Source organism: Podarcis pityusensis (assembly GCF_964106645.2).
Source record: "Podarcis pityusensis genome assembly, chromosome: 3".
Lineage (NCBI taxonomy): Eukaryota > Metazoa > Chordata > Lepidosauria > Squamata > Lacertidae > Podarcis > Podarcis pityusensis.
Window position 1 is genome coordinate 90,572,068 of NC_138026.1, and position 144,179 is coordinate 90,716,246.

General features: G+C 43.5%; 1 protein-coding gene and 1 long non-coding RNA gene across 5 annotated transcripts; one reads left to right on the forward strand and one right to left on the reverse strand.

Moving 5' to 3' along the window:
* The first annotated feature begins 21,891 nt into the window (after positions 1-21,891).
* LOC308474253 lies at positions 21,892-30,314 on the forward strand. 2 transcript variants are annotated; one of them, XR_013984620.1, is made up of 3 exons: positions 21,892-21,937; positions 25,693-25,810; positions 29,493-30,314. It is a non-coding gene; the product is annotated as an uncharacterized lncRNA (long non-coding RNA). The 2 variants fall into 2 exon arrangements; XR_013984621.1 differs by lacking the exon at positions 21,892-21,937 and adding an exon at positions 22,686-22,784.
* Positions 30,315-30,537: 223 nt separating this feature from the next.
* CAPN13 (calpain 13) lies at positions 30,538-117,927 on the reverse strand. 3 transcript variants are annotated; one of them, XM_081000166.1, is made up of 23 exons: positions 117,545-117,927; positions 107,209-107,457; positions 100,500-100,575; positions 94,647-94,765; positions 86,619-86,752; positions 82,084-82,258; positions 80,523-80,591; positions 75,554-75,639; positions 70,711-70,785; positions 69,893-70,041; positions 66,793-66,947; positions 59,576-59,739; positions 58,350-58,386; positions 54,747-54,803; positions 53,078-53,140; positions 51,231-51,288; positions 50,409-50,482; positions 47,459-47,527; positions 46,143-46,221; positions 43,177-43,293; positions 34,869-34,924; positions 31,522-31,575; positions 30,538-30,759 (listed from the first exon to the last, which is right to left on the reverse strand). In XM_081000166.1, exons 1-22 carry the CDS (start codon positions 117,581-117,583, stop codon positions 31,549-31,551), a joined length of 2,127 nt encoding a protein of 708 aa, XP_080856292.1. In that variant the 5' UTR covers positions 117,584-117,927; the 3' UTR covers positions 30,538-30,759; positions 31,522-31,548. The 3 variants fall into 3 exon arrangements, 2 of the variants coding, with proteins under 2 accessions (XP_080856292.1, XP_080856293.1); XM_081000167.1 differs by lacking the exon at positions 107,209-107,457; XR_013984518.1 differs by lacking the exons at positions 30,538-30,759; positions 31,522-31,575; positions 34,869-34,924; ... (1 more) ...; positions 46,143-46,221; positions 47,459-47,527 and adding an exon at positions 47,742-49,031 and having other exon boundaries at positions 50,318-50,482.
* Between the last annotated feature and the right edge of the window lie 26,252 nt (positions 117,928-144,179).

Here is a 144,179-nt window from a genome sequence, read left to right on the forward strand (position 1 = left end):
ATGATGGAATAGCTCACTATGAAATTCGGTCCAGCTTATCACGTACTTCCTGCTGACTGATTCATAGAATCATGGGACAGAGTTGGAAGGGACCATAAGGGTCATTTGGTCGAAACCCCTGCAGTGCAGGAACCTTGTGCCAATGTGGGGCCTCAAGGCCACAGCCATGAGATTAACTGAATTGACTGGAAAGCTATTAAATCACTCTTACGCAGTCCTTTCCCCCCCAAAAAACATTGTTTAGGGGTACTCTCATTTCACCTGCTCGCTCTCGCCCTCGCCCCCTTCCTCCCCCCAACTGCCTCCCAACCCCTGGACAAGGGAATCGATGTGGCAGTGGTGCTGAGAGGACGGGAAGGGCGATGGCGGGGTTGGCTTGAGTGAGAAGGGGCGAGTGCTCGCCGGCTGGCTGTAGCCTGGCAAGAGGAGGAGGAGCGCTATCGCCTCCACTGAGGCCGCCCTAGACTTCCCTCCCTGGGCACTGGTGGGGAGAATGACAGAGTTCCAGTCTGCGCTGCTACTGCGGAGACAGCTGGCATGTTGGTCCATCTGTTGGTTGGTTGGGGCAACACAAAATGTTTAGGGTTACACATACCCCTGCATCCCCCCAGAAAAAAGCACTGCTCTTATGAATGGAACAGTGATCATAAGCCACTTAGTGCGCCCCCAGAGTTGGAGAAGTGGAACTGGATGTGAGCCAATCTGCAGCAGCACTGGGCAGATGATTGTGTATTGCACCCTAGTCTTGAACAGGAAGCAACTTTATGATTCTATGATTCTATGAAATTTATAAAGTCCAACCCCCTGCAATGGGGGAATCTCAACTGAAGCATCCATGACAGATGGCCATCCAACCTCTGCTTAAAAACTTCTAAGGGAGGAGAGTCCACCATCTTCTGAGGGAGTCCATTCCAAAGCAGCTTACTTCCACATAAGAAATATATTTAGGATTGCAGCCTTTTAATTCTTGTGTACCAAACACTTTGGTACCGTAAATAAAACATAATTTCCCTTATGTGTTTCACCTAATGCCCTACTGCATTGTTTCCCAAAGTGATACTTACTACTCCTCACATGAAAATAATACTAGTTTTAATAAAACTATTTTATCTATGAGAAAGCAAAATAAAAGTTACTGGTGTGTGCCCTTTGAAACCCTTTCATGTACCCCCACTGTATGCATTTGAGACATTTGCATGCACAAATGACAGCTTCATGAATAGAAATTCAGGGGTTTGTGTGTGTGTGTGTGTGTTACAGTCATGAGGAACCCAAAAGGGTAATGTGCACTGGGTGAAGGCATCCCTGCCCCATATCCGATGCACACAACACCATGCAAATGTGGCCTGGGACACAGCAGGGCAGGAGGCTGATCTCACCGCATTTTAAGTCACCAGTGTGAACATCCTATGAGCGTTCGCCTCTACATCTTTGTGATTTCTTCTCAGTCAATCAGCAAAAGCACAAAGACTCCTGCACTGTCTCCTTCAGAGGAAACTTTCCATACAAAGGTCACCACGGAACTCCCATTTTTCAGCAAAGGGTAAATGAACAGATTCTGTGCAGTGAATATTGTACAAACCTTGGGTGATGCTGGGCAAGGCACAGATGACTTCTCCACCTACATCTGTTCCTGTCCCCTTTTGATAATGCTTTGATGAATGAATATAGAAATTGATAGATCAAAGAAGGGAACGTACTAAAATTCAATTGAAAGAGATGAAAATAACATTATGCATCATTTGAGGCAGCCAGAGATGTCACAACAGAAAATGAATGTAGAAAAATAAGGCTATTTTCCCCCTCCTCCTAAGGAGCCTGCATTAGAGTGTGCCAGGCTTACTATTCAGTAGAAATGTATTGATTTTGCTTGACTAATTGGGCTGCTCATATTAAATATAATCTCAGAAATGTAATCTTTGCCATTCCGTTAAATGTCAACCTCGTTTGGTTGCCTATGCTTGCTAGGATGGCCACTCTGAAAGGAAGATGAAAGAACCGTTTTCTAGCAGCCGTGTTGGCCCCTGAACTCTCAGAAAGCCCAAGGATGCACCCACGTGGCTGTGTAAGGAGGCAGGCAGGCATCCACTTGATCTCTGTGCCTACTGTCATCTTGGGTCTGTTCTGGCTCCCAACATTGTCTACCCTGCAGGTGGCAGTACTTGTGGGACCACCACCACTAGAGAAGCGCAGTGGTGGGATTTGGACTTGGAGCCTGTTAAAATGAAGAAGTGTGTTCTGGAAAGGAAATATCTGCTTCTTCAAGATGCTTCCACTTGAACTGTGGATTTGGAAAACAAGTGCCAAACCCAACATACTGCTGACATGTTTTGAACAAAGGGTCACCAATTTAATGGACATATTTGTTTCCATAAATAGTGGCTGCCTCTTCATGAAGGTTATTCCAGGAAGTTGTAAATGGAGAAGAGCAACAAGTTGGGAACCATGTCAGGAATAAAAGAAACTGTCGAGTCAGAGGTCACGTGTCCCTCACATATTGCTGGAAGAACAGTCTAGAAATCAAGGATGGCTTTGCGGCAGAATCAATAACTGTCTTGGCAGACTGAACACTGTGCATCGTAGACAAACAAGGCAAAGATTTGTTCAACAGGTGGTAGAAGGTGTTTGCTGCACACACTGCAACTAACTCTGTTTTGTTCTTTTTCTGCTTTGTTTTGAAAAAACAAACATTAATGAAAATGATTAACATAATTTTCCAGTGAATCAGACAGTGTCCACACATTCACAGAGTGACTGTACTGTTGTGGTCAATTGTACTCCTTGGAAGCAATAAATATAACACATTTTGCAACTATCTGCCAGGGGAGAGTTCTCCCCCCCCCCCACTGCCATCTGTATGGATATTTTTCCAAGCCTTTTGAGCTCTAATGGAGCTCCTCCTCCCACAAGTCGCTGGCTTTGTTGCCCTTTGAAGCACTTGCAGCCCCATCCCAGATGTGCTTCTTTGGCAAAGACACAGTCACAAATCTCCTCTTGGGACCCATTGAGCATACTGGGACTTCAATCCTGGTAAATATGTGCCGGAATGCAACCTTGGGAGGTCAGAGGGCTATGACCATCTTGACAACATTTTCTCTTTCCCCCAAAGTAGAGAAACATTTCTTTTTGCTTCCCTGCTGGGTGGTACCAGTTTGGGTGGTCCATGGTTGTTGTGTTTAGTTTCGGGGCTGATGTAACTGGAATTTTCTGCTGCTGCTGCTTAAGATTAAAAACTTTGGTATTTGGGCAGTGTTCAGACCCATCCCACTCTCTAGCCTGCTGTCTTCGGCTTATGATCCAACTAGTCCAGCATCCTGTTCTCAAACTAGCCAACCAGATGCCCGTGGAAAGTCCAAAAGCAGGACCAACACTATCCTCACTTGTGATTCCCAGCAACTGGCATTCAGAGGCATCCTGCCTCCAACAGTGGAGGTAGAGTATAGCCATCATGGCTAGGAGCCATCAGAGGCAGATTTAGGGCAGTACAACCAGTTTTGCCACACTGGGCACTGAGCCTAGGGGGCGCTGCAGGGCATCACAACTATTGCGTAGTGAATTGAGCAGAACAGAAGGCAAGGGGTTGCTGAATTTTGACCTCTCACAGGTCGCTGCTGAAATTTGAAAGACCAAAGTCCGCCCCTGTATCCATTGATAGGCATATTCTCCATGAAACAAATGCAGTGGTACCTCTGGATGCGAGTGGGATCCGTTCTGGAGCCCCATTTGCATCATGAGCAGAAGGCAACCCATGTCTGTGCGTCTGCGCGTGCACAGGATGTGATTCGCCGTGTCTGCACATGCATGTGATGTCATTCTGAGCATCTGCGTGAGCAGTGAAACCCGGAAGTAATCCATTCCATTACTTCCGGGTCACCACGGGACGCAACCTGAAAACATTCAACCTGAAGCGACTTTAACCCGAGGTATGACTGTGGTTGCAATCTTTCTCCCAGATATACAAAGCAGGTGGTAGAGAAACTAAAGCAGCAACTGTTTTGTAAGCCCAGCCTTTTTTTTGTGGTGGTGGTGGGGGGGAACAGACTGCAAAAGAGAAATAAATATAGATAGAATATGTGCTTGCGAAGCTTTTATGTAACGCCAGCAATTTCCCCTTCCTGTTCTGGAAAAAAAAAGAGGAGGCCAGACTTTGTGATGCAGGCTGGGCTTTGCTCTTTCAATCGACTGAGTCAAATGCCATCAAATTACAAAGAGCCGCACAGAGATCTAAAGGACACATAATGACAGTGTTCTATCCTTCTCTGGTGGTGGGAAAGAGAGGCAAAATTGTACCAGGGTTTAGATGGGACTTTGATAGCAGTTATTAATGGAGATTTAAGGGATATTTTTAAACCACAAAGCACAGGTGCAACACTAAACATGCATCCACTGGCAAGGGCTAGCATGTTTTCACTTCCTCCCCCGCCCCCAGCCCACCGCCACTCTGGCTCCTCTGAGACAATACCTGCTAGGTAGACAAATGGGTTTATGAGCAAAAATAAATAAAAATCAGTGAAGTTTCTTCTTGCAGATAATGTCATGTTAAATAAATATTCCAACAGCATCACTCTTACAAAATGTAAAACTGAAAAAGAGCCGCTTGCTACAAAGAGAGAGAGACAGAAAGACAGACAAAGAAAGAAAGAAAGAAAGAAAGAAAGAAAGAAAGAAAGAAAGAAAGAAAGAAAGAAAGAAAGAAAGAAAGATGTGAGGGAAGGGTGTCTCTGTTTTGAAGACCCAGAAGACTTGGGGACATCTGCCCTATTGCCTTGTATCAGGAACAGTAGACATAGCCAACTGCTTCCCATTGCTCCACGCAGCAGTGGTCCTTATCGTGCTGTGAAACATGGCTCACCACATGGATCAGTCAGTTTTCTATAGCTTCACAAGTGGGCCAGGGCTGGTGGTGTTCTGAGACAAAGCTCTTGGTACATCAAGGGTAGCTCAGGCAGAAGAATGTGGGCACCCTTTTACACCCAGGTGTCTATTTCCTGGGCCTGGTAAGCTAAGTCGTTGGCTCTGTTCATTGGCAGCAGTGGTGCTGATGAGCACCCACTCCTCCTTTGACAAGCATTCACTGCGCACAGAAAATAAGCCGACTTGGTTCTCCCTTCCAGAGTCCCTGATTTGAGACTCTTGGTGCTTTACCAGATGTCTCTAAAAGAAAGTTCTGTGGTGGCATGGAGCTAATCACCCAATCGGCATGGCAAACCATTCCATACAATTGTGTTGTAATACTTTGTGATCTATTTAATTGTTTGTTGCTCTTCTCACTAATGGTGCTCACAGGTTTCTTGGCCACTGTGAGGACGACTCGGCTGGACTAGGTGGACCTTTGGCCTGGTCCAGCAGAGCTTTCCTCGTATCCTTATGTGTGGTGCCCAAGTAGGTAAATAAGATCAGGTTGAAGCACCTTGGGCTGAAGCCCAGAAAGAAGAAAAAAGGCCTCAAACAACAACCGCCTCACCGGCTTGTATTCAAAGCATTTGCCAGCAGAAACACAAATGAGCAGCAGACTGAGTACCTTCCCATCTTCTGTCATCCAAAACAGCCATGAGGGGGCTAAGGTTCCCTTTGCTCCTTTGGCCTAAACGAGCTTCTGTGACCCAGAGGAACCTGTTGCCATTTGCCTGCCTTTTTCTATCACTTCCTTCTTGTGTGCTTCTCAGGTCTGTGCACTGAATGGTGATGAACTGTCATCACCATAGCAACAGCTGTTGATTTCCCAGTCCCCTTAACAACCCAATGCAGGGTGATGCAAAGTGTTTGTTTGTTTGCCTGCCTGCTTGCTTGCTTGCTTGTCGTCTCTGATGTGTCTGTAGAATCAGGGCTGTTGAGAACTCCTTTCCAATCTCCTGACTGTGCCTTGACATCAGAGGTGACTGTTGTTTGTTGGAACTTGTTCAGAGTAGAGGGTTGCACTACAACAGGGACACATTATGTTCTATTCAACTTACTTTTGAGTTGTTCCACTGTTAAGGAGAACTAACAGGGTCACACTCCCCTGTCTCTCACCTGACAAGAGGTCAACAGTCAGGACAACCAAGGATGCTTCAGTGCCAAAACCAAGTCTGAAACCAGACCAGAATGGATTTAGATAACCTGCTCCTTCTAGGCATACCTGCAGCTGCTTTGCCAGCCCTCTCTGAAACACCTTGCCCAGGATGGGAATATTAGAGACTGGACAGTAGATTTCATAAACCTCTGGATCCAAGGACCTCTTCAAGAGGGGTTGCATCCCCACCTTTTTCAAGGCAGTGGGCATCAGTCGCTCCTGTAGCGAGGCATTGAGCACACCCTGGCCCCCTCCAGCCATTCATTCCCCTTTGCCCAGATTTTACCAGCCATGATGGATAGGGACCAAGAGGACATGGAGTCAGCCTCACTGCTACACAAGTGTCCTGTCCACATTCTTGGGCTGCAACAACTGAGACCAATCCCATGACCTGTAATTCGACTGTGCTCCAGGGACATCCAATACTCCTAAACCCATTTTGGAATCAAGTACAGAACAGAACTGAGTAATTCCCCCCCTCCAAAAAAAGGTGATTTGTAAATCTCTCACAGTAGGCTATTGAGTGGTCCATGGTCACTGATGCTACACTGATCTGGATCAGCTGGTTTACCAGCTGGAATGATGGTTATGAAAATGGTTTCCCTAAATAAGTGAAGGAGGTCGAATCCATTGTTTCCACTAAAAGGTGAAGGAGGCTTTGAGGATACAGTGATGCAGACTGGAAGACACTCTTACCTGAAAGTTCCCTTCCACACACACAGTAGAAGGGCATCAACTCCAATTATGGCGTGAAGACTAGATAGAAGCGAGAATGATGAATATGGTTCCTTCTCATAAGCTTTGAGTTGTTTTCCTCTGTTCATCCTTCTGTGGAAGGTCTCAGCCAAACCCCATCCAGAGGGAATCTGTGGGTGAAGCCCCTCTTATTGAAAGCAATAAATCCATTTATTTGTAGCTTCAGATCTAGGCCACGCAAAGTTACAATGCATAACTGATCAATCGTCTCTCTTCCTTGTAATGAATTGATCCATTGCATTTCAATAGATTGGCTTATCACCAAGACTTCATTTTCTGAGAATTTCCAAGGTATATTAAAGGGAGTACAAAACAGCTAAGAGTTCAACAAGCAGAAGCTTGTGCATGGTGAAACCTTTGTTTAGCAGGCTTAGCTTGGTTGCTTTCTGCTCCATTCCCCAATATAGTAAAAGGCAAATTGCTCTAAAAATAGCAAACAAGTGTTCATGTTTTCCTTCCAAGTTACATGCCCAACAAACATTGAGTCCATCTGGCACCTATTTGGCAGGGGAGCGAAGTTGGCATAGAGGCCAGGCAGGGCTTGGTTCAAGTTAGTGATGTGACTCAACCCTTGGCTGCGATGTTGAGGATGACCATGATACTTAAATTTGTATGGCACTTTCAAATTTCTGATGAGCTATCGTTCTCTCATTACAGTTCCTAACAAAAGCCATGTAAGGTACAGCAACTATTATTATCCCCCATATTGGAGATGTGGGGTCTGAGGCTTGAGAAAGTGGCCACGTCGTGAGTTTATGGCAGAGCTAAGATTCAAACCAGGGACTTCCTGATTCACAATTTCTAAGTCACAGTACTGTAGCATCCCTCCTAAAGAAAGATCCTCAGGTTGGGAAGCAGGTTTTGCAACACACCCGCAAAAGCTGTCAGCTTTATAAAAGTTCTCCACCTGGGTGGAGAATGTTAGTGTAAAAAATAGTGTCTTGAGTTGTTGGGAAGAGGGAAGGTCTCTGGACTTATTTCTCTGAATAAGAAGTATTAAGCAAGATGCTGGCACAGTGTCTATTGGCTGAACTGTTTGCCTCCATAATTGCAGGTTGGCTATTCTACATGGGTGGCGCTGTGGGTAAAACCTCAGTGCCTAGGACTTGCCGATCGTATGGTCGGCAGTTCGAATCCCCGTGGCGGGGTGAGCTCCCGTCTTTCGGTCCCAGCTCCTGCCCACCTAGCAGTTCGAAAGCACCCCTAAGTGCAAGTAGATAAATAGGTACCGCTTTATAGCGGGAAGGTAAACGGCGTTTCCGTGTGCTGCGCTGGTGCTGGCTGGTGCTGGCTCGCCAGAGCAGCTTCGTCATGCTGGCCACGTGACCCGGAAGTGTCTTCGGACAGCGCTGGCTCCCAGCCTCTTAAGTGAGATGACCGCACAACCCTAGAGTTGGACACGACTGGCCCGTACGGGCAGGGGTACCTTTACTTTATTCTACATGTAAATGTCTGGGGTCAATTTTACACTTCATGGACTGGGCTTCTTGTGGATCCAATCAAGTGGAGCTTCCTAGCTGCCTGAGTGCTATGAAATTCATGGCATTTAGTCTTATTATTATACAGGCACCCAAATCTCAGTGGCTGCTTCCCAAGAGGGTCCCTTTTGTCTCTAATTATACAGGCAGTATTATGTACACATGAATCACTGACTTTGCAATGCTTCTCAAAATAGATAAATGCCTGCAAAAGTCAGGAATGAAACCCAGTTGTTTACAGCAGGCAGGGCAGGTATTTTGGGATGAATGGTTTCATTCTTTCCCATCTAATTGCTTTCCTCTCCAACTCATTCACAGAATGCCAGGGGTGAGACCATTTTCCCATTGCGAGTGACAATGGATTGGCTGGGGACAGACAGAAACCAAGTACCGGCTCTGATATTTTTAGGAGGGAGCTGGATTTTGCCGCTGTTTTTATAAGGATGGTGGAGTGGGGAACTATTCTGCCTCTGAATTGCCTCCTTTGTTTCTGCCTGATTGATTTCCTGGAATTCTTACATAACTGGGTTGCCACTTAGAAAAAAAAAGAATAAGCAGCACCTGTGTAATTGAAGTCAGCAGTGCCTGCAAAGGAAGATCTGCAAACAGGAGGCTGCTTTCTTAGAAACCCATCAGTTTCCAGTTTATATGTGTAGTTAAAGCCATTAAACTTTACCATCTGGCAGCCTGAATTGCTACCATTATTATTTTTACTTTTTACTCTTTTTTTGGAAAAATGTTTATTGTTTACTTTTTTGCAGTTTCGCTGGGCAACAGAACCTGAGAACCATCCAAGTCCCATGAAATACACATCCATTACTTGCTGATGTTATAAAAACAATGCTGGGGAGGAGAATGGAAGGCTGCTCTCTGTGGAGTTAGACCATTGGTCAGTTTAGACCTGTATCAACTGCAGTGACTGGTAGAAGTTCTCCAGGCATTCGGAGAGAGGTTCTTTCCAACCCTACCTGGAAATGCCAGGGATTGAACTGCCTCATACTATATGGATGGGAAGGGCTGTAGCTCAGTTGTACTACCTCTACTTTGAATGCAGACGTTTCCAGGCTCAGTCCCCACCATATCCTGGTAGGGCTAGGAGAGGACCTTGTCTGAAATCTTGGAGACTTGCTGTTTGTCACTGTAGACAATACTAAGCTAGATGAACCAATGCTTTGATGTAGTATAAGTCAACTTCCTATGTTCCTGCTTTCAGATTTGGAGGCACTATGCCTTTCTGGCTACCAATTGCCAGGGAACAACACTGAGAGGCGGCCTATTGGTCTGATGTTCTGCTTATGGGTATCCCCTAGGTATTTGATTGGCCAGTGTGGGAAGCAGGCTGCTGAAACAGATGGGCCTTTGGTCTGATCTGACAGGACTCCTCTTATGTCTCTCAAAGGCAGAGAGGTCCACCTTCTGTAATGGTATGATTAACAGAGCTTAGGCTCAGAAAATACATTCTGGATGACTGCAAGGCAGCCTTCTGATTCAGCCACAGTGTGGAGAGTGCACATGGCTGCATCTTTCTTCCTCGCTTAAGATGTTTGCGTGCCATTTCCAGCATTGGTGCTGTTGTTTGTTTACCAGTTTTGTACATACATATATAAATATACAAACGAAAGGGTATATTTAAAGTTGAATTTTGCATTGATTGGCTTGATTTCATTGCTTGATGTAACACTGATTGGGCAATTAGAGAGCTGAAAGGATAATCACTTGTTCACTCAAGAATGGGGAAGCAGCTGTTATTCCATTTCTTAAACTTCAGCAGAAGAGATGGGGAAGAATGATGCAGTGCTTTCCTTTCCTGGTCTCATTCACACATGAGAAATGGAGTGGGTGGTTCTAGTTATTCATCCCAATCCAACACACACAGAGGGAGGGAGGGAGGGAGGGAGGGGGGGGAAAGAGAGAGAGAGAGAGAGAGAGAGAGAGAGAGAGAGAGAGAGAGATTGAAATCCTGTGGCCATTTCTGAGCAGGAGAAGGGTGCTGGATTCCCTGGATTCCCACTGAATACTGGCAATAACCTCATTGGATCAGTATGCCTGCTATTACAGTCGTGGTATGGCGCTTTCAGTAGTGGGAAGGGATGGGCCAATCAGACCATTTTTATTTCTCCAAGCTTCTCATTTTTCCAATCTGAAGTTCAGTCCTACACATTTCTACATCCGTTTACACTTATTTTTATTTTTTTAAAAAGAAGTCATTATGAAAATCCATCAGCATTTTAATGCAAATTTATCCTAATATGCCCATTTCTAGGTGCAATTTTGCTTAAGGTACACATCTTTGCAAAAATAAAAAGAGTCCTTCTGGATCAGACCAGCAGGCTATCTTCAGTTCTCACAGTGGCCAGTCAGATGCCTATGAGAAGTCTGCCAGCAGGACCAGTGCGCAACAAACCAATGTTCCAGCTACCAGGAGGAGTGAGCATAGGAAAGTACCATTGCCCATCGAACACAGTATTGTCAACACAGACTGGCAGTAACTCTCCAGGGTTTCAGATGAGGGCCATTCCCAGCCCTATCCGGAGTGGCTGGAGATTGAACATGGGACCTTCTACACACAAAGCAGATGCTCGGCCACTAAACTACAACCCTTCCATGTTTCTCACACCCTCCCCAGAGCTACCTGAAAAGCGAAGGTTTTCCTCACCTACCCCACAAGTCCAGCCTGTCATAATGAAGGGAGCTTCTGTAGGTCATACCTACCAAAAGATGTACTACAGTGGTACCTCGGGTTACATACACTTCAGGTTACATATGCTTCAAGTTACAGACTCCGCTAACCCAGGAATAGTACCTCAGGTTAAGAACTTTGCTCCAGGATGAGAACAGAAATTGTGCTCCAGCAGCGCGGTGGCAGCGGGAGGCCCCATTAGCTAAAGTGGTGCTTCAGGTTAAGAACAGTTTCAGGTTGAGAACAGACCTCCGGAACAAATTAAGTACTTAACCCGAGGTACCACTGTATTCTAAGACTGTAGTTGCCTGCTGTATTCCACAGCTTCACCAAGGCTGTGTGTACTGTAAACAATCTTTTAATCTCTCCTCAGACCCAGGAGACCAATCAGAATTTCCAAGATGGTGGAGAAATCCTCCGCCTAGTTGTCGGAGTCACCAGTCCTCAACATAAAAGCACCCACCTTCTTTGGTCCGATTCACTTTCTCATCTGTTCACTCATAAATCTGTCCCCGCCTATTTCTGCATTTAAAAGAGAATTTTAAAAAAATCTGTGTGTATCTTAAATGTTCTCCTAAAATACAGGTCTAAATGTATATTATCTCAAAATACGCATCTTAAAAATAGATTTGAATGTGTGTGTGTGTATTTGAGGTGTGAACTGTGTTGAAATTTGATGTTCTGATCCATACATTCTTCTCGGAGGTGTGGAGCAGATCAATTCATGTCAGAACCCACAAAGATCAAACATGTAGAAATTTGAATGAGTTCCACGGTTTTAACTGTGCTGCATGAAGAAGTATTTTCTTTTATCCGTCCTGATTCTTTCAACTTGCAACTTCATGGAACGCCCATGAGTTCTCATGCTAGCAGAGAGGGAGAGAACTTTTTTTCCTGCCTCCTCTCTCTGAGCCATGCATAACTTTATAAACTTCTATTTTGTCACCTCTTACACTCGCCGTTTCTCTAAACAAAGAAGTCCCAGTTGCTGAGAATTACTTCTGAAGTTACCCATTCAACAGGGTTGTTGTTGGCACCCTCCTGTCTCAGGAGACAATGGAGGAGTGTGCCTTTGGGGGTGAAGTCAAATATTATAGCGGCAGAGAGGATATTTTTATACAGAAGTCTTTCTACTTCCCTCCCTTCAAATGGTAACTCTTTCCTTCAAAAAAATCAATGTTTTTTCTTTCCATCCCTTGCTCTGTGTGCCATATATATATCTATTCCTACCAGTCACTTTCCCCTCAGCAGAAGGACTGGATTGCTCTAATTGGTTTCTGCTTTGTTCCAAGATATACACCTCACTGACCCGGCTTACCCTCGGGAAACATTTCGTTCTAGCTAACCAGGTGTGTATGAAACTCGGCCTTCTCAATCCATAACTCTGATGTATCAAAATAGCCCAGTGCTTGTTTAATACAACACATAGGTGATCACAGAGCCAGCAAGTCCTATTCTCACAGGGTCACCATTTTGTAGTGCCTGTCTTACAGATGAATGCCTCAGTTCTGCCAGCTGCAGTGTTGCTGGTCACTTTCCCCCAAGACTGCTGTAATTGCTCTTTTGTTGTTGTTGTTGTTTTGTCATATAGTTGTGTCCGACTCTTTATGACTCCATGGACCAGAGCACGCCAGGCTCTCATGTCTTCCACTGCCTCCCGCAGTTTGGTCAAACTCATGTTCGTAGCTTCGAGAACACTGTCCAACAATCTCGTCCTCTGTCATCCCCTTCTCCTTGTGCCTTCAATCTTTCCCAACATCAGGGTCTTTTCCAGGGAGTCTTCTCTTCTCATGAGGTGGCCAAAGTATTGGAGCCTCAGCTTCAAGATCTGTCCTTCCAGTGAGCACCCAGGGCTGATTTCCTTCAGAATGGATAGGTTTGATCTTCTTGCAGTCCATGGGACTCTCAAGAGTCTCCTCCAGCACCATAAGTCAAAAGCATCAATTCTTTGGCGATCAGCCTTCTTTTGCTCTTTTAATTGTTATACTTTTTAATAGGCTTGTTTTATTGTATATTTTAATCCTGTGTGCTTTTAATGTTGGAATGATGGAATTGCATTAGTGTGTCTTTTGATTACACATGGATATTTTAGAACTGATTTGATATTTGTAAACAGCTTAGAAGATATTTTGGCACGCAAGCAGTGTATAAATGTTGGAATATTCTAGAAGAAACTTGAAAATGGTCCTGAAGAAGTTGCTAGGCAACAGAAAATTTCCCCAGCAACAGGTGCCTTTATTAGGGCATGTGATCAACTAAGTCTGGGTCAGTGTAAATGAGCATGGGAAGGAGTCAGCATTAGGTCTCTGGCTGGATGGCTAAAAGTGAAAAAGATTGTGTTGTGTTCTTTGTTTTTGACCAGTGTAAAGTTTTGTAAATAATAAAATACACTGAAAAACAGAACCAAAGAGTGTTTATTACTGTAATGGGGATTTCACTAAGAGCTGGGGTGCTGCTGCTGTAAAGAAGTAAAAGATGCAGGAAAACTCTGTAAAAGGAACTCTGCTGCAGAAAGAAATGAAAACCCAAGAGTAGATGCTCACACACCAACATAAAATAATTAAGTAATATTATTGCTTGTAAAAAAATTGTACCTGTCGCCCCACCAACTGTTCCTATGCTTGGTTGGCATCCTGGGTTCATACATCTTGGTTGGCTTTCTGCTTGTTGTTTTGTGCAGGTAGGTGACCCCTAGGTGTGGCTTGCATTTGGTATGTTGACCCATTTTTCAACACAAGCTTTATCAATACATGTTTGGTCCTTCAAATTGTTCATTTTGTTTTGAAATATATCTGGGATGCCTTTCTGGACCTTACCCATCCTAGATGGCTTGCAGCTACCAACAACACAAAAAGAGGACATCAACAATATAAAAGGTAAAACTTTTTTTACATAAAAATAATAACCAATAGAAAAGGTAAAACCTTTTTTTACACAAAAATAAGAACCAATAAGACATACTCACCCAACCAATAAAGTACTTTTCTCTTACACAGCAATAGTAATCATAACAGTAATCTGGCCAATAAAAATAACAATTATGAAAAATCACAAGAAACCAGCTGGAAAATAAGTGCCTTTAAAACCTCCCTAGATCCCTGAAGAAAGACAGTTTGCCACAGGTCCAGTGGTAGAGAGAGCCAAAGCTTTGGGTAATTCCAGGGCAACTGACCAGCCCTTTTCATTTGAAATCAGTTGTTGGAATAGAAACATGGTGCAATCTTCCATTCAGCTCATAAAGTCATGATTTCTCCTTTGTGGTCAGCTGAGCTCAATTCCTTCTGAAGATTCAGTGGGTGGGAGAAGTGCACCAAAAATGGTTTCAAAAAAGGCCAAGCTTCACTTCTTCTTTTGTTGGATTTTTATTTTTGTGCAGATCTCTTTTCCTTATCTGCAGAATCTGCCGATCTGTTTGCTTCACTTCTGCATGAAAATCCTTCTTGAAATAGTATTTAAACAGGCATTAAAAAAAAAAAAAAATTCCCACAAAACACACATTTCTAACCTTATTACCAAGCCAAGGTCAAGATGTTTGCTATAAAGCCCTTAACCGCTTGGGAACCAGTTTATTTGACCCCAAACATTTGCACACTCAATCCTTTACATCTGTGGACCTGAGACTGTTACAGGCACCACGTATTACTTGCTCTGCACTTGTGAGATATTGACTCTTTAGTGTTGTAGCACCTAAACTTTGGAACTCCCTGCCTACTGACATCCAGCAAGTGCCTTCACTGTACAAAACATTTCTGGTTAGAAAAACCTATCCAGACATGTAGAAGTTACAAGTGTTTTATGTAACTGCTCCTGATTTTAATAACCCTTTGAATATTTTTAAAAATATTTGTTTTTATCGAGAATCTAAATGTTTTCAGAAATTGCACAGAGGTTGTAAAATTTGTTAAGTAAAATTAAATAAATTATTTGGATATGATTATTGAGCCAAGGATGTAACATGGAAGCATGAAAGACTATGGATAAATTGGATTCTCATCTGCACTTCTGTCTGGGAAAGAGGGAGTAGATCAGTTCATAATGGACTTTGTAAATATCAAGTTATTCCTGTATCCCCAGATGGAGCATCCATATATGATGACTAAAAATGTCTGTTACCACCCAGTCGTGTGCGTCTTGTAAAGTGGGTCTGTTCAAGGGAAAAGGAGAGCCTGCAGTAGCCAAACAATTCAAATGAACTACATTTCTAAAGACTGTGTCATTCACTCTGAGCATGATAATTTCCTGAACAAGATACCACATACAAACTATTTCATGGCTTTTCTCTGCTGCTTAGGATCTTCACAAATAGACTCAAATCAGCAGAGATATTTATGTATTTGTTATTAACATTTAACTGTGGATTTTACATAATAATAAATAAACACAGTGATTAAGCAATTCAAAATGCACCCATCAGATCTTTTACATAATAGAAGTGATACAACTCAAGCAGGTGGTCTTATTCAACTAACTATTGAATGTAGTCGTGTATCTCCATAAGCTCACAATGTCATGATCCCCTGGAGAAAGCAACTGTGATTAGGCAGGTTAATCAGGTTATAATTAGATAATTATATCTGCAGCGGAAAAAATAAGCAACCTAGATTAGTGTGAATTCAAGCAGCATATAGTGGGGAAAAGGAAGAGGAAGGAATCTAAGGTGAGTTAAGGAAGGTATGTTTTTAACAACCTCAAAGGACTCAATACATTTAAGTTTCAATGTACAGGTAGTTATCACTTTGAGATTTACAGATTCAGCGACTTGGCATAGCAAAGGTTGAAGCTGCATACCAACTTAAAGTCCAAAGGCTGCCATAATCTAGGTGGTGCTTCCAGACTGCCACTGTTTTCAGGTGGGGGTTCAAATGTTTATCAGGAAGTTCAGGTTGTGCAAAGAAAGTTGATTGGAAGCTCCTGTGCAACAAAACTGCTTCTTCCCAAGACTGGACTTCTTGTGATAAGATAAGTGATGGGAGAATGCACAAGACAGTGTGGGATAACATTTGGTGTGACATCGTCTAACCTCCCTGTAAACAAATCAGGGTGAATGCTCAATAGACAGGTTGCCTAGAAACGACCTAAGTTCCATTGAACTTGCAAAAAGTCAAAACTGCTTCCTTCTGAGTAGATATGTATAGGATTGCACCCTAAGTGCCTTCTAAAAATGATAAGCCCCATGTTTCATCAGTGTGTACAACTGGACTGGTAACATACTACACAAAAAATTCTTTATGTATTCATATGTACAATTCCATCAACTTTGTCTTTTCATGGGTGATCAGATCCCATGGGGTGCTAAAGCAATCATTCTGCCAGCACAGAGAGTTCTCTGCTGATACAACAGAAACTTCTCTCTCTCTCTCTTTCTCCTCCCCTTGTGCACTTCCCAGATCTGTTCTAGGGGTGCTCCCAACCCCCTAGAGCAGATTTGGGGAGGGTGCAGGAATAGTGCAGGGGAAGGTGAGCAGGGGAAAGTCCTATTGTGCAAGCAGAAAACCTTGCAGTGACAGGACTCACTAGAATATCACCTTATGTGTTTTATCATTGCTCACATGCACAGAATAAATTAGGGCATTTCCAGAAGAAATGCTCGTCCTGATTAATTTGGGGTGAGGTTAGAATAAGTTGTCTCAGGTAAATATTATCCCATGCTAGGAAAGTTTTGTCAATTTTGACATTTTAATGTATTTTTAATCTTTGTTGGAGGCTGCCCAGAGTGGCTGGGGAGGCCCAGCCAGATGGACAGGTTACAAATAATGAATTATTATTATTATTATTATTATTATTATTATTATTATTATTTTATTTTGGTTCTCTTGGTTTCTCATTTTTCCAATCTTAAATTCAGTTCTCCATATTTTGCAGCAATTACTATTTTTTTAAAAAAAAAGCTCATGAAAATTCATCAGCATTTTTGTGTGAATTTCTCTGAATAAATACACTTTTATGTGCAGTTTTGACTAATGTGCACATTTTTGCAAGTTGTTTCCCCATATGCGATGCATTTCTGTGTGCTATTTCCACTGATGCGTTCATTTTTATGCACACTTCCCCAAATATACATTGGTTGGAGAACTATGTCACAAAGTTCAGATAAGTGCAAATTTCAAAGGATCACTGTTTGGTTCACCTATTGTTCCGGAAAGTGCAAATTTGATGGTTTCCATTTTGCATGAACCCTGATTCTAATTTCTCTTCTATCCCTATCCCATACTTTGCCGTGCATCTTCCTGTCACTTTGTTGCATTGAAGGCTGATCTTTTCAGGAAGCAGGTTTGTTGCATAAAGCTTCCATATGTGCAACCTGAATTTGATGGTATGCGATTGAACCCCACTAGAAAAAGCAACAGTCTAGAAATGCCCTTAGAGGGAAAAGAGATGTAAATGAACCCAAAGGAACTGAAAACTGCAGCAAACTATGCTGTATGTGCAGTGCTCTGTACAGGACCCAGTACTAAATAATGGAATAATGGAGAATTCCTCTCCAACTCCTAACCAGTGCTCTCTAGAGATTTTGGACTACAACTCCCATAATTCCTAGCTGCTACACACTGACCAGGGCTGATGGAAGTTGTAATCCCAAACTCCAAACCTGGAGACCCCAGGTTGGGGGAGGCTGCCTTAATGCACAAGTTGCACTACATAAACAAGACCAGGTAATTTAATTTCCAAATTCCAGGGAGACATTCCGAGGAGGAGAATCATAGAAGCATTCCCAGACTTGTTTTGAAAGTGATGCTAAATATAGACTTCTATAAATGCCCATTAAACACAGTGTAATCATTCAGATGCTTCTGGATGGCTTTGAAATCTTTTGTCATTTGCCTTTCCTGAAGCATCACCTTCCTGTACATTAATAAGTGTTTGTTGCATGTGGGTTGAATACACAATTTCTGAAATGTGTTTTGGAGCTGAAATGAATGACGAATTGTTCTTAGGGTTGTTCCCCATTTCACATGACAGCTGGAATCAACACAACCTGTTGCCTAGTTCACTTATTTTTTATTTTAGATATTGAAAAGCTTGCTTAGTTAGTTCACAGTACCATTTATGGCGCACTCACTGCATTTCCAATACCGGATTCTTAATCTGTGTTCACATGACGTTGCCCAAAATGCATATGTATTCTATGCCTTGACGGTACTGTTCCACAGGTTGTTTCTCAAACCGACTTCACACCAACTGAAGTCCTCCAGCCTTTCCTTATTAGTAGGGGTGCCGTGTTTGGAAGAGCAAAAAAGAGGACACATTTGCTGACTTTTAACTATGGATCTGAATGGGATGCAGGTGGCACTGTGGGTTAAACCACTGAGCCTAGGACTTGCCAATCAGAAGGTTGGCGGTTCAAATCCCCACAACGGGGTGAGCTCCCGTTGCTTGGTCCCTGCTCCTGTCAACCTAGCCGTTCGAAAGCACATCAAAGTGCAAGTAAATAAATAGGTACCGCTCAGGTGGGAAGGTAAACGGCGTTTCCGTGCGCTGCTCTGGTTCGCCAGAAGCGGCTTAGTCATGCTGGCCACATGACCCGGAAGCTGTAGGCCGGCTCCCTTGGCCGATAAAGCGAGATGAGTGTCGCAACCCCAGAGTTGGCCACAACTTGACCTAATGGTCAGGGATCCCTTTACCTTTAACTATGGATCACTATGATGACTCTCATTTTACATACGCACAGAAAAGAGGATGCGTGCTGGAAAAGAGGACATAGCCAAAGTTTGAAGATATCTGCATCCCATCAACACCACCTAGGGTGCTCACAAACAGAAAATAATATGGCACTATTAAAACTGCGCTGGTGTGAACAGCTGGAGGGTGGTCAGAACTGTGAAATGAACAAAGAAAGAAAGAAACAAAAACCCAACATTGTGCTCCAAAGCAGTAATGACCAGCCCAGGGGGGCATAGCCTAGATTTTTGTTACGGGGCGGGCAGGCTTTTGTTAGGGGGCACAGAACCTATTTTTCGCTCTATATGATGCACCCGACCATAAGATGCACCTAGTTTTTAGAGGAGGAAAACAAGAAAAAAAAATATTCTGAATCAAATGTTGTACAGTGGTACCTCGGGTTAAGTACTTACTTCGTTCTGGAGGTTCGTTCTTAACTTGAAACTGTTCTTAACCTGAGGCACCCCTTTAGCTAATGGGGCCTCCTGCTGCTGCCGTGCCGCCGCCTTGCGATTTCTGTTTTCATCCTGAAGCAAAGTTCTTAACCCAAGGTACTATTTCTGGGTTAGTGGAGTCTGTAACCTGAAGCGCATGTAACCTGAAGCATATGTAACCCAAGGTACCACTATACTAAACTATTTAATAAACAACCGGTATATCAGAATCATATTACAACCATGTAAAGTGAACAGCAGTCAACAGTGGCATTAAGAACCATCATCACTGTCCTTAACAAATGAAGAGAGACTTTAAGGTTTGAGTACTCTTCTAGTCTTCTGTGAACCCAAAGAACTCATGAGTCCCTCCTCCCACCTAGCGGTAAAGCCAGCAAGAGCCGCAGACCCGCTGGGCAGATCCTGTCAGCAGCAACAGCTCTTTTTTTTTTTTAGAAATTTTTATTGGCTTTTCACCTTTTATAAAGACAAATACACACAAAAAAGACAAAGACAAAAACATGTATAGTTTCAGAAAATCCCACTTCCTTAACCTTGCTCCCAGACTTCCCCCCACCCCCCTTCATGCATCCCACTTCCCAAAATTGTGTCAGCAAATTGGTATTTCTCTTCTTAATCATCTTAAAATTTATAAATACAAATAAAGTAAATTTTCCTAAGTTGGATTCAAATTCTCTTCCATTGATTTCCCAATTTGTCTTAAATAAAAATCATGTTAACCAAACCCAAAAATCTTGAGTGTTTTTAGAATTCTATTCTTCCCTCCCTCCCATCCCCGGTTTTCGTCCCTTCCCAATACATGTCCAAAATATCAGTTCTCAGCCTGGGTTCCTCACGTCCGAGGCTTTCAAGTCTCTTTCCGTCCCTCTCCGCCGGTCTTGTTGGTAATCCTTTATGTCGGCCCTCGAATCTCGAAAAAATTCTGTCACCATCCAACCATTTTCTCTTCTCACCAGAATATTTGAAAGCAACTGCTGGAAAATTTCCACAAAATCTGCATCTTCAAAATCACAATCAAATTGGAGGCCCCCCTCATATTTCTTTATATTAAGTTCCTGTATTCCATAAGCTCCCGGGTCCTCCTTCTTCATCTTTTGCATCTTTCGCAGATTTGTGGTAAATGAAATCCAAAGGTCTCCTTGTTTATATTCCACAGATGCCAACTCCTGGTTGGTGCTTTCCAACTTTACTTTCTCTTCTTCTTGTTTAGTCTCTTCCACTTCTTTAGTTATCATTTCCAATACGGCTGTGGATTCTTTCTCATCCAGGTCCTCAATACATTCAGCAGAGCTGCTTATTCCAGAAGTCAAGGTCATAAGTTGTTTATTCATAGCTAATCTCTGCTCTTGTAAGATTCCCACCAAATGAAACATTCTTTCGATTTCCACCAGTAACTTTCCATCCACAGCCATTGTAATTTCACAGACTTCCCCCTAGAGGGACTCTGGTTACTTAGTAATCTCTCCAACAATCCTCCAACTTATTGTTATTACTTTGTTTCCAACAATTTTAACTCAATTGTAACTCATTTTTAACCAGAGGGATCTTGAATAGCAGTTTTTCCACTTAAACTGTCCGTTTGACAGCTTTGACAGCTGTCAAACTCCGCACCTCTTCCCCAAGCTCAAAGGCAGGACGCTCCCGGGCCCGGGGGGGGGGTTGTTTACCACAAAAAGAAATCTTTCGACACTCCACTCTCCAGCTCAAAGTTACTTTTTACCAAATCTTGGAAGTTGATGTCTTTTTCAACTCACCCCACAAAGGGTAGACACTCCAGCTTAGATCTTATTTCGTTGCTTTAAATCGTCTGCAAAAAGGGGAGGTGCGGACTCCCTTTTAGTACACCCCCCGGTCGTCTCAAATTCACGGGATAATATTCATAAAGTCCAATTTCCTTTTACTCACGGGTTATTCTTTTCAGTCCGAATTTCAAGGAAGGGAATCAGCGCTCTCCAGTCATGGCTCGCGGCTGCACTCAACCAAGGTAGCGATCGACTCTCAGCACCACGCCAGCCTCCGTATCCCCTCCGCAGCCTTTAAAAAGGCTCTTCGCGAATCGGGGGGGCGCTTAAGGTGCCCGCCGAGTCTTCAGTCCGCAGGCTTCAGCACCTGCGGTTTTTGGGGGTCCCCGCGTCGCCGGCACGGCAAGACCCATCCTCAGTTGAGCCGATTCCCTCCGCAACTCGGAGGGAATCCGCCATTTCCAGATCGCGCCAACCCGGAAGTCCAGCAGCAACAGCTCTTGCTGGCTTTACAATGAGCCAGAAGGAGGGATGGAGGGCAGCCTGTTGGTCCCTCCTCCCTCCTGCATTCACTCCATAAGACGCAGACACATTTCCCCTTACTTTTTAGGAGGGGAAAAGGTGTGTCTTATGGAGCGAAAAATACAGTAAGTATTTTTATTGATTTTTATTGATTATTGGGGGGGGGCAGCTGTCCCATGCCCACCCAACTACGCCCATGCTTCCTCCTTATTCTAAGGGTTGCCCTTTGTAGAACTCAGCAAGAAGGAATATGAGAGCAAAGTTTGAATCATTTGGTGCTTTCTGTCATTTGCTCTCTCCCAATGGGCACCAACCAGCGCTGGAATTTGCAGATACAGGCTACATATACACTACACTTTGAGGCAAATTTGAAGGGGGTTCAACTTGATGACCCTCGTGGTCCCTTCCAGCTCTACAAGTCTATGATTCAAATGCTCGAACCTCAACTTAAAGTATCCATGACATTCTTTTCCTCAAAGAATTCTGGGCCCTGGAATTTACCCCCACAGAGTTACATTTCCCAGCAACCCTTGACAGCTTTCAATACCCAGAATTCTTTGAAGCAAAGAAGGTGCTTTGAACGTGCTTTAAAGGTATAGTCATGACTTAATGGAAAAGGAAGCATTGAGCAAGATCAGGTCAGGATAGGGAGCCTTAGCTTTCGTCCTTTGCCTAAAATATAACGGGTTCCTGGTAATCATTCCCCAGCTCTAGGCTGCCATCTGCAGGACATACCTACTTTACAAGGGAATTATACAGTTTACTGTGTTGAGTCTGGCTGCATCTCAAAGGAAATCTCTTTCAGGGCTTTTGAAAAGAACATAAGAGCCTGCTGGATGAGGCCAACAGCCCATCTGGTCCAGTATCCTGTTCTCACAGTGGCCAACCGGATGCCTGTGGGAAACCAGTAAGCAGGATTTGAGAATAATAATAATAATAATAATAATAATAATAATAATTTATTACTTATACCCCACCCATCTGCCCAGGCCTCCCCAGCCACTCCGGGCAGCTCCCAACAGAATATTAAAACACGATAAAACATCAAACATTAAAAACTTCCCAAAGCAGGGCTGCCTTCAGATGTTTTCTAAAAGTCAGGTAGTTGTTTATTTCCTTGACATCTGATGGGAGGGCCTTCCACAGGGCGGCTGCCACTACCAAGAAGGCTCTCTGCCTGGTTCCCTATAACCTCACTTCTCTCAGTGAGGGAACCACCAGAAGGCCCTCGGAGCTGGACCTCAGTGTCCGGGCTGTATGATGGGGGGGGGGGAATGCTCCCTCAGGGATACTGGGCCGAAGCCTCTCTCCTCTCCTGTGGTTTCCAGCAACTGGATTTCAGAAGCATTGCTGCCTCTGACTGTGGAGACAGAGCCTAGCCATCATGGCTAGGCCCTGTCCATCCAGTTTGGTAGCCATCGCCGCCTCCTGTGGAAGCAGGTTCCATAATTTTATTAATTTCTATCATGTCACCCCTTTCTTGCCTTTTCCCTACAGCTGGCATCTTGACAACAGGATTTAGGAGAGAGCTTGATCCTGGCCATATTGGCTCCACTATTAGAATGCCCTTTTAAAAAATCCCTTTCTGTAGTTTGACGAAGAATAAGAATAACAAAACAATTTTGAAAATATATATCAGACTGCTGAAATACTTGGATACTCATTCTGGATATAGGATACCAAAGCTAGGACACTGATGTTCCAGTTTCTGATTGCTCCAGAAGCTGTAGCTTCGGCGGTAGACCGATGAACCGCAATTTATACAGAGAGGGAATCCCCAGGTATGCCCGCCCCCCATCATCTGACTGGACATCTCACTGGTAAACTGATTGCAAGGAGAGTCAAGCTGCTCTCAATATATTTTGCTCCACTTTGCATGGAGGCAGGAGTGCCAGCTTGGCTCCACGAGTGTGAGTGCCTGGGGCCATGGATGCCATGCATCATGTATTGCCCTGGCACTGAAATTTGTAGATGCCCTGTGTTGGGATACTGCCAGGCAGATGAAGGCATCAGGCAGGCCTCCAGTTGTCTCCGGACGATCACTGGTCTCCCGTGGAACAGCATCAGTCAATTAGCGACACAAGCCTCAGAGACGTTCCAAGACCCATGCACCCTTTCAGCAGAGTGTGCAAGTCTCCACAATGAAAGATGCAGACAGAGAGAGTGCATTGTGTGCAAGTCTCCACAATGTGCATTGTGTGCAAGTCTCCACAATGAAAGATGCAGACAGAGAGAGAGCATATTTACAGCTTTATTCAACGTAGTTCAGAACAAAGGAAAAACATGACTGCTTGCCTCCGTGTCCAGGAAAACAGCCACAATACAAAAGCTATATACAAAAAGGCATGTGACACACAACAGCCTTTCCCCTTTTAAGGTGGAACAGAACTATATCCTAACACCCTGCCCCTTCTTGGGGATTTTTGTGGGTACTCGGGCACCTAGGGCCCAAGAGAGTTGGCACCTGAAGCTGCTTGTTTACCAATTATTTATTCTGTAGTACTCAAATTTATTTATTTAATATGTTTATTTGGAGTACTTGTACCCCACTTTTTATCCAAATAGGCTCCCAGAAGGGCTGACATACAGTCCATTAAATCAAGGCTAAGTCTGTCCCCACTGATGAGGCATGGTCAGACAACCGTCTCCAGAGGCGGGATCCGGCCTCCAAAGATTGCATCACCTACTGCCATGGGGCCAACAGCAGCTGCAGTACACTCCTTGGAGGCCAATCTGCCACCTCCTTGGCAATGTCCCCAAAACGCTACCTCCACAGCAGCATCTGGTTGAATAGATGTCAGGGATTGGACTGAAGAGGAGTGGTCCCCCCCCCCACTTCTCCTGCACCTTCCTCAGAACAAGAGGACAGTATAGATTTAGAACAGTGGTTTGCAGAAGGGCCTGCAGAAGGTAGAAGCTGGGAAATGCTGGAAGGGGAACAGCAGGAAGAGGAGGAGAGACAGCTGACAGTGTCCATGGAAAGCATTCCTGACCCCCCCCCCCCCAAGACCAGACGGGCATTGAGGGTATTAGAACAGAGAGCTCAGAGGCAGAAAGCTCAGATTAACCAAGGCAGGAGTGACGTTGAATAAGGGAGACGTAGGGCGGTGCGACTTTATTTGGATCAATGCTATCATTAGAAAGGCTGCATTCCTTTGTCATTCTCTGCAAATTACTGAATAAATTGTTTGGTAAGAACTTTTATCCTTTCTCTGATTCTGGGCTGCCACCATGGGAGGGATCTGATTCCCCGAACCTGACAACAGGAGGCACTGCTCGTCTCCTCCCATCCCCTGTTCTAGAAGTTGATATTTATTCCGCCCCCCTTTTCTTCCTGGTGTAGATTTTCTTCCCAGGGGTGGATGGGTGGAGACACACCATTTTGTGATTTGCCTCAGGTGCCAGAATGTCTTGGGCCGCCCCTGAGCAAGTGAGTCCTTGCCCGCGGGCTTACAATCTAAGAAAAATATGACACACATGGGAAAGAGGACAGGGAGTGAAATGTCGGGAGGGAATCAAACTCGGGCCTCAATTCTTAAACTGTTGTTCTTACAATGACCAGCCTCCACAGTTCAGAGGTAGGAGGTGCCAGATGGGGCTGGCTTTGGGCAAAGTGGATGTGCTTACATTGCTTTCTTTAGGCATATGCCAGGATGAATTAAAAAGCAGTGTTGCCAAAGTGTGTGCAAACACCTTTCCCACTTCCCTCTCTTCCCTCTGCATAGCTCAGTCTGTTAGAGAGTGGTGCTGATAATGCCAAGGTTGCAGGTTCGATTCCCGTACGGGACTGCTGTGTATTCCTGCACTGCAGGGGGTTGGACTAGATGACCCTCAAGGTCCTTTCTGACTCTTCTACAATTCTGTGATACCTAATCAGCACCTGCCACATAAAGCTATGGCCTGGGCTTGGTCTCTTATGTGTGCTTGTACTGAGCATATTTGGATGGATTAGTTTAAACTGCTTGAGTGACATCTTATCTGCTAAGCTGCCAGGAGATTCCCACCAACATTTCACAGCTGGGACATTGGGTTACACTAAGAAGAAGAAGCTCACCGTGAACCGTGAGTAAAACAATTGAGTAGAGTTCAAAGTGGGCTTGATGGATGCCTCAAAGAGAATGCTGGGAATATTCACTTCAAAACACAACTAGAAAGCATAGGGTGGGTATACCTTTACTTGGGTTATACGTTACTTCACACACACACCCCTTCTCTTGTTCCAAACTCTTATTGTCATCCCTTCGACAGAGCTGGCAAACCTATGGCCCTGCTTATGTTGTTTGACACCAACACCACAGCTTTCACATCCTTGATTTAAATACTGTTATGGGAACTTTATCCCTTCCAGGTCTTGAAATCCCAAACAATAGAGAAGCCAGGAAATGCTTCCACAATTTGAATTTGGTGTCGGTTCTGTCCATGGTGGAGCCACTGCAAGGATCTCTGGAAGCGCGACACTCCCGGAGGTAAGCTTCATTGTGATTCACTAGGTTGTAGCTGGGCATCCTTTGCCTGTGTAGAATGTGACCATGTCACTGTAAAAGGGCACATAGCACCAACACAATGAGGCCTACTATGAAAACAGAGCCTTGGAGACACCTGCAAACTGCAAGATTAATGGGAAACCTGGTCCCAGAATTGATGGGTTAATATGGCATTCAGCATAGTTTTAGTTTTCACTGTTTTTAGGCAGGTGCAGCTGACAGGGTGGGGTGAGTCCGGGCGGCTCCACAGTGCCAGTCCACTGTTCCATCCAATCCTGGCATTCCAAAAATAGCAAAGGCTGTTTTTGACAGGAAAATCAGCAAGCAACAACTGTGGTTGGCACAAAATTCACTAGATGTCACTGTCACACCACACAAGCACTGGGTAACTCAGAGAGAGAGAGAGAGAGGAGAGAGAGAGAGAAGTTTGCCTCACTTCCCCATTTGTGTGTTTTTATTTTTTAAAAAAAATGTGTGTAGAGAGGTAGCAAAGAGAGAGTAGTGAGGTGCCCCTTTGGCAAGGTCATAAAATACACATGCAAATGATGCATGAACTCTCGCAAAGGTCCACAGAGCTTTGCAAAACGAGTACAGTGATAATTGCTGCTGACTGTTTGGAAGTACACAAAACCCTGTTTTGCACAGTGTGGAGCCATGAACACAGGGAGAGGAAAATAAGATTTTGCTGGTGTCCTGGCCTCTGACCTCTGTGTACTTAATGATTCTGTGCATGAAGCCTACAAGCTGTGCAGCCCTGTATGTGTAGTCTTGGATCTTGTAAAAACTGGCATCCCTGACCGTGTAAAGAGAGCTTATGCGTGTACTGTTTGTACATGCGCAGCTTCTGTGTATAAAGTGGTAGTGAATGAATGCAGTTGTGGATTGGGATATTAGGTGCAATACTGTTCACCTTCCAGACATTCATTGAACGGGATTTCAAACCACATGTAAAAGGCAAACAGCACATGAAACCTGCAGTGTTATGGCTGCTTCTCTACACCCATTCCAGCAAGACGCTCCCATGAAAATATATCCTCACTCTGTTGCTATAGACAGCCAATGTAGTGCAGTGGTTAGAGTGTTGGACTTAAGAGCAGGGAGACCAGGGTTCAAATCCCTGCTCCACCATGAAACTCACTGGGTGACCTTGGGCCAGTCACTGCCTCTCAGCCTAGCCTACCTCACAGGGTTCTCTGAGGATAAAATGGAGCAGAAGAGAGCCATGCAGGCTACATTAAGCTCCATGGAGAAAAGGTATATAAATGTAATAAGCAGGTTGTGTTTCCGTACATATATGGATGCACTAGGGCAGGCTTCCTCAAGCTCGGCTCTCCAGATGTTTTGAGACTACAATTCCCAGCATCCCTGACCACTAGTCCTGCTAGCTAGGGATCATGGGAGTTGTAGGCCAAAAACATATGGAGGGCCAAGGTTGAGGAAGCCTGCATTAGGGGCTGCCGTCCCTGTTCACCAACCCTGCCTACTCACCAACCACCTTCCCTCACACCTGGCCAATCCCTCTTCCCTTTATCCCACTCACCTAGCCTCTCATAGCTCACCCAAACCTCCCCTCCCCTCCCCAGCCCATTCCCCTCCCCCCCAGTTCACTCCAACCTCCAACCCTCTTTAAAAGAGGGGGGACTTCAGATAGTGCTTGCTCACTCACCTGTTGTTCTGTTGCAATACTGCAGTTGGCAGGGCCACCTATTGGCAGCCACACAAACTGCAGTGTGACAACAGCCTTACATTTTTTATGCGTATAGGAAGACGTGCTTATGAAAGCATTAAGCTTCTATCCATTGTTTTTTTAAAACACAGACACAGTCATTGGTATGTTCTACACTCCCATCTTAGCAGCTTTCATTATTGACCTGGGTTTTCCTCCCCAAGCTACTGAACACCTTTGACTTTGCTTGGGGGTGGTTGATCAACAAAGCTGTCACAATGATGGATTCCCCTTGAATTATTGCTTAATTAGCTAAGCTGGAGGTATAAATCAAGTGCACTGCCAATTGTCTTATTCTGCACACAGGCGGCCATGCTCAGCCTGGCTCTAATGAATTATTAGCTCCTGCCACTGAGAAATTGCAATATGCAATCTCAGGTCTGTAATGGGAAAAGAAATCCAAATTCACATGTAGGGGCCAGAACCTGGAATAGCTTTACCACAGATATTAAGCGATATGAATGTGAGCAGTGCCACTGACCTCAACTGGAATATACGACCCCTAACTATGTTACTTTCTAGCTAGCCCACCACAGAAATACAGAAATGAGAAAGGGCAAAAGCGCTGTATCAACGACTGCCTCCTACAACATCTTCATTCTACTGAATTGCAGCGTAGACAGCCCAATTTATTATTAGGTCACAGGGAATGGCTCAAGTAGATAAGAACTTGGTGATATGGTTCTGAGCCTCTGAAACTTTAGGGAGCAGTGGAATTTGTGGAAAGGTTTTTTTCTCTGTGTGTGAACTCTTTGGCAGAAAGTGGTGGTGATTTATTATTTTTATACACCACTTGGGCACAAAGAAACAAAGTGAGTTTCCCTGAAAACTTCCAAAGAATTTGCACACCCTTGGAAAACTAAGGAGGAGCCCCTTCCCACCTGCACATCCTCTGCCTGTAATGTGGTGTTAAATCAGAGGCGATTTTAGGGTGGCGTGACCAGTGCGGTTCCACTGCCGCCATGCTGTAAAGGTAAAGGTAAAGGGACCCCTGACCATTAGGTCCAGTTGCAGATGACTCTGGGGTTGGGGCGCTCATCTCGCTTTATTGGCCGAGGGAGCCAGCGTACAGCTTCCGGGTCCTGTGGCCAGCATGACTAAGCCACTTCTGGCGAACCAGAGCAGCGCACGGAAACACCATTTACCTTCCCGCTGGAGCGGTACCTATTTATCTACTTGCACTATGTGCTTTCGAACTGCTAGGTTGGCAGGAGCAGGGACCAAACAACGGGCGCTCACCCCATCACGGAGATTTGAACCGCCAACCTTCTGATCGGCAAGCCCTAGGCTCTGTGATTTGGACCACAGCGCCACCCGCGCCCCACCGTCATGCTGTAGAGAACACCAAAACTATGCTGTAGAATGGAGTGTGAGAAGTGGGACACGTGTCACACAGAGCCCAAACCCAGCCACTAAATTTGGGTTGGGGATTTCATCTTAGCTTTATACTGTGATGCTGCTGTTGCAATGTCCCAAGTCTTGTGGGGTGGGAGAGAGGCCTTGCTCAGTGTCTTCTGGGAGAACCTCTTCCTTCTCACAACAAGGAGAAAGGAGCAGCTTGTGGTTCCCAGAAGCTGATTCTGAGCTCGGTTGCCACTTGAGCTTACCTTATAATCAGTTCCGGGTACCATTTAAGGACCTTCAATTTCTGCACTTTGGTGCCGTCACATAAGCAGAGCCTGTTGGATCAGGCCAAGGCCCATCTAACCTGGCACCCTGTTCTCACAGTGGCCACCCAGGTGTGTATAGGAAGCCCACAAGCAGCACCTGAGTGCAACAGCACTCGCCCCACCAGCAATTCCCTGCAACTGGATAGGGTTTAAGGCGCGAGCGTGCCTTGATCTAACAGGGTTGAGTCAGAGGGATGTACCACATCGTCATGCATGTTTTCAGTCTCCACTTTGTGACCCATAACAGCCCACCTGTTTCCTTCCGCAGCAAAAGAGGGAGCAGAGGGATTTGCAGCCAAAGCCCCCAAATCACAGACTGAGTTGTTAAATGTTGGAGCCAGGTGAATCTCCGCGAATGTCTATGCATTGCTGCTTTAATGGAATTTTAATGAAATGCTATAGAATTTTCTGTTTATTTGCTTTCAAAGTAAGCTCGCCATGGATTATTGAGTGCAAATTACACAGGCAGCCTGTGGAACTGCATTCTGCACTGATTAGCTGGTATGCAATGCAGCAGGTTATGAAGTATTAAAAAAAATCATCCACCTCTTACTGTATGCATGCATGTGCAGTCGCACACAAACACACACACACCTTTAAATAAAAGGGTTCCCAGAGCAGCTTATAGATCAATATAAAAAGGAGAGAGAACCTCTGCCCCCAGGCTTACAATCTTAAAGACGTGACACACAAGCAACAAGGGAATGGGGAGGGCAGAGAAGAGGAAAACAAGAAAATTGACTCTTGAAGCTATGCAGTTGGAGCATAACTCCTAATGGGATGAAAACGGCTTCAGGGTGTGGGGCAGGGTGGCAGCGAGGCCAAGGCTTCCTGGGCAAATCCCAAAGAGCACCTCATTGGCTTTGCCAGAGTACCCACAATGCCCTGGGCTTGAAGCCATCCTGCCCCGTCCCAGTAAAGAGCAGGAAAACTACCAGAGATGGAAGGAAGGAGAAGTGCCAACAAGAGAAGAATGGCAGACAAAACTGATGGAAGTGTGCAGAGATGGCAAAACTGACAGGGAAGATCAGAAACCAGCAAGATCAAGTATTTTCAAAAGATTGGAGTAAATTCCTAATTTATTGAAAAGACCACTGTAAACAGTTAAAATCATTGGCAGGATGTAACGACACTTGTAATGTGGAATTAATTATGGTAACAATGGATATATAACAGATGGATTATGGTAAAAGATGCAGAAAATTTTATTTTAAATATGGAACCCATGGAGGGAGGGAAGGAGGTCCAAAGCTTCAAAAGAACCTTTTATTTTAATGTTTGAAATGGTTAAAGTTAAAATGCATAAAACTATGTAAAACCAATAGAAAAACTTTATTTTAAAAAAGAGCAGGAAAACTACATCCCTCATCAGCTGGTTGATTCCAGTAGTTTAACCACTGCATTACATTTGGATGTGCTCCATAGTTTCAACAGTGGCTACTCCCTCTGCCGCCCTGCCATCGTAGAGAGGCTGCAGTGATGACACAGCCACTTCACTTGTCATTCTTCATTTGTCATTCTTCACACCTCTTCAGCTTGAAAAAAGAAAAAGAACAATATATAAGCATCAGAAGTGTACACAAGAGTCCCTCCTGATTTTCATTCTCAATGAAAGGATTGGGCCGCATTATGGAGAGGGTTCATTAACGGTGGGTAACACAATCCCAGGCATGTTTGTTTGGAAATTCCATTTCATTCAGTAGCACTTATTCCTGGGTAAGTGTGCACAGGATGGCAACTTGAATCAAGTAGCACTGCTGAGTAGGGATCTCGGAGGAATCTGTTGAGAATGGCCTATCCAGTAGATTTCCTTCCATCCGCCCATTTGACTCCCATCATAGACTAGAATCTTGCTGTGAATGCTCTTCACCTTAATTGTCTACAACAATGGCAACTTATTTACATGTGTATATTCTACGTGACTCGCCCTCACTCCAAGTGTACTGGGATGACACCTTGTCCGGGAAGGGGAAATGGTAGCAACAACCCTGGCCTCTGATCTGGGGCTTCCGTCAAAGTGGTAAGAACATATTAAGTGAGCTTCTTGTTGGTGGAGGATGTGGTGAAGGTGGCGATTTATATTTTCAGCAACTTGTAGCATGCATTTCGAACAGCCAACCAAAGAAAGTGAGCAGGGGCCATCAGGAAATGCACTTTCCATGCTAGGACTTCTTATTTAACAGATTGAATTCTGCAAAAAGTGTACTTCCCCAATACACTGTTTGATATTAAAGCCTTTAAGAAAGAGGTTTTGGAAGGGAAACTTTATATATAACAGCATTTGTTTAAATGCTTACCAGCATTTATAGAGCGTTGTCACTTGCTTAGCAGTACATTGTCATCGTCATCCACTAGGAGAAAGGGAAGGACAAAAGAGAGGGGGAAATCAATGCATTTATAAATTCACAGTAAAATGTAGCAAGAAAAATAGGGCTGCATTAAATGTCAACATATTTTTATTCTAAAGCAGAAATTGATTTTTCAAAAGTGGTGGTGGAAACTGTTCCCCTCAGTCCTGTTATTTGTGAGACCATTTCCCTCTTCAGTCTTACTTTTCTGCCATTATCTGATTTCCCCCCTCATAACTGCTGACTTGATTTCCTGTAATAACTCTAGACGACCACATCTCGCACCAACAGTGCTTCAAGCTCTGTTGATTAAAGGCAATATTGTATTTCCCTCTGTTAAGAGACAGTAATTGCTGCTCAAGCAGGTCTATCAAAAACAGGCATTAAGAAATTAAAGGTAGCAATACCAAATGGAGACCACTCTCTAGTATTATGCAGCTAGTGGGGGACCTTTTTTTGGACAAGGTTCCTGAAATGTCAATGGTGGCGGCAACAGACAACGAGCTGTCACATGTTGCATTTTAACTTTGTGGACAAATTCACATGCATTGTCAAATATCACACAGCAGGGATGGGGAACCTGTGGATCTCGAGGGTTTCCTCTTCTCCCCTTCCCCTCATCCACCATGTACACCTCACAAATCATCTGTAGGATCAGAAGAACCCCCAGAATGGGGGTGGGGGGGGGAGAGTGTTTTCTCTGGCAAGCAGAATGCATGTTCTGGTGAAACCATCTTCTTAGTGCTACATTACATTTCACCAATGGTGTGGCTGTGACCTTACTCTTGTTTAAGTCCCATTGAAACACATCCATTCTCAATGTTTCAGTCTTATGAGTATTGCTATTACATGGCCATGAAACTCAGACTCTGTACACAGTTGCTCTGGATGCTCATTTTGTTGCATTTAAAAAAATATTCAATGAAAATTAAAAGGTTTTTTTTATAAAAATGACTAGTCCCATGGACTGCAAGAAGATCAAACCGATCCATTCTTAAGGAAATCAGCCCTGGGTGCTCACTGGAAGGACAGATCCTGAAGCTGAGGCTCCAATACTTTGGCCACCTCCTGAGAAGAGAAGACTCCCTGGAAAAGACCCTGATGTTGGGAAAGATGGAGGGCACAAGGAGAAGGGGACGACAGAGGACGAGATGGTTGGACAGTGTTCTCGAAGCTACCAGCATGAGTTTGACCAAACTGCGGGAGGCAGTGGAAGACAGGAGTGCCTGGCGTGCTCTGGTCCATGGGGTCACGAAGAGTCGGACACAACTAAACAACAACAACAATTTTGTGATTGAGGGGAACCAAAGTGCTTCTTAACACCCTTGAGGTTAATTGCAGGAAATAAATCTCTGCCAAGGTTAAGAGGGCATTTAGGGGCAACATGAAACTCTGCAGGTATACAGCACGTACCAAAAGTTACATGTGAAGCAGGCAGTTGCACACAGGAACCTGTTTTCCCAAGTAACAGCCCAACTGTAGTTCAGTAAATGGTGCATTTCTTAAGTAATGAAAGTAGATTGAATCAGGTGGCATAGAGACTGCTGAGCCAGCGCCCAACGTTAGTTCAATAGCCTGTGACTTTCCTGAGGCTGTCATTGAAACCTTAATGATGCACATTTTCCCCTCCTTGCCACGCTTGAGATGGTTTTCCTCCACACTCAAAATAGTCACGTCTAGCACTGCAATCACATGCGCTTGTGGACTGGGCCGGCTGCTACAGGGGAGACTAGAAGTTGCCTGTACCAGGTCAGTGAGCCTAAATATATATTACAGTAATGGCAATGTGATTAGCAATTGCATTGTGAGTTTTTGAAACACAAAATAAATAAAAGGCATGGGTGCTGAGGAGGAGAGCTTTAACGTAAAACAAACAAATGAACAAAATGAAGTTAACAGACTTAAATAAGCTTAATAATCAGGCGATGCATACACAAAAAATAGTATCTGTGCTGCCCATAAATGTGTTAATACAATTTTATTATATAAAAATGGAGTTGAACCTTATAGTAAAAAAGATGGGAAGAAACAAAAATCCAGAATATAAGAACTCTGTAATGCAATAATTAAAACAGATAAGTCTATAAACAAAACCTATGTCAAAATAATATTTCCACAACATATAAAGAACCATAGAATAATCTGGATCCAAATAAAGAGTGTGTGATTTATGATTCTTCAACGCTATTCTTTAGACAGCTAAAATGTCAGTAGAGGGTGTTCTAGATGGATTAATACATCTATTTAAGTCTCTTGGACGTGACCTTTTCAGTTTTATTTTGCTGTTTAATGAGCCAGACCTTCTTTCTGATTGTTAAGGTGAAGTTTAAGCCTCCCCTCCCCAGCTGTGAGAGCAGGGTAGTGCTGAAGTTGGAGCTGTGTGGATATCCTGGCAGAGCCAATCCAGTGCTTCTGTTGGTGCATCCACAGAACCTCAACTCGTTTCCACTCTGACCCATTCTAGCCCCATCCAGGAAAGTCACAGTGGCTGGCATTGGAAGGTAAACTCTGCCCCACCACACTGGCCACCTCTAGCCAAAGATTTGGGGGCTTTTGTTTGTTTATTGGCAGTGAATTGCATTGACATGTCTTTGTAGAACATCTTGGGTGGCTTGTAAGATGTAACATTCGCACTGAAAATGCAATTTTCTTCCTCAATGCTGAATTAACCAGATATGGTGATTTTTTAAATTTATTTTAAATCTTACTTCTACTTTTACTTCTACTTCTTTTATTATTTTATTATTTGTACCCAGCCCACCTGGCTGGGTTTCCCCAGCCACTCTGGGTGGCTTCCAACAGAGATTAAAAATACATTAAATCTCTCTCATTTGTTCCTTAAAGTATAAACGTACAGAGATCTCTAGAGGTATTACTGGAGATACTTTGGAGTGAGAATTCCACTCTTGAGCAACCTTATCAAAGCATCATGTTCTGCATTTGAAAAACCTCAATTCTGAAGTATTAAGTACCGAAGAGAGAATAAAAATCTGTTGCTAAGCCCCCTTTTGCCTTCATTTAATGGACTTGCTGATATGAATAGTTCTTGCTAAATTGGCAAATCCTGAAATGTGAATCCATACCTCCAGACACAATGAAATATGCATTCAAAATCTGCTATGAATGCCTATTCCAGTTTAGGTTTTGTGTTTCGTGTTCTCTTCCCCCTCCTTTTTTTTTTTAATAAACCTGTTTCAATCTCATTTGAGAAGGAAAGGCATTTGGTTTCCAAGAATAAAAACAAGCTACTACGAACAATAACGGAAAAGAGGGAAATGGAATTAAGCACCACTTGCCTGATCTTCAGTGAAATAGATTCCTTTCCCATCTGCAGATAAATTGCGAAATGCCTCTAGAGAGAACAAAACAAAGCTTCAACTTGCAAGAAAATAGAATAGTTTGTAAAACTATAGGGGGGGGAGTGGTGGCTTCTAGCATATATAAAACCATAATAAAACATTTGAAAAACTTCCCTATCTAGGGCTGCCTTCAGATGTCTTCTAAAGGTTGTATAATTACTTATCTCCTTGGCTATGCGGTTGCATAACTCCATACCCTCCAACATGTCTCCGATGAAAACAGGGATGTCCTAAGGAAAAGCGGGACATTCTGGGATCAAATCAGAAACTGGGACGGCTTCTGTAAAACCAGGACTGTCTCTGGAAAATAGGGACACTTGGAGAGTCTGTTATTGTGGGAGCCTTTTTTTCAGCTGCACCATATGGTTTATGTGCTTATTTTGCTTAATGGTTAATCCAGCCCTGTCTTTCTCAGACATTCTTTCTCTCTTTCTCATTTAGGTGGGCCCGCTGTGCTATGAAGGCTCCCATCATGCCTGCCTCCACCATCTGTCTCTTCAGGTACTTGCTTTTTGTGGGGAGAGGGGGAGCGGCTGGCTGTAGGGCCCTGGAGTTGGGCCCTGGACTCCGACCCTAATGGAGCCACAGGTGTGTTCAAGCACCACCGAAATGAACAGAAACCGCCTAAGAGGACAGCTGTTTCTCAGAGACATTGGCCAAGTTCATGCATGATGCTAAATCATAGTTTAGTGGCAAATGAGTCTTGGCAAGCCATGAAAGCATAAGAAGAGCCTACTGAATCCCACATCTAGTCCAGCATTTTGCTCCCTCAGTGGCAGCCAGAAGCCTATGAGAAACCTACTATCAGGACCCAGAGCGCACCAGCACTCTCACTACCCAGAACTGGGATTCATACCAGCATTGGGTTTGTATGTGTCCCCTCCCCTTTTCTCAAGTTCATCCACGAGGAGGAGAATGGAAACATTCACCTGTTGTTTTTTAAAAAAACAGAGTTTGATGTTATGTCCAAACCAGAATGTGTCATTAGTTTAAATTATGGCTTATTGAAGAAAGCTAGGATCCGAAACCATGTCTTGATTTTGATTTTGTTTCAATAAATCATCGTTTAAACCAATGTCTGAACCGGGCCACTGTGTCAAAGGAGATGGACAAATGCGCGTGTTGTGCAAAGTACCCAGTATCTCAAAAAAACAAAAAACAAAAGACTGCTCTGTATGAATGCCACATGCTCTTTTTGCTAGCGTTTTGTGTAAAGTAATGTCCACTTATGCACGCTGCAGAAATAAATTCTGCATCCTTTGTGAGAAAGGGGGTGGGGAGCGTAGAAAAAGGAGCAGCTGGCCTTGTTTGTGGCTTTCTACTAGTCATAGTGAGCTAGAAGGCGATACGGAAGATGGACTCAAAAAGGGATATTCAGCCGTTGCAGTAATATAGTAAGCATCCTTTTCCTGCCTCTAGCTAAACTGCAGGCTTAGGAGACCTAGTATTCTCAGAGTAAAACAGTACATTAATGTTATGGTCTTAACTGCGATTTAATCTCCACCTCCATTTTACAGCAAGTTATAAAGGGGGAGATGCATTTGATTTAGGTGTTATTGCTGTGGATTTCCAGGGACCATGAGTAATGGTCTAACGAGCCTCTTTATTTATTTAACTATCTGTCCTCAATTCGTATTATCGATGTGCTGCCCTTTATTGCCATTTATCAGTAATCATCTCCTGAGTAAATCCCAGTGGCAGCGCTTTCAAGTGTTTGAAGAAATGCATAATATGTTTTTAAACTTTCAGTAAAATAAAAATAGAAAGATTATTGGTGGATTTTCCCCACCCCCAACCCCCCACAGGTTCTTATTCTTGGAATTTTGATTTTTCTTCCAATAACTTTTAAAGAAGTAATAATAATAATAATAATAATAATAATAATAATAATAATTTATTATTTATACCCCGCCCATCTGGCTGGGTTTCCCCAGCCACTCTGGGCGGCTTCCAATGAAACACTAAAATACAATAACCTATTAAACATTAAAAGCTTCCCTAAACAGGGCTGCCTTTAGATGTCTTCTAAAAGTTTGGTACGTTATTTTTCTCTTTGACATCTGGTGGGAGGGCGTTCCACAGGGTGGGTGCCACTACCCAGAAGGCCCTCTGCCTGGTTCCCTGTAACTTGGCTTCTCGCAGTGAAGGAACCGCCAGAAGGCCCTCGGCGCTGGACTTCAGTGTCCAGGCAGAACGATGGAGGTGGAGACGCTCCTTCAGGTATACTGGACCGAGGCCATTTCGGGCTTTAAAGCTTTAAACACTTTGAATTGTTATGTTTTATTCCTCCACTGACAATGCAAGATGCTTTTATCAAACGTGTATAATTTAAGTTGGGATTGTATTAAATTTTAGCATCTTCTATCTTGGAAATGTCCTGTGTCCTGGCAGGGAAGGGGAAATCTCCCAGGGTGAGAGGCTGAGGGAAGAGGCAAATGTTCCCAGGTGAGTGATTAGAGGGTGCATCTTTCTCTGTATGGGATAAAAGTTAGGCTATATCTGTGAGAGAGGACCCTGTACTCTTCTAGAACTTTTCTTTTTCTTCTTTTCTCTTTTCTACTGCTTTTTGCTTAGATTCGGGGGGGGGGGGTTAATTGCAATGTGAAAAGTTTTAATAAAACTTTTTAAAAGAAAAAAAGAGAAAATGAACAGTGTCCTGCAGTTTGATTTCTTATTTTTAAATGTTTCTGCCAATAAAGCTTGGAGATTTTTCTCATTGGATTTCCAGAGGTATCTGGTAAAATCCAGTCAACGGCAAAGATCACTCACACAGCTTGAGCATTCGCTTTGCTCCTGCATATTCCCTTTCCAGAGAGACAAGCCGCTTTCCAGACAGTGGCTTGTTTCTTTAGCAATATGAAAATTGTCCATGTGAGTTTCCCTAGGCACCTTCCAACTTCACGCTTCAGACTAAGTGAACCTTTTAATATAGGTCTTCGTGCAGCTTTCATATGTCTTCATGTCACCATCTCCCCTTATTTTGCCTCTTTATTGGAAGAGTCCACTTTTGAAGGAAGGAAAGGAAAAAGTTTTGTGTTTGGTAATTGCAAACCAGCTAAGAAGCTCCAGGTGTATAAGAAGGCATACATGATACTTCCTTTGTTTGAAATTGTTGGCATATGACAGATGCGCGTTTCAGATGTGCATTCAAGTGACAGCCATAAAGCATTTGTGCTGTGTCCCTTTGAACTGGATGTGCAATCAAATGCACATCACATCAACATCCTTACACAAATGTCACACTTAACATATTGTTTATGCATGCCTAGAGCTGGGTCAAAGCTAGAAAACAAATGTGTGAAGGTCACTCTCTGCACTGGATGTCTCCATCCTTGGATCTATTCCTACTTTAAAATAAAATAAAATAAAATAAAATAATAGAAATAGCTGATCAACAGACCCTGGACACCTTTCACCAGAAATTCAATGATTTTCACCCCACAATCAACCTTACAATGAATCAATCTATGCAAGAAATACATTTTTTGGACACTACTATAAAAATACAGGATGGACGCATAGACACCACCTTATACCGTAAACCAACTGACCGACAAACATATCTACATGCCTCTAGCTACCATCCCAAACATACCAAACAGTCCATTGTATATAGCCAGGCACTACGTTACAGCCGCATCTGTTCCAATTCTACAGACAGAGACTCTCACCTAAGAGATCTACAGCAAACCTTCTCAGAACTAAAATACCCAGCAGATGAAGTTAGACAACAGATCAACAGAGCCAGACTGATACCCAGAGAGAACTTGCTGCAAGACAGACCCAAAAAAGAAAATAACAGAACTCCACTAGTCATCACATACAGCTCCCAAGTTAAAACAGTTCAACGCATCATCAGAGATCTACAACCTCTCCTGGACAATGACAGTTCTCTTTCTCAAGCTCTGGGAGGAAGACCTTTCATTGCCTACAGACAGCCACCCAATCTTAAACAACTCCTAACCCACAATAATACTACAACCAGACTTAACACGGACACTGGCACCAGAGCCTGCAATAAACCCAGATGCCAACTTTGCTGCCACATACACCCGGACAACACCATTACTGGCCCCAACAACATCACACATACCATCTCGGGACTATTTAATTGCTCATCGTCTAACATTGTGTATGCCATCAAATGCCAACAGTGTCCTTCAGCTCTCTATATTGGACAAACAGGCCAAACCTTACGCCAAAGAATAAACGGACATAAATCTGACATCAAGAATCACAAAACAGAGAAACCAGTAGGAGAACACTTCAATCTCCCAGGACATTCTATACAAGATCTCAAAGTAGCTGTTTTACTACAAAGGAATTTCAGAAATAGACTGGAAAGAGAAGCTGCTGAATTACAACTCATTACCAAACTTAAAACAATAGAGAAACCTGGTCTGAACAGAGACATCGGATTCTTATCTCATTATACATGACTAAGCCATTTCTCACCTTCTCACCCCTTGCCTTTTCCTGTAAGACCTATTACAGTCGTTAAGAGTCGTCAACAGGCTCATCTCAGCTATCTGCCAATCTCCGATTCCCACCACCCTTCTAAGTAATACCCCTCCCCACCTTCTCAATATATAGAAGGATCTGGTAACTTCTGTTTCAGTGTATCTGAAGAAGTGTGCATGCACACGAAAGCTTATACCAAGAACTAACTTAGTTGGTCTTTAAGGTGCTACAGGAAAGAATTTTTTACTTCGACTATGGCAGACCAACACGGCTACCCATCTGTAACAACAAACCATGAGGCAGTTCCTCAAAACACACACACATTCACACAAATAATAAGAGCTTATACTTCACAACATGTTTTAGGGAATGGATTTGGATTGGGTGGAGTATTCAATTGCTTGAATTATGCTCTATTTTACAACAGTAATATTTTGCGTCATTGCTCTGTTTAAATCTACATTCCAATTGTTGTTGGACTCCACCTGCCCTCAGCCCCAGGCAGCATGACTGATGGTCAGAGATGGTGGAAGCCTATAGGCCAAAGTGCACTTTCTTTCTTTCTTTTTAAATAATATTTATTGAGAATTTTAAGATTACAAAGAACCAAAGGGGGAAAAAAGGAAAAAACAAGTAACATTTAAACAATATGAGTCAATAAAAAACAAGGTCAAAAAGAGAAAAACAAAACAAAACACATAATACATCAAAATCACAAAGCAAAAGTAGACAAAAAATTTAAAAACAAATCCAATATTTCCAAATCATTAACTGTCATTACCTTGTTTCATCGACCTCCTCACACCTCCCTTTTTTGTATTCTAGTTGTTAATTATCTCAGCAAATCCTTTCCATCTTTCATAATATTCTGTCATTAAATTACCTTAATCTATTTTAACCTTATCTTACCATAAAAGGCCCTAAAACTTAAAACTCAAATCTTATTTAAACCAAATTCTCTTAACCATGACATATTCTTACATAATTCTTTTTAACATTTCTGCTAAGGCCAAATAATTTCATTCCAACATTTTTCTAATACTCTTTACTTTTACAAGATTTTCCTAAATAAATTGTTTAAAACTTTCTTCCAATCTTCATTCAACGTCTCTTTCTCCTGGTCTCAGGTTTTGTCAGTCCTTTCTATCCCATCCATCTAGTCCATCAACCTGGTAACCTTATATCCGAGGCCCTTGGATCTCTTCCATGTCCCATCCGCAGATCTTCTTCATATTTATACCTGTGCTTTACTTTGTCTTCTGCTCCTTTCACTCGGGGAGACTCCAGCTTGACAATGTTTTTGTCCCTTCTCGACAGATCAGCCCCTTTTCCAAAGTCAACACTGAACTCCATGTGGTATTTAAAAGCATGTTTCAAAGTCCCTCCAAAGTTAAGGGCCCGCACACCTCCGAACGCCTCCCGGCCCAAAGCCAGACTTGAAAGATCAAAACATCCCTGCATAGGGGGGTCTATCCAGCCCCCATCTCCAAGCCAAACAGAACTCTGTCTCTCCAAATCTGGCTTTTTCCAGGTTCATTTGTCAAGTCCAACAACTCATGTTCCTGCTGGGCCACAGTTGCCTCCGTCTCTGCCTCACTAGGTCCAGCAACAACCTCCTCCCTCATCTGATCTGTCAAAGCACACTCCTGAATTAATTCCTGAGTGGGTTCTATATAGGTACCCACTGCCTGTCCAAACTTTCCAATCCCGACAGTCATCAAATCCATCTTCTCATGTAACTGTTCCAATAAAGCACTTGTCTTGAGGGGGCAACTCCCATCTCTTGCGGGGGTGCAATTAGTGCCAGCACCGTCCGTTAAGAGTTTGGGTGTAATCTTCGATACCTCCCTTTCTATGGAGGCGCAGATTACAGCTATAACAAAGGCGGCATTTTTTCATCTCCGCCAAGCTAAGCAGTTGGCCCCTTATCTCTCTCGCCCTGACCTAGCCACTGTGATCCATGCGACGGTCACCTCCAGACTGGATTATTGTAACTCGCTCTACGTGGGGCTGCCCTTGAGACTGACCCAGAAACTCCAGCGGGTGCAGAATGCCGCGGCGAGACTCCTTATGGGGTCTTCGCTGCGAGATCACATTCATCCGGTACTATACCAGCTGCACTGGCTCCCGGTGGAGTACAGGATCAGGTTTAAGGTGCTGGTTTTAACCTTTAAAGCCCTATACGGCCTAGGACCCTCGTACCTACGGGACCGCCTCTCCTGGTATGCCCCACAGAGAAACCTACGGTCTGCAAATAATAACATCCTCAAGGTCCCAGGCCTCAGAGAGGTTAGGCTGGCCTCAACTAGAGCCAGGGCCTTCTCGGCTGCGGCTCCAATCTGGTGGAATGCTCTGTCACAAGAGACTAGGGCCCTGCGGGACTTGACATCTTTCCGCAGGGCCTGCAAGACAGAGTTGTTCCGCCAGGCCTTTGATCAGGGCGCAGCCTGACTCCCTCCTCTGGCAACCTGCACAGAACTTTGCTTAATTGGTTGCCATCAATTTGATTTAATTAATTTTTATAATGAAATATTTTTAGATTGTGTGATTATTTGATTTTTTGATTATTTGATTGTTGTTAGCCGCCCTGAGCCCGGCTTCGGCTGGGGAGGGCGGGATATAAATAAAATTTATTATTTATTATTATTATTATTATTATTGTCTTACAAAAGGCCAACACCAGAGCCTCCGAGTACATTCTTGTTGAAGGTCAAAGTCTGGTCCCACGATCTTAATCTATTGCAGCTGCAAAGCTCCCCAGTTCAGATTTAATAACAGTTTCACAAGCTCCCTCTAGGGGAAAAAGCTTCTATTTGTATCCATCTCTCTCTCTCTTTTTTTTTTTTTTAAAAAAAAGCAAATCTAACAACAAAGTTTCCTTTTTCAGATATTTTGTCAATATTTTGTTCCTTTTAGATGCGAAGGGGAACAATGGAATCAATATGTTTCTCTTCTTTTAACTATCTGTCAAAAACGTTTGTCTATAGTCAATGAACTTCCCAAAGATGTCTGTCCTGACACCCCGCTTCCAGGTTCAGGACGGTGGAGAATTGCTTTTCTTTACTTGTCTTCTGCAGGTTTAATCAGTCCAGAAAAAGTTCCCCCCTCTTCTCCTGCTTCCAAGGGGGATTCAGTAATTTTAAATGATGAAAATTGATCCTTTACAGACGATTTTCTAAGCTCTAGCTTGCCGTGTCTTTGCTTCAATCTATTTACAAAAAGCGGAAGGCAGACTTCCTGTTTAGACCTTCCCGCTTCAGCGCCAAATTAAAAGAAATTTCTTATTCCAATTTTCCGTTCTACTCACGGACAGTTATTTAAGCTCCAATTGTCCACAGGAAAAAGTCAGCGCTCTCCGGCAACAGCAATGCGGCTTCACTCCGTGAAAGAAGCAGTCGATTCAAGGCACCGCGCCACTCACCCCACGTCGCTCCGGAACCCCAAAATCGGGTTTCCCCGCGAGTGGGGGGGGCGCAAAGGTGCCGGCCGAATCCCACGTCCACAGGCTTCTCCCGCTTGTGGTTTTTGATGGGTCTCCGCCTCGCTGTGGCGGTTCAGACCCTGTTTTCCACGGAGCGGATTCCTCCCGATCGGAGGAAATCCGCCATTGCCAGAGGCGCCAACCCGGAAGTCGGCCAAAGTGCACTTTCTGATCCTCAGAACATTCAGTCAGTGAGCCACTTCTCCAACAATGGATGCCAAACTACTGCATCAAGTGAAAATCCTTAAAACGTATTAGCAACTAAGGAAATGTTTTTACAAACATCCGATGTGTGTAACTTACTTGCCATGGTCTTAAGACGAACCATGCAGCACACAAAATCAGGAAAGTTTATCCTCATCAAGGAATCACCATATCGCACAGTCATCAGCTGGAGGGTTGTGTCATTGATGAACAGACCTGCAAACAGCAACAGGAGAAGGCAAAGGAAGAGATGATAATATATTTTAAAAGGAAACACTGTCCAGTAATGTTCACCAACTGCAGAGAATGGAGTGTTGTCGACTTCCTCAAACATTCCAATCAGGGCCACTTCCTTTATATATATAAGAAAAAAGTTTATATAAGAGCCCAGAATCTGGAAAGAGCATTGTGTGGGTGAACAAGAGTCACAGCTTTACAGCACACTTGCAGGAATGTCTTCTCTGCCTCATTGATTTCCAGGTAACCAGGAATAGGATGCAGCCTTAGGCAACTCAAACACTAAACTCATGGCAAGGGGCAGTCAAGTGGGTCCCTGGCTGAAGGAACAGGACCTTAGGAGGGCTCACAATGGCAACAGGAATCCCTGGGGTGCTAAACTGCTGCTTAGTATTTTCTCTCCTGTCTGATTAGAAGGCAAAGAGGAAGAGAGAGAAATGAATGATATAATCCTGGGCCCGGAAACAAATGTTTGCAATTCATTTGACTTCGGCATATCAGTAATTAGATGCAGCATTTATAGGGTTGAAGGAACCTCTCCAAAGGAACCTAGAATCTACTGACTTGTAAAGTGCAGGAAGAAGCAGCACATCTTAAAGAGGGCTATGCTTTCCCCCAGATTCTGCTCTTGGGGCAAAAGAAGCTGACTTTGCCATATTTATATTCATACTACTTACAAAGACACACACGCCTCCCTTTCTTCTGTTCAGTGCCTGTACTGTTTGCTGTTTGCCTTCAAGGACTGCACAGCATGCAATTTTCCTCCCTGTGTTACACTTTATTGCCTTTATTATCACCATACCTTCCTCGCACCTTCCTTTATGCGGCACATTAGTGATAAATTCCAGATAGCGGCATTGAGAGCATCTGCCCCCACTCCAATTGCACACCAGGAATCATAACAGTCTCTAGAGGCCACCTAACTCCCCCTCTCCTCTCCTCTCCTCTTTCTCCTTCTGAGCAATCTCACTTAAGTTTGCGTCTGTCATTTGATCACACTTTCTTTTTCACTCCCCACCCAGGGGAGGGGAAAAAGAATTAACATGTTAAAGGCATAATGCAGCTTAAGCAGCTATCTAAAAATCTAAATGCTCGTCACTAAGGCAGTGTTATTGGATCGTAGCTTCCTCTGTGCAGTGTGATGGATTGCATATATCAAGGTTACCAGATTTTTTTCAATGAATCTGGGGGCACTTTAATTAATTAATTAACCTGAAGCATATGTAACCCGAGGTACCACTGTAATTAATTACAGTGGTACCTCGGGTTACATATGCTTCAGGTTACATACACTTCAGGTTACAGACTCCGCTAACCCAGAAATAGTACCTCGGGTTAAGAACTTTGCTTCAGGATGAGAACAGAAATCGTGCTCCAGCGGTGCAGCGGCAGCAGGAGGCCCCATTAGCTAAAGTGGTGCTTCAGGTTAAGGACAGTTTCAGGTTAAGAACGGACCTCCAGAACGAATTAAGCACTTAGCCCGAGGTACCACTGTACTATGTTCGGGACGTTGATGCTGCAGTGATGGTGGTGGCAGAGGGGCGGCCGCCGCCTTGACCTCAACTGCCATGTTCCCTCTTCCTCCGAGGCTTCTATCTCCTTTCTCCATGAGCCTGGGCAGCCCCTGAGTTGTTGGTTCTTCGGTGGTGGTGGTGAAGCGGTGACCCGTGGGTCAGGCATGGAAGGCGGAGAAGGAGGGCCGAGAGCAGCAGCGGTGGTGAGGCTTGGGCAGCGCGATTCCTCCCTTCTCATCGCAGTAGCCCCAATCCCATTCCTACTTGTGTGCAAGCAGGAGAGGGCCGGGATCCCTCAGCTGGGAAGCGAGGCTTCACACTGCCTTTTGGAGCAGCCCCATCCCAACTGCTACTTGCGTGCAAGCAGGAGGGGACAGGGATCTCTCAGGCAGCGCAATGCCTCCCTTCCCATCGGAGCAGCCCCAATCCCATTCCTACTTGCGTGCAAGCAGGAGGGGGCGGGGATCCCTCAGCTGGGAAGGGAGGCTTCCTGTTGCCTAACTGAGAGATCCCTGCCCCCTTCTGCTTGCACGCAAGCTCTGATAGGCAGCGTGAAGCCTCCCTTCACAGCTTAGTTGCTGGGGTCAGGGAAGGTGGAGGGAGCCCGGAAGCTGCATCTTAGAGCCCCTGCACCACCATCATATGGGGACTTCCAAGCAGCTCCTGAAGCCAGCCAGAGCCAACAGCTCTGGGCTGCTGAGACTGCCACTGCTGCATTTCCTGGGGACATTAGATGAAATCTGGGGACGTTCCGGGGATGGAATTTGTCCGGGGCCTTATTCGCAAATCCGGGGACTGCCCCCAGGAAACGGGGATGTCTGGTAACCCTGGCATATATAAATCTACCCACCAAAGGACTCTGCTGCAAAACATCAGGAACTGGGGAAGCTAAGGGTTAAGGTTGGAGGCTTGGTTGCAATTCCAGGATTGTTCAGCAGATGTCATTGCGAACTCAATGGATTCTGACTTCATGAAAGAAACAATCTTCAACATTCTGCAGAAGGCGCCAGAATTGGAATTCGTGATAGTAAGGTCTCTAGCCTATCTTCCCCATTCTTGTCTCTTCCAGGGCTTGTGACCAGGGTTTGTTTGCTATTTTTTAAAAAAATAAATAAATGAACTACACCTGTCACGGCAACCTGACACACACACCCCAATTCAGTAGGTGAAACTTTTTCCATTCCTAATCTCCATATCAGGAGAAAAGCTTCACTTGCTATATTTCTGTTTTGGAAACGTTTCCACAAAGATGTATCAGATTTCAAAACTTAAATTGGCCTTAACTGAAAATACATTCAGAGTTTGTCAGCATACCTTCTTGCTCTGTTACTCTTCTCAAATTGGAAATATATAGGAATCCAGAATTATTTTCATCTTCTCTTTCAAAAATGTCCTGGAAAATATTTAAACCCAAGATAATATTTTAGGACATGGCTAGCATATCGATTCAGTCACTGGCATATGAATTATCATAGCTAGGGATGAAATTTTCTGAAAATCTTGATGTTGAGTTTATACACATAGGGTCCCCCCCCCCAATTCCCATCTCATTTCTTAATCCTTATCAGATGTGAGTTTCTGCCTGCCCCTCTTCAGTTAAAGCTATGAGAAAGTCTCACATATTATATCCATTATTACACAAAATATCTTATGTATAATATTACACATGTATGCATTATACATTTCGCAGTAGTGATGTATGGAAGTGAGAGCTGGACCATAAAGAAGGCTGATTGCCGAAGAATTGATGCTTTTTAATTATGGTGCTGGAGGAGACTCCTGAGAGTCCCATGGACTGCAAGAAGATCAAACCTATCCATTCTGAAAGAAAGCAGCCCTGAGTGCTCACTGGAAGGACAAATCCTGAAGCTGAGGCTCCAATACTTTGGCCACCTCATGAGAAGAGAGAGGACTCCCTGGAAAAGACCCTGATGCTGGGAAAGATGGAGGGCACAAGGAGAAGAGGACGACAGAGGACAAGATGGCTGGACAGTGTTCTCGAAGCTACCAGCATGAGTTTGACTAAACTGCGGGAGGCAGTGGAAGACAGAAGTGTCTGGCGTGCTCTGGTCCATGGGGTCACGAAGAGTCTGACACGACTAAACAACTAAACAACAACAATGCATTATACACAGATTCTATATGCATATACAAAGTTCACAAGAGTAACCAGCACATAAACCGATACATACAAAATGCTCATATATACTAATATAAAAATATGTTGCACAAATATAGTACAACATGGACCTTGGCTCTTTTATAAATATGTGTTGTTGTTTTATAATATAATTTTGTATATTACACATAGTGATTTGGGCATTTAAAAAAATAAAAGAAACCCAACAGAACATAAGTGGTTTGGGCATAAGTGAAGCTCAGTACTAGAGGCAACTCAGTTGTATGTAAAGTTTGATAAGGGCAGAACTACAAAAATTGTTTATAAATCCATTTAGAACAGCGTGGCACAGTGCAGTGAGGGTTTCACGCTATTATAGGGTGAAAATCTCTCTTCTCAGGAAAATGAGATCATTAACTATTTAAAAAGTACGAAAAGGAAGAAAACAGGAAAAGGCCAAAGAAGAACAGGGAAGCAGCTGAGAGTTTGGATTCATACAGTTCAGTCATACCTTATACTTATAGAGATTTCGCCAAAGCTTTTCAAACTCTTGCAACGTGAGTCTTCCATTATTACTGGCCTGTAGATGTGGTCAAGTTTTAAATACATTTTGATTGTGTTGCATATTAACAGATCAACTTGCGCACTGGCTGGTAGCCCAGAGTGGGGAAACAATCAAAACATTATGATTTGCCTCTCTAAGCTTTACGTCTTGCCTGGATTGAGCAGAAATATGGTGCTGTAGTGCACTTTCGGAATCGTCCCAAATCAGATGACAGGTGGGGTGATGGTGGCATATTTGAGAGTTTCCTATATTAAAAAATGAGAAATCCTCCCAGGACACATCAGGAAAAGGCAGTATTAGAACCTGTTTGGCATTCTCAATTTGCATTTGCAGGCTGCTGAGAAATGTCACAAGTACTTCATGACTAAAATCCATTAAATTTCAAAACCTGCAAAGACTAAGAAACTACAGTCCCACTTCATCCGATGTATAAAGTGCTATCCTGAGTTATAGGTATATACCCTAATGTTTTGTTCTTTGCAAGGTGTAAAGATTGAGGTTAGAGGGAAAAGAAATGCAGAAAAGTACAATGGTACCTCGGTTTGCAAACTTAATCCGTTCCTGAAGTCCATTCTTAAAACAAAACCGTTCTTAAACCAAGGCACACTTTCCTTAATGAGACCTCTCGCCACCGGCGCCCTTCCACCTTTCGGATTCTGTTCTTAGACCGAGGGATACTACTTCTGGTTTTGCCGAATTCATAAAATAACTCATTTGTAAACAGAACTGTTCTTAAACTGAGGTACCACTGTACCTAAATTTTGTGGTAGTTCACAAAACCGTTTTTGATGACACAGGTATCCTGGCGTTGGTAAGCCAATTCACATATATGATTCATTGTAATTCGCATGATGATTTCATTCGAAGTTTGAGGTTCCTTTGCTTCAGAATGGCCACTTTAAAGTCACTTAAAAAATATTGTAGAAGCCTTCGTTCCCCGATTTGCTTTGGAATATTGTCATTTCTGAAGTAAGATGGTGCCAATTCTTTTGTCTATTATTTTGCACAGAGACTATTCTGGATTCACCTTTTGCAATCCCTCAAATCATGTATACTCCCCTATAACTCAGGATAAAACTTCATGGAACTGATGTGGTAGAATGTGTTCCACAAAAGCTTATACCAGATTACGTTTGTTAGTCTTTAAGGTGCCACAAGATGCTGTATTGTTTTTGCTGACAAAATCTAGCACAAGCACATTTTTTTAAAAAAGTTGCTACAATAAATTTTGTTTCCTGAATGTGAAACACCTGCTTTGCTTAGACAGTAAATACATTCATTTACTATGGTTGAATCTCCTTCTAAATTTTAACAATAACGGGAACATATATTTAGCTTGTATCTCCATATATATTTCACACGCCATTAAAAAATGTGTAAGATCTTCCATTGCTAATTAAATACATAAACAGACCTTAGCATTCCAAGTCTGGTCTATCAGGGGAGGCAGATTCAAACAAGTTTGTTTAAAGGCAATCTTTAGTTCTCTATGCATCAAGTGTTCAAAATATTAAGGGACCTGGACATGAAAGATAGTGGAATATTAAAAACAATTTACAGAAATAAATAATTGTCGCAATTACTTTGGAACAGAACATCTTTCAAACACTGCAATAATGCCCTTTGGGCAAGAGATAGAAATGGGAAATTGAAAACCACAAATTTAGAAACACAAAAAGGGCACGGTCCCTTGATTATTTGGATTTCTCTCCCCCAAAACCCCTCTCAGGTTCCACAGTAAAGACTTCCATCATTGCCAAGGGATGGAGGAGAAATTTGGTTCTGTTTGTTAATGCAAAAGTATCTAATTAGCACTTCTCAAAACAATATGTGAATTGAATTTTGCCCTTCCTTTGGAATGCACATCTGTCCAAATTTTGCAATGCCGAAAAATGTAGACAAAAATACATATACAAAATTGCAATATATTAGGCAAATATGGGGGAAATGTGCTTATTAGAAGAAATGCACACCAAAAGTATGATGAACTCCTCACTGCACTCAGAAATCTAGCACATCAGGAAAAGACTGGGTTAAATTCTGTCTGGCATGTTTGCTTTCCATTTGCAGGTTGTTGCTTTTTTTAACAAGGGAGAATGTTCAAGTATGCAAGTTCCCTTCTTCTGATTCATACGTAAAAGTGCAACAGTCTGGAAAGGGCTGTCTTACCCGATATTTGAACTGGTACTTTGGCTGTGAGAGCCCACACTAGATTAACAATGTGCTTTATTGCATACTCCTCGTCCCCAAAGGCAGCTATGGTGACCAGTTCTAATAGGCAACTTACTCAAAGTCAGGCAAATGTAAAAGAGAAACACGCTTCACAGTTTTTTGTTTGGTTTTTCAGGGGATGGTTGTGGTGCTATTGACCATCCGGTGAACTATTATTCATCCTGTGTTACCTGCGTCTTCTATTTAGATAGTTCACACAGTGATTTTACTGTTAACAAGACAACATTGGAAATGTAGAACAAAAGGGATCTTTGGCGTGAGCATAAATTCTATCACATTTGCCTTCCCTTTCTCCTAGACATTGGAACAAGTCTGGGCATGAAATGTAGTCAGATAGTTAGGCTTTTCTACGCAACATAAAGTCTTCTTGGATGGAAGATTGGACTGTATCTAGGTTCTGATAGGAAGTGATTTACAGAAGTAGGCAACATTTCAGGTGTTTCAGAAGAGAGTTGTTTTGATTTTGTCTTTCCTACCTGACATTTAATCAAAAAGGGGACCTTAGGGAGAAGAGTTTGGCCACTTATAGATTCCCTGCATATGCAGTGGGCAGATCTCATGGCAAATATTTACTTGCGGGGCTCCTGCAGTGGGAAGCACAGCCATAACTCAAAGCAGGGAAGGGCAGCGTAAGGAAGGTTTATTGCATTTGTTGAAAAGATACATCCATCAGAGCTAAAAGGCTCCTGCATGAATCGAAGCTGAATCCATCTCCGCTTCCCCAACTGGCCATTAGATCTATAAACGGATAAATCAGAAAGCAACAGGGACAAAGAATAAGGAGGTTAGGGGAGGAAGCAGGCATGAAACGGTCCACTTGTAACCCGTGGAATTTGGAGTCAAAGTGCCACTACTGCATGCTGTTTCACAAGTCACATTTTGCAAAATATACCAGAGGGGCAATTGGAAAAGGACTGGGCCTTGGAGTATTTAAGGTTGATTTAAACTCTGTTGCAGCATTTGAGGAACTTCAGTAATAGTTGCAAGGAATATATAAGAATTAAGATATACTAAGAAAAAGTTTAATTATGATAAAAGTGTGTATTGGCAATAAGTAATGTGAAATTGAAATATGGAATAGACGGGAGGTTGGGTCTTTAGTGTTAAGACCAATTTATGTTTTATCATTTGTTAAGAAAATTATGTGTCTATGGTTATTCCTGTGTGTAAAAAAGAAAAAGAAAAGGTTGATTGAAGAACAAGTGTGTTTGGACTACTGCCTCTCCAAAGGCCTCCTTCTCCCTCCAAACAGAGAATGTTTGCAAGTTATCCTACACTATGCACATTCGACACCACAGTTTTTAACCCAATTACAAACTAATGCCTGAATGCAACCATTTGAATGCGCCTTCAAAATATGCACATTCACATTCCCGCACATTCAAAATATGTCCCTCTTTGTGTGTGTTTTAGCAACTGTTCAGGATACAAGACAGAAGAAAAAAGAACTTGAAGAAATTAGTTGGCTACCAGCAATGAACTTTACCTTTCTGGACTATTTCATTCAGAATTCCTTGCAGCTGTGAGGCATCCAAGTAGGAGGCCTAATAAAGAACATATGAGAAGGGCTTACAAATGCTACAAAAGTTGTATATTTTTTAAAACAACAACAACAAACTGTTTCTTCATAGATATAGAACTGAGAGGTTTTTCTGGGCAACCTGACCCATTCTTGGTAGTGATTCTTCATTCCCAAGGCTGTTGAGCACTTACATTACCTCTACCAAAAATGGCTTGATTCTGCTTTAATTTTTATTCTTAGATAATTCCCAGCAGCTTCTGAGATTTGGGGAGTGGGGTGGAGGTGGGAAGTATTCTTATTATTTATTTCATTTATGAATGACTTCCCAGGAGGCATCCCATGAAAGCAAGTTACAATAGAACAACCTATTTAAAACAGTTGCATTAAAAAAAAAAAACTATTTTAAACAACAGACACAAAACTGATTCAAATCCAAGACAGATACCAAATATTTTCAATGTTTCAGGTTTGTTGAAAGAGAAATGGCAAGTGCCCCAAAGACAAGAGAGAAAGCACTTGCCTGTCTGATATACAACAGGAAAGAGTTCCAAAGGGTGGGTTGCCAGCACACTAAGGGACTGATTCCAGTATTGTGTAGGATGGTCTCTGCAGGATGTACTCCCTTGCAGAATGTAGGGAATGAAGCAATCTTTTAGGTGTCCTAACCCTAAGCTGTATAGGGCTTTGTACACCAATACCAGCAACCTGAACCTAGTCCAGTAACTAATGGGATGCCAGTGAAATTCTTTTCAGAAGTGCCGTAATACGATGGTAATATACCAGCCCAAAGAGAACAATTAAGCTGTCACATTTTGCACTAGCTGCAGGCAGCTTCTGGGATAGTGGAGATCAAGATGTTCATTGGACTACAACGCCCATTTGCGTATTGCCTATTTATCTTGTGGATTGCCCTGAGATCTTTCGACAAAGGATGGTATAGAAATCTAATAAATAATACAAAGTAAATAATATTGGCTATACTGGGACACTGAGAGATCAATACAAGCTATGAGAGGCCGCAGGTTCTCCATCCCTGTTCTAAGAAAATATAATGCTTTGCACTGTTCTTTTGGTATCCGTAGACGAGATCGCATGGAGTTGTGCCTTTGCAACGCTGCCATAACACCATGGCGTAAAAAGAGCTGAGAATCTGGCCTATTGCCCCTGCAGCTTGGAGTTGCTTGACTCACGAACCATGGAGAAACTTCCTTCGTTGCCCTCGCTGCTCCCGGAGACAAACCTTGCGCATTATTCGCAGCAGGCAGTGTCATTTTCACCTTTTATGCATTGATATAACTATTAGCTGTGAGAGGTCTATTGTGCAGAGGCTTTTGGCAGCAAATTTTTCTCTTGACTAAGTCAAGGAGTCCTTTATAACAGTTTATTAAGCCATTAAGAGCATCTCCTGTGAACACATGCAGCTCAGCTCAGAAAGAATGGGAATCAATTACCCAAACATTGACTGATGTCTGCTTTCCAAACGCAGCAAGTGCAAACTGGAAGTAATTCTGATCACAGTAAAATATGATATACATACCCACATATATTTGTAGCCAAGGGTTACTGCTAATTGCTTGTTTAAGGAACACCTTTCTCCCCTCAAGCAATCAGCCCTCAGCCATCTATTATGTTTTAGCTGGGTTCCTTGCCCTATTTGTTACAGCAGCTGGCAAATCAATAGAGTTTTGAGAAACCCACATGAGATCTGCATTTGCTAAAGCTGAATAAAGAGCAAGACGGGAGACTTTTATTTCCCAATTCTACATGCCATGTTGATGCAGACAATTTTTTTCCTTCCCCATTCAACGTACCTGATTAGCATATCTTAGGAAGATGTTTTCATAGGAGTTGTCTTGATTCCACTTGGGCACAACCTGGATCAGAGAGAAGTGTGTGCGTACAAAATCAGTCACAAAAATCAGTCAGCATGAGACAACGTCTTATTTTTATTCAAACGACCCACAGATGTTTCAGGCAATTTAGAGTTAGCAACATTTGCACAAAAGGAGATTCAGTCACCTCCTCAAAAGTACGAAAGCAGGAAGAAATGTGATACAACAGAACTCTGTTCTCAGATTGTCAATTATCCCTCCTTAATTATCTGAATTCACTAAATTCCCCCCCTGTGACCCCATGTTAATTCTGGCAAATGTAAACTACATCCCTCCTATATCTAAACTCAGATTAACCACAAATAATTTGGATGTGCAAGCTCTGGGGTGGGCAGAGGACAGAGAAGGTTGCTCTGTAGTATTAATCAGGCAGGGAGCAGAGAAAGAGAAATCGGTGTTATTTTATGAAGGTTTTGCGCAACAGCAAGGATTCAGAAACGAAAGCCCCAAGGATGACTACAACTGGCAGTCTTTCACTGGCAGAATGTGCCAGGTTTATGGAGCAAAACAAAAGACGAAATGAGACAAAAAGGATAAGATTGGGAACTATCAAAGCTGGGAGACTTAGGGCAGAATGCTTTCCACTGGCTGAGGGGCTGTAGGGTTTGATGGAAGCCCTGCCGTGCCTGTGGAGCACGAGACAAATGCTGTTAACACACACACACACACACACACACACACACACACAACACCGTTTCAACACCTCACTGGCATATTGACTCAGCACAGTTTGGGGCGTTTTATGGGTGGTACAGGGGAGGGGCATACTTATGCTATATCCTGTGCCCCTTCAAGGCCATGCCCCCATTGACAGTGGAACACTCCTGCTTCCCAGCCTGTGCCAGCCTTCACCAATCTAGTATCTTTCAGACATTTTGGACTACAACTCCCTTTGGCCATGCTGGATAAGGCTGATGGGAATTGTAGTCCAAAGCATCTGCAGGGCACCATAATGGCAAAGTCAGCAAGCCACTGGAGGCTGCTGCTGCCAATGTGTTTTTTTGTTTCCCTTGCTGCATGCCCTGGGCTGCTGGGCAGAAGAGTCTTTCCCCTTCCTCGGGTTGTCCTGAACCCTCATCCTAGAAGGACTGTGTGTTCTCTGCAGCCATCCTGCCAAGCAGTTGTGTGGGTGCCATGTTGTGTAGGTTCCCCTTCCTCCCCATTGTGCTCATAAAATGGGAGTGTAAGGGGCTCTGAAGCCAGGCCATGGGGATGGCTGAGGACTTCCAGTGGTGGTTCATTGCAATTTGGGGGCTTGGTGGAGTGGGACATTTTGGTGCCATCTCCCTACACAAAGATGCCCAGATGGAGCCAGTTGCTTGATTCAGTATACAGTAGTTTCCTTTGCTTCACCTAAATTAGATTAATCATCCTGTTTACCCAATGTAAATAAGTTAATTGGCATGTTGAGAACATGAGTTGAGTGGACTCACTGAGAGTTCAGCACATTGTGAACCAGACATGTGATTGCTTAGTAGCCATGTTTGTGACTCCACATGCCCAGTTCACAACACCCTCCCCTGTATTTGTTGTGCCATGTTTCTTCCCCTCTTTAGACACTTTAGATTACAATTTTATACCCACTGACCTGGCGGTAAGTTCCAGCTTCCTTATTGGGACCTACTTCTGAGTACATAGGATCGTGCTGCAAAAGGAATTCAAATATTTTTATCTTAAACAGCCCGTCATAGAGATCTGCAGAACAGCACATTCAACTAAGAATTAGTACGCCGAGAACCTGAAAACAGTTTAAGTGATCGTCCTTTGAGGGTCATTTTGCTTTGCTTCAAGACAGATAAGGGAGCTGTAAGGCAATGAGAACAATTTTGGTGGTATGGTTCCCCGAGGTGCCCTCAATAGCTAAATTATAGGCATGACGTACCCAAAGTTAAGCACACGAGACCCTGTAATTTCAACTGAAGGAATTTGAGCATGTTTCTCCCACTGAAATCAAAGGGACTTAAAGGCCATGTTCAGAGGATCATGTATTGACATATTAAATACTTCAGAGTTTAAAGAACTGTGGCCATGACTTAATATTCCGGCTTGTTCCAAAGCTGTTAACCATTGTTCTATGGTTCCATGGTTTGGATGAAATGGGACACTACATTTAACTGAAGACTTCTTGGTTTGCATGAAGGAAAGAGGTGAAGGGGCTGCATGCACACCCAAAAGGCTCACTTATACCCCAGCTCTCTAAGCCAAGATATGATTGTCTAAACACAGCCATCATATCCTTGTCTTTTGCTACATTCTGCTCTTTGGAAGAGTCTTGCTCCACTTCTAGTGCGAATTCTCCCTGTAAAGCAGTTTAAACAGCTACCAAATCATAGTTTGAACTTTCTTCTGTTGATCTTAAATCAGCTCTTTAACCTATTTTTCTCTCAGGGGGGTGTAAATGCTTCCAAAGATGAGGGGAAAAAGATTTGAATATACTTGACACAAATTTGGAGCCGGTCCCTTGACATTAGCAAGATCCATAGAATCATAGAATCATAGAATCATAGAGTTGGAAGAGACCACAAGGGCCATCGAGTCCAACCCCCTGCCAAGCAGGAAACACCATCAGAGCACTCCTGACATATGGTTGTCAAGCCTCTGCTTAAAGACCTCCAAAGAAGGAGACTCCACCACACTCCTTGGCAGCAAATTCCACTGTCAAACAGCTCTTACTGTCAGGAAGTTCTTCCTAATGTTTAGGTGGAATCTTCTTTCTTGTAGTTTGGATCCATTGCTCCGTGTTCGCTTCTCTGGAGACACTGTGTTTTTCAGAGCAACCCCAACAATGCTAAGAGTGTTATATTTTCTTCTTAGATATTGAGTATCACAGATGGGCCTTCAAATACATGGCATTCAGCCTGTGGCCCTCCAGATGTTTGTGGCCCTCCAGATGGTAAATGGTCGAAGATGATTGGAGGTATAGTTTACCAACATCTGCAGGGCCATAGAATCTGTTTTCCTGGTATACAGTACATACCCCTCAACTGTCCTGATTTAATCGGGACATCCCATTTTGGGGGGCTGTGTCACCTGACTCCTGCGAGATCACAGCCCCGAAAGACACACGCCCCGATTTGCCTCTGGTACATGTTGGAAGGTATGACAGTATGGCCCACATAGGTGCCAACTCCCTGGGGCCCTGGGTGCCTGAGCACCCATGAAGAGGCCAGGAACCCACATATTCTGCTACCAGGACATGGCACCCATGGCCTTGGGCACCCACGGTCGCAGGGCCAAGATGGCACTCCTGATGGCCCATTAGTTGTAGCAGAGTAAATGGGTAAGATTTCAGTTAGCTCAGGCATAGGCAAACTCCGGCCCTCCAGATGTTTGGGACTACAATTCCCACCATCCCTAGCTAACAGGACCAGTGGTCAGGGGTGACGGGGATTGTAGTCCCAAACATCTGGAGGGCGAGAGTTTGCCTATGCCTGAGTTAGACGCTCACAACCTAGGGCCTGATCTGATGCTTCACATAGACCCTGATCCACCCAAGGGCCAACTGGACCCAAATGAATTTGGGGCCCTTACCTAATGTTTTTAAACCACAATTAAACTCAAGGTCAGGATGGAGGTAGGGGAAGAAGGGGGTGCTCCATTCCCCTCCCCCCACACAACTGCATGCTTTGTCAGGGTTTAAAACCCTTATGAAATATGCCATTTGGAGGGAGCAGGGGAAACAGAAGATGCTGTGCCCTCCCCCCCCCCCACCACCACATGTTTAATTAGGGGTTTAAATTAAACTCCTAAATTAATTAAACATGTGGAATGGAGGTTGGAGGGGGAACAGTCAGTCCTATTGGGTCTGCTTTGCTTTGTGGAACATGCTGGCAAAGCAGACCCCTGCAGACAGAAGAATTCTATTTATTATTACATTTATGTCCCACCTTCCCTTCAGGACCAGATGCACAGCCTGGGAGTCATTCTGGACTCACAGCTGCCCATGGAGGTGCAGGTCAATTCTGTGTCCAGGGCAGCTGTCTGTCAGCTCCATCTGGTACGCAGGCTGAAACCCTACCTGCCTGCAGACTGTCTCGCCAGAGTGGTACATACTCTAGTCATCTCCTGCTTGGACTACTCAATATGCCCTACATGGGGCTACCTTTGAAGACCTTCATTGGCTCCCAGTATGTTTCTGAGCACTATTTGAAGTGTTGGTGCTGACATTTAAAGTCCTAAACGGCCTTGGCCCTGTATACCTGAAGAAGCGCCCCCACCCAGTCATTCAGTCTGGACACTGAGGTACAGCTCCGAGGGCCTTCTGGCGGTTCCCTCACTGCGAGAAGTGAGATTACAGGGAACCAGGCAGAGGGCCTTCACGGTAGTGGCGCCTGCCCTGTGGAACGCCCTCCCATCATTTGTCAAGAAAATAAACAGCTACAGTGGTACCTCGGGTTAAGAACTTAATTCGTTCTGTTCTTAACCTGAAACTGTTCCTAACCTGAAGCACCACTTTAGCTAATGGAGCCTCCTGCTGCCGCTGAGCCGCTGCTGCACGATTTCTGTTCTCATCCTGAAGCAAAGTTCTTAACCCGAGGTAATATTTCTGGGTTAGCGGACTCTGTAACCTGAAGCGTATGTAACCTGAAGTGTATGTAACCGGAGGTACCACTGTATCTGACTTTTAAAAAACATCTGAAGACAGCCATGTTTACGGAAATTTTTAATGTTTGATGTTTTATCGTGTTTTAATATTCCGTTGGGAGCAGCCCAGAGTGGCTGGGCAGGCTCAGTCAGATGGGTGGAGTATAAGTAATAAATTATTATTATTATTATTATTATTATTATTATTATAGCTCAAGGTGGTGTTCATACCTCTCCTCCTCCTTGCTTTATCCTCACAACAGCCCTGAGGCTAAGAGATGGTGACAGGCCCAAGGTCACCCCATGAGCTTCACAGCTGAGTGGTGATTTGAACCCTGGTCTCCCAAGACTGAAGCAAACCCTGCACAGGCTACCTGCCTCTCCTTCACTCCTGCCAGCTGACTGCCCTACCTTTTGATTGCCCTGGGGAGGTCTAAATGGGCCAACCCATGGCAGGTTGATCTAGCGCTGTCTTGAACTGAACTATCCAAACTGGGCCAGATTGAGTCAATTCAGTTCTGGATCCAGGCTTCCAATAAGTAGAAGGCACACAGCGTATGTCCCTGCTTCACATTTAAAGGCAACACCACTTTCTACACCTACATACCTCTGTTACCACTGGACTCAGCTCAGTATTTGGTACCCTAATAAACAAAAGGAAGAAGAAAAAGAGAGGACTGCATTAGGATAGAACAAGATGTCTGTGTTGCTAGTTAAACACTGAATACTGAATTCAGGTTCCCTGGCAGGCCTGCAGCAGAGATACTTTTTTCTATGGGAAAAGAAGGCTGGAGTAGTCTGGAAATTGTGTTGTATGGTGCATAGTTAACTTACCATGCCAGAATGCAGCACAGGTAGACCTACAAATTAAACCCATGGTTACTGTATATACCCGAGTATAAGCCAACTTTTTCAGCACATTTTTTATGCTGAAAAAGCCCCTCTCGGCTTATACTCAAGTGAGGGTCCTTTCGGGCTGCTCCTTCCTCCTCCGCCACCTTTGCCGCTGTCAGCGGCGGAGGAATGAGCAGCCCGAAAGCAGCCCTTTTGGGCTGCTTGTTCTTCCTCCACTGCTGCTGCCACCACCAGGTTTGTGATGTGGTGAACCGGCTTATACTCAAGTCAATAAGTTTTCCCAGTTTTTTGTGGTAAAATTAGATGCCTCGGCTTATATTCGGGTCGGCTTATACTCGAGTATATACGGTATTTCATCAAGGGCATACTTTTTCAGATAAAGCACATGCAGAGGACCAGTGAGGGGGGTAGATCTAAGAGAGGGTCCTTCTTCCCAGCCATTTGGTGGCTCAAAATCACACACACACACACAGAGAGAGAGAGAGAGAGAGAGAGAGAGAGAGAGCTGCTTTTCTCCCCAAGAGCGTAAAGATTCAGTGTGAGTGTATATTTTCTCTTGGAAATAAAGCAGTTGGGATGGGTGGGTTTGGGGCAGACAAATGGCTGGGACGGAAAGTGTTAAAACAACCAGCTCTCTTCCAACAGTCTTCTGCTCAGTCTGAAGTTACTGTCACATTCTTGGGTCACAATCCACAACCTAGCGGAGAGGATTCAGAGAGAGAGAGAGCTAGGGAGCTATCATCACCCACTCCTGGGGGAGATCTGGTCTTGCCTACTCCTATACCCTTCACCACCCCCATAAAAAATAAGACAAGAGTCCTTTAAACAATAGATACTGTTAATGAGCTCAGTTTCGGGGACATATCTGCATGCATGGTGAAAGTGATCACCCATAAACTGAGGAATGGAATATAAGAAAACATTGGTAAAGAGATGCTGGCTTATGACAAGAACAGGCCTGAATGCCTGTCTACATACCTGTAGTTGTTTTGGTTCTTTAGAAAGATTCGTAGAATGAACTCTGACTCTTGCCCTCCTTGTGATATTTCTGGAATAATGATGTAGGTCCCAGGTCTCAACTGAAATATCCCAGTGACATCTCGTTGTTTTATGAATCCCTTGTTGTAAACGGTGGTTCTGTCCTGAGAAGCAATATAACGTGAGAAGAAATGAGCAGGAATTCTGGAGAAACTATCACAGAATGTCATCCTCTAATTTTAAAAATACATTATGCAGGTCAATCAAGGGTAGAAATGAGTTGGAGAAGGGATAACAACTTGCTGATGATAGTACAAACTGTTAGGCAGAAGAACAAACTGCCTCAGAAAGGGGAGGATTTTAAATGGAGTTTGGATGGCCTCTTATCAAAGATATTGAAACAGAGAGGATTTCCTGCGTTGGCACAGAACTACACTAGATGACCTTCAAGGTACATTTCAACTCTGTTTTTCTAATCTTCTGCAAGATCAGAGGCACCTAACTTAGTTGTTCTTCCTCCAAAAGTAAACAGCAGGAGTGCTGGTGAACTGAATTCATGGTCCCATAGGGAAAACACTCAACTAGGGATGGATGATTCAGTCTTGATTTCTCTCAGTTTCTCATTTTTCCAGTTTAAATTCAGTTGGCCACATTTCAATATCCCTTTGTGTACTTGGTTGTTGTTTTTTAAGTCCTCAGAAATGTACCATAATTTTGATGGGCATTCCTCCAGAAATTCACAATTCCGCAAGCCATTTTTTCTAATTTGGGTTTGTTATTTCACAATGCATACTTTTCCCTAATATGTGTATTTTTGTACTTGTTGGGGAGGGGATTGGGGTGGTGAATTTCACTGCAAAATTCAGACAAGCGTGGATTTCAAAGGGTGGCTACGTTTTTAGGTGTGCATTGCTTTTGGAAGTGTGAATTAGGCAGATTTGCATTAACATGAGAAGCAACTTGAATTCTTCTTCCATTGCTGAACTCAGGAAATCTTTGGTGAACCTCCATATATGGACCCCACGCAAACACAGATTCCATGACCATATGCTTGCTACAGCTCTGGCACAGACTATGAACCTGATATCCATTCTCATAAGAAAATGTCGTATCCTGTCACATTTGTTGCTGTTCCAATATTTTCATCAAGCTGGAGCAATAAATAAAATGCAACAGCTATTATTGTGATGACACATAAAGACAGCATAATAAAAACCCTTACTAAACATATTCTTACAAATACACTGGAGTGTATAAATCCCATTTAGAGTGGTTTCACAGTGTGGCACAATAATTTATGAGCCATGCCTTTGGAAAGGGTGGGGGAGAATATAAACTGCTGTCTTGCAAAGAGAAAGCGGGGGTAGCCTTTTTTTTTTTTTTAGGGGAGCATGGCAGGCATTTGGACTTTGAGGCACGATGGATTAAAACTTCAGCAAACCTAAATGAAGACACTTCTTTTGGACCTAATGGAGTCATTTATATTTAAGAATTTCTTTTGTCATTGAGACATTCAGAGTGCCTTTATAATGATGTTTATAACAATGTTTTCAACCAATCGTCCCATGTCTTTGTAACACAGGCTGAAGAATCATTGCTACAAACAGAAAATCTTTTCTCCAAGTCCCCTGCACTGAGCAACTGACAATACATGCATCACCACACCTTTGTACTTCCCCCACTAACCAAATCTGCCATGTCTTAGATCTTTTAGACAATTGGAAAGATCAAGATCTTTGTCTAGGATGAAATGTGAAATAATTATTCATTGGACACAGTGTCCAATGTCATCCATTGTGTTATTGTCATCCATAACATCGTGGAGAAAGGCGATCTTTACAGCAACCACATCATGCCATTAGTTAGGGACTAATCCAGAATGCAGCAGCTAGACTGGTGACTAGGAGTGGCCTCCAGGACCATATAACACTGGTCCTGACAGATCTGCATTGGATCCCAGTACGTTTCCGAGTACAATTGAAAGTGTTGGTGCTGACCTTTAAATTCCTAAATGGTCTCAGTCCTGTACACCTGAAGGAGCATCTCCACCCCCATCGTTCAGCCCTGACACTGAGATCCAGCGCTGAGCGCCTTCTGGCGGTTCCTTCCTTGCAAGAAGTGAGGTTACAGGGAACCAGACAGAGGGCCTTCTCGGTAGTGGCACCCGCCCTGTGGAACGCCCTCCCATCAGATGTCAAGGAAATAAGCAGCTACCCTATTTTTAAAAGACATCTGAAGGCAGCCCTATTTGGGGAAGTTTTTAATATTTAATGCTGTATTGTTTTTAACACTCAACTGGGAGCTGCCCAGAGTGGCTAGGTATGGGCGGGGTATAAATAATAAATTATTATTATTATTATTATTATTATTATTATTATTATTACCACTCCTTCCAGCCCAGTTCTTAAAGGAATCTTATTCTCACATATACTGGCCATTGTGCTACCAAAAACATTGTATGCATTATGTACAAGAAGGGGTGGAGAAAGCTTTTCAGCACAAGGGATGCAACCTCTTGCGGGAAATCTTCTGGGAGCCACAAACAAGGGCTAGGCCAGAGGATAAGAGGGCAGAGCAATGGATGCAAGTCTTACCTTCTTGCAGGGAGTTATATTCCAGCCATGCAAGAAGGTCAGAGGTTTCTACTCACAGACATGCCACACACCTCTCCATTCTCCTTCCAGGCAAGCAAGAGGCATCAGACAGGGACACAAAAGTGCTTAAAGAGGGCAGGTGGCCTGAGGAGAATCCCAGTGGACAGAAAGGGCTGGTGAAGGACCATCTGAAGGACAGCCTCTCCCCATATAAACCGTCCCAGACTCTGCGCTCATTATTTGAGGCCCTTCTATGTGCCCCTCCTCCATGAGAGGTCCGGAGGGTAGCAACATGAGAACGGACCTTCTCTATAGTGGCTTCCTTTTAAATGTGTCTGTGGGAAGGGAGGGGTATTGTTTTGCTGTTTCCCCCATCCACCCACATTGATTCTAGCCAGATTGGGCACATCAACTGGGTCATGTGTTCTCATAACATAGCACTTGCCTCTTTGGTAAGAGTGAACTCTAAGGCAGCAGGGGCTCTTACTATGGTTTGGGGGGAGAAACTAAATCTACGGTAAAATGCTCCTGAGACCCCCAGACATGGAACATTTACAAGAATGCTATTAGCACTAAATATCCTTCTCGGGGATAGTCCAGTTAAAATCTAATTAAAACCCCACATTTTTAATCTGTGCTTAATGAATAAGTTAACGAAATTGATTACTCAATTAATTATTTTAGTGCTAATTATACCTCTCTTGGATCAGATAACATTTCCTGTTTACTCTGTGCTGGTTCTTGCTGTTTCCTCCCCATGACTAGCATCAAGCAGACGTGTTTAATATACAAACCTAAAAAATTATAGGCGGCTGTGCTAACACCTCACCTAAGGATTATAGAATTGTAGAGTTGGAAGGTACCCCGAGGGTCATCTAGTCCAACCCCCGGCAATGCAGGAATTCTCAACTAAAGCCTCCAAGACAGATGAACAAGGACTTTTGCGCAGAGATCTTAAGCTACCTCTTGGGTTCTTGAACTCATTTCTGTGTGCTGGAGACTCTCCTCAACCTTTCTTGTACAAGCCCCTCTTCTTATGGCAGAGGATACTTCCAAGGTCTCCTCACATTTTGGAAGCACCTTATCAGACACTGCAAGGGGCTACTTTCAAAGCAGGCTATAAGTAGGAATGAAACTGAGTTGTTCACAAACAAAGAACCTGTATTGATCCTTGACATACCAACCCTCATGGGCTGTGCCTGGAGGGTAGACTGCACACTGGAGTAGTAACAATGGCAAGCTGCTCCCTCTCCTCTCCATGTGTGCCCCACATTTCCTCCCCAAATCTGCTACTTAGGGTTAAGGGAACTTCCAGAACAGATCTGGGGCGAGTACAGGGAGAAGAAGGAGGAGGAGAAGTTCCATGGTGCAGCCATGGTTCTTTCACTAACAGTCCTTTCACTAACAGAATTGCCTCATGGGGTACCACCCCTGGAAACTACTTGCATAGATTAGGCCTCAGTAAATCCAGTTGAGAGTGCAACTGCCTGAAGGCAAGATTAACATTTTCTAAGTGAAAATAAATACTGACAATGAAAAGTAGGAGATGCTAGAGATGCACAACAGGAGAGACATAATTATTCTGAAAAAGATACCCCAAGAGCACTGCCAGAGACTGATATCTAATATGATCTCAAAGAAAAGCTACAAACAGGCTACTTTAGTGTAATCCCAACGAGACGTGTGAGGAAAACATGCCTTTAACTGCCTTTTAAAGTCCAGCTTTGTGGAAATGTGTAGTTCAATGTCTCATGCTTCTAACCCACCATAATAGGCATGTTTTGGATTGGTTGCATTTCCCCACCCCCCCACATCCTGAGTCTAGGGATGCTTACTTGGAAGCAAGCCCCACCAGTGGTCAATGAGGCCTAGTATTACAGACAAAATAAATTAGAACATCCCTATTGATTATGCTTACTGGCTCTTTAAAATATTGGAAACAGGGAGTGTCAAGAAAAGCCTTTCTTCTGCTTCTGCCTTGACCAAAGTTTGATTTCTGCAGGCCTCCGGGCAGCAGAGAAAATTGGTTTCTGGCTCTTAGTAATGAGAATGAGAACATGGATTGAGTACAACTGTGTTATCTGGCAGTGACTAGTAGCTCAAGGTCAATATGGCGGCCTGCTTAATTAACAGCAACTCTGCAACTCTGAGAATGCACATATTCAACTACTGGAAAGTTCCAGCCAGTTGAGCTTCTGACTGGTTGGGAAATTCTGGCCTGGTTGCTCAGCCATTCCCTACAAGATTGGGTTATTACTTTCCTCTATGCTTTACACATTCTTCCTAATGTCTGTGCTGTTCGTTCTTGTGGTGTGGGGTCAAGTACCTTGTAGATTAGAGTAGGTCAATCTGCTTAATTCCAATGTGTTGCCCTTTTGGTCAATTCAAGAAAGGTGGACACATTTTACTCCTATTAGCAAACTCAGGTGGTGAGTTCAGGCACCATTTTAGTCAAAACCAGGACACTGGGAAGCAAGAGCCCTATGGTTTTCAGGACTTCAAACGTTCATAAACCAGGCTGTTGATTATCTACATGCTGGCTATATGCTGTATTTATAACAGTTTTGAATGCTTTAAAACAGGGGTCAGCAATTCTTTTCAGCAGGGGGCCGGTCCACTGTCCCTCAGACCTTGTGGGGGGGGGCAGACTATATTTTGGGGAAAAAAATGAATGCATTCCTATGCTCCACAAATAACTCTGAGATGCATTTTAAATAAAAGGACACATTCTACTCATGTAAAAACACGCTGATTCCCTGTCTGCCCGCAGGCCGGATTTAGAAGGTGATTGGGCCGGATCCAGGCCCCTGGGCCTTAGTTTGCCTACCCATGCTTTAAAATGTTTTAAATTTTGTTTTGTGGTGCTTTTAGGGGCTGTTCAATGTTACACTTTGTGTGTCACTTTCTGAGGTCTTTTATTCTAGACTGTGCCACAGGTTCCACTTGCAACTTCACTTTACTATTTTCAACTTTTTTCAAACCAACAGAAATCAGAACCTCCAGCCAAATGGCTAAGGAAAGATTCTGCTCTTGCCTTTCAGCTGCACTCAAGAGCAGTATATTCCTGAATTAACATTCTTAAGCGTGGAATGAAGTGCCCACCTGAGGCTGTGTAAGCATCTTTATTTGTAGGGAGAGAAATTACCTAACCTGAAGCTTCATCCACACATGTATTTAAAGCACTCTTGAACTATTTCAGCAGCCATAGCTGAGAGAGCCAGTGTGGTGTAGTGGTTAAGAGCGGTAGATTTGTAATCTGGGGAACCGGGTTCGCGTCTCCGCTCCTCCACATGCAGCTGTTGGGTGACCTTGGGCTAGTCACACTTCTCTGAAGTCTCTCAGCCCCACTCACCTCGCAGAGTGTTTGTTGTGGGGGAGGAAGGGAAAGGAGAATGTTAGCCGCTTTGAGACTTCTTTGGGTAGTGATAAAGTGGGATATCAAATCGAAACTCTTCTTCTTCTCTCCCCCCCCCCAAAGAATCCTTGGAACTGTAGTTCGTTAGGAGTGCTGGGAATTGTAGTTCTATGAGGAGTAACTTCATTTCCCAGGATTCTAGGGGGCAAACCATGACTGCTAAAGTGGTATAAATGTGCTTTAAATGTGTAGTGTAAGCACCACTACTTCAAGAAAACTCCTCTCCAGAGGCAATGGTATACATTATTACTTCTGAATTCTTTAAAACTCAAGTATATATTGAACCTTCTCATGGCTGCAGAAGGGGATGGAAAGAGATAGGATGTTTGTAGCTAAGGGAAAAGGGGAGTAGATCAATGGCACCATAATTTTTTGGCGGTGGGGTGAGATGTGTTAAGATCTCAGAAATAAAAATAATGGTATATTTCACACTAAAACTACCATCCTAAACATTTCCCCTCCTGAAACAAGTCCTATATTGATTAATTTAGGTAATTTCTTTTCTATAGCATGTTTGAACCATATCCAAACTACGTAAGTAAGTCACTACACATTGTGCGGTGGCTTGAATCCATACGAGTTATTCTGAGGATGGAAGCCAGGGGTGTGGTGGTGGTGGTTATTCTAGATTAATTAATGCAGAGTAAATGAGGCTAATCTTATCTACATCTCCTGCCAAAATATCCAGGAGTTCTGCAGTGGGTGTTGAATGGGAGAGACAGAGCCAACAAAACAGTTCTCGTTCCAGCCTCTGAAGGACCCGGAAATGCAAAAATAGGTTTCGTTACATTTCAGAGACAGTGCTAAAGCTATCACTTGAAAATAATTGGGAAAAGGCAAAGCTATTCTCAAGGGGGGAAAGCAAAGAGATGTGGGCAGAGCTGGGCGTGTGGCGCATAGCTGTCAACTTTTCCCTTTTCTTGTGATAAATGCTATTCGGAATAAGGGAATCTCCCTTAAAAAAAAGGAAAAGTTGACAGCTATGATGTGGCGCTCGTCATTTGGGAGGAAGGATAGTTTAGGGCACTGGGTAGGAGGCAGCAATGTTCATCTCTTTCCCTGCCATTGCAACCTGGAATTTCCCAGCCATCTTGAGACAAAACATGGCTGGTTTTCGGCTGAATCCAGCACATGAGGGTAGAACAATTTATACAGATGGCCAGGCTCAAGCATGAGCAGAAAACCAGTTCTTGTCTGGTGTTATTTACCTTGAGTATTACGAAACGAATGCCTGGAGGTTCTGGAGGTTGTGGACTCCTTGTATCATTTACAAGTTTCTGTGTCAGTGATACCACAACATTGGAATTTTTCATGTCCGGCTCCTGCACCTGGATTAAATACCGAGGATTTCTGGAAAAGGCACCTGTTGCGAAAAACAATGATTTCTGTTATCAGACACATGCAGCAGAGTAGTGTGGATCAAGTGAGACGTCCCTCCTTTATCGCTTCCTTTTACATCTGCCTGCTGCATGCATGCCTTCATAGGATCGTGGTCCTGTGGGAAAGGCAATTCCTTCAGCCTGTCAATGTCTCTAGCAGGCACTTAACCTGCCCTGTTGCAGGAAGCTAGACATTCTATTTAAAAAGGTAAAGGACCCCTGACAGTTAAGTCCAGATGCAGACGACTCTGGGGTTGCGGCGCTCATCTCGCTTTACTGGCCGAGGGAGCCGGTGTTTGTCTGCAGACAGTTTTTCCGGGTCATGTGGCCAGCACGACTAAGCCGCTTCTGGTGCAAAGGTACACCGAAACCAGAGCAGTGCACCTTCCCACCAGAGTGGTACCTATTTATCTACTTGCATTTTTGGCGTGCTTTCGAACTGCTAGGTTGGCAGGAGCAGGGACCAAGCGACAGGAGCTCACCCCGTCACGGGGATTCAAACCCCCGACCTTCTGATCGGCAAGCCCAAGAGGCCCAATGGTTTAGACCACAGTGCTACCCGTGTCCCTTAGACATTCAATTAGTGGTTACTTTATAAGAAGCCCTGATCCTCAGTTCTACCAAATACAGGAAGGCAATACATTCTCTGCATACAGCCAGAGATCCCTGCTAAACAGATTCCTGAAGTAGTAGCATTGTTGCAGGCTGCAATCCTTATCTATCAGGTGGAGGCAATCTGCATCTCTTGGCCTAATTCATGCAAGGTGACAAAGGCGAAGAATGGGTAGGATAAGACAATGGATTGACAGAAAGGTGTGAGAGAAACCAGAACATGGCCCCTAGCAGATTACGCCACAAGCTTGCGCAGCATTTTCTTCCACTCCTCCCCACCCTGCAGCCACATGTGCTTGCAAGATCTCCTCTGAAGGACCCCCAACTGCCCCACAGCATATTTTGAAGCAGTAGGGGGCTCTGTGGGGCAGGGAGAGAAGCAAAGTCTTATTGTGAAATTGAACGTCTATTCCACTTGCACAAAAACAACTTAGACTAAATTCTATACAATTACTATATAAAAATAACTAGTTGCTGGATTCTTGCAAATCTGGTGGCGGCATAAAACAATGATAAATTTCTGGATAGAGGAGGAACTGCACGTAAGAAAAATGAAAACATCTTATGTTTTACACCACAAGTAGTAGAACTTTATTTTTTAATTTTAAAGAAGCACAACAGTACAAAATAAAACACGTTATGGATAAAATATAAGCCCCAATGTATTTCTTACAAGACTGAAAATAGTATATAAAGGTTGTAAAGCATGGCAGTGGCCATATATATAATATATATATATACTTGGTGAGAAAACAGGAATTTCTTAGCAAGCCATAAAATTATGTTAGCAAAGAACTGAGGAAATTCTAAAGCAACACTGATTGAAGAGAAGTGTAAAGTTTCCATGGTTATGATTATGTGCAAATTAGCTGTACTGATTAAAGTGTGGTCTTTCTGAAGAACAGAGAAAATGGTTCAGATTCCACAACAGAATGCATACACCAATTTTAGAAATGGCTGTTATGTTATATAAATTGTGAAGACATTTGCTGTTTGTATGTTTTCACATGCTGTATTTTAATTTTTGTTTTCATATGGTGAATAATAACAAGTTTAACGAATCTAGACTTCAGATAGAAACCCTTTCGCACAATGCATAGACAACATGCCCAGGCTGCAATCCTAAATTCACTTTCATGGAAATAAGCCACATAGAGTTATTCCAAATATCCTAAAGCAAAACTTGAAGAGAATCCATGGGCTATCATCAAAATGTGGTCAGTCTCCAGACTTGCCATATACAGCAGCGGAGCAAACCAATTGGGCGCCTGGGGCGGCGCATGTGCCCTGCGCCCAGGGGTGGGGCCAGCTGCCCACAGGGGCATTGCTGGGTCTCCAAGGAGTCTGCCTGCCTCCTCCCACTCAGCCGCCCTACAGCTGAGGGGGAGGCAACAGGCGGACGTTTTGGGGCAGGCGCGGAGCCTGTGGACGCTCAAGCCACCGCATCACTCCCAGGAGAGATGCGTGGCTCAGGCGCACTACAGGCCCTGCGGTGAGTGCTGCCCACCATTCTGCCACCTCCTTCAGTGGTGACACCAGGGTGGGCTGCACCTACTGCAGCCTCCTGGCTACACCCCTGGCCATATAACCAGGACATCCGCAAATAAACAGTTGGCACTGCTTACAGAAAGTGGCTGGAGATACTAGATCCCCACCGAATTAAGTACTGGGACAACTAAGCAGAAAAAGGATAGGAGTATGTAAATAATAGCATAGGAGGCTGATTTCAGCGGGCTTAAGCATGCCTAATTCTGTGCATAATTCTTATGCGATGTGTATATTTCAGATTTGAGATCTCGCAAAGAAAACAAGGTCTGGGATTGAAGCTGTAGGTTCTGTTGCTGAACAGCAACTGCCCTGCAACACTGAACATTATTTGGGAATCCAATGTGGAAGAGGAAATTGTAGCAGAACCTTGGGAACTGCAGTTAGTTAATTTCACAAGCATGGATCAAAAACTCAATTAAACAAACTGGGTTTATTGCCAGATCAAGTGTTCTGCTGAGGCTTGATGGACCTCATGATTATGGAAGGACAGAGGTCATAGGCAATTGTCATCTACAGATCTCTGTCTCCAGAGTGATTTATATGTTTCAAGATTTATATGTTACCACCCACTATGAGCATGTAATATTGTGCTATGTCTTTATAATCAAGCCTGTGTTAATTAAATATTGGTGCAATATGGAAATATAAAACATTGCTATGTTTAAAATTTTACTTTTTCAGTTCAGGTCCAGATAAGAAATTACTATTTTGAAACGTACTGTTTGAAAAAAGAATAGGAAAATAATTAAGGAAGGATACTTATTTTTACCTTCTGGGGAGAGCCCTTGAACCCATCTGTCAACATGCGTTTGCACAGACCACATGTTGCCCCTCTGCACTCCAAAGTCTAGGAAGGTTGGCACATTATTGCAAACATGCAAAAATAAAAAATGTTCTTGGAAATCTTCATATGACATCCTGATGGAACAGAAAATGAATTTTCAGACAGGCTTTGCATACTTCTACATTGTACAACAACTACACATACCTTTTCAATCCTGGTTTTGCAGCCCTGAGGACTTGAAATATTTTTGAAATGGAGAAGTGGAATTTGCATGGTGCTAGAAAACGAATGGCAAAAACAGTTGCTTGTGGTGAACAGCCTATAGATTGACGGTCCTTTTCTTAGATAAAAACTTTACCGATTGTAGTTTGGGGTTGCATACATCAACCTATCGCTAAATAGAACTTTTCAAGAGCGGAACAACTTCTGCATGTGCAGTTGTACTTTCCTTCCTCTCCTCCCCAATCTGCAATCTGTTCTAAGGTTTCCCCCGGCTCTCTGGAGCATTTTTGGGGATGGCATGGGTCATGTGCTGTGGGAGGAAGGGCAAAGTCCCCTTGCACAAGTTGAAATTGTTCCACACAGATATTTATTGAGTTGAATACAGCCTCTCATCTTTAATATAAGTGTAGCAGGACCCTGAAAATAAGAGTGGCTCACTGCAAGAAGATTATTATTAATTCAATTTTTATCCTACACTTTCTCCCAAAGAAGCCCAGATGGCAACATATGGAGATTATTACAGCTTGGGGGCCTTAAATCTAGAGCACAGAGAATCACAGAAAGACAAATTGTGAAAATACCAGAACTCGCCGTTATCCTTGTCTTCATACAGAGATTTCTTGTATTGCTTCGGGACTCGATCCCATTCCATGGAACTACAAAAGAGGACAAGGCCATATGAAATTAAAAATTAGGTTCCTAATTTGCCCAAATGAGTGAGATGGGTGTGACCAAGCAGGGCCTGACAAGCTGGAATCCCTTTGGAAAGGTTCGTTGTAAATACACCAGCAGAAGAGCAGTAAACACATTTCAGTTTATGAAACACAGAATCATAGAACCAAAGAGTTGGAAGGGACCCTGAGGTTCATTTAGTCCAACCCCCTGCAATGCAGGAATATGCAGCTGTCCCATACAGGGATCGAACCTGCAGCCTTGGCATTATCAGCACATTCTAACCAACTGAGCTCTCCACACCCACATACGAGCATAATAGAAATCAAGAGCACGTAGACAAATAAGGGTTACATGGAAAACAAAATAGAATATGAATATGCAGCTTAACTTTTAAACATTGCTCTAAACAATAAACAGCTAAAGAATAAACAGCTTAACCATTGCTAAGTCCTACATCGGCTCACCTAAACCCCACAAGCCCTCTAGTTAAAGCTTATTACATTTCCCCAGCTGTCTTAACTACAGGGTGACTCAGTTTAAGAGAAAACGTTACTACAGTCCTGCTTTAAAATTCCAAGAAGCAGGCTCCTGTGGTCTAAAACACATCTTACTAAAGAACAGTTCACAATCTTTCAGTTTGCGATTGAATCAGTTCATTTTTTTATTTTTATTTTTTAAAAAGAAAACTTCACAAGAACTTGCCATCCTTTTAAGGCATTTTTCTCCTAATATACACATTTTTTGTGTATTCAATTCTCCCTAATGCAATGCATCCTTTTTGCTATTTTCACCAAGATGTGCCTTTTTATGCACACGTTTTCCTAACAGGCACATTTATTTATTTTTTGGCACATTGCTTGATTGGAGAACTGTAGCGCAAAATTTAGAGAAGTGCAAATTGCAAAAAGATCGTTGTGTTTTGGTTCACACGTTGCTTCAAAAAGTGTGATTGGCAAAAGCCAACAAGCTGTATGTAAATTATAAATGTCTGGATCTGTATTACTGAAGCCTAATGTTCTATAGCAGTAAACCATTTTGGACCTTAAGCTGCCTCCGTGTGGTGACTGAAACTGGGGTCAACTTCCACTGCGTGGGTGTGTCACCCAGCGCTGTCTTTAGCATATGCACCGCCGGGGTGCAAAGATCTGCCCAGCGCCCCCAAATTTAGTTTAGCCCCCAAATTAACACCACCACACTTAAATTTCTAAGTATTGTTTAGGCACCTACTTAGAAGAAACATCAGTTGTGTCAAAGGTGCTGCTGACCCCACTGCCACATAGCAGCTCAATACAATACGTAACATAATAATTTGATGTAAGAGTTAATTTCGCGTGCACGGCTCTGTTGAGAATGACAAACGCCGTTGTTGAGTCTGACAGGCGCCGCCATTGTGAATGACAAGCGCCAGCACCAGCATGGCACGTCTTTGGTAAATGAGCCCACAAAGTCGGAAGCCCTTTATTGAAACAGTAGGTATACATTTTGGTAATACTTAGGTACAGTGGTACTTCGGGTTACATACGCTTCAGGTTACATACACTTCAGGTTACAGACTCCCCTAACCCAGAAATAGTACCTCGGGTTAAGAACTTTGCTTCAGGATGAGAACAGAAATCGCGCAGCGGCGGGAGGCCCCATTAGCTAAAGTGGTACCTCAGGTTAAGAACAGTTTCAGGTTAAGAACAGACCTCCGGAACAAATTAAGTACGTAACCAGAGGTACCACTGTATATATGTACAGTATTTTGTTTTTCTAGCTTGATCAAAATTATTTATTATTTCATAACAGGAGATAGTTAAGAGCTTAGGTAGCTTCAGCAGCGGGCGCCTGGCACCCCCCAGAATTCAGCACCCGGGTGTCCTGCACCCCTTGCACCCCCGGGTAAAGACGGCCCTGGTCTCACCTCAGATCCCCAACATGCTTCTCTCTGCCACTCCATTTTATCCTCACAAACAGGTAAGTCAGGTTAAGACCTTAATAGCAGAGTGAAGATTTGAACTCTGGTCTCCCAGGTCCAAGCAAATTAGATTGACAGACTTGCATTGGTTTGCTATGTGTCATGCATTTGCTGTTCTTTTCGAATGTGTGATTCTATTTTGGATTAAAACTTGGCACAGATCACTTTGAATGTTCTGAATGCACCGAAGCTGCTTGATGGCAGGTTGCTAAAATACAGTAAACAAAACTGAATCTGATGCACTGATAAAATGCTACAAAAAAAAGAGAAGCTTGATAGAAATGCTCCATCACATGAAGACTGCAATATGTACATTACCATATGTATGATATTGTGATTGCTTTGGGGCAGCATTTTATCAATGTGCATATGTGTATCAGTACTGGGGGCAGGGAAAATCTAATGGGGGAGGGGGGAATAAATTCATTAGCTTGTCTCCCACCCCTGGTTCTGCTATGCATGAATGGATTGATAAAACACTGCCCAAAAAACAGTCATGTAGCTGAAAGCTGCAGTGTATGAACAGAGCTCAATATAAAATTCAGAAATTAAAAAAAGAAAGAGAGAGTGATGGATGAGTACATATGCATCACTTCTACTTTGGAAAGAAGACCAGAAATACAAATTCCAAGGAGAAATTCGGATGGGGTGAATTTCAGAAGCATCACTCATTTCTTTCAATGCTTAGTTCTTCCCCCAAAGCTTAACATTCAGCCACGAATGGGCACTGAACAAATTGCCAGGAGTAAGAAGCTACACACTTCATTCTTATGTCCTGAAAAAGCAACTTTGTTGTTCTGGTGCTTAGAATGTCATACAATGAAGAGAATGAAACAGTTTCTGTTGGTTTCAATTGTCCTGGATGGCACTTTGGCATTTTGCTGCGAAAGTCAAAGCAGCACACACCACGTGCGCACACACTCAGGTGCAAGTGCACTCTCTCTCTCTCTCTCTCTCTCTCTCTCTCTCTCTCACTCTCACTCACTCTCTCTCTCTCTCTCTCTCACACACACACACACACACACTGCCCCTAAGTCAAGGTGCACAGTAGCCAAGACCTGCCAAATCATTTTGGTGCCTGAGGCAGAAACTCCTACAAGCACCTCTCTCCCTCTGCGAGAATAAAAATGCAACAATAATAAATAACTCAAAATGTACTGACTTTTCAGGATACCCGAAACCAGCTGCCTGAGGTGACCATCTGACTATGCCTAATGGTACGGCTGACCCTGGATGTACTTTAATAAAGAAATAATTCTTTGCATCTTTAGCTGCTGATATTACCTCTCAGCAATACCACCACACAGACATTGCAATAGCTATCCAGCTGTGTTAATTCTCAAGCTGCAGTTTTATAATTAAGTGATAATTGTGTTGTATGCATAGCATTAACCAAGCAGAACTCAAGAATTGTATTGATCCATGCAGTTTAAGCCTGCTCCACCCAAATTTCAACTGTATTGAGATTAGAATTAAACTTTGCAAAACCTGGGAAATTACTATAATATACTATACTAACTATACTATACTATACTATACTATACTATACTATACTATACTATACTTCTTAGCTCAGCTTCAGTCACACCAGCATGTAGATACTAAAGAACACTATTCAGGAAAGATTACTTTAGAAGCCCAGAGGAAAAGAAGATGGCTATATAAAATCGTAAAGCAGCTAGTATACTGTTGCACGTATACTGCTCTTGTTTTTCAGTTTTCATTTGCAAATTCAACAAAGAGAAAAAAAGGAAAATTAAGGATTATGAATACTGTACAGGAGCATATTTTCCAGATTTTTAGCTCTGTGGTAGTGGGTGAGGGACAAATCATGGGACACCACCCAACCACTGGTAATTTCTTTTAAGTCTTATTGATCTCAACCATTTCATGCTTAAATCATTCGTAGTGGAATCAATGAGACATAAAAGTGCTTGATTTTGATAGACTGCACCTAGGGTAATTCTAGGGAATTGTTCTTAGGTGTGAGGAAAGAAGAAAAAGGAAATAGCATACCCAAAACGAGAGCCGGTTGGGAAGGGCCATGGCTCAGTTGAACAGCGATTGATTTTGCATACAGAAGGTTACAAGTTCCCTGGCATCTCCAGGCAGATCTGAGAGAGAACCCTGTCTGAAATTTTTGAGAGCTTTGGCTAGGGTAGGCAATACTGAGAGAGATAGTCGGGTGGTTTAATTCAGGATAAAGCAGCTTCTTATGTTCCTATGACCAGAACATAAACTGCAGAAGATGAACTTTGGAGGTGTTGACTAGGGCCAATGGGGGTCCCCCAAAATGGAAAGTGAATTTTTGAAATGGTTTTGGGCAGTAGAGGCACAATAATATTACTTTGATGGCAGCCAGCAGAGGCAGCTTTTCTCCCCCTCCCTTGTTCATCTTAAAAAATAATAGCTTGGCCACTGCCTGTGGTGGTAGCAACAGCAGCAATGAAGTCCTTTTTGATGGCAAGCGAGCAGGTGGAGTACAACTCAGGTGAGATCCAGCAACCATCTTGCTCTGCTGCTACTGCCTACCTCACATGGATGTCACCATTTTAGCCTCAGCAGCATCAGAGGCCAAGGAAGGAAGCTGCAGCAGAGCAGAAGAGTCACTGGGGAGCTGCCTCAGTCTGTCCTGCCTGTTCCTCCGAGGCTTGTCTGGGTCACAATCTGGGCAATCAGCAAAGAAAGAGGGTGCACAGTTTGGATGCGCTTTAAGGCGAACGGGGAGGGGTTGGCGAGCAAAAGTAGCAGGGGCAGCAGCCTCTAATGAAATAAAGCTTTTGAAACCATACCGATCGCTCCATGCTCCAATCCACTCCTTATGGCCATAAGGATTCCAAAGTCTAATTAAACGTTCCTTCATACCCATATAGGGAACCTATTAAGAAGAAAGAAAAAGTCAACAGTGGCATCTTGTATATTGGGGGTGTTTTGTGGGGGAAAGAGACATGTGAAAGCTTCTTCTATTGTATTTTGGGAGGCTCACTTTAGTTCCTAACTTTGTCTGCATCTAAGGAACAAAGGATGTGAACGGCCACACAGTGAAGTTGCTTAAATCCCATTGCCTTCAATAATAAGCCTTACTATGCACAAGATGGTAGGCAATGCAGCTTGTTTTTTTAATTATGTGGAAAATGCATTATTTTTACAATACACAAAACAAAAACTGCCTAGTAAAACATGGGAGCAAAATAAAAATAAGTCCTGGAGCACTTATTAAGCACTAAATAAGTCCTGTACACTGTTGTAGCATGATTGAAACTACCTTATTCACACTTATGGAAACAGTATGTGAAATGAAACACAACTATCCTTCGAAATCTGCACTTCTCTGAATTTTGTGATGCAGTACTTCAACTAAATGTTTGTATATTGGGAGAAATGTGCATACAAAAATGTGTATATTAAGAGAATTTATTGGTGAAAACAGCATATAATAATAATAATAATAATAATAATAATAATAATAATAATAATTTATTATTTATACCCCGCCCATCTGGCTGGGCTTCCTAATAATATGTGTATATTAGGTAAAATGCGACCAAAATAATGGTAAATTTTGTTTGTTTATTTGTTTGTTTGTTTGTTTTACAGAAATCAGGAGAAATGACACTAAGATTAAAGATAAACTGAGATAAACTAAAATTGACAGATTCATTCATCTTTAACTGCAAGTTACCTGCTTGTTAACACGGAGCATAAAGCTATTAATGACTACTTGCCATGATGGCTATGTTCTGCCTCAAGAGGCAATAGGCCTCTGAATGCCAGTTACTAGAACTCAAATGTGTGGCAAGTGCTGTTGCACTCTGGTGCCGCTCGCAGTCTTCCCATGGCATCTGGCTGGCCACTGTGAGAACACACTGCTGGACCAGGTGGGCCATTGGCCTGAATCAGCAGGCTCTTCTTATGTTCTGATGATGCCCTGGATGGGAGCACTACTTTAATACACGTGGAACAGGAGTCAGCGAGTTTGGTCAGGTTTACAAAAGCATTTACAGTGGTACCTCTGGTTACATCCGCTTCATGTTACGTTCTTTCAGGTTTCTGCGGCGACCCGGAAGTACCGGAAAGAGTTACTTCCGGGTTTCGCCGCTCACACATGCGCAGACGCGCAAAATGACACCACACGCGTGCACAGAAGCAGCAAATCGCAACCTGTGCATGCACAGATGCACCGCTGTGGGTTGCGCTTTTTTCATGTTGCGAACGGGCCTCTGGAACGGATCCTGTTTGCAACCAGAGGTACCACTGTATTGGCTTTGGGTATGAGCATTCAGCTTCCTAATCAGGTTTCTTCAGGCCACAAATAAAGCCAGTTATAACCTACAGACACAAGCAGGAAATTAAGATCTTCACATAGCCCACATAGGAGTAAGGAAGCAGCATCAATATATAGAAACTATATTGTAGCTTCTTTTAAGACATGCTGCTTTCTGTGCTCCCAGTTGTAAATAAATTCGAAACACGAGAAGCTTCCATAAATCTTAGAAGGTTCTCACCTTGAAATGTAATCACTGAGTTCTGGGTTCTGTTCTCAGCTAGATATTAACAAGTATCTCTGCCTCTAACAGCCAACTAAATAATGTCTGTTCAGTCTTGATGTGCCTTTTCCTACTGAGACTTTACTCTTTTCCCATACATTTCATTTTCAAGTTGCCACAAAATCTTACAGCTGGCTTAAGTCACTGAACTCTCATCTATTTTTCCCCCATAAAACGATGCAGTGCCAATGTTGTCTTATAGGGGAGAAACAGGCTAAAATTTCAGACCATTCAATTATTGGGAGCAAGAATCATGAAATCAATTCTTCTTCTTTTTCCTTAGGGCCAAATCAGACATGCAGTCTGACTGCTCTCCCCACCCCACTCCCTGGTTTTCTGATGATATTGCATGGAGAATGTTCAGGATACAAAGACAGTCTGCAGCCATTTATGCAGTCCTGTTGGCTCTTGCTGCAGGTTTGAATGGGCTGCAGGATGTTTTCATGCATAGTCCAGTTCATGCAGTTCATGCAAAACTTGTGCAACCCCTGGACACAAAATAGATCACATGGGGGGAAATGTAACCATTTGTGCAAGTCCTTAGGTATTTTTGCCTTGGATATTTTGCTGGCAAGACTCTAACCAACAGACTCTCAAATGCACAATTATCTAAGGAAGTTGAGGAAGGGGCAAGACAAGGAGGCAGGGCCTCAAGGGCTAAGTGGGAAGCTTTCAAATGCTGCATTTAGCCTGGGGACTGGAGATTTCACATCCCTGGGTTAGAGTAAGCCAAGAGCATCATGAGGTGTTTGTTTTTATATCTCTGTTGAGATAAATCATGGGCATATTATCTGAACCACTTTGGCTCCTAGTTTATAGTTAATGGTTAATGCATTATCACCAAAGTTTATAGTTTAACCAAAGTCATTATAATTATAAGGGTTTTTACATTAAAAAGAGAATAGGCTAAATCATAACACAATGAACGCAATTATCTCTTTTATTTAACACTCTGCATGCCACTGGTGTGATTTGTGCTCCTTCCAAACAGTAGTCTATGTTTGGGGTCTCCAGTGTGGTGCATCATGACTTCTTCATATCACCCCCCACAGTGCCTGCCAAAGCCCCCTCACCCTATCAATTCTTTTATAGAAAGGTTTTTGGCTTTTTTGAGGGTTGGGAGAGCTGTGTGTTAGTTGTGCATTGCCTTCTTTTTCACTCGTGTTTTAGTAGAATTTCTGGGGTGGAGGGTCTTGCCTGTTTTGTTTGGGAGGGAATCTAAGCATTACCCAGTTTTCTCCTGTGAAATGGTGATTTTGTGGTGGCCCCAGGCCCGAAATAGTTGGAACCCCTGTTCTATGGAGCATTTACACCACCTGATTCCCAGTTCTTTCTCAAATGGGTGTGAGCATTATGGCAACTATTAACTACATATCATTCATAAGCAATTGTAGGCAGCGTATGTGTTTGTGTGGTGATGTGAGGAGTACTAAAGTTGCAAGGGAATGTCCTATGCCATCACTTGGTCCCCTTGGGCAGCTGACAGGGCCCAAGCAAAGCCCACAGCCACTGTGCCCTTTGGACAACGAGGTCCAAGAGCTTTCAGTTTAATGGTCTTAAAGTTTTCCCCTGTAGGGCATTAAAGGTAAAGGGACCCCTGACCGTTAGGTCCCGTCGCGGACAACTCTGGGGTTGTGGCACTCATCTCGCTTTATTGGCCGAGGGAGCCGGCGTACAGCTTCTGGGTCATGTGGTCAGCATGACCAAGCCACTTCTGGTGAACCAGAGCAGTGCACAGAACTGTCGTTTACCTTCCCGCCGGAGCGGTTCCTATTTATCTACTTGCGCTTTGAGGTGCTTTCGAACTGCTAGGTTGGCAGGAGCAGGGACCGAGCAATGGGAGCTCACCCCGTCGCAGAGATTGACCCAGCCACCACTCCCTCCCCCCAGTTACCACCACTCCCTCCCCCCAGTTAAGCCCACAAGTGTAGGAAGGGGCCTGGCACAGATCATTTAGTCGAGGACCCTGCAAAGAGAGGTATCTGTATAATAATGCAGATGCTTAACAACGCACAAAGGTCTCTTGTTCGAAATAATGATCTCCAGTTTAGCTCTGCAAAGGTATTCCATCACACAGCCCTTCTCTCTTTTGCAGAATGTTGTAGTTCCCGGAAGAACTACACACCATGTTAGTGAGCATTCTTAATGCTGCAGAAGGAAGGCAAGCCAGAGGATTAGTCAAGGTCATTGTCCGCTTTGGCCATTTCTTTTGTCCTTGTTGATATGAGCATCGTAAGTGATGATTCTGGGGGATGAGCACTGCACTCACCTTGAAGGCAGACCCACTTACTGCAGTAAATCCTTTGCTTTCTTTTGCCATTGCTGGATTATTACTTTCTGCCAAATTGATCTCCTTCCCCAGAAGATGATATTAAAATTTGGGGCAAGGGAAGGGTGTACGCTCGGGAAAGATAAACCTCGCAGGTGAAGAAAATGACTTCTTCATCCAGCTGTGAACTCTTGACCCTGCACTTTAGCATATTCTGAGCAATGTCTCTTTCACAGGGCACTTTCCCACAGCAAGTGTTTTGTGGACTTGAGGTTGCTCATGCCTTTAAGTTTTGTACAAAACGCCACATTACACTTTCCGTATTAAAACACTGCCCCGTATTTCCTTCCTTGTTTAACCTGGATTTTCTATTTCCTTTTTAAAAATTATGTGTTTTTTAAACATATTGGATTATCTGCAGAAATGGTAAACTGTGTTTAATGCTATCGGGTGGTGCTCTTGCATCAATACTTTATACCTCAGAATTAAATTAACTCCATGGATTCAGCCCACAGAAGTGTCCGTTCATTTAATTTGTTTCGGCCTCTTAAAACTTGCCTGAGGCCTTTTTCTGGTAAGTGGGTTATCTTCTGCCACATCACTGGCTGAACCAATGAGTGTTAATTATGAGCTCAGTGTTTCATCATTCTTGATAGTTTCCTTAAAAACGACTAACTGGCTGTGTCACCTTGCTAACTTTATCATTTCTTTACTTCTACATAAAGCCACCGGGTTTCAGACATTTCAGGAAGGCAGGAATGAAATTATGTGATCTCAGTGACGCATGGAGGTCTAGATTAGATCAACGGAATGTTACCTTCTGGTCCTAAAAGCAATGAATTATGAACATGGGGATGGAGAACAGCGGGCCAGCTGCCAATTAGGAGAGAGGGCTGTGGGAAGAAGACAATTAAGAAGGACAGAAATAAATGTTTCCTCTCTCACCTCTGCAGTCTCCACAACAGTGTAGGCATGACCTTGAACAATTCCATTCTTCTCGTTTACGTTATTTTTCTGAATGGAGAAAGGACAGCTATAACCTCTCTAAAAGCATTAGCAAACATATTTTCATTTGATCCAATGGATGTGGTTTGTTTGATGAGGGGAGGGCCAGGGCCAGGGCCAGCCAAATACATTTTGCTACCTGATGGCAAAGGACACGATGGTGCCCCTCACCCATTCCCATGTACAAAAGTTGACTGGGGTGACGGTGGACTTTTCTTTTATTTCTTTCAATGCTATGTCCTCCTCTGCACTTGAGGGCATCAGGCTAGTTTAGTGGGGTACAAGGCAGGCTGTGTGGTACATATAGCTCTGTCCTCCAATCAAAGGAAGCATTCAGGGGGCGCTCAGGAGGAACAGTAATGTTCCAAACCACAGCCCTCCCAGCACCTGCCACCTGAAGCATTTGCCTCACTCTGCCAAATGGTAGGACCGCCCCGATGGAATCTCCTTTAACGGAAGGAGCTCAGTCACAACTGTTTTAGAGATGCTGCTGCTACACAACAGCCTGCACAACTTGTGACTGACATATACTCAGCTAAATGCAGACCAATGGTCTTTTGTTGCCAGATGCTTGACAGCCTCCCGGCTTTGTTGTCAAAGGCAGCAAAAAACAAGAGGTTTACTGAGCTCTTGTTTTGCAGGGTCCAAGCATGGGCAGGGGTTAATGGGTACACTTTACTGGGGCCAAAGGGGTCCTGCAGATCCAGGGGGGAAATGTGGCTGGATTGTAGCTCACACTTGAGGATGCCTATTTCTCTGTATCTCTGTATCTTAATGGTGCGTCAAGATCCCAAACAACTCTGGCCCCAAATGCCTGAAAGAACGCCTGCTTCCTTACAGACCCCCTTGGGTGCTCAGATCGGCATAAAGGGACCCTCTTGCTTGTTCAACCTCCCTCAGAAGCTGGCAGGTTGGGGTGGCCCAGGAAAGGGCATTCTCTGTGGCACTCCTAGGTTGTGGAACTGCTGGGCACTTTCATTATATAGCTTTCGGCAAATGCTGAAGACACACCTCTTTTGACACTTGAGAGATGTTTATTTTCAGGACCTACCTTATTTCTTCAATTTAAAGTTGTTCTAAGCTGTTTTTAGTATTGTGTTTTAATTGCTGTAACTTGCCCTGGGACCTTGGGGGTAAAGCGTGGGTAATAAATTGTAGTAATAATAATAATAAGAGCACCGTGTCTTGTAAGAACTGTTGCAGATCATGACACTGAGAATTTAAACAGAGAAGGCCCGTGAGTCTGTGTCCCTGGCCCTCCTCCAGAACCATAGAAATGGGGGTGAAAATTGAGTGCCACACACTACCTGGCTGCCAGGTTTACTTAGCATGGCTGTATGACACTTTGCTTGAGGGGAAAGCATTACAAGTCTGGCCATAAACCAACAAAGCAAAGGGATTCTGCATGCAATTTTGAGGGGAACAGGTGAACGAGACCGATTCTCGCTGCATCTTCTTATATTCCAGTTCCTAGAGGGGGGTAAAACCACTTCTAGCTTACCACTGGAGGAGTGACGCATCCCATGAGGCAACCTGACTTGGCAGCGGCCTTCACTACCTCATACAGGTAAGAGGAAGGGCGAGGAAGGTTCAAAGATATCTGGACCCCGCCTGTGAAGTCCACTAAAGCCTCAGAAATGTAGCCCATGTGCAACTTCTGATAGGAACCGTGCAATCTGGAAGAAGAGAGAAGACTTTGAGGTTAGGCCAGTACCAGGTTTAAGAAGGTCCTGTGAAAGGTGTCCTCTAAGACCAGCATGCCCCCCTTTTAAGCTTGCCAATGTTTTTTAACATTGGGTGCACAGTGAGGTGAGGAAATGGTCAAGACTGGTCGGAATGCCCATGTATTGGGGCCCAGAGGCATTCTGATGGGGAAAAGAAGGTGAGCGGTTGCATACCCTCCAACATTTCGCCAATGAAAATAGGGACGTCCCATTCCATAATGATAATTTTACTATTTATACCCCACGCATCATACTGGGTTGCCCCAGCCACTCTGGGCAGCTTCCAACATATATAAAAACATAATAAAACATTAAACATGAAAAAAGACCTTTCCTATACAGGATTGCCTTCAGACGGCTATGGGATCGGATAACTGCATACCCTCCAACATTTCGCCAATGAAAATAGGGGCATCCTACCATACCCTCCAACATTTCTCTAATGAAAATAGGGATGACCTAAGGAAAAGTGGGACATTCTGGGATCAAATCAGAAACTGGGACGGCTTCTCTAAATCAGGAACGTCCCTGCAAGATAAGGGCACTTGGAGGATCTGATGTTGCAGTCTCAGGTTCACTGCACTAGTTCTTTGTTTTTTTAAGTTTTTAAGTGAAAAGAAAGTTGGCAGTACTACAACCCCCCCCCCCCGGGACCCATTCTTTTCAATCATGCTGGGTGCTGGTGCCAGGCCTGGACAGCTGGGAAGGAAAGAAGGTTATTTCATTTTATTTATTTGTAAGGTCATAAAAGAAAGATTAGGTTTGATGGATAGAGAAGATGAGGCAAGGAGAAGATACATTTTTTACAGGGACATTTCACAGCATGTGATTTAAAGGCACAAAGGCATGAGGGAAGGGAGTATACAGCGATGGCTCCCCCCCCAAAAAAAACCATTTTTTGTAGCATGTGAATAAGTACATCAGCAAGGTTAGTGAGTGGGGCTCTTTGAAACCGGCTGGAAAAAATATTCCCCATCAGGAAATGAGTTGTAATCTAAAAACTGCAAATGGGAAAAGGACAATTTTGACATTTTCAATTTTTTTATAGGAAAACAGGAATGACAGATAACTGTTTTGTGATGAAGATTTCTGGTTCAAAGCAATATGTATCCTTAAATTGCCAATTTAATGCAGGCGTATTAGAAAACCTGGTTGGCAAAGGGAATATGAAGCTGCCAAAGGGAGCAGGTTGCCTGCAGCTGGTGGAAAGGAAGAAGGGGCAGAATGGGAGAGGGATTCCCTCACACAACACCACATCCCACAGCTGCAGAAACACTTCAGCTACCAGATCACCATGGGTGTGTCACTTTGCATTTCTTAGTACATAAAGCATTGATCTGATGTGTAGAGATCTTTCCTATTGTACTAAATTCAAGAGGGTTCTGGAAGCTTCTGTGTGTGAAAGAAACAAGCAGAAGGTTCATGATGTTTGGGTTATACCTTCAGAGAAGCTGAGTACAATTGACTTGAACTGGTTTTCTTATCTCTTCTGTCAAGGTCATGCTGACTGTCAAAATAAGGCCAGAAGGATCCTGGGTTTCACTTTCACTTTCTATCTCTCTTCCTTCTGGTGTGGTGTTCTGTACATAGTATGCTTAGTGTTAAGGTTTAGACTTATTATAAGTTATTGTAAGTTTAAGTGAAGTCTGCTGCAACTGGATTTCTTATGGACAGTGCCAATCCTGAATGTATTCGATTTCTGACCATTATGCTCATTTGCCTTCAGTAGCAGTAAAGCTCTGCTGGATAAAATATAATCGCCTCTGGTCTATTTTGGGGGAATCCTGCAACGTGTTTAAGTTTTTAGTCTGCTAACGATACATCTAAGTTCTGCTCTGGATCAATATTGAGTAGAATTCCATGACAGACTATAAATCTGTGGCCACACCAGGACATATATTACATTCTCAATGGGATCATGGGTATGTGAGCAATTAAGAATGGCTCAAACTATTCTGTACAGAGGCAATATTGTCCCTATGAGCTGGCTCCCATGGAAATCTCGAATTTAGAACCAGAGCTTGAATCTGACATTTGTTTTTACATTATCAGAGTTCTAGTCTTGATTTCAGCCTGGCAAAAACACTCAAGGTGCAAAGCAAGACCATAGAATTGTAGAGTTGGAAGGGGAACCAAGGGTCATCTAGTCCAACCCCCTGAAGTGCAGTAAACCAATGAGGGGTGTGGCCTGGGGAAAGTCCTGAGGGCCAAACGGAGAGAGACCTGGAGGGCTGCATTTGGCCTCCAGGCGTGAGGTTCCCTATTCCTGCATTGGACTATGTGTAAATCAGGATAGGAACTGACACACCAGTCCATTACTGGTCCCTGTCAATTTCCTATTTGTTCATTTATAAATCCCTTCCATTCTCATTCCATATTACTTTGTGTTTACAGCATTTAAACATGCATGAAAATCCATATTTAAATGGTATTGAAACAGTTTAAGATGAAATCCATTAGAAATTGTACTGTTTCTTTTTTGAGTCAAGAACTGCAAGACTGAGTGGAATTCAAAGGGAAATTATATTCTAATCTGTGATTTTGTCTAGATTTGCGAATTTGGTTGGTTCTCTTATTAAAAATGCAAACTAAACAAAATTATCCTTTCTTTGTAAATTAGGATACTAGTTGGCCTGATCTATACCGCCCAGACAAATGTACAAATCAGAACATAGATAGCCTTCAGATCTCACACTTAATTGATTTTTGCGATGCTTTAGCATCAAAATGCATATTTTGAGCTAGATTTGTGAATTTGGTGTATATTTTATGAGAAAGTATGTTAAAACGTGCATTTAAATGAGAATTTTTAAAAAGCAGATAAATGTAGAAACTGGGGCGGGGCGGATTTATGAATGGACACATAGAAAAGTGACACAGATAATCTGTGATAACTATAAAAAACTGATCTCTTTATTTCTAACTGTTATAAAATAACGATTCTGAAAAATGGGTACCTGATCCTATGGTTATATAACACTATTTCATGAAGCATGAAGAAAGTTAAAGAAAGCATCATAAAAATGGTCCTAAGATACACTGTGTTTGGGGATACTTTCGTGTTTTGTTCTGCAGTTTAATCTTGAAGTCATCCCTAGGCAGGCTTTGTACAGTGCTGAAATTTTGCACACAAACTCCCCATTGCATGCCACATTCTGAAGCAACCACCCTGGTGGCATATTTGCAATCTTCTAACTTCGAAAACAATTTGCCACTGTTGCAAAGAGATCTGATAGAGATGAGAAAGCATACAAGCAACGTTTGGAATTAAGCACGGCAGATATATGTACAACATGAGCACTAATCTCAGATTCCTTTTCGCTGTTGTTGTTGTTCAGGTCATTGAGCGTTCATCAGATAGTAACAAGACTGGCTACCAGAAGGCATCTTTCAAGCCTTGTTGCCTTATCTTGGGCTTTTGATTGCGAACGCAAAAAAAGAACAAAAGAACAAAAGAAAGAAAAAGGAAAGGAAAGGAAAAAGACAAATCGGAAGTGACTGTAGATAACAGGAGCACATGGCATTAAAACTCACAGTAAGCACACTATCTGAGTAACACAGAGACTCAGAAAATGAAATCCATGGCTAATTGTATTTTAAAATAATGTTCTCAACCTAAACTGACAAGAAAGGAATTTACAGTATACACAGGGGAAAACCTTGTTGCTGAAAATCTCATAAACAGCATCTCTTGCCATCTTAATGAAATAGCGATCTGGAATGAAAACGCTGCTCAGCAAAGTGGTACCTGAGTCAACTCTTTCTAAAGAATGCTTCGGTCTCTCAAAATCAGCACTTTAAGACCAGCTCATTACCTGACCTTTTGTGCTGCTGCCACACTCCCTGCTTTGTTGTTTTGCAGGGATGGGCTAATTGGAGTTGTAATCCAAAACCTCTGGAGAGCACCAGAGTTGGCAAAGATAGGAGATGGAGAAGGAATACAGGCATAGATTTCAAGATAGGGATTAGGTGGTTATATAACCAGAAGCAAGGTTTTCCATCCCCATTCCAGTAACTAAGGCTATAGTCCTACGCTCACATAACCTGAGATTAAACCCCATTGAACTCAATATACATGTAAACCACTAAACTACACCAACAACATGTGGAGCTAACATTTGACTACAGCTTCTGCCACTGCAGATATACTTTGCAAGTGTTTGTTACTTATACGAACCACAGAATAGTTGTCTGTGATCCTCCTCAAGCATGGCACCTTGGCACAGGTTCCTTTTACCTAAAGCATCCATCGCTGGGAGGTCACAATCATTAAACAGAGCATGAAAGAGAGAAAGGTTCTATGAGTATTTACTTGGCATAGGCTTTTTCAAGCAGTGGCGGCCAGAATTCATTTCTGCTCCGGGGATGAACGGATAAGTATTCTCCATTGAGAAAAGGCAGCCGGTCATCTATCACCACATCCAGCCAGTCTCCAAGGTACCAGAACTTGGGGAACAAAACAAAAACAAAAATAGAAGAAGGATAAGCTTCTTTTATGAAGAAGATGAATTCCTTCTAGGCCAGGTGTGGGGAACCTTTGGTCCCCCAGATGTTGCTGGACTATAACTCTCATCATCCCTGGCCATTCACTATGCTTGCTGAGGCTGATGGGAGTTGTAGTTCAGCAACATCTGGAGGGCCAATGGTTCCCCATATGTTTAATGTTTGATTTTGTTTGTTTGATTTGTATTTTTGTTGGAAGCCTCCCAGAGTGGCTGGGGCAGCCCGTCAGGTGCGCAGGGTATAAGAAACAAATTTTTTATTTAATTTTATTATCCTAGAAAAGAGAAAGTGCCGTACAGTTAAGCTACCCTTATAGCATGCGTGGGTTGTCCACAGCTAGCACTTTCCCAGCACAGGAAAGCTTTCTGACTGAAAACTCTAAATGCCAATCCAATGAGTACACAGTAAACTGTGTTCTACTAGACAATTGGTCCTTCCCACTCAATATTGTCTACCTCAGAGGTAGTCAACCTGGTATTCTCCTGATCCTGTGGACTAGCACCTCCATCACCCCTGGTGTTATGTATTGAGTGGTCTGTGTTTGCCTGAGCTTGAGTCTGGACTAAGGATTCTGAGCTACTGTGTTCTGATTCGATACATGATATCCAATCACAGAACATTTCAGGATTTCGGCCTCTGCCATTGGCCCTTAAACTCTGAGTCATGATTCGCAGCTTGGAAGTTTAGACAGCCAATCGCATTGGGAGTGGAAGTGGCCCAGGCCTTCAGAAATGTATATAAGCAGTTGTTTTGACCCTGCTGTCCAGTTCTCTTAGTTCAGTAAAGGTTCTTGCTGTTATCACTGTGTCTTGTGGGAACCTACCTACACTTCACCTACCATTGGCTATGGTGGCTCGGGAGTTGTAATCCATATTTGGAGGCCACATTGTTGGCTACTCCTGGTCTATGGATGGGAAACATTTGGTGCTCGAGATGTTATTGAACTCTAGCACCCATCAAACACAATCAGCATGGCCAACATCTGGAGAGTCACAGGTTCTCCATCTCTTGGCAATGACTCTTCACAGTCACACTCTTCTTCAGACAGGGCTCTTTCTCAGCCCTACCTGAAGACTGCAGGACTTGAACATGGGACATTTCCTATGCAAAGCATCCGTTCTGCCACTGAACTGCAACCTTCCTCCATAGGGTCCTTTATGCCCCATGTGCCATTTGCCTCAAATGGTGTGTTATAGCTGCTTCTTTGGATCCAGTTCAGCCTCCATACGAACCACAACCAGCTCAGAAAGTCTGTTTCTCAGCCTCCTATGGACAGAGAAGCAGTTGACAAATTGTGATGTTATTTTCAATACTGGAATGCTTGTTTGAGCTTGTGAAGCTTTGAAAGTGCCATACCATTTTCATTCTTTAAACTGGGTTTTTTCCCCACCTGTCAATAAGCTCTTCTAATTGCAATTTAAATTACTATTTTTGTGGAGCATTTCATTGATTTGTAAGAAGCAATGAAAATTAAAAGAAAAAATGAGCTTAAGGGGACTGTCCCTCTGCCAATTAGGTGGCAGGAGGCAAGGTATTTGAAATTGCCAGATTTCTTTACTCAAATAGATTCAGAATTATGACATCTGTTTGGAAGAATAAAACACTAATAGAAAGAAAACAAAATGGAAGTATCCCCTTTCTTACTGGTTCTGCAAAACCATGCTTCCTTAGAGACAGAAAGGAGTAAGGTTGCCCCATCTGCTCTGCTGCAAGACCTCTTCCATCAGGTTCCACCTTCCCTCAACTGTCTCATAACAGGAGTAATTCCTACAGGCTGCGGGAGAAAGGGGAAGCAGCCTCTCTTAGTCTAAGCCACCTCGTATGTCAGGCTTCGGGAAATTGGCTTCCTCCCCCGTGTCGTGTCAGTAAATAAGCAGATCAAATGAAAGTCTTACCAGTTAGTTTCTTTAATAAACACAGCGAGAAACAAAAGAAAGTGGAGGGGAATGCTGCCCAAAGACTGTGAATCTGTTTCAATCTCTCTCTTCCAGTGTTTCTTCTGCTAGCTGTTCCCCACCCAGTATTTCCTAGCTTCTGCCTTCTGAACTATGCCCCTCTGCAAACCACTGTTCTAAATCTATACTGTCCTCCTCCTCCTCCTGGGAAGATTCAAGGTCAGGGGGAGGGAGTGGCTCCTACCATTCTTCTTCAGTGCACTCCTCCTCAGAACAGTCCCTGACATCATAGGGATGTTGTGCATCTGAACCCACAGGTATGATTTACTTAGCTGTAATGTTGCAATAATACACAAGTTCTCAGAGAAGGCTGGAAACAAATTATTTTCACACAATAAGGTCAATTGTCACCCAGTTCTCTGTTGATCTTCCATTGCAATTAACTACTGATTACATATAATTTGCTTTCCGATTTCCTTTGCTTTTTTGAAATTATTGGGGGGGGGGGTAAACAATATTCCTGTTCAGTTTTTTTAATAAGAAAATAGAGAACAAAAGCCCATCAAATATTGATATCTACTGTAAAATAAGATTGCCATAGTAAGCTATCCTCTGTCTGTTGAACGGTTGGAAAGGAGTCTGCTGGCCACTTAAGCAGCTGGATGGTACAGGTGCTCTTCTAGCAAATTCATGTGAATGAATTTGCTGAAGTGTTTCAAGAAAGAAAGCAAAGATAGAGTTCGCTGGGGACAAACCAAAAGATCCATTTTTGCAATCATTAGCAGGTTAATGTAGTGTGTCATGCCTTTGCTAACAGCATGGGACAAAATCTCCATAGTTGCAGCATCAAGATATAAATTGATGTGTCTGGGATAAATTTGTCACAGTTGTGGCTATAACTTCCAAGGCTGGGGCCTAGGAAAGGAACAAGGGTGAACAGAACATGGCCATGTTTCAACATGAAAGGGAAATGAGGAATACTGGGGCAATCCTGTTAGATGCTTCATTCCTTCTTTGCTTAACAGCATGTTCCTAAGCAGAGATCATCTGAATAAAATGCAGTTTTGTGAATATTTGCCACAATATCCAAGCCATCCTAAAATCATGGCTCTAGTACCAGGCTGTTTCCGAAGTACAAACAAAAACGGGATTGTAAGCTTCCCAGGGTAGATCATTGGAGTTGCTTTGGTTTTGAATCCACATCTGTGATTAATGTTGATGCTGAGTAATAATTTCCACTCCTTATACGCAGTGTTTTGTAGCATTATCTTCTTTTCCCTTTCCTCTGCTCCCTGTTAAAATGTAATTTTGCAGAAAGTGGCCATAGCTCAGTGGTAGTACGTGTAGGTAGTACATGAAGACAAACGGTCCCGGGTTCAGTGTCCAGTTTCTCAAGGTAGATCTGGATAGGTAAAGGACCCCTGGATGGTTAGGTCCAGTCAAAGGAAACTATAGGGTTGCGACACTCATCTCACTTTCAGGTCGAGGGAGCAGGTGTTTGTCTGCAGACAGCTTTCCGGGTGATGTGGCCAGCATGACTAAACCACCTCTGGCACAATGGAACAGCACGACGGAAGCCAGAGCACATAGAAATGCTGTTTATCTGCTTGCACTGGTGTGCTTTCAAACTGCTAGGTTGGCAGGAGCTGGAACAGAGCAACAGGAGCTCACTCCACCACGGGAATTTGAACCGCTGACCTTCCAATCGGCAAGCCCAAGAAGCTCAGTGGTTTAGACCACAGCGCCACCTGCGTCCCAGAGATCTGGATAAGACCCATCTGAAACCATGGAGAGCTTCTAGACAATGTGAAAAACATCAAGCTACATAGTTCAAAGATTGGACTCAGCAGAAGGAAGCTCCCTTTGAATTCCTGGGGTCCTGGAGCCAGCAAGGGTTACAATCTAATGGAGATTCTATTGTTGAACCAGCCAGGCAAGCTTCTTGGTGAGTTAAGGGCAATAGTTGCCACCTAAGTATGGTCTTTAAGGGATGTGGGTGGCGCTGTGGGTTAAACCACAGAGCCTAGGACATGCCGATCAGAAGGTCGGCGGTTCAAATCCCCACAACGGGGTGAGCTCCCGTTTCTCGGTCCCTGCTCCTGCCACCCTAGCAGTTTGAAAGCACGTCAAAGTGCAAGTAAATAAATAGGTACCGCTCCGGCGGGAAGGTAAACGGTGTTTCTGTGCACTGCTCTGGTTTGCCAGATGCGGCTTAGTCATGCTGGCCACATGACCCGGAAGCTGTATGATGGCTCCCTCGGCCAATAAAGCGAGATGAGCGCCGCAACCCCAGAGTCGGTCACGACTGGACCTAATGGTCAGGAGTCCCTTTACCTTTTCCTTTAAGTATGGTCTTTAGTATAACAAAGAAGTTGCTCCATGCCAGAGGTCAAATGGGCAGGCTCTCTCCCTCACTGGGTGGGTAGTGAGAAATACAATAGCCAGTGTGTGTGAGAGAGAGCTAGGCTAGAGGCTGCAGGCAGGAACTGAGAGAGAGCTATGCTTGATTTCTGATTGAATTCAAGGCTGTGACTATGGGAGAAGCAAGAATTTTGGGGGGCATTTAAGCTGTGAGTCCCTCCATCTTAGGCTGAGGTTGCATATACGTGTAAATAAACCATATTTCATAAAGGCACCACAGTCCTGGTTGTGTTCCTCATTCAAAGCAAGCAGGATTCTGGGCACATGCCTGGAACTCCTGGAATCTCACACCATTGGTGATTGGGGTGGCTTGCAAGAATATAGTTATGGCTGGTGCCACTGGCCAAGGGCCCCTGATCTAAGGGGTGCCCACTGCCCAAGCCTGACATACTGCCACCACCAACCTAGGGTATCTGATTTAAATGCAGAGTGGGAAACCCTATTGAATAGTAAGAATTCTATTCTTGCCTGTATGCTCTTTTGATTTAATATGCTCAAGAATCATCTACCAAAAAAGGGTGGCTGAAGTTTGAAACAAAAGGCAGCATTTGATGTCTCTCCAACCTTCTATAGCTCCCAAATTATTTTTTAGCTTGAAACGGTGATCAAGGTAGCCAAGTTTAAATTTTGCATAACAAGAGCGAGAAAGGTTTTGGATGCAACTTGCATTTATCTGAACCATCAAAGTGAAAGCACAGCTTCAAGCCAGGAAAAACAATCCAATTTGTTCTACCTTTAATCATTGTTGCTGATTGGCAGAGAACAAATGCATGGAGACACTCGGAGTACCATCTTTCCAAGCTCTTTGATGCTGGAGGGCTTTTTTCATCAGTCAAAAGCTCATGCCAAACAGCTAGTAGCACGAGGCGGCTGGCCTATTGACTATGAAGGTTTAAGGTTGAAACGGCAATGCACCTTTGTTCAAACACCGCAGAAAGCAGTGGGGCTAAAGTGCAAACAAGAAGGCGTCTTTCAAGAGATTGCAGCCATTTTATCTGGATATTGGAAGATTTCCAAGGATCAAGAGTAAAGTTCACAATAAAACAGAAATCCCCCTTTTATTTGGTGATTAATTCAAGCTCTCCTGTTTCGCACAAAGGAAAGGAAAACCATGCTGTGGAGCTGTTAGGATCCCTTGAGCTACACAATTTTGTTTAATTTGTTAATTGCAAAACTTGTCACTACCATTCTTTGTTGTTTTTTCAAAAGCACGCCATGTGATCTAGAAAAAAGGGTGAACCAATAAAATTGCTACAATTCCACAAAACCCCAGAGGAAGAGGGGTTGAGAATTTGATAGGCTAGGCTTCTTTCAGCTCCTGGCCGGGCATAATGAACTGCAAGCAAGAACAATGAAACCAAGCTAAGCAATGGCTTTGCCCCTAAGGCAGGGCTGGGGGAATTCTTTGGTCTGGTGAGCCAGATCTCTTCCCCCGCCCATCCCCAGGTGAGAAGGGCTAGCACAGCAGGGGCGTTTCATTGATTTTGCTGCCATGTCTCCCCCACGTTGAGTTCCCTGCATCTTACCTCTTTCCCTCTCAGTAACTTGCATCTACACTTAGGGTTGGGAAGCCAGGTGAGCAATGCGACCCCGTCTGCACCTCACCGCCACCCGCCGAACATACGCATGAAAATACATCAGGTGCTTTATGACTAATCTCTGTGGATGGGGATGTTAAATCAGTGCTTTCCAATTTCTCAAAGTCCTTTGAAGTAATATAGAAATGGCAGGCACTATGACTGAAATAGAAAATAGGCTTTTTTATCTCTTTGTGGGAGGAAATGGTGCATTCTTTACCAAGTTGCATAAAAACTAATTATCAAGCTGTGCTGCGCTAGCAGCAACTTTGAAGAGATAATTTAAGAGCATTATGGACAAAGATGTTTGATTCGGGGGTAGGAATGTTTGGGTTGGTCTTTGTTTGGTTTAGCTTGATCTTCTTGTCAGAAGAAAAGTAGATGCAGGTGTACTGAGTTCCTGATAAGAGGATAGTGGGAAATATTTTCAAATACCATAATAAATTCTGCTTCTTAATAAGAAGACTGGAATGCTCTTAAATAATGCGTACAAGCTTTTCATGAAGTAATTCCAGAGTCTATTTTAAACCTTTATTGGAGAGAGTAATTCAAAGTCGTGTTGTGCTGAAACCTCTGGTTTCTCAAAAGTTTTTATTTCTTCCCAAGAGAGGCTACTTACTATATGTTGGAAGCTGCCCAGAGTGGCTGGGGCAACCCAGTCAGATGGGCAGGGTACAAATAAAAAAGTTGTTGTGGTTCTGCCTCATTCACAGGGTGTTTTAGAATTTAATAATTATTTTGGTGAGTTCAAGATGGAATGCACCTTATCATTGTGAGGTAGTCAAAGATGGTGCATGTGTGTGCCTTTTAATTTACATTAAACCAGGTGTGAGGAACTTTGGCCCTCCAAAGGATGCTGAATTACAATTCACATCATCCCTGGCTATTGGTCATGCTGACTGTGGCTGATGGGAGCTGTAGTTCAGCAACATCTGGAGGGCTAAAGGTTCCTACACCTGCATCAAACATTTCTCAACTGCTCTGCAGCCTCCCTGGCTGCTCGGTCTTCCTGATCTGAAAAGACCACCATAACATCAAAATGTCTTGCTCTACCTAGCACAGGGTGCTAGATACCAACTGCCTGAGATTGCCGCACTCACTGATTTTGTTTTTGAAGGAACTCCTTTTGCACCTAAAAAAACACCTTTCCACACTGATTGTAATAAAAGTAACAAGATTTCACATTAAAGAAATGCAGGAAAAACAAATAGCTGTCAGGCACAAGGCAGGCAGACTCCCTGTTTTCCTGTTCTTACTGGAAAGCCCACCAAAAGATTACATGCAGTTCATCTGGGAAGGCTGTTGAATGCTGACCATTGGAGAGGTCTTGCTGAATGAAAGAAAAGGGCATTCACTAAAATGCTCAGCCATCTTGAAAGTGGGGAAGGCTCAGTTAAAATTCTGCAGCAAGCCTATCAGAACTTCATTGTTGTTGCTCTTTCTCTGATAATTTTCTACTGCAACTTTTTCCTCATTAATTGATGGAGAGTGGGAGTGGTAAAAAAAATAAAAATCAGTATATGGCAAAGCCATATATTAAGGCAAAATGTATACAATAGTTAGGGTAGGTTATCCAGATGAATCAAACATCCATAGCTCTGCCCTATCCAGAGTGACACTATTACTTACAGTAGCTAGATCTAGTCCATAGTTGTGTTGACTGTAAAGAGGGCCAAATGACTTAAAATTGTTAGAATTTTCATTTCCCTGGAGGGACCTTTTAATTAATTATTTTATGTATATTTAACTTTTACATAATTTAATTAAGATGTTCTGTGTTCCCTCTATATGCTAAGTTTTTGCTCTTAAACCTACATTTTGATTACTGACTGTGGCAAGCATGAAATAAAACACTACTTTTACCCACAAGCAGCTCTAGGTTCTGGAGTTTCATCTGAAAACATAATACAAAATGACACAACACCAACATACTCTTTTACATACCCGAAAATGAAAAATCCCTGCATAATTGTGTCGGAATCCTTGGTCTCTTGGAATCACGTTTTCCAGGAACCGTGGTTGTAAGGTCAAAGAACCAAGAGCTGCTAGAACCCAACAATCACCTTGGAAAAGATAAGACGGAGGTTGTAATTAATTCCACAATCAATCTACTACACCCTCTCCTAGCAGGCATTGATTTTTCCAAAGTTCATAATTACTTGGTTCAGAACATAAATTGTACAACTTGCAATGGTTGTCTATATTTGTTAAAGGAGAAACATTTCCCTCAAATGTTATTCACAGGAGTTCTATTCAGGTCTAATTAGGCCCAGAAGGTATCCTAATGTAGCCCATGAGGCTGTTTTCCCCAAGCCGTGTCCTCCTGCCCTATGCCTGTTGTCATAGATGAAGTCCACCATGGGGCAGGTAAGGACACGGTTCCTTGCCAAAAAGAAGGGTTTGATCAACCAATTGGCAGTGCCTAAAAACTCCTGTGTCCAGGGGCATAGCTAACTGGCCCGGCACTGGGAGTGGTGGGAGTGGGGCAAGCTGCCCACGGGGGTGGGGCGATCTGTGCATGGGGCCAGCGTGGCGATCCGCCCAGGGGGGTGCCACACCCAGCTGCCTGTGCAGTCCGCCTGGCAGACGCAATCCCCACACTGCCATTTCGGGCAGCGCAGGGCCTTGAGCCACCACATCACTCCCAGGAGAAATGTGTGGCTCGGACGCGCTGCAGGCCAGGCCCCGCAGTAAGTGCCACCCCTCCCCCCGCGGTGTGCCATTTGGTTACCCCCTCAAGGATGATACCCGGGGCAGACCACACACCCCACACTCCCCTTCCTAAGCCCCTGCCTGTGTCTTTCCCTGCGTGGCTTGATTTCAAACCACCCAGGTTTGCAGCCTGCAGCCTGCATGTTTAAATAGGATTTAAAACTGATTAAACATATACAAATAAATCACTATATTAAACATGTAGTGAAGGGAAAAGAAGCACATCCCCATCTCTTCCTATGCACAAAAGGGCCAGACATCACTCTCCCATACATGTAAAGTAAGGGAACCAGCACAGACAGGCTGCAGATCACCACCTGATGATTCACAGGTTTATTTTTCATTCCCTTCTGGACAATCTTTTTTAATCACTAGCTCCCTCGCTGACATTTCCGCCTGAGCATCTCAGCAATGTGTCAAACTGAACTCTCTGTCTTCTTATCCAGACCTTCCCTCTCTGCCACACTTTCCTGTCACTGTTGAAAAATCCTATTATCTCCCCTACCTTCACCGAGCACAACTGTGGGGCCATCTTTGGCTACTCTTTTTCATTTTCTTCCCACATCCAGGCTGCTGTTAAATCATTCCACTCACTCCTTCATTTGCAGCCTGTACAAAATTTACCTTTTCTTTTTGGAATCGGCTGCTAAAAACCTTTTGCATATCCAGGTCATCTCTCATGTAGACTTTCTCCATTTTCTGCTCACTAGTTTCTCTCCTCCATCTGTTGCAATAATTTTCTCTTCCATCACAGTGACCAAATGACCCCTTACTTTCGGTCTCTGCACTGACTCAGTCAGCATCACTTTGCAGGGCGCTGGCTCACCTGTTTTCTCTTAAGGCAACTGCATTAACTTTATCTGTTCCCTCATCCCAACTTACTTCTCTCCTCTCAACCTCTGCTCTTCACAAGCCTGTTATAATTAGAGCTGAGCTGAAATTTCTCAGCAGGCTTTTTATTTCTCTGAGACCATTTCAGATATTTTTCTTTTTCTCATCCCTGTCCCTGGAAAAAGGTCACTTTACAGTATTTTCTCCTGTGGGGATGCAATAGAAAAATAGCACCCTTGTGCAAGATTGTGCAAGAGGAAGCATCTGCTGACTTGTTCCCCCACACGCCTGGGTCACTGTCGCGCTGCCTAACCGCAAAGCTTATATCCTGGTAGGGAATAGTTATTCTAAGAAATGCAAACCCTAGCTGTTTTCCACCCGAGTGCTACACGTGTATATGCAACATGATGTAATGTGCGCAAGGCTAATAAACATGCAAGGCTGCTGGGAGAGAGAGCTCACTCCTTGCTTAAACCTTCACCCATGACTCCTCGTCATTTTTCCTCCGCACCTGGTGGGCTGGTTCCCCGACAAATGGTGCCTCGTGTGATTGCCTGAACGGCTTCCAGGACGCGTGCTGTCAAAGACGGTCCTCACTGCTACTCACCCGCCCGGCTGTGGCTCAAGGCGCCTTCTCATCTTCGGATCCCCGGTGAGTAGCTATTTTTCTATTTTTATCATGGGTTCTGCGCTCTCCAACCCTCAGAAACAATTTTTAAAAGACATGCAGCACCTCCTTCGGGAAAATAAACAGCAAGTACCTGAAGGTGATCTAATTGCATTGATTCTGGCCATAGATGAACATTGTCCATGGTTCCCTGAGGACAGGACATGGGAAATTCCAGCCTGGAACAGAATTGGCGACCACTTTCATGGCCATAGCCGCATAAATGTTCACGTCCTCAGTGCCTGGGCTAAAGTCCGTGGCTGCATGGCAACTCTTACGCCCAAAAACATCCTCTTGGCTTCGTTGCAACCACAACAAAAAACAGTCCTGAATATGCCTTTCATATATCCGGCTGCACCGCTTCTACCACCACCTTTTACTCCGCCACGACCACCAGATTATCAGCCTCCGCCGACGCCACTGGGGACTGCAATTAAACAAGCAGCCCCCCTCTTAGGTCTTTCATCTGGCACGCCAGTGGCTAAAGTCATACTGCTCCCTGCGGATGCCACAACTCCTACAGATACCCCCTTAATTGCTGCTGCAATGCCTCTCACAGCTCAGCGCCCTACATTAAAAATGACACTGGGTGGACGTGAGGTAGAGGGGGTTCTGGATACAGGGGCAGATGTTACTGTGATTGCTAAACAAGACTGGCCTCCCGAATGGCCCACAAAGGCAGCTGCGCAGGTTTTGGGTGTCGGGGGAGAAGCGCCAGCCTGTCAAAGCCTCCACCCAATTGATATCCTTGTGGCTGCGAAGCACATATAAGTGGAATTATTAAGAGACCTTACATCTACCCTCACAGATTTTGGACTGTGTATTGCCCCAGATAAGGTTCAGCAAACTTTGCCTATGTTATATCTTGGACATAAATTGACACAACAAGCAGCCATTCCGGTTGTTCCCCAATTGTCTTTTCCTGCCCGCCTACGGCTGGTTGACCTTCAACAACTTTTGGGACACCTGAATTGGATAAAGAATTACCTTAATCTGCCTACTAGCACCTTGTCACCATTGTTTTCTGCCTTACAAGGACACAAACTACCCGGAGAAGTCATCCCAGTTACAGAAGAAATGCTACAAGCCTTACAACAGGTTAATGCTTTATTAAGAGAACGAATGGTGGATCGCATAGACACTTTGCACAATGTGCAGTTATCCTTGGCAATTTTTTCCACACCTTTGCTGCCTACAGCCATTCTCTACTCACAGAAATCGGCTGCCCCCTCGGGTGTCAACATTGTGGAATGGATCCACCTTCCGCATACTCCACCGCGTAACATTTATTCCTCTCCAGCGGCTGTAATGGATTTGGTAATTAAAGGGCGCGCTCGAGCAAAAGCCCTCTCTGGACTGGACGTTGAAAAAATTTACTTGCCTTTTTCACTCACAGAAACACAACACCTGATTTCCACCTCCGTGGCTACTCAAGTAGCACTTGTGGATTTTTTGGGAACCATCACGCATAATCCCCCCTCTGATCCACGCCTGTCTTTTCTTTCTCAAACTGTCTATACTTTAAAAACTGCTCTTTCTCCAACCCCCATCCCCTCTGCCCTTACCCTTTTCACTGATGGGTCAAAAACGCGGGGGGTGGTAGCATGGGAAGAGGGTGAAAAATGGAAAACTGAATTTACTGAGCAACAGAGGTCCGCCCAGCGGGCTGAACTTGCTGCTGTAATCCTTGCCTTTCAACTCTTTCCTGATAAACCTTTTAATTTGCTTGTTGATACACAATATGTGTATCGCCTTCTGTCTTCTCTGCCTGTTTCTTATATCACGCCTGCGTTAGATGCTGATTTGTTTGTTCTTTTTTCTACCTTGCAGTATCTTATTCAAGAACGCCGTCATCCTTTTTATGTTGCACACCTTCGTTCCCACACCAATCACCCAGGGTTTTTGGCTCAGGGAAATGCCGTGGCAGACGCTGCACTGCGATCTGAAGTGTTTTCTTTGTTTTCTGACCCTATTCTCTCTCATTCTCCCTTTCACCAGCCTGCTAAAGTTTTGGCAAAAATGTTTAAAATCCCTATTGCACAGGCACGAGACATTGTCTCTCAATGTTCTATCTGTTCTAAGGCTCCAACCATGATTCCTTTTGATGCGGTGAACCCTAGGGGTACGTCCCCTCTTGCGGTTTGGCAGATGGATGTTACTCACACCCCTCTGCTCGCCCCATTTTCAAAAGTTCACTTGACAGTGGACACCTCATCTGGATTTATCTGGGCCACCCCATTGAAGGGTGAGACCGCTTGTCACATCATTCAGCACACCCTGCGCTGTTTTGCTGTGATGGGTAAGCCACAAAGCATTAAAACGGATAATGACCCAGCCTATATTTCCTCTCAGTTTTCATCCTTTTGTGATTTATGGAATGTGAAATTAATCCATGGTTTGCCTTTCAATTCAACAGGACAGGCGATTGTGGAGAGGGCGCACCTGACCTTCAAGACTCTGCTGTCCAAACAACTTGGAGGTCGAAATGCCCCCTCTGCCGAGATTCCTTCAATTGTGCATACTGTTTTATTCACTCTTAACCATATTTGCATCCCCATAATAGGGAATATACACCGGCTGAGATTCATTTTCGAAAAGCAGAGCCTTTGGCTCGACCTCTTGTATCTTACAGACAGCTACCTGATCCAACATGGCATGGTCCTGTGCCACTCATCTCCTGGGGACGCGGCTACGCGGCAGTGGACCTGGATGGACGGCCTACCTGGTTACCAGCGCGCTGTGTGCGACCCTGGCGAGCTTCTGCCTCGGAATGAAATTTATGACTCTGATTAAATAATATAAAAAAGGAGGGCATGTGGGGATGCAATAGAAAAATAGCACCCTTGTGCAAGATTGTGCAAGAGGAAGCATCTGCTGACTTGTTCCCCCACACGCCTGGGTCACTGTCGCGCTGTCTAACCGCAAAGCTTATATCCTGGTAGGGAATAGTTATTCTAAGAAATGCAAACCCTAGCTGTTTTCCACCCGAGTGCTACACGTGTATATGCAACATGATGTAATGTGCGCAAGGCTAATAAACATGCAAGGCTGCTGGGAGAGAGAGCTCACTCCTTGCTTAAACCTTCACCCATGACTCCTCGTCATTTTTCCTCCGCACCTGGTGGGCTGGTTCCCCGACATTCTCCGAAGTCTCTACCATTGTTTTGGTGGTGGTGTTGGCTGCCATTTTTCTCCCACCATGCCCCACAGCTATATAAGGTCTGCATCATGCGCAGGATGCAAAACAAACAAAACAGTCTCAGAGACAACAAACAAACAAACAAATGAAAACAGGTGGGGGGGGCTTATGCTTTGGCCACTGCTCATAGTGAGCTCCACCCCACAATGAACTGTTGGAGAATGTCTCATTTCCATGAAAAAAATAAGAGAAATGGTTTTCCCCACAGATAAGGTAGAAACAGGCTATCTCAAGACACAAATAGCCCCTTAAACAATTAATGCAGAAAACAATGCTTTCTATAGCATTGCAATAAAATAAGTAGATGTTGTTAGGCTACAGTAACAGGTGCACTCTTGGTTTGCAGGCCTGCAAACTCCCAAGTGCCAGCATAGAATTTGGATCTTACCTATAGGCCCTTGAAGAATATCAAATCTGCTCACAGAATCCACAATCAAAAGAGGGCTCTGGTATGAGAGGATCTCCTTTAAAAGAGAATAACACACATTTCTGTTACTTAATAGAATGCTGATGAACAGCTGCTAATTACGTTCATTTCTTTATACTGTTGGATGAACTTTACTTGACACCTCCTTCCTTGTACTCATGTTTTTCTGTATGTCTGCTCCCCTATAACTTCAGCTGAATGCAATTGAACTGGCTCCTATGTAAATGGAATTAGAATTGCAGCCTTAGTTTCTAGTAGGTGCATTTAGATCTGCAGCCTTCAGTAGGAATGTGGCAGCTCCTATGCATGGCCTGAACTTGATTTGCTCAAATGAAAAATACTAAACATTTTCACTCTGTTTGCAAATATCTGTTCCCGGGTGGCTAACTTAGGATCAAAGCCAATATACATGTGGACAAATGCTTCCACTTTTCACCATAATGTGCTAAAGGGGAGCATGTGCACTTCCCTTCTATAAAAATATACCATCGCATATTGAGGAAGAGCTCACCCATTGCTCCTGTGGAAAGTGAGCACAGAGACGAATGAATCTGTCCATTTCAGTTTCTCTTGGTTTCTCATATTTCCAGTCTTAAATTCAGTTCTCCACATTTCTGCAGAATTTTGCATTTTTTAAAATAATGGCATCAAATTTTCTTGATTATTATATTAAAGAAAATTTGATAGCGTTTTACTGGAGATTTTTCCGATATGCACTTTGGATTCAGTTTTGATGAATATACATGTTTTTACTAATGACTTTCCCTAATGATGCTTTTTTGTATGTTATGCACTGCTTTTTCCCATCCAGAACTCGCTGGAAGTCAGTTCCTTCACCCCTCAGGTGGGCTCCATTGCCATTTTAAGAGAATGAGGGAGGTGTTCATGGTGAGTTCCAGCACCTCCTTTTCTAGGAAGATAGTGCTGGTTATATGCATTTTATGCACACTTTCTTGCAGATTTTTGTACACTCAGTTGAATAATTGTGTAATAAAATGCAGAAAAGTGTGGATTTCAAAGGATAATTTTGCATTGGCCTGAGAAGTGCAAGTCAGGTTGTTTCATCACTAAAATGCAGAAAAAGTCTCAAACCCCCCCCAACCCTAAGTTCACATTCTGCTATTGCATATTAGAATTCACATGAGAAAGTGAAAATGCAAGTCCACCTGTGGTTTTGTGCCTCTATTTTTTGCCATGAACCATAACATGGGGAGTGATCCCAAGCTTAGAAAACAAAGTAATTACTACTGTTGCTAGATATAGCAAATTGCAGCCAGAAAGAGGGCTGCACAGAATAACAAGAAGTCAAGACCAATGAGCGGCAAGTAAATTTTATTAAAATCCAGCTTCCAAATTTCCCAACCCACTTTGAATGAAACTCTGGAGAGCAACAGTTCCTTTGTGGCCAGTAAACCCAAGAGAGAAATGTATTGTGTTTTTTTTACAAAGTTCTCTTCCTCTGATGTAACCTGTAGGAGATTGAATGTAATCAGAATCTTGTTCTTTTTCCTTTTAATTTAGATGTGTCATTTTCTCTGAGGAAGGTTCAAAACACATCAGGAAATTTGGGAACCAACTCCTTAATGCATTTTTCTTGCACACATTGATTTTGCTGTCTCCTTCACAGGTTTGACTGATAACTTGTCACTCTTTTCATTTTCATACTGTATACACAAGCTGATGTTGAAATATGGCTTTAAAGCTTCGAAGACATTTAGATGCATGCATGGTCTGATTGTCTGCAAAGACTGATTTGAGACCAAACACCCTACAGAGATGTCAGGGAGCTGCATATTCCAGGGAAATTCTGTAGCCCAGGTGTTTTGTGACTGGCTTGCTTTTGGCCATATTCTTTTCTCCAATGACATGTACAGTCCAATTTAGGAGGAGGAGGATGCAACTGAGAATCAGAAAAGCCCAAGTTCTGTTTTAAGGTCATTTCACTATATCAGAAAATGGAGTGCTTTGCATGCCTCTTAACAACTCAGTTTATTAGAACTGAAAGAGACTTCTGGGGTTATCCAGCCCTGTTCTCTAAGGCAGGAAATTCTTTATGTACAGCAGCCATGGCAAATGTTAATCTGCTTTTTTTAAAAAGCAAACAAACCTCATCTTCATCCCCTCACCCTCAGGAAAAAATATTTTAATGCCTTACCACTGTGCTATGGTCCTTCCTAGAAGGGGAATAATTGCCACAGGTAGAACAGCCATATGCACCAGCCTAACCTCTTCTATTTACGCACTAGTGTCATAAATAGCACAGGGCAGAAAACTCCATTTGGGCAAAATCTATTCTGTTCTTTAGATTAAATAATAATAATATAATTGTAGAGTTGGAAGGGAACAAAAGAGTCATCTCATCCAACGCTCTGCAATGCAAGACTCACAGCTGAAGAATCCCTGACAGATGGCTGTCCAACTTTTGCTTAAAAACCTCCAATGAAGGACCTGCCAACCACCATCTGAGGTTCTTTCCACTGCTGAACACCTCTTACTATCAGAAGAGGTTCTTCCTAATGGTTAGTTGGAATCTCCTTTCTTGTAACTTGAATCCATTGGTTTGGGTCCTACCTTCCAGAGCAGCAGAAAACATCTGTGCTCCATCTTCCATGTGACAGCCTTGGTTTCCAGAACCTTGATCATCTTGGTTACCCTCCTCTGCGCCCATTCCAGCTTGTCAATAGCCTTCTTCTTTTACTGTTATTACATTTCTATGCTGCCTTTCTTCCCTCCAAGGTGACAAACCTCCCAGGGGATCACCCCATCCAAGCCTTGGACATAACTTTTAAGCAAGGTGGTGGCCTCCTATGCCTTCAGGCCATACCCCGGGATCTCAGTGCTTACACTTGAGAACATTGTGCAAGGAATCTGAAGACTGGGCTAATAATAACTACTCTGCGTGATTCACAGCTCTTTGGCACCCCAAGTTGCTATTTCTCAACACCACAGGAAGCTGCTTTTCCTCTTGTCAGTGTTGGCAAGTAAACTGGATGTGTTTTTATGGAGGTTGCTGTAGATTTGAACCCTAAAGTCCTCCCTCGCTCAGTATTACTGGGGGGAAAAGTCCATTTGTTTGCTTGTATTCAATCAGCTTAATGAAATGGAAACAACATTTCCTGCCTGTGACTGCTTAATAAGAGAAGTGTCACTGCCTAGTCAACTGATTGAATTAGATGTAGATTTCGGCAGTAATTGATGTGTGCCGAGGAGAAGCAACATTAGTTACCATTTGCACGAGTTCCGCATCTGTAGCGCAAGACCTTTAGGAAAGGGCATGACTCATTGCACTGGAGCCGGTTTTCCTTTCCTAAGGCATAATCCAGAGAAAGAAGAAACTTCTCCCTTAGGTTTGATTGTCAGAAAATCTCTTGTGATTTTGTTAACCTTTCCCTACAATATGCAGCACAGCAAACTTGACTGAACCAACTGGAGCATGATTGTTAAATCTCTTTGTTTTGTCTGGTATGGTGCATGTTCCTGTTCTTTTGTTTTTTTAAGACATCTGGGTGGTCTCTGCTACATTGTTAAGGATGGTGCATCAGGGACAGGGAAGGTGTCGTCGTTCGTTTATTGCTGCATCATCCCAGGCTTGTTGGATATAGGTCCAACAACATCTGGGGAGCCACAGGTTCACCCCCCCCTAATGTATATGGTGCATGCTTATGTGCAAGACCTTAGACTCCAGATCCATAGAGACCTACAGACTATGCTCTTGCTTCCTTTGATTTGAGAACCTAACTAAAAGGCATTACCAAAAGATTGCTTGTGAGCTCTTCTGGCACAAATGGGAGACAAATGGACTGGATGAGCTTCAGGCAGAGTTTCTGGCTGATTAGAATGAAAGCTGCTCCTGTACCTTTAACTGTGATTTAATCTACAGATATAGAGGCGAAACTTTCCATGGCATGAATTTCAGTATTATCATCTGCTAACATCAGCAGATCAAGCTGTTATTTAACAGTGCAGGAGTAGGAGCCAGTAGAAAGCTGGCAACCCCTATCTCTCCTAGCCCTATATTCCCAAACCATACTGCAGAAGAGGCTAACCTGTAGTCCTGTACATGTTGTCAGACTCCAGTTCCCATTATCCAGAGTCAGCATGGCCAATGGTTAGGGTGGGATCAGGAGAGTTGTAGTCCAACAACATCTGGAGGACCACAGGTTCCACACCCCTGCCATGAAGACTGACCAGAAGCTCAAGGAGTGCCATGGAAGCTAACTAGGTGTGGAACTGCTCATCATCACCTGGCTAGGACTGCTCTGAGAGCCTCAGAAAAGCCGGTCTAAAAAAGAAAGAGTGGGATTTCAGTAAATTCAGCACCAATGCATTCAGTAATTTGCATCAAGTGGTAGAGGGCATGGATGTCAGGTTCAAGAAGGGCATCAAAGATGACAGTTTTGTGCTCCAACCCTGTTCCCCTTCAGGGACTCCCGTTATCAAATTGGCTCACTTTACAAGTCAAAACAAGTTGTTTCTAGCTGTCAGCACTGCCTGGCATCTGCAAATCAAGCTGTGTTCTCTCTGCTTTATGCATTACCACCAGCTATAAAGATCCCAGACTCTGAACGTAATTGGCAATTCTCTTGTTGATGCCTGAGATAAAATTGAAGCCCGCTTCACTCCTCAGCTGCTATATTGGAACTGGAATGGTGACAGCGGGAGGGGGGGGAGTTATCTGTCACTTAAATAACCAGATACTGCATGACTCAGAAGATGCAAAACAAGCAGAGACATCTTGGATTGAGGTGCAATTTTTCTTTACTGTCAGTTTGCTAAACCAACCATTAATGACTGGCAAAATTGGGGGGGGGGGGGCAGCTAAGAAAAGATATAGCCATAGGGCAAAAGTGTTAGTCTCACAAAAGTGGGCTCATTAAATTGCTTATTGGGGCTTGCAATTAAAATTAATTTCAATATATTGCTAATTTGTATAGATTTACATGCATAGCCTTTGAAATGTGACATAGTCCCTTGACTGTTACTAAACTTCAAAAAACAAGCATACCCCACACTCATAGATACACTATAAAACAAAGGGGAAATGACTCTTACACCTTTTTTAAAAAATAAATAAATCCACATCTACCCCCATCCTGCCCTCACTAGTACACATTTCAGTGATGTCAACAACTTGGATGAAGGAGAGGAAGGAGAAGGTATTTCATGTCTGAGCAGTGTTCTATAGTGGTTAGAGCAGTGGATTAGGACTCTTGAGGCTAGGGCTCAAATCCCCACTCATCCATGAAACTTGATAGTAACCTACCTCACAACGTTGTCTGAGGATAAAGCCTTTACATGCATACAGAGGAAGGACCATAGCTCAGCAGTGCAGTGGTATTTCTGTTTACAAACTTAATTTGTTCTGGAGGTCCGTTCTTAACCCAAAACCGTTCTTAACCTGAGGCACACTTTTGCTAATGGGGCCTCCCACTGCTGCCGCACTGCCAGCGCACGACTTTCGCTTGCATCCCGGGGCAAAGTTTGCTACCCGGAACACCTACTTCCGGGTTAGAGGAGCTCGTTACTCGAAGAGTTCGTAAGGAGAACGGTACGTAACCCGAGGTTCCACTGTATTTATTATTTTTCCCTTCCCCCCTCCTCATTTTCTGTGACCAGTGCAGAAACATGGTGGCAAGGGGTGTTCCTCTCTTTCCCTCTTCCCTCTCCTCCTTCTTATTCTCTCCTCTGAGGAACACTGGGCAACCTGAGGAGGAGGAGGAAATGCCCCTTTCTGATTCAGAATTAATGAAAGCCCCTTTTTAGCATTCTTTCAATGTATGATGCTATGACCTCAAATTTCCATTTGAAAATTGGAACAGGGTCTATCATGTCCACGAATATAGAGCTGTCTGCATGATCAGAACTCTATGATAGCCACCAACGTAGAGGATTAGACAAATTCATGGAAGGTAAGGCTACTATTAACCCTTATGGCTATGTTCTACTTCTACTGCTGGAAGCAGTGTTCTTCTGAATATCAGCTATTGGAAACCACAGGAGAGATCGCTGTTGCTTTCAGAGCCTCCTTATGGACTTCCCATAGGCATCTGGTTGGCTCTTATGAGAACACGATGATGGACTAGACTGACCACTGGCCTGATCCGGTTGGCTCTTACGTTCTAATGTGCATACTGTTGTATGCCCATAGGTACTGTTCTAACTTTCAAATGAACTTGTCATGGCTGGAAGTAGAAACAATATACACAATCCTCTTTTTCTACTCCACTTTTTAAAAAAATGCTTGGCAAGGGCTAATCACACCAGAGCTTGCAGTTAAATTTTGAGTTTAACTACTTTACTAGGAACATGGAGCCGATAGTCTGCTGTAAAACTTGGTGTTGGTGAAAGGCAAATATATTTCCTTCTCTTGAGTTCATAATTGAGGCATGCATTACTTTGAACTACCAGAGGGCACTGTTTGTGTAGCAAGCTAGCCAGCACTTGTTTGCAGCCCTCTGTCTAAGGTAATGCCACCTCTAAAAGCTGAGCAAAATTTTGTTTACTGTTTATTGTTGAGACAAGATGTCTGCTATTTCTCTCTCTTCATCTCTGCTCATCCTGGAAATAGTTCCTGCATGAATAAAGCCTTTGAACTCCAGAAACTATAGATGGTTATTCCACTCTAATTTACGAAAGCTGCAAGGTCTGCTAACACTTGGTAGCTACTCACAGTTGGTCTCCGCCACTCGAGTGTATATGGCTTCTTTAGAAAGGGCAAGTGTCCAATGGAACTGAGGTTTACAGGGAATGTCTCATCTTGAAAAAGAACACCATGATTCAGGCAGTGGTCTCTCAACTGAACAAAGTCCTGGTTCTTAAATTTCACAGTGGAAGTCACATTTCCTGCTCTCTCTGACTTTGGCACATCCGGCTCAGGTTTCCTCGGGTACATCTCAGGAGTTGGGTTCCTATTCCTTTCCTGAAATGAAGAAACAATAATGGTGAGGAATATCATTAACCACCATGTCTGAGGACTGGAGCCGAAGAAGGTAGAACTCCCAAATAATGAGTGAAATCTCATTATCTGGAAACTTATGTGGATACGTCTGGAATTCCACAAGTATTTGTGCCCCAAAATTTAAACCTTCCCAGAGCAGAAAATTAACAAAGGCTCACTGAGCTGCTGAGCTGCTCCTCACTCTTGCTGTCTCAAGGCATATTAAAATCTCTCATGGCTCTGTTCCTCTTTATTTCCACTGATAATCTCCCAAGTTTCCAAACAAAGCCCTCTTGACACTGCTGATTTCAGTAACTTCGCAGAACATTGTTTTGATCTATGAGATAGCCAAGGCCCAAAATTCAATATAGGAGGCTATTATTAAAAGTGTGCCTGAGATTTATGAGAACATTGGCTTTCCAGTTCCTTCCTCACATTTTATAAGCACACTGGTCACCTCTTGCCAACTGCAGTCACACCGCAATCCTGTAATTCTGATTGTCAACATCAAAGGGACTGATTAAACACAAAGCGGTGGAGCCTTTGTATATTCCAGGTTCCTTCCATGGAGCTTAACTCCCATTGAAAAGTATTAGACAAAGGAGAGTGTGATCCCACTTAGTGTGAGTGTGGACTGCCATACGGCTCAGAGGAGCCCTCCTGCTCCTCCTTTGAGCTAGAATAATTTCCCAACTGGAGAAGGGCTTGATGGTAGTGTGCCATTGGAGGAAAGGCTGGCATGCAAGCCCAGAAGGAGGAAGAGAAGAAAGCTTGATGGTTTCTATGGTTGCAGATATTTCAGCTGTGGAGACAGTAAGAGGAAACTTGCTCTAGGTATCCTTTTCAATTGTTCCATAAGGCTCTAGCCAGCTCCACCTTTTTAATGTTCTGGCCAATAAGGGGAAAGGCATTGGGATGCGTGACAAGCACAGAGCACACCACTCTAAATATTTGATTAAAAGGTTCCCATAAATTAAACAATTTTGTTTCGAATATATTTGAATAATTTGTGTGTCTTCAGAGGGATGCAGAGCACCTGGTGGGATTTTATTTCTTACGCTTCAAACTTAGATGCCCAATATTCACCATCTACGCCATCTTGAGAAATATGGATGCCTTGATTTAGATTAGGGTGTTAACATTTATTTCTCTTATTCCTTATTGTTTGTTTGCTTTGTATATGGAACGATGTAATACCCTGCTCCTGCACCTTTGGGTTGTAAAATGATAATTACAAAAGGATTTAAAAACATAAAAATATAACTGACTGTGAAACATGTTTGCATTTTCACATTGACGTGTGATACTTCCTCACAGTCTTAAATCCTCCCATCATGATATTTCTAGCCACAGCTGTGGAACTCTCTGCCCGCAGAGGTGCATACTGCTTAACCGCCCCAATTTTAGAGGGCTACTTATTTCCATTCTTCCTAGTTTCTTTTTTTTCCCGTTCAAAAGGTGTGTTAGTCATGCATTTCAGCATCAGTTAATGATTTTTCAAAGGCTCCTCACAAAGGAATTGTCAGTGCTTTGGTGTACATTTCTACTGGTGTTCACATTTCTGTATGCAATTTTTCCTAAAAAGATGCATTTTTCTGGTCTTTTCATCAAAATATGTGCATTTTTATGCACACATTCCCAGAATACATACATTTTTGTACACTTTTCTTTTTTGTTTGCAAAGTTCAGAGATGTGCGCATTTTTGAAGAAAGGCTACATTTTCAGTTTGCATATTCTGTGGCCTGGACTGAATTTCTCCCTTTTCCTAGCTCCTGGCCTTGCTTCTCATTTTAATAACAAACCCTATAAACCAAGAGCATTTCTGCACATGCTGTTTAATTAAGAGAGACTGTTTCTTTTTAAAGACGGAATCAGATGAAATTCAGAAATAACCTTCCACTGACACGAAGAGCGAGCGTTCCTTTTTGGCTTCCATTTCTCTGCACAAAGGAAATAAATCTTACGTAATGTAGCATAACATGACAAGGGAATGGTTTCCCCTTAACAAATACTCATTTGCAACAGTGCTCAAGCCCGCCACATGCAAGGATCTATTTCCTGCAACAGTGTTCCAGCAAAACTGATTACTAATTCCACAACTCAAATTAAAACTAGCAGAGCTTGAAGGCTGGGACTGACACATGCGTTTGTTCTTCTCTCTCCCTCCCTCTCCCTCTCACCCCCTGCGCTGACGGGGAACAGCAAAGAGTTTTTATCATGTGAGCGTGTGTGTTTAATTACATTGTTTAACACATTGGGAATAATTTAGCAAGTGGAGTGAAGAAAATAAGGCACTTAGCTCTCCTCCCTTCCGCAGAACAGCTTCGTCAGCTTCATCAGAATGGTGTCTGGGTATGTACACGGACAAATGTAAAAGCAGTTGTTATGCATGATTAAAATTCACTGCTGGGGGAGAGATATGCTTCACAAAGTGTGTGCTCAAACATCAGAGCAATGCGTTCTCTTGTGCTACTTGCACTTAGGTCATAGCTGTCAATTTTTCCCTTTTATTGCGAGGAATCCTATTCGGAATACAGTGGTACCTCAGGTTACATACGCTTCAGGTTACAGACTCCATTAACCCAGAAATAGTGCTTCAGGTTAAGAACTTTGCTTCAGCATAAGAACAGAAATCATGCTCCGGCAGCGCGGCAGCAGCAGGAGGCCCCATTAGCTCAAGTGGTGCTTCAGGTTAAGAACAGTTTCAGGTTAAGAACGGACCTCTGGAACGAATTAAGTACTTAACCCGAGGTACCACTGTAAGGGAATTTCCCTTTAAAAAAGGGAAATGTTGACAGCTATGACTTAGGTTCATAGGAAGCTGACTTAGATTTGTCTGCCTAGCCCAGAATTGCCACCACTTCCCTCAGGTCCCAGGCAGAGGTTCTTTCCCATTGTCTACTGCACTGCCCCTTTCTGAATTATATATTTTATATGTATAATTGAGTGTCTTGTTTTAAGGTGGACACCTGTCAACAGAAACCGAGAATGCAACAAATGTAAGAAGAGCCCCACTGGATCAGACCAAAGGCCACATCTAGTCCAGCATCCTGTTCTTGCAGTGGCTAACCAGATGAACGATGAGATTTAGCTCAATGGGATTTTGTTACTAGCACATAGTGCCTTTGCTGTGCCTTTCCTTACCACTCAGGCTCCCACCTGAGGTCTGGTGAGCTCCAGCTGAAAAAAAAGCCCTGTGTTGAAGAATAAGTAGAAGTAGATTGTCTGAAGAGACCCAAGGAGCAATAAGGCCTACATCAAAGTTTCAGCAGAGCTCATAATACTGGAACTGATGAAAGGGTTTTCACCATTGAAGTAGCAGCATATTAAAACCAGCACTTGGTATGTGCCAGGGAACTGGTTGTCAGAGTCCACACACACACACAAAATCGTGTCTGAGATCAGAACAATTGCTATAACATATGCAAAATTAATCTTGTATGGTATTACCTGAATAAAGGAGTTGGTTAAGAAAGCCCACCCTCTATGCTGCCAGATAAGGAATATTTGAACACTGCACAGGTCAACATATTGCTCAGATGGGTGTGTGTCAGATTAGATAATGAACTAATCGTTTTAAGATGCCAAAGTAAATTTGGAAAACACAAACAGGAAAGATTATATTGTGTTATGTACAGATCAGCAGCTTAAGCTGGGAGGAAAAGCAACCAGTTCCCAGAGATATCGGTAACATAGGGCGACTTTGCACATTTCAACACGCTCAGTGCTTCTGCTGTCTGTTACCACACAGGGAATCCTATAATGTCGTACGAAAGTTGAAGCCTGAGTGCCCAGGCATCGTGTGAGGGCACAGGAGGCCACCAGCTTGCTAAAACTAAGGAGGCCTGGTCAGTGATTAGATAAGAGACAGCCTGGGGACCACATGTGCACAGCCTTGGGTGCCACAATGGAAAAAAGGTAAGATATCCAGAGATAGAAAGAAGACAAAGTCCTTACCAGAGAAGAATGGCAAACTAAGCTGTTGGACTATGCCGAAATGGCAAAACTGACCGGAAAGCTCAGGAACCAAGAGGACAAAAACTTTAATAAAGAATGGGGGAAATTTACAGTTTACTTGAGAGACCACTGTAAGCATATGAAAAGATTAGCAGGATTGCAGTAATACTTGTAATGTAAAAATTACTATGAACGAAATGGAGAGATGTAAAACTTGGATGATGAAATAATATGCAGTTGAAAAGGTGGATAATAGGATCCGTGGAGAGGAAGGTGGGAAGTCTAGAGATTTGGAGAAATCTCTAAATAGGGGTATGCATTTGGTAATGTTATAATTCTACATTTGTAAAATCAAATAAAAATTTGATGGGGGAGAAAGGTAATAAATAAAAAAGAAAATGAATATATATCTAAATACACCAGCACACCCTTAGCCTCAATATGCAATAAGCACAGTCAATCATCGGTTGCAACCTGCAGGAAGGCTTGATAAGATCATAGGCACCTGTCTTAGACTGAGTCATAGGATCCTAGAATTGTACAGTTGGAAGGGACCGTAAGGATCATCGAGTCCAAGCTCTGGCAACAGAAGGAATATGCAGCTGCCCAGTGCGGAGATCAAACTTGCAACCTTGCTGTTATCAGCACCACGCTCTAACCAACTGAGCTATCCAGGTTGACTCTTGCCTAGCTCAGTATTGTCTACACTGACTGGCAGTGGATCTCCAGGCTTTCAGGCAGAGGTCTCTCCCACCCTTATCTGAAGATGCCAGGGATTGAACCTGGGACCGTCTGCATACAAAGCAGATGCTCTCCCACGGAGCTATGGCCTCCTGGAGCATCCCACTTTGAGATCTGCAGCTGAAATGGCATCTGTTTCCTCACCCCTAGTCCTGTCATATACTCCTTTCCCTGTGATTCGAAACACAACAGGGGAATAAGGTAGAATCCCCAAGTTGCAAACTAGGCAAGAATCCTATTTGTAGGTGATTGCTTTTAACATCCATTTTTGTACTGAATAGCGTGAGTGTGAACCAGCGCACCTTACATGTATACGTATGCGCAGACACGCACAACTGAGCCCATCATCACCCATATGCCATCCCTCCCCCAGCCTTTTCATTCTGCTATAGCAGTTTTTGCAGGTGCCGGGGAACCATCTGCTATATATCCAATGGATTGTTCAGTTCGTTTTCGACGTGGCAGTGGAAATGTACAGCAAACAAAGACTGAGAACTTGTTTCTATAATTATAGTTACACAGCTCAATCCCCTTTCCATCACTTTGACAAAATTCTTCTGATGGTTCTTCAAATTGTATATTGAAGTGGTCTTCCCCTCCCCCATTCCCGTTCCTAGCTGCTCACCCTGGCCTCGTCTATATTACTCTAACAAAACTGTAGCCAATCTAAAAAAAAGCTATTATAGCCGAAATAAATGAAAAGAGATGCCCAGTTGTAAAAATGTTTGTTTGTTTATTGCAACCCAAAGTGCAAGTCAGCAGTTCTGTATGGCTGGGAAATCCTGTGGAGAGCAGCAGATAAATTTCAGAAGACATCTGGAAATCGCAATTATAAACTGGAGAGTTTGATGCAAAAACTCTGCTGAGCAGAAATCAAACGAGGCTGAAGGACAACGATGGAGCAGACACTTAAGTTCTGGAACAATCATTAGAGCTAAAAGCGGTGAAAGAATCTTTGGAGACAGCTCCATTAGGGGTTGATATTAAAATTGTGACTGAAAAACAAGTGTCTTGCAATAACTGCAAACAACTAACAAACACACTGAATTGTGTTTAGTTTGACATAACATTATATGGGCAGGAGCAGATTGATGCCACAGTAACTGTACAATCCTACCCAAGTTCACTCAGAAGTAGGTCCCAATGAATTTCATTACTTCATGACCCTGGTAAGCATGTGTAAGTTTGCACCCTAAACTGATTAGTCTTAAAGGTGCCACACAGAACTGTTAACAAGGGAACTCATAGGCTTCCCCCCTGTGCACAGAGGGTGGGGGTATAATATTCCCACAAACAGCCTGAGAGCCAGTGTGGTGTAGTGGTTGAGAGCGGTAGTCTTGTAATCTGGGGAACCTGGTTCGATTCTCCGCTCCTCCACATGCAGCTGCTGGGTGACCTTGGGCCAGTCACACTTCCTTGAAGTCTCTCAGCCCCACTCACCTCACAGAGTGTTTGTTGTGGGGGAGGAAGGGAAAGGAGAATGTTAGCCGCTTTGAGACTCCTTAAAGGGAGTGAAAGGCGGGATATCAAATCCAAACTCTTCTTCTTCTTCTTCTGTTGTAGAATAAGCTGAAATGGTATTAAGTGGACTATGACCTAGCAAACAAGGGTTGAAATTCATGGGTGACTTTAGATCAGTGACGGTCTCTCTGCCTAACCTTCCACAATGGAGTGTTGTGAAGGAAGTATGGGGAAGAGGAGAACCATGAATGCCCTTATACATTCCTTGCAGGAAAAGTGGCATATAAGAAGTTTATCTCCAGCCTGTCAATGAGCTAGGCTTTGGTTTCAAAAGGCAGAAAGGGTGAAAAGTCGATGAGAAGGCAGAGACAGAGAAAATACAATGCTTTGCAAAATAATTTCACTGAGGTGGAAAATAAAAGCTGCCTAGAGGAGGGAAGAAGAAATACCTTACAATACAACTATTATAGTGGCTTATAGACACACCAGATTTAAGGAGGGCCAAAGCAGGCAGGAATTTTAAAATTTTAATTCTAGATTTATTTATTTTTTTAAAATACACCTCTGATTCCTCCCTTGAACAGTTCCTATTGATCCACTGACAAGGAACCGAATTCTCTCCCCTGCCGCAACACCTTGTCATGCACCTGCACTTTGTGTGTAGTAATATTTGCAGAAAATAACTTCTAGGGAGTACCTGATCTCAGACAAACCTACCAAAGGAAAGATGCACCCTGGTTCATAGGGTAAAAAAGGGCAAACTATGGAGGTGCCAAGGACTACTAGAAAACAAGACACAAGCAGGAAAAGTGCACCGAACAAGAGAAGAAAACAGCACCTATTTAGTACCTGGGGGATTCCTATTGCCTGGTGTCCAAAGAACTCACTTTTCAATCACATATCTGACTTCACTGACAGGCTGAAGTAGCCAGGCTGACTCATTTCACAGAAATGGCTCAGAAGGATACCTGTACATTTTGCCTCATAACTTTATTTCTAGGGCAGCTAGAGGCTTACTTAAAAAGAAAAGAGAAGAAAGAAACTCAAACTCTGACTGGGGGCACCAATGGAGGCCTTTGTGGGCACTGGGTTGGCAGCCCCCAAGATACAGGATTACAGCCACAGCCCATTGACTTAAAAAACAAACTTAAGGAGAAAACAGTTCTGCTTCAATTTAAGTTATAATTCCTAAGCATAATTACTTGAATTAATGCCCATTCAAATTAACTGAACATCTCCAATAAGCATGGTTATGATTGGACTGTTCAGGTGTTTGTTTAGCACATTTAGTAAGGAAGTTCATATAAGTTATATGTTCTAAATAATTCTGGAGAGATGTTCATTAAAGCTTGATGCAACATTTTTGTACTTTGGTTCTGTCACACCCTGTTTTAAAATCAATCTTAGTTCTAATTTGCAGTTTTAATGTCTATTTTGTTTGTTAAAGCTATGCTATTTCACCTAATTATCTATTATTTGGTGAAAGCTGTAAATAACCCACTGCTCCTACAATTACCACTTCATTAATGCCTCAGGAGATCAAGATCAAGCAAAAGATGTGGCTGCGTTGCTGCCATGCATCCCACTTCAGCAGTTCATGGTTTTAATCCTATTAATTTAGAAGGGATTTTCTCCTGATTTTTATTCATTAGATGTTGCTTGCTCCATTTCATATGCAAAACAGTTACCTTTCCTCACAGCATTTAACTGAAAAATTCAATAATTGTCTTAGAACATTATTTCATTTGGGCCTCCAGTGCTTTTTATTTTGTTTATAATAGAGGTGTCCAACATAGTATCCGCCGACATCATGTACCTACCAGTATCTTCTATGGCACACTATAAAGGACCCAGTAAATACCCCCTCAAAAATCCACAGTGCACAGGAGAATGTTTGCTCTGCCTCAGCCTATCCTACATTGAAATCCACCCCCACCCTGACAAAAAATGCCCACTTTTTGTTGGTTGGCAGGCCTGGCCACCCGCCCTCCTATTCTGAACAAAGAGGTGCAAAGAGCTTCTATGGGAATGAGTCCTGCAGTGGTTTTTTGCCTTCTTTTTTCACTGATGAGAAGGTTAATAGGGCAAGCACAAATCACCATTTTATGGTCCTGTCCAGTACTTTTTTTCTATATTAAAAAAAAAGTTTAGAGGTACTCTCATTTTGATTCAAGAAAACCACCATTTTATAGTTCAAACCAGGAAAAATAAATACAGTAAATGGACAAAAGTACAAAGAACATGCATTACACCGGGAAAGGAAATAAAGCCGCCACTGGAGGTGGTAACAACAAAACTGATCAATCACCGTGCTAGATTCCAAGTCCTACTTCACACATTAAACGCTCGCTTCCATCTGAGACTCAGGAAACACCATGACAGGAAATGAGGCCGCCATCAGGGGTAGCAACAGCACTGACAATTCACTGTGCTGGAGAAGAAACTATTTTTAAAATATATATATATATAGTTTCTTCTCCCGTTTCTACCCCCAGAAAAAAGCATTGGTTCTGTCTCTTTTCCTGCTTTTTTAGATGCTTTACACACCCCGTCACACATTGTGTGTTATATTATATAGCCGTTGTGTGTTATATTATGTCCCCATAGCAGCCATTTTGTGGGTGGCAAACACAGAACTTTCTCAGATATCTCCATATGCCCACTAGGGAAGGAGGAATCTGTCAAATTCAGCTCTCCCTATTTCTCATTTTTTTAAAATCTCAAATTCAGCTGTACACATTTATGTAGCAATTTGCAATTTTTAAAAAAATCAAAGCATCTTCATGAAAACCTTTCAGCATTGTTGTACAAATTTCCCCAAACACATTTTTTTGTATTCAGTATTGACTAATGTTCATATTTTTGCAAGCAAATGCCAAGAAAATTAAATACTGTCCCATTTGGTTTCAAAAGAAGAAACTTCCTCAAAATGAGGTAAAAGGATGTTGAAATTCTTAGAAATTGTTTAAAACCACATTAGAAACTCAAAAGGAGTGTATAACACAGATCAGAAAAGGGACCATGAGGACCAAGGGAATGCCAGAGTTGTTTATGAGCAGAGCCAAAGAAGCTATCAGAGTCAAGAAGGCTTCCTTCAAAAAACTGAAGAGAACAAAAAAAAAACCCCCAAAGTTCGGCAAAAAAAAGAAGTGCAAGCAGACAATAAGTGATGCTGAAAAAAAGATTTTGAGAAGCAAAACATTAAAACTAACAACAAAAAGTTATTTAAGTATTTTAGTAGCAGGAGACCATCAAAGGGGATGGTTGAACCCTCGGATGACAACGAAATCAAAAGAATACTAAAGAAGGATAAGGAGATTGCGGAGAAAGTGAATTAATTCTTTGCATCCATTTTCACAACAGAAGATGTGGGACAGATCTCAGTGCCTGAACTAACCTCTGCAGGAGGTGGGTCTGAGGAACTGAAGCAGATAGTGGTGACGAGAGACGAAGTTCTAGGCCTAATAAACAAAGTAAAAACTGACAAAATGCCGGGTCAAGATGGCATCCGCACAAGAGCTTTCAAATAACTTGAAAGTAGGTAACTTGTCTCACACCAGCTTCCATACCTGAAGGCTAGAAAGTAGCAAATGCAACACCTTTTCTTTTTTTTTTAAGGGATCCAATGGGCACCCTGGAAATTACAGGCCAGTTAGCCTAACACCTGTCCTGGGAAAACTGGTGATTGGCCACTGTGAGAACAGGATGCTGGACTAGATGGGCCACTGGCTTGATCCAGCAGGCTCCTCTACTCTTCTTATGCTGTTTGAAACAGAAAGAGAAGCTAGATAGATGGAAGTAGCAGACCGTCCAACAATCCCTATTGCTTTCCCTCCTCTACATGCACACACAGAGGGTTGTATCCCTTCCCATTTCTTCAGCAATGCCCAGTTACTTCTGAAAACTTACCATTACATGGGAAGGTTCTTTACAGCAGGCTAGCCCCATCAAGATCCCAACAAGTCATTGCTTCTTCTCCTTTTCTGTATTCAAAGTCTCTCCAGGCAGCACAGTTCCCAACGGCCTGTCCTTTTTCAAAGCCAAACACTTCCAGTGCTTCTGGGAAGGTGATCTTCCAGTATCTGTGCTTCCGATTTTTTATGCTGTTATCTCTTCAGAGGCAGAAGGGCAAACTGGTTTCCCCCCCCCCTATAAAAACCCTGTCAAATGAATATTTGCTAGCTAAATCCAATGAGATGACTTCAGCTTTGTTATATTGATTTGTATTTCAGCAGGCATGCTGCACCCCCTTAAGTAAACACCTGCCGGAGTGAACATGAAGTCAGAGCCAAGCCTGGGACCAACAGTATACAACTTCCTGCTTCTCTCAGGTGTTATCTTACCTGATTTCCACAGGTAGCTTGCCCCTCCCATCCTGCGGTGGTTAATGTTTCACCACTCACAATATTTTGTGAGTTTAAGATGTTGTTAGCAAACACCAGGCTTTGTTTCATATTCGTTTTCATGGTTCTCTCAAAGCTCTACCAGGAAATGAAGAAATATTTATGGATCTGTACACTAAACAATGGATTTATCATGTCATTGGACAAAAGAACCCACAAGAAACACACACCCCCATCCCGCCAAATACACTTCATAAATAGACATGTTCTTGTTAGAATTCCTGATCTATGATTGCAGTCATAGGATTGTTGTCTTTCACATGACGGTGTATGTTTTGACTCCACAGAGTGGGAAGTGACGGAAACAGGATGTTTGTGTTACTGTGTTCCATTAAGTGGGACTATTGTCCTTTGGTTTTTTTTCCTCTTTGCTGTCTGATGCTAGAGAGAGAGGGAGCCATGTTGCGTGTCGAGTTCCCGCCTCCCCCAGTAGAAATAAAGACACATGACACCATTGATTAAGGTTAATGGGCTATAATTGGCCACAACTTTATTGGTTACAGGTAAGAGCGGTATTGGCTTAGGCATTGGTCCTATCCGACTATCCAGCTTCAGCCTGTTTGCTTGAAGACCGGGAAGGGTTAACACCAGCAGGGGGAGCCCTGCTGATGCACATCAACTAGGTACTCCCCTGGGGTCACCGCTCGGGGGGGGCGCTTTAGGCCCTGACCTCCATAGGCTTCGGACGAGGCCACGCCCCCCAGAATCCTTTAACGGACTACCCTTCAATATTTGGGGGAGGTGACTGTGTTTATATATAAATAAAGTAGATTAGCCAAAATGCAGAGTTGCTGAGGTTTGTCACGCGCAAGTTGCACAAACTCTGTGGATCCCTAAGTGTGTCGGTGTCGGTTGGCATCGGTCGCTGTGATGTTCGGGCTGAAGAAAGCTTTTGAAGCTCCTGAACGATCGACCAGGAGGGAGGGAACATGCCAGTCGGGCATGTGTCTCTGCCAGGGTCCTACTCGGGTGTGGGATGAACTCCTGACAGTTCTGACAAAGAAACAAAAAGACTAGGACCTAGGAGACCAGTGCTCACTGGGGCACCTTGGGCCAGTCACAGTCTTCCAGCCTAACCTACCTCAAAAATTGATGTGAGGATAAGAGGCATGCCACATTGAGCTCCTGGGAGGAAATGTGAGATAACAATACAAATGTAAGTTAATAAATAAACAGCATGCATATGCCTTGCACGTAGAAGGTCCCTGGTTCAATTCCTGTCATGACCTTATATTAGGAAGGAAGGAAGGAAGGAATTGGATAGTTGGTGATATCCACCTATTATTATTATTATTATTATTATTATTATTATTTACCGCCCTTCATTATACGATCTCCGGGCGGTTCACAAGAACCAATCAGAGTAGAAAGTGCTTGGCTTGAACTAATATAAGCAACTTCCTTAGTCTTCCAAATTGACTCAGCATGCAGTTTACCAGAAACCATCCTGTTAAGGCTTCCGGGTGCATCAAGGGACAGAACACCTGTGCCTTAAGAGAGAGGCAGCATTTCCGCAGTGCATCTCCCCGCTTCTGTTTAATTCCTCCTTTCCATTAAAGGCATAGGAGTGTCAACTGGCAATAAATATGCCAACCTTTCCCCAAGCTCAAATTTATTACATGTGAATTACCTTTGGTGAGCTGGATTCTTCCTCAACACCGTAGCGTCTATTAAGCGTTTGCTTGGTTCTAGTGGGGCCTATATCTGAAAAGCAGATTTGGGCCCCCAGGGTTAAACCAGGTGTTTCTCCCCCACACTCCTGCAAAGAGCTGTTTCACGCAAATGCAACATAAATAAAAGCTGATTGCACCAGGAGTGTGAAAGCCAGGCCTCCTTCATTCCAAGCAAGGAGCTCTGAGGTGATAAACACCAGAGCTGCTGCCAGCTCATCTTGACAGCATGTGCGCTCTGTTAATCACTGGCTCTCTGGGGAAATGGCAGGTATATTCCCCTCCAGGTGCTGTGATTCATTGTCTGGAACCGATATCTCTGCTTAAACGGTGGATTAACATGATTTAAGAAATATTCATTGCAAAGTTGATTAGAAAGCCCCATCAGCAGCCTGGCAGGGGATTCACTTAGTACAGCATGACTCCATTTTGTGATTGTCAGCATCTCCATAGATGGTCCATACAGATGTGTCCGTTTACATGGTGGTTTAAAAGTACTAGGGCTGCCACTCACAGTTTGAGTTTGGGGCTGAAGGGGGAATTTTTGGAGGGCCAAAATATGTCCTGAAGCCCACCCCTTCCTCAAATGTTGCAATATGCTCTTTGCTTGCATCTGTGCACTGCCATCCAACACACAGTTCCTTCTCTGCTTCATTCATTCATTCATTCATTCATTCTTACTCTCATTATGCTCTGCCTTTCTTCCATCATGAAACCAAGGCAGTATGCATGTGGCTTGCAGATGGTCACCTGTCCAGACACTGACCAAATCCAGAGTTGCTTAGCTGAAGCAAGCTGGTCCTCAGGGGCCTTCAGGCAATAAGAAATACTGTATTCTGCCTATGATATGATCCCAACCAAACTAGAGAGCAGGTGGTCATGACGATACTAACCTGACTGTATTTAGCAGTGTGTGTGCATTTGCAAAAACATCTCCCCACCCCCACCCCAAATTTTTATTCATTGGACCAGGGTGAAGGGCTTCAAACAACTTTCATAGGTATTCCACAGGGAGGGATTGAATGTTGCACTCACTATGTCAATCATTCCCTCCAGGCAAGCATTTCAGCTTGCAAGTCAGAACGGTTCCCATCTCCTCCCCCTGCATGTTGTTCTGGGGGCTCTCCTACCTAAGTCAATTTCAGGGGACAGGAGGGTGCGGTGGGGGGAGCCCCATTGCTCAAGGAGAAATCCTTGCATGGGCTTCTGCTGATGGGATTTGTTGGTTGAATTCTGCCCTTAGTTCTTACTTTAATAAATGGCAATCAAGGTTGGGTATTTTTCATTTAAAATGTTAAAGTAAACTCTGCTTGAAGTGGCAGCTTAGCTACTTGCAGCAGACAGGGGGCCCTTAATGTAACAAAACGCCGCAGGGGAACAATTTGACATCATGATGTTGCATCATTGCAAAGGGAATTTTTGGAATGAAAGATGGCTTCTCCCAATGCACTGCATGCTGATCTCAGTAAGAAAATATCCACTGGAGGCTCTGGAACCAAAACTGCTTTTGGGGTTTCAGAATCTTTGAACAGGATTTCCGAGTTCATATACCCACTACTGCAACCCAGATTTCCTTCCTTCCTGACACGAGAGGCTCAGGTGTGGGCTACTACATATTATGTGTTTAATGGCCATTGTATGTTGAGTGCTGAAGAGGAGTGAAGATATAGATGTTCAGGATAGACTTTTAAGAAAATGTATGAGGCTTGTGTGCCTTCCAAACAGGGTGAGAGATGGTTCTAGGGATGAGGGAGGAATGGAATGGCAGAAGAAGTCTGGGAGGAAGTACAGTGGTACCTCTGGATATGAATGGGATCAGTTCCGGAGCCCCGTTCACATCCTGAAGTAAACGTAAGACGTGACCGTGCGTCTGCGCGTGCGTGGGTTGTGTTTCGCCGCTTCCTCACATGCATGTGGCGTCATTTTGAGTGTCTGCACATGCGCGAGCAGCGAAACCCAGAAGTAACACACTCCATTACTTCCGGGTCGCTGTGGAGCTCAACCCGAAAAGATTCATCCCAAAGCTACTTCAACCTAGGTATGACTGTAAAGGGAGCAGGAAGCAACTGAGCTAGCATAAGGCAGAGACCAAAAGACACGTAAGAGTGCTTCTAGACAGGGGCTTGATTTGCAAATGTGTGATTGAGAAAGACATCTTTGTATCGCAGAGTTGGTCTGCCAATGGGCCTGATGCCTGAAGATAGCTCCCTGTAGACCTTGGTATTGGACATTGGCATCACATTCTCCCATAGCTGCCTTGCCAATATGCTTGTCCAACTTTGCGTTGACAGAGAAGTTGCTGATTATGGTGGAACCCAGGTAGACAAAATCCTCTACCACCTCAAGCATGGGATCACCAGTGCTGATGTGTGGAGTGCTGGCAATGTCCTGACCCAGAATGTTGGTCTTCATCAGGCTGATAGTATGGCCAAACTCCCTGCAGGAGAAACGGTTGATGAGTCTCTTTAAACTCCCTGAATATGGAAGCATATAGAAAAGAAATGAAAGGAGTTGAGAGTTGGTGCAGGCACACTACTGCTACCTTGTTTATTCCAAGTGCAGACTGACTTTTTAAAAATATAATTTACACTCACAATTAACTTTCACAACCTCTAGGTTGCACTGTGACAGCTGTTTAACTATGCATAAGGAAGGCGCACAACACATTTGAGCAGCCAGTAATGGATGCCTTTGAAACTGCAGTGACAATCTGGTGTGTGAAACAGAGCCCTTTGAGGATTCCTCATGTCATCTGTTTTCATATCCCAGCTGACTGTCAACCTCATCAAACTATTAATGGCAACTAAATGGTGGCGGATGCATTCATGTCACCGAGTTTGACTTTTCTCTCACTGTATACTAATATTACACCAGCAAAACTTTGGGGTGAGAAGACAAGAAAACAGTCTTTTATACTTTCAACTTTCACAAAAACTTTCAGACTATAGTTGTTGACACAAAGGCCTGTAACTTAACTCAGCTCTGTTAACACCAAGGTTTGTGTTGTGATAGCTGGCAATAGATAATTTATTCTACAAATACTCTTTCGGTGGCTTAAATACAGATTGCAACATTATCAAACTCCCCCTGCCCCCGCAGAAAAAAATCCCTCTTTCCTCAGATTAATTACTGAATAAAAAATACTGAATAACACAGTTAATTGTGAACATTAGAATAAAAATTTCTAAATCCATGTTTGTGTTTGCTTAGGGTTGCCATATATCAAAAGGTGAAAATCTTGTTGAGCTTTTTTCTAGTTTTACCTAAAGTTGTTCAGCTTTTTCTCTTTTTTTGCAAAATCTCAAAAAATAATTAATTTTTGAGCTATTTTTACTATTTTTAAGGAAATTAGGCAAAATCTACATTTCCAACATGGATTGCCATACATCCAGATTTTCCTGGACATCCCAGCGATTTCCACCCCGTCACTGCTTCCAACTGCCTTATTCCAGCTATGTCCAGGAAATTCCAGACATATGGCAACCCTATGTTTGCTAGATGAATTAGCAACTGCATTTTCTGCATTTCGCTTTAAAGTCTTATTATCCAAATAGACTGGGTGAAGGGAGGTTCCACGCTAATGATCATATATTCAGATAATCAAAAGCATAGTTTAAATGGTCTTAAAACTGATATGTAGGCTGTGCAGAATGCACACTATAAATTCAGACAGCTTGCAGTGTGGGATGACTGATGTTAGGGTAGCTGGAGGTTTTACTGTATATATAGCACAGAGAGTGCAAATTTGCATTCCATACTAGATGCTATCTGGACATCATCCATTTCAACTCAGTTGCTCAAAAATCTATTTTTCCAAAAGGCAAAGAGCCTACTCCTGAACCATCCACACTACTTTTTTTCAAAAAGGGAATGTCTGGATCTTCTAGCTGTAACATGGAATTCAACCAGTCTTGCCCACCCACAGCTGCTAAAATACTGAGAGTATATCTAGCCATTAGTTCTTGCAAGTGATCACTTGCTAGTGCAAGTACATCCAAAGATGCAATTTACACAACTGACCTGCCAGCACAATTTCCTTACCTTGCAATCAAGTATGTGGCTAAACCTCTGCTTTTTTGCAAACACACAATTTGCATTCCATTAGCATCTGTGAAGGTTCAGCTCAAATAGTCAGGCATCATCAGAAAGCAGAAGCAACCCATCAAAAATCTGCAAGAAATGTGTTCTATTATTCTCCCAGATTTGTTTACTGTCTACTCGCTTAGTGGAAGCTGCCATAAGGTCCTTAATGCATGAATGCTTTTAGGAAGAGCATTTAATTCAAAAGATGACACCTGGGGAACAAGTATGTTTGACAGCATGCTGAAATACCAGCAACTTTTCCCTTGATGATGGAATGAAGGGACTGTCAGGGTGCAAAGAGTCTGATGGCAGATTGGAGATATGCACAGCACTTTGCAATCAGCTCATCCTTGGGCCTTGCATAGTGTTGTGCATCAAAGCCCCAGTGATTGCCAAGGCTTCCATGTTGGGACTCTCAGGTGGGATACAAGCACAGTGGAAGTTTCTGCCAGTACTAGACACCACATGGAAGCAGCTATTAGTTTACTGTTGCAGAAGATAAGGCTCAGTAAAACACTTCTGTATGTATACACATTTTGTAGGCTTTACCAGATACAGATACATACAAGTATATATACAGATACATACAAGATATATACAGATACCTGCATTGCTCCAAACAAACTCAAGCAATTCAAGACATAATGCTGGACATCCGACTCATACCAACTCACACTATAGAGCTGGCATGCATTAATCACATATATAGTTAAGGCACTGGGCTGTTATCATAGCAACTGTTTTGGCAGACCTTGCACCTGCAGTTAGCTCATCCATAGGGTGATTTATACTCATGAAGGATGAGCATATGAAGGATACTCTTGAACTCTTGTCCAGTTACTCCAGCATTCCATGCACAGTGCTGTACAAAAGAAGAGTTGCCTGATATCATTCTGATGTCAAGTGGTTGACAGGTAGGTTGGCACAGCAAACAAGGGTAGAAGAAATTATGATCTGGCTTGTCGGCTGGATCTAGTTCTACACCTGCCTGGGTGCAGACAATACTGAGTTGGATGGACCAATGGTTTCACTTAATATAAGGCAGCTTCCTATATTCCTATGTCAATAGGATCTCACGTCACTATCCTGATTTTCTGTATCTAGGAGAATGGAAATGACAACATACCCTCCCCATAGGAGCAAACAAGCACCCCATTCAGGGCTTCAGCCTGAATCCATGAGGGCAAAAAGTGTGTATTTATTTATTTATTTATTTATTTACTTACTTACTTACTTACTAAATTTTATTTATACCCCGCCTTCCCTGGTCAAGACCAGGCTCAGGGCAGCTAACAGGTATAAAAACAATTGATTAAAATACAGCTTAAAACCAAGATTAAAATACTACTTAAAATGCAGCCTCATTTCAGTGGAAACCCAGATCAAAAACTGTTTGGGGGGGGGGAAACGTAAAATCTTCACCAAGGCCAACTATCCAGTGGTCCTATGTGGGCCAGAAAAGCCAGGGAAGTCCCCAAATAGGGGTTCCATCACAGAAGGAAAAGGAAAGAGGGGGAGGGGATCAGGCTGGTTCCAAGCCAAAGGGCAGGTGGAACAACTCTGTCTTACAGGCCCTGCGGAAAGAAATCAGATACTGCAGGGCCATGGTCTCATGAGACAGAGCGTTCCACCAGGCAGGAGCCAGTGTTGAAAAAGCCCTGGCCCAGGTTGAGGCTAATCTGACTTCCTTAGGGCTATTTATGGACCTTAAGGTCCTCCGCAAGGCATACCAGGAGAGACGGTCCCGTAGGTACGAGGGTGTAGAAGAGTAGTGGGAGACGGCCAGGTCCCAACCTCTCCCCTCCCAGGCTTCATAACTTATCTGGGTTTCTGATCACGAGGACACGTCTAAGCACATTCAGCCAAACACACTCAGAAACCCATTCCTACTCATTGTGGGCAGGTCATGGGTGAAGCAAGTGTGTCTGTCGCACATGCCGACGTGGAGAGTGGGACCAGTGGGTTTGTCCCCTACTCAGTTCACCCTGGTCTTTGATACCCTAGAGGCATATTTTCAGTATCCACCCTGTTTTTTGTCATCATATTTTTTATTGTAATTTTTTTAACTGTTCTGAACTGTATTTTAAATTGCCATATGCTGTAACCTGTCCTGGGACCTTAGTGTAAAGGGTAAGAGAGCAACAGCAACAACAACAGCAACAACAATAGAAAACAGCTAAGGGGGCTAAGTTTTGAAAGGGGAAGCAGGGGCTGATAATTGACCAAGAAGAATGCGCCTGACTAAATGATGATCCAGGTAAATAGGGTTAACAAGGGATCTTCTTACGAAAACAATATGAAGGAAACAGGAAGCCTCTGTAGCTAAATGGTTTTGTGGTTCCCCTGAGACAGTGTGTAACATTTTTATTAGTTTGAGGAAGGATGATAAATGTTTAATATAATCCATTGAAAAACAGGTTCAGAAGGAAGTGGTCTAGAGCAGAAAAGTGGGTCAGGGGGGAGAGGAAATGGCCTCTGCCTAATAAGTAGGAATACTTCCAAAGTTCTTGTCATCTGAATTTATTCTCTGGGTTTATAGCTCGATTCTATCAGGTCTTACTTCTGAAGTGGAATCGAGATGTTAGGAACTGGTACTGAACCAAAGTAGCTGCCCTGACATTCATCATTGGCGACAGTTGGAGACAGCAATTTTGGGGTACACAAAAATGGATGAACTTCCCAACTGTGGTGATTATGTTCCCATTCCTGCTGGCTGCAATTATCCTTTAATGTAAATGCAACTTCCAACCCAGAAAATGTCAGAGTGAAGGCAGGAAGTGTTGCTTCCTTCTCCTACCCTCACTCCAAATTGGCTAGTCTCATTTTCTTTTTGTGTCATACTTTATAAAAGAGCATGTCTTGCAGTGTACCTTGAGAAACAGGCATCCTGATTTTAATATTAAGCTTGTCATTTTTTAGAGGAAGAAACAGGATTTGCACCTTTGTACTGCAGTGACTTCCCCTCCAGTGATACAAGGAGACGATTCCTCCGCTTTCCCATTCAACGTGTGGCAATCGAAAAGACACTTAAAACCTTATTTGCTTCCCTTCCTGAATGTAATTTACTACATTTGTTACATTGCACTGAACCTGAGCTCCTGGAGCCATTAACCAGAGAGTCAAGCTGTAATGTGTTTTCCCCAGTGCATGTTTTAATGAGTGACGGGAAAAGGTATTGAAGAAGAAACACAGCAGCCTGAGATGGATCAGATTCTTCCAGGAACAAAGAATGACCTTCCTCCTCTCCGGCAAAGCTTTCTGCTTTCCTTACAGCCCGCTAGCAAAGCACAAAGACTCTTCTTATTAACTCTGAGCTATGAAGACAACGATGAATTTACCTGAGACAGGCAGCCCTGAATGACTTTTATACGGAGTGGATTTTTCTTTACCATTGCAGAAACAGAAGAGTATCCATACTCCATCCAAAAAATAACCTGTTTCTGGGAGTGACCATATTCAGGATGCTTTAACAGGAGACTATCAAAGTAGTTTATTCCATGCCATCCTTTCCTGGTCTTCCACAGTTTGAGATATGCAGGTTGTTCAGACCTAAGCATGAAAGAAGATGCATTGAAAATGCCACCTAAATAGCTATTGGTTTTCCTTTCTGTTTTGTTTATTGGACCAATAGCCTGTTCCAGACAAAACTAATCTAGGTATTTGGAACTTGGTTCCTTATAAATGGGACATTAAAATTGAAGCCAAAGAGCATATTCAATTGTTTCAGCCCCACAAATTATGTATTTTGGACCTAATAATCAATTCTGTACATAGGAGCCAACTCCTAGGGCAGTGGTTTTCAACCAGTGTACTGTGGCACCCTGGGGTGCCTTCAGTGGTGGTCAGGGGTGCCACGGGAAACACTAGACTCAGTCACTCTTTCCTCTCCCTACCCCCCTTCTGATGCCTTCATGCATCTCTGCCTCCCCCAAGACCTGCATGTTTGTTGCAGCAGTCCTGGCTACAAGCTCCCCAGGCGAATGGTGCCTCTGGGCTGGCCAGGGGGTGCTGGCTGCCAGGAGCTGAAATGGCCTCAGAGTAAGCATGCAAGCAAGCAAGCAAGCAAGCAAGCAAGCGAGGGAGCCCAGCCAGCCAGTCCTCCAGCCTTTGATGTTGGGAATGGACAGACAAGTCCCAGGCCCCTGTGGGACAGTGTGAGGAGGCATCTCTCTTTGGGGTGGGGGTGGGGGTGGGGGAGCTCAGAAACCAGGAGCAGCAGCAACGACTGCCCAGAGGACTCCCAAGGAGAAGGGAGAGGAGACTGAGGGAACACTCCGCAAGGGAGAGTGTTCAAAAAAGGGTGAGAGGCTGCCAGCTCTGCAGGCAAGGGGTGATGTAACGGGGCTCCTGAGCACCACAGCGATGCCACAGAAAAAAATGTGGTTGGTCAAAGGAGCTGTAGATTCAGAAAGGTTGAAAACCTCTGTGCTGGGGGTTGAGGGGTCTTTGCCCCACCCCAATAAATGGGGTTGATGTTTGTTCCATTCTAAGCTGGCCTGTTTTTACAGGATAAGAACATATGGAGAAGCCTGCTGGATCAGGCCAAAGACCCATCTAGTCCACCAGCCAATGTGGTGTAGTGGTTAAGAGCAGTAGACTCGTAATCTGGTGAACCGGGTTCGCATCTCCGCTCCTCCACCTGCAGCTGCTGGGTGACCTTGGGCCAGTCACACTTCTTTGAAGTCTTTCAGCCCCACTCACCTCACAGAGTGTTTGTTGTTGGGGAAGAAGGGAAAGGAGAATGTTAGCCGCTTTGAGACTCCTTCGGGTAGTGATAAAGTTGGATATCAAATCCAAAACTATTCTTCTTCTCTTCTCATCATGGTCCACCAAATGCCATGGGAAGCCCACAAGCAAGACCTGAGTGCAACAGCACTCTCCTCCCTTGCAACTCCCAGCATATTGCCTCTGACAGCATAGTTAGAACATCACGGCTAGCAGCCACCAATGGCCATATCTTCCCCTGAAATATTGGCTTTGTTACTGGCTTTTCCTTATCAGCACTCCCTCTGGTTCTTGGCCGTGCCTAACACCGAGAGCTTTTCATGGTATGCAATCCTCAACGAGGTTACAGTGTCATTTTAAAACACACATACAACATCCTGATGAATGCAGATAGCAGAACAAGTCAAATGCACATAAAGACTGACATGCTTGAACGAGAAGAGGGTCAACATGCCAAATGCTGAAGGAAGGGTGAATTCCCTCAGAAAAGCTTATTGTTATAAATTATTCACCTGGCACTATTACCACAGGAGAAGCAAAAAGGTGTTCCATCCTTTTACTTCTCTCCTGCTACATCCAGGTATGACGCAACCGGACCTTGTTTTAGAGGTCATTGAGAAAAGGCTGTCCTGGACTTCCGCGTAGTCTTTGCTCACGGACAGATGCGTCTCTCCCACTTTGCCAAGGTCGGGAGGTACGCGTTCGTTAGCGGAGCTAGAAGGGGGAGCTAAGGCTAAGCTGACCCCGAAGCCTTGGAAGGAGATTCCAGGGTGATATGGCGTTGCTGCAGCATGAAGAAGAGGACCCCCAGAAGGGAGAGAAGGGGGAGAACTTCTTCGGTGCTAGTTCGTGCAACCCTCCGCTGACGAGAAGTCCGAGCCCGTGGGTATGTCTGTGGCTACACTTCTAACAAACTGAAGCAAACCTAAACGATTAGCCTATTTTACTTACTGAACTTGCTAATTTATGATTAAAACAAAACGTTTGAACCTAAAACAAAGTGTTTGAACCTAAATGGCTTTTCGCAACTGACCAAGATTTACTTACAAGCTATATCAGACTGGTGTTTTTTTTAAAAAAAGACGTCTATTCCATTAATACCTAAGACGTTTTAGCCATCTTTTCCTGCTGGAGTTATGAACAAAAAGAATACCAGTGGCTTCATTATTGTTGCGACAGAAATAAACCAAGAAGTCATGAAGAAGAAATAATAAAAATAAATATAGTAGTTTAAATTCTGTTGCAGCATTCGAGGAACTTCAGTAATAGTTGCAAGGTAGATATAAGAAATTAGATTTAATGAGAATAAGTTTAATTATGGGGGGGGGAAAGTGTATTGGCAATAAGTAATATGAATTTGAAGTATGGAATAGACGGGAGGTTGGGTCTTTAGTGTTAAGACCAATAGATATTTTATTGTTTGCTAAGAATATTAAGTGTCTGTGTATAAATAATTTTTTTTAAAAAAAGAGAGAGGAAAAAAAGGCTGTCCTAGAAACTAACCATGTATTCTGTGCATTGGCAAGTGGTAAAGTTCCTATCTAGTTTCCCTCCCTATAAGTAAAAGCAGCTTGGGGCAGGGCAGGGCTTTTCTTCAGCCGGAACTCGCCCGAACTCAGTTCCGGCACCTCTCAAGTGGGCACCATTGCCATTCTAAGAGATCAAGGGAGGTGTTCATAGTGAGTACCAGAACTTCTTTTTCTAGAAAAATAGCACTGGGGAGGAATATGATTTTGTACCAAGCATATGGGGAGGAGTGCTTCCCACCACAACTTTTTTGCCCCAAATCATTCCCCACCACCTAGAAACGCTGCTTCCCTCCTGTAGGTTTCTGAAGGTAAACATACATTTGGAGCCTCATTGTGTGTGAGAGACAGCTTTGGTGGGTTCAGAGCACTGCGTCATTAGGGAAAGGGTTAAACAACCACTGTTGCTTCCCTGCTCAAAATTGTCCTCTTTTGATGTTGCTAGGGTTGTGTACCTTAGTTAAGGTACTTTTAGGTGTAATGTGTAGTTTTCCTCTCCTTTTCTCCACACAATGGAGAGGCCTCTCCAGTGTGTGTGTGTGTGTGTGTGTGTGTGTGTGTGTGTTCAGGATGACAGGTGCTCATGGTGATGTCAAGGTGCTTATACAGTGGTGCCTCGCAAGACGAAATTAATTCGTTCCGCGAGTTTTGTCGTCTTGCGATTCTTTTCGTCTTGCAAAGCATGGTGTCGGGAAAGTTTTGGAAAAGCTTCAGAAATCACCAAAGTCTTTAAAAACCTCTAAAAAGGCTACCACACCGCATTCTATGAGTTGCTCCTCGAAGTCAAGTCGCAACTGTATTAACGGTGTTAAGAAAAAGGAAACAAACTTGCAAGACATTTCCGTCTCGTGAAGCAAGCCCATAGGGAAAATCGTCTTGCGAAGCAGCTCAAAAAACAAAAAACCCTTTCGTCTAGTGAGTTTTTTGTCTTGCGAGGCATTCGTCTTGCGAGGTACCACTGTATGAGATGCCTCTTTTGACACTGTTTGTACCTGCAAAAAAATAGAGATGTTCATATCACTTTGTTGCCAAACAGTGTATACCCCACAGCAGCCTTTCTCAACATGTGGGTCCCCAGATGTTGTTGGACTACAACTCCCATCACCCCTAGTTAGCAAGGCCAGAGCTCAGGGATGATGGGAGTTGAAGTCCAACAACATCTGGGGACCCACAGGTTGAGAAAGGCTGCCCTATAGCTTTATGCTGAAATAGCTTTGTTCCATGTTGTTGTCTTCTGTCCTGTTTTTGTTGTGTTTTGGCACCAGAGTGCCCCTCCTGATGGCAACAATGCAGTAAAACTGGGGAAGCATTACAGATCAATTAATAAAGCAGGATGATGTAAGAGTGGTCAAATATAAATCCACCACTGACATGCATCAATGACATGTTGCAGAATACGCCCACTCCCACAATACAGACCGACCAACCACCAGTCTGGAGAGGCTCATAGTTTCCTTCCTGGTGAAGTCATCGTTTCCTTGTCAACCTGTGGTTTTAGAGCAAAGCTAAGAAGCAAGTGGATCTGCTACGTGTGTCATGCGGAAGTTGGCTGAATGTTTCCGCATGCTCACAATACTCCTCAGATTCTTATCTTTCTGCCTCTATTAGCTGGAGGCAAAAAGCCAAACCACCAACTGGTCTCAACATGTGATATAAAACAGAGGGAAAGGAGCGAAATAGGGCAAAGAATTTGACTGAAGCCAGGGCCTTCCTGGTTGCCTTAATGTTCTCTTTCAAGGGAAATTGTTGGCAAAAGTGCTTTTTCTAATGTGCTCCTGCTGATTGCCCTGAGTTATGGTCTTTAAGCTCAATTTGTCAGTTGTTTGTGCATTAGGCAGGCAGCTGATATAATGCCTTTGTAGCTAAGAATAGGGCCTTTCTTATTCTCAGCTGGGCTATCAGCCATCTCTCAGCATCTGCTCCCTTCCTTCATTAGTATATTAGGACAGGAGTTCTCATGCACCATATTCCTGAGTAATGCGGCCGACAAGAAACTATCTTGTCAGGCACAAGGCACCTCTCCACCTAGCAAACTGTGGCAAGGATTTTTTCGTTAACATATTGAGTTTTGGATCTTACATTGGTCAAAGATGCAAGGCTGGACCCTCGGCCCCTTCTTCTAACTCTCAGTCTTAACCACCTGGCTTTATCCCTGGTGTGGGGCTCGTTTACACAACCATATGTGTCAATTGAATGAGGGTCAGACAGAACAATGTAGAGTTCAGCATAGGCTAATATGGCTATCGTATTGTTTGTTTATTTATAAAAATATTTATATACTGCTGGGCCATAAAGAATATCAGAACAATTTACAGCAATGAAACATAAAAACGGTACAATGAAAACAATGAAAAGTTTAACAGCATGAAAGTCTCACATTGAATATAAGTGATCTGCAAAAGGGACTTTAGGATCTGAAAATAGAGACGATGGCTGGATCTACACTAGTCTGCAAAAATGCTTAAAAAAACTAATACAGTGATATCTCATTTTTCGAACGTCTCCATTGATGAACATTTTGGTTTACGCTGTAAACCCAGAAGTAAATGCTTCAGTTTTCGAACATGTCTCGGAAGTTGAACATGCCACATGGCTTCCGCTGAGTGCAAGATCCTGAGGCCTAGCTGTCGACTGTTGAGTTTTTGGTTTTCAAACGTTTCAGAACTCGAATGGTCTTCCAGAATGGATTACATTCGAAAACCGAGGTAATACTGTATAGCTCTAAATGCAATTTCCCATTGAAGATGGATTGATGCTCTACAGCTCCCTCTGGTGTCACATTTTTATAACGCATTTTTAATGTTATAACCAATCAGTGTAGTCTAATGTATGTGCTATTCTAACCCAATAAAATATTTAATTTAAAAAAATTCTTTTTAAAAAAGAGGCCTCAATTAGCCACTATTGAAGGATGTATTCTTAATTTCCTGCAAAGGCCTGATGAAATGGAAAAGTTTTTAGCACAGAAGGCACCTGCTGAATCTCTAGTGGCAGAGTGTTCCACAGGACTGGGCTAATGACACTAAAGGCTTGGTTTCTTGTTGTCAAATGAGCCTCACCAATTCAGGGAACAACCAGAGATGCTCCTACAGATGATCTCAGTGACTGAGCTGGCATATAAGAGTTCAGGCAATCCCTGAGTTGTTCAGGCTTTTGTAAATTACTATAAGAACCTTGAACCTGGCTTGGTGCAAGATGGTAGCAGATATTGTTAAATGTACCCCAGTTCTCTGAGCAGTGAGACATTTCAAGGGCACAGCACTTACCCTGGGTTGGTTTCCTTTGAAATGAGGTTCCTGGAGGATTGTGGCATTTTGTAACATTTGCATCTATTGATGAATCTACAGCTTGAGCATAGGAGGAGGCTCACAGCTTCACACCTCAACAGACACCTCCAAGTCTTTCAGACATGTTTATTCTCTGGCCCTCCACCTGTATCACGCCTCCCTCAAAAGTACAGGCTGCTTCTCTTTTCACAAACACAGCTGTGTGATGTCATCTTCAAGAGACTGGAGCAGATGGAGAAAGAAATGCCGTCTTTCTAGAAGGAGTTTCGACCTGTTTCCTTAAAGTTTATGAAAGCTAATCTCCTTTACAAAGGAAGGCCGTTGGCTACAGCCTTTAAGATAATCCCCAGCAGTTTCCCCCCAGTAATATATGCATTTATATGCTCACTTTACACATCAATTGGCTGGAGAACTGTACTGCAAAGTTTGGAGAGGTGTGCATTTTGAAGGATGTTGTATTTCAGTTCTCATGTTGCTTCAGAAAGTGATAACAAGTTTGATTCACCTTTGAATGCAAACAGAATCGATCTTTTCCTCCACCCCTAAGTCAAGTATGGCTGAATCTCACAAACAGTTCCATTACAGGGATGTGCCTAACCAAAAATGGAACCTAGTTGCTTGTGTGAAGAAGCGAGTTGTAACTGTGTGAATCACTCCCAAGACAGCCTCAGTAATGTCATTGCCCAGTCCTTCACGGCTGAATGGCCTATTGTTTCAGAGTCTAAGAAAAAAGGAAACATGCTTACGAGCTCATTGTTCTAACCTCATTTGACAGGTGTTCCTCTCAGGTATACTTCTGATCCACTTCCCATTCAGGGTTAATTAAAAAGAAAAGACTCTTCTGCTTGCGCCAGTGGGATGACGAGTCCAGAGAAGCAACAGTGTTTGACCCCAGCAATGAAATTTAGAGCCATCAACCATTTCATCAGCAGAGCATCTGGGTTGTTTGTTCCTTTTCTTCTCTGCCTTGGCAGAGCTCTGCAGGTCTCCTGGGCGTATAACTCATGTTGTAGTCAGTGCAAGTCACAGATGGAGTGTTTTCACCGGGGTTCAATGTAATTGCTAGCATCTATCACTTTAATAGCCTAATGAAGGTGAGATGTAATTAGAAAGGGTGTCAACCGGAATATGGAGTTTGTTCTGCAATTATCTGTACAGCAGGTAACCACTGTCACAGAACAATGGCGGTTATAAAGCTGGTAATGTGTGGCATAAATGTTCATCACTGGGTGACTTAACACGACAACTTAAGTTCTGTAATTGCTGCTTTTCTTAGGAACCGCTTTCAAAGCAGAGGGAGAAGTCCTTCCCCGCAGTGCACGACAATGCTCTGAAATGCCGTCTGTCGAACCGCAGTGACATCATCAGGACAAACGGTTGATTGGCAGCGATGTTGACTGAATGTGTGTTTATGCAAGCACGCTTCTAATGAATTCGACAATTGTAATAAGAAGAATTCTCAGCGGGACAATTGCCAGCAGAAAGCAACCTCCAGCCTAAATGTTTGTAGCGCCATAATCTGCAAACCGCAATTAAAAAAATGTTTGCAAATGAGAGGAAGAGTCCTTGACTTTAAATCAACGACGCTACTTTCTAGGCAGACAGAGAGCATCTCCAGGCAGCTGGATGATTGACCCTTATTTAAGAGATAATGGCAATGGTATAAAGAAGATTGCCACCAGATAATGATCTCCCGCAGCTAGATAAATGCTGTGGTTTTATGCCTGATGGATGCAGTAGAGAGAAATGGCAATAGGGGTTCCGAATGGGATGCGGGAAGGGCTCAAACTGCACTTTAAACAGTTAGCAAAACAGATATATATATAATTTTCACTATTGTATTGTACTGTAGTATTTCCAACTTTTTTTCCTGTTCCCTGTTGCTGTGCTTTTAACAGCAACAAGCTCTCCAGGCATTATTTGGTGTCAATGCATGACCAGTTAATGTTCCTCCTGGCTAGATCCAGTTTGCACAAACTTTTCCTATGCACCTATCCTTTCCCCACCACTTATAGAGTTCATAGACAAATAAATATCAGAAAGATAACTCCTTCTTGTAGTTTAAGCTGGGAGGTGATCAGATAAAATGTGAATGCATAAACATTCTGTGGAACTTGTAAAGTCCCAGTCCTGCAGATCTAAGTGGTCAAGTGGTCATATATGTTTACTTGAAGCTTAAGGCTACTTTTAAGAAAAATCATTAAAATAATTTCCCTTTATAGCATTGTGCCAACAGCACCCCTCCAATGTGTTTCTATGCATGTTTATTTTAGAATCTGTACCTTGAATGATCAATTTTAACTCTTCAGTTGTGCCAACTAAAGTCCACCTAACATTTGCTAAATTAACATTCTAATTCCCCTGATTATTTAAAATTTGAAATATTTATCACCTGCTCTTCATTGCAATAGCAATCCCATAGCAGGATACATGGAAAGTTAAAACACAATGCATATAATGACACAAGAAAAACAGACAACAGTCCACTCTTAACACCCAGAACAAATGCAACAATAATCAGACCAGCTCAGGCTCTAATGGTCAGCAATATCTGGGCGAGAGAGATATGTCTTTATGTGGCATCAGAATCTCACCCAAAGCAGCACCAACTGTGTTCCAGAAGGAAATGAGTCCCATAGCTTGGGTGCCACTACTGAGAAGACCTTTTTGAGACAATGGCATTGCTTAGAATTGATCTCCTTGACCCCAGTTACCCTTCAGGTGCCAAGGTCAAAAAGCCCTAAGCATGGCTGTCAAGATTGCATGTGACACTGGGAGCTGGGGGGGGACTATGGGCAATATAAGCAGGCTAGTTTATAAGTCCAAATTAGGTCCATTTCTGATGATGAACTGCTAATAGGGTCACACAAATGATGGCTCTCCTTGCATTGTCCTTCAAGGCTGTAACTCATCGGACACGAATTAATTTCTCCCCTAGTTAATGATTACTATATGGTACTTTTATCATATTGTACACCATTTTGATAGCTTTGACTGGGGTACAGTTTATAAAATGAATCAAAAGGAAGCCTGGCTTAGTTCCATGGGATTTACATCCTAGTACACAGAATGCGGGTGGCGCTGTGGTCTAAACCACTGAGCCTCTTGGGCTTGCCGATCAGAAGGTTGGCGGTTCGAATCCCCGTGACGGGATGAGCTCCCGTTGTTCGGTCCCAGCTCTTGCCCACCTAGCAGTTCGAAAGCACGCCCAAAAATGCAAGTAGATAAATAGGTACCACTCCAGCGGGAAGGTAAACGGCATTTCCGTGCACTGCTCTGGTTCTCCAGAAGCGGCTTAGTCATGCTGGCCACATGACCTGGAAAAACTGTCTGCGGACAAACGCCAGCTCCCTCGGCCTGTAAAGCGAAATGAGCGCTACAACCCCAGAGTCATCTGAGACTGGACTTAACTGTCAGGGGTCCTTTACCTTAACTTTTTAAAGATCCCATAAGGACATTGGGGGGGTGGGCTGCCTTATACTGCATCAGACCATTGCTCCATCTAGCTCTGTAATGACAACATTGGCCAGCAGCACCTCTTCAGGGTTCCAGAGAAGGGATGTGTGCAGCCATACCTGGAGATGCAATGGATTGAACCCGGGGGCCTGTTGCATGCAAGGCAGATGCTGTACCACTGAGCAATCCCTTCCCTTAGAATTGAAGCCTTAGACCAATAACTGCTGTATGAAAAGCCCACCCATGAATGGCTGGCTGCATGGCAATGGCCAATGTGGCAGCCTGTTGTTCGGAGCATCAGTGTTCATTCTGCAGGGCAGAATCTGTTTCCAGGGACTGGGAATGCCTTGCCAATGCTGAGTGGTGGGTTTCCAACATGAATGATCGTGTTTACTTAAACAGGAAGCCTATGTAATGACAGTGATGGCTTCTGAGAAAGTGAAGCGCATGGTAATTGCTACAATTAAACTGTAATGACATAATTAATGCAAAGATTATGCATGGCTCGACTCCAAGCTGTCACAGTGCAAGAGGTGTCGATCATGCCTGGACCACAGTTCCTTCTGTTGAGATAGCCTCTGATCAGCCTTGGGAAGCCAGGGAGCATTGTGGAAGCAATTGCTCATGGGTGGTAGCGAAACAGGCTACTAGAGATAAGAAGGAAACACATGGAGAAGAGCAGGCAAGGGCCGTAGCTCAGGGACAGAGCATCTGCCTTGCAAGAGGAGGTCACAGGTTCAATTCCTGGCATCTCAAGGTAGGGCTGGGAAAGAGTCGCTGTCTGAGTCACTGACAGTCAGTGCAAGCCGCACTAAAGAGGTGGAGACCTCCGTACAGTGGTACCTCGGGTTACAGACGCTTCAGGTTACAGACTCCGCTAACCCAGAAATAGTACCTCAGGTTAAGAACTTTGCTTCAGGATGAGAACAGAAATCGCGCAGTGGCAGCGGGAGGCCCCATTAGCTAAAGTGGTGTTTCAGGTTAAGAACAGTTTCAGGTTAAGAATGGACCTCCAGAATGAATTAAGTTCTTAACCCGAGGTACCATTGTATGAAGCAGTTTTCTATGTTCCCTGTGATTTAGTGAAAAAACGAGGGCTGCTTTACACTTTATGCAATTTCTGCTCAGAAAAGCAACTGCTTGAAATGCATGCCTAGATTAAATCACTTATTCCTGCATTTCAGGGAGTTAGACCAGATGATCCTCAGGGTACCTTCCAACTTTTTGTTTGTTTCTGTGATGTTCCTCCATGAAGGATCCACCTCCCAACTGGTGCATATGTACTGGAAGATATGGATGCTTCTGACGTCTTTACACTGCATGTGTGTAGAGCCAACAAAATGAAGAGCACTATAGGATCGCGAGACACAGAATGCTCCACAGCAGCCTCCCTCCCTGCCTGCCTGCCTGTTTCTCTCCCTTCTCCAAGCTGGTGCCTTCCAGATGTTCTGGATTACAGCTCCTGTCATTTCCAGCCATTGGCCACTCTGGCTGGAGATGATGTGAGTCGCAGTCCACAGCAAGAAGAGAACATCTTTCAGGGAAGCCTGTTCAGGCTGGTGTCCTACTGTTCACTTCAAGTGGGTGGGGGGGACTATGGGCAATAATTTTATGAAGCATCCCTGAGAATAAGCAAAGGGTACAGGCAGGAAAAGAGCAGCATGAGCAAAGTATCCGGCTGCAGTTCTCCTGGTGTACCCACATATCTGGCCCTCTTGCGTAGCTTCGAAGCCATGCTGACATTTGTATGTTGCTTCGGAAAGCAGGACTCCAATTAAATGGGGGTGAAAAGTGCAGTGAAGTAGATTTTGTTTAAACGTTTGGGCAGACTTTCTATATGGTAAGAGCTGTTCACCCCTAAGAAGGTGGAGGGTTCCTTTATGCTGGAGGGGTTTAAGCAGATCCTGGATGGCCAGGTGTAGTTGCATCCTGCATCGTCCAAGGGGTTGGGCTACTTCAGGGGTCACTTTCAACTCTATGATTCTACGATCCCTGAAACTCTGAGAAACAAGACCCAATGTGGGCCAGCACCTAGAAGACCTGGAATTGGATATACCTGGTCCCACCTCTGCAGTGGAATTTTTATTATTGCTTGATTTTGATTTTTGGTATGTACTTAGGCAAATCACTGACTTTCTGTCTTGATTTCGCAAGTGTAAGTGGTGATCTACCTTGCAGGGTAGAGAACAAGAGTGGGGGCTTGTCAATGCTTGTGTTGGTTGATTTCAGAATGCCCAAAGGAAGTGGAAGAAATGACCAGGCTATCGAAGAATGGAAATGACAGCTCTGAGCTGTTGGGGGAATCTTCCTGGTGGCAAAAGCTGTTCAGCAGTAGAACAGACTGCCTTGAGAGGCAGAGAGCTGATATTTCCTCTGGTTTCCTGCAGTGATGCAATGGGCTAATAAACTGGAGGCAAAGAGTTGTTGTTGTTTTCGTTTAGTTGTGTCTGACTCTTCGTGACCCCATGGACCAGAGCACGCCAGGCACTCCTGTCTTCCACTGCCTCCCGCAGTTTGGTCAAACTCATGTTGGTAGCTTCAGGAACACTGTCCAACCATCTGTCATCCCCTTCGCCTTGTGCCCGCCATCTTTCCCAACATCAGGGTCTTTTCCAGGGAGTCTTCTCTTCTCATGAGGTGGCCATAGGTAGCCTTTGATCCTGTACTTCCTTTGTTCTTCCATCCTTCCTGTGCTAGAACTCTTTCTTACCTACAATCCAGATGTGCAGAGACATTAGGAAGCTCAAAGCACCCAAGCCTCATGGTGGTAGAGTAACTGTTCCAGGACTCATCTTTCATGGGAACTTGGGACTTGTCCACACTTCCTAGAAAACATGGGTCTGAGAGGTTTTCCACTTGTCCCATGCTTCTTAGGTATGGAGTCCAAGCAGGGGTTTTTTTGTTTGTTCTGCCACTTTCCCCAGGAAAACCCACTGAATCAGAAGAAACATCAATCTGCAGAAAAAATGATGTTTGATCGGATTCAGCTGTAAACAGTGGGTTCTTCCAGGGGAAAGCAGCCAGGCAAGTGGAAGTGTGCCACAAGGCTTAGGATGTGCAAGAAAAGTGGCAATGTGGAGGAAGATAGCCACAAGATGGCAGCCGCTGGCAGTGGTGGAGGAAGAGGAAGAGGAAGAGGAAGAGGAAGAGGAAGAGGAAGAGGAAGAAGAAGAAGAAGAAGAAGAAGAAGAAGAAGAAGAAGAAGAAGAAAAGAGTTTGGATTTGATATCCTGCTTTATCACTACCAGAGGGAGTCTCAAAGCGGCTAACATTCTCCTTTCCCCTCCTCCCCCACAACAAACACTCTGTGAGGTGAGTGGGGCTGAGAGACTTCAGAGAAGTGTGACTAGCCCAAGGTCACCTAGCAGCTGCATGTGGAGGAGCAGAGACACGAACCCGGTTCCCCAGATTACGAGTCCACCGCTCTTAACCACTACACCGCACTGGCTCTCTTGGGCAGCCTCTTGGGCACCTGGGGCGGTGCACCCAGGGGCGGGGTGAACCCGTGCCCATAGGGGTGGGGCACACCATGCCGCACAGTTCCCATACGGACAGGGTGTGCTGTGTGGCACCCATAGGGATGGGCAGAGGTGGAGATAGTGGCAGCACACATCCCAGGTGGGTGCGTCAGCGGCGGGGAGCATCCCGGGGGGGTGGCTCGCGCTGATGTCACACACCCCCCTCAGGGATGACAACACCCGGGGTGGGCCACCCCCACTGCACCCACCTTGCTCCGCCTCTGGCTGCTGGGATATAGTGTGTGTATCTGTGTGACTGCACACACAGAGAGATGGGGAAACCTGTGGCCCTCCAGGTGTTGTTGGGCTGCAGGTCTGATCATTGCTGATCAGCCAACACACCAGCTGTGCCTCCCATCCATGTGCGTTGGCTCTTTCTGCAAGGTTGCCTTAAAAAAACTATTCTCTTTAGCTGTTCCGGCTGTGCCAAATGCCCTTAGCTCTCCGTGTTACCTTCAGATACTGCTTGAAAACCAGCCAGCCATAATTCAAAACATCCCCTGGCATCTTGCTTGTAAAGGTAGGTAGGAGTGATGGCACGACCAAGCTCCATAGATCATCCGGGGAAGGGAAATGTAAGAGTCAAAAGCCAGCGCCGACTGCCCATTTAATCAGAGCGCTCATTAATCTTGTCAGCCAGAGGTCATTCAGCCATTCTAACTGGTGAGCTTGCACTTGCTAGCACCATCCCTGCTCGGTGGAATGAAGACTGATGGTGGTGGCATGTTTTGTTGGTTCAGTGGTGATTTCCGTTCTTGTTCACTCTCTTTCCTGAGCTAGTGTGTCGCTTAATGGCACACGGGGCTCCTCCAGAAGTCTTTTTGATTGTGCATTCATGATTTGTGCTCATGTTGATGTTACCGGGGTGGTTATACTTCAGCCTGCTTTCAATACACTTTGCATCTGCTACGGTTTTGGCGTAGAAAAACTGCCTCCTTTCCAGTCAGTGCCTGCCCTGCAGCTCCCAGCTGATATCTTATAACTTTCCACATATGCACATATTTGTCCAAAGGGTCTGAACTGGTGGCAACTGACCAGCGATAAGACCTCAGGGTCACAGTGGACAGCTCAATGAAGACGTTGACCCAGTGTGCAGCAGCTGTGAAAAAAGCTGGCTGAGGCTGATGGGAGTTGGAGTCCAACAATATCTGCTTTAAACTCATGACACCTGATTATAAACATTCCCAGTTAGGTCAATCATTCACAGACACACTTGACCACTGCGAAGGAATGGACTTCATACACCTTGCTTTCAGGTCATCCTTTGGGACATTGATGGCCTCTCTTGCCCCCAGCAGGAGCTGAGGCTCTCTGTCTTTTCTGTTGTTACTTAAAAATGGAAAGTGCAATGCTGGTGGTCAACAAAAGAGGTTTAAAGATTCTCTCAAGGCAAATCTAAAAATATATAGTATAAACACAGAACTGGGCAACACTGGCCTGTGAGCGCTCCAATTGGAGAACAACCTTTACCAAAGGTTTCATGGGTTTTGAAGACACTCGAATTCAGGACGAAAGGGAGAAACATGCTAAGAGGAAGGCACGTTTGGCAAACCCTCACTGTGATCAACTCCCGCCCAGAAACCTATGTCCCCACTGTGGAAGGACATGTGGATCCGAACTGGTCTCCACAGTCACTTAAAGACTCACTGTTAAAACTGTGTTCATGGAAGACAATCTTACTTGGCTACGAGTGATCGCCAAAGAAGACGACTTCATTTTCCTTCAGAAAACAATGGGGATCAAAATTTGCAACGTGAGAGGCTTGTATTTATTATGTGCTTTTGATCGCTATATTTGTTTCCTCTATGTGTGTGTATTTAAAAATTAGGAATTCTACTCTACGGATTCCTGGTGTATTTTAAACCCAAAATAATTAGAAAACAAAGTACAACTTTGCTCACTGTTGTGCATATGGTTATGTTTTAAAATAATGTAGCGCCGAATTTTTATTTGCCTCTGACAGAGCCTAGCATAAGAGCCCAGCACTCTAGCAAAGGAGAGGCCCAGGATTTGTGTTCTTGCGGCACCATCTTGGCTGCTTGACTGCATAAACACACAGCGTTGTTCAACATCTGAGGAGAAGTAATGACTTTCCATTTAGACTGTGGAGCATTCTGCTTAATAATAAATACGCTCCTGACATTGTTAAATGATAGCTTGGTTCTAATAAACCCCATGTTGATCGGTGTGTTGGTTAGAGTGGGTAATTCATCTTCTAGCGCTGCTGAAACTATAGCTAGGATTATAAAGACAACATGAATTAGGCATCCAAAGCCCGCTTCCCTCCTGCTGGTGTGTTTATTTCCAAAAACCATCAGAAAATATTGGCCACTATAGTCCAATATACTAACCACTACACCAAACTGTCTGCCTTGCTCCAGTCATGGATCTTGGTGCTGGTGGGGCATTCCTTACCCCTCGGAGTAAGGTCCCCATTACCCATGGAACTTCTCACCTCTCAAAGTGACTGATATTTACCAGCTATGTCAGAAATTATCCTTATCCAAAGCTGCTAAAACTATAGTCCTCTAATTCCTTGCTTTCTTTGTTACTGACTGTTGGGAGTGGGGGGGGGGGGAATCTAATTATCTTAAAATCTAATTATAGCTCTAGCTACTTGCAAGAGATTGGTTGTCAGGTTTAAACGCACCCCCCCCCCCCAGTTCAAGTTGGCTATAAAAGTCATGTTCTACATGCTGCTCATTAAAATCCATTGTCTGGTACACCCAATACACCAGAAATAACATCTTTTCTGGGAACAGAGTATTTTTCTCCAGCCTTTTCATGATCCGTGGTGTACAATCATTCAAGGGAACCTCTGAGTATGTTACAAGCCCAAACTTGAGAACTCAGAGTCATCTGCTGAAGTGAATGGCAGTGAATCCAGCACTTTGAAGACAGTTGTTCATCACAAAACACTTATGCAGCCCATGGAATTTATGGCTGCAGGATTTCATAGTGGCTATTAATATGAGACCGTCAGAAGGATCGGGGCTAATTCATAAAGGAGAAGTTTACCAATGGATATTAGTTATGAGACTGATTTTAAACACAGTCTGAGGATGAGATTCTTCACTCAGCACAACCCTGGATTACACCACTTGGCTATATAACAAGACTATGAAATACGACACCCAAGTCTTGAACTCGAGCAAATAAGCTCATCGAGTTTCAGTGTTATCTCATGGATGGGTAGAGATCAGATCGGCTGTAAGAATTTCCCCCTTATTGTGCCATTTGTTATTCATGGTAGGGCAAAAAAAACAGCTTCAAAAGGTGATACCAGGTATATCTCCTCCCGCTGAATGCACTTTATACAAGCCAAATTGGTTTTTGCTTCGGACGACTCTTGTAGAGGAAAATCAATTTTGGGTTACAATGGCTTTGATCTTTCAAGCTAAAGATCCATTGCAAATGTGGTAAGTGGCTGGGATGTACGGCCTCCGCATAGAAGGAATGCATAAAGCAGGCGTTCGGATCAAGGTTTCGCTTTGAGTGTACATATAATAAACAGCCACAAATCATGCTGGCCATTCTTAGTGCAGGCTCCCAAATGGATATTATCCTGACTAAGTAGCTTGTTTTTCTCTGGTGATGGCCACCACAGGGATGTTTAAAGGAAATGTAAGTTTCTGTTTAGAAGCTATTCATGTTTCAACGTATAATATGTCACATAATGCTTCCACACCTCAATATTTCCTTCCCACCCAGAGTGTGTCAATATCTCTTGAATTTGCGTGAAACAAAGGCCGTTCTAAAGAAATATGGTTCTCTCCCTTCCCCGCATTTCTGCTATATGTGCTGGCTGGGATGGAAGGGACCAGGAGGCTGACATACCTGGAGGGTGATTCGCATCAGGGAGTCAAATTATCTCAT

Bases quoted from the DNA above. Each gene is read 5' to 3' on its own strand.
- CAPN13 (XM_081000166.1), bottom strand. From the start codon at position 117,583: ATGGGGCTAGCCTGCTGTAAAGAACCTTCCCATGTAATG. The intron at 66,948-69,892 runs GTAAAAATAAGT...TTTTCGCAACAG, and splicing joins TCAAGGGCTCTCCCCAGAAG to GTGCCTTTTCCAGAAATCCT. The intron at 59,740-66,792 runs GTAAATAACACC...ATTGCTTCTCAG, and splicing joins TTCGTTTCGTAATACTCAAG to GACAGAACCACCGTTTACAA.